The 123,126-nt window shown below is 42.2% G+C and overlaps 1 protein-coding gene across 7 annotated transcripts; it reads left to right on the top strand.

Moving 5' to 3' along the window:
- Positions 1-11,561: 11,561 nt before the first annotated feature.
- Positions 11,562-93,279, top strand: PHF8 (PHD finger protein 8). 7 transcript variants are annotated; one of them, XM_045578307.1, is made up of 22 exons: positions 11,562-11,994; positions 13,081-13,269; positions 41,665-41,750; positions 42,103-42,211; positions 45,852-46,012; positions 46,622-46,763; positions 48,172-48,358; positions 51,711-51,873; positions 56,787-56,874; positions 58,154-58,260; positions 59,515-59,606; positions 63,281-63,370; positions 65,292-65,594; positions 66,357-66,457; positions 70,916-71,094; positions 71,380-71,465; positions 71,965-72,098; positions 72,864-73,177; positions 77,732-77,827; positions 85,459-85,568; positions 89,484-89,847; positions 90,750-93,279. In XM_045578307.1, the coding sequence occupies exons 2-22, from the start codon at positions 13,172-13,174 to the stop codon at positions 90,836-90,838; spliced, it is 3,099 nt and encodes a 1,032-aa protein (XP_045434263.1). In that variant the 5' UTR covers positions 11,562-11,994; positions 13,081-13,171; the 3' UTR covers positions 90,839-93,279. The 7 variants fall into 7 exon arrangements, with proteins under 7 accessions (XP_045434263.1, XP_036284774.1, XP_045434262.1 ...); XM_036428881.2 differs by having other exon boundaries at positions 11,562-12,266; positions 13,092-13,269; XM_045578306.1 differs by having other exon boundaries at positions 11,562-12,266; positions 13,086-13,269.
- The last annotated feature ends 29,847 nt before the right edge of the window (positions 93,280-123,126 follow it).

Below are 123,126 nucleotides of genomic sequence, written 5' to 3'. Positions count from 1 at the left end.
CTGTAAAAAATCAATAAAATATATTAAAAAAGGAAAAAAAGAAAAAGTTGCCTGGTGCAAAGCAGATTGCAGATTGCAAAAACACAAGATTGAATATAAGTGTTCAGTGCTGAATGGTATTCATTTAAGTATGGTTTTTAAAAATATTTGTATCGATTTCAGAGAGGAAGGAAGGAGAGAGAGATAGACATGAATGATGAGAGAGAATCATTGATTGGCTGCCTCCTGCACTCCCCCCGCTGGGGATCAAGCCCACAACCCAGGTATGTGCCCTTGACCAGAATCAAACCTGGGCCTTTCAGTTGGCAGGCCAATGCTCTATCCGCTGGGCCAAGCCAGCTAGGGCTAAGTATGTTTTTATTTTTATTCTAAGTATGCTTTTATTTTTTTAAATATATATTTTATTGATTTTTTTTTTTTTTTTTACAGAGAGGAAGGGAGAGGGATAGAGAGTTAGAAACATCAATGAGAGACAAACATCGATCAGCTGCCTCCTGCACGCCCCCTACTGGGGATGTGCCCGCAACCAAGGTACATGCCCTTGACCGGAATCGAACCCGGGACCTTTCAGTCCGCAGGCCGACGCTCTATCCACTGAGCCAAACCGGTTTCATAGCTTTAGTATGTTTTTAAACGGGGCTCTGAAAAAAAAAACAAGACATGGGGTTTTGAGTCCACCTTCGAACGACAGAGGGATGTATGGGGTCGAGTCTGAAGCCAGGACTCGAGGGCATTCTTACCTGCCGGCTTCTGCAGAAGCTACTGCTGAGTGATGCCAGCTGGGTTTGGCCTCTTACTGCTCTGTGCCTCGTGTGGACAGATTACAAAAGGAACAGCTGAGCCTGAAGGTGTGTTAGAGGCTTACTGAAGCTTATAAACACTTTACCCTGAGAGGAGACTATTATTTGTAACATGCTTTGTTTTATATTCAGATCATTAAGGCTGTGGTTGTCTTTTCCTAGCCTTTGATCTTTGGGTGTTGGGACTCCGAATTTAATAGTAGGAAAATTTTAAGATTCGGCTTTTAAAAGTTACCATAGATTGAGGGCTCATAAAGTTCTAGGCTCTTGTACATTATTTCTAATCCACAAGCAACTCTGCAAAGTGAATATTATCCCCACTTTATACATGAGCAAAGTGATTTAGTGTTGCCCAAGTTCCGACCAGCTACTAAGTGATAAAACCAGGTTTCTAAACACCAGGGTTCTTTTAAAAAATCAATATATATAATTGATTTTTGACAGAGAGGAAGAGAGAGGGACAGAGAGTTAGAAACATCAACCAGCTGCCTTTTGCACACCCCCTACCGGGGATGTGCCCGCAAACCAAGGCACGTGCCCTTGACCGGAATCGAACCTTTCAGACCGCAGGCCAACACTCTATCCACTGAGCCAAACCGGTTTCAGCTAAACACCAGGGTTCTATATCTAAGTTCGTTTTGACTAGATAACTTTTATTTATTTATTTTTAAAATATATTTTATTGATTTTCTACAAAGAGGAAGAAAGAGGGACAGAGAGTTAGAAACATCGATGAGAGAGAAAAATCAATCAGCTGCCTCCTGCACACCCCCTACTGAGGATGTGCCTGCAACCAAGGTACATGCCCCAGGGCTTTTGAAGTCTGCAGGCCGATGCTCTATCCACCGAGCCAAACCAGTTAAGGCACTTTATTATTATTTTTTAATATATTTTTATTGATTTCAGAGAGGAAGGGAGAAAGAGATAGAAACATGAAGGATGAGAGAGAATCATGGATCAACTGCCTCCTGCACAATAAGGATTGAGTCCACAACCCAGGCATGTGCTCCTGACCAGAATCGAACCTGGGACCTTTCAGTCACAGGTAGACACACTCTATCCACTGAGCGAAACCAGCTAGGGCTAGGCATCTTATTTTACACGCCATATACATTTTCATTTCATTCAGTCCTTATACATTCATAATCTCCAACTCTAGAAAGAGGAGGTGTATCAGTCAGAATAGGCTAGGTTTTGCTGCAATAATATCTCCCAAATCTCAATAACATAATTAACACATACCTGTTGCTCATATATGTCCGTTAGGTATTGACGAGGGGATTTTGTCATTTATAGTCACTTAGAAACTCGGACTAACAAGCCTCATCACTGAGCCAGGGAAAGGCAGGTGACCAAAATGCACATTGACTTTTAAAGCTTAACATGTCACACCTCATTTCTCGCTTTTCATTGCCCGAAGTAAGTCACAAGATTGCACCTAATTTCATAGAGGTGGAATAGTACAATTCCATATGCCTGGAACAGGGAAGAGGTGAGCGTGGTGAGTTGCAATAATACCTTCAATGGTCCCCTCTCATCATCGATGTTTCTAGCTCTCTCTCCTCCTCCATTCTTCTCTCAAATCAATAAAAATATATTTTTAAAAAAGGATGCTCAACTTCACCAGTTGATTGGAGAATACACATTAAAAAAACAACCAAATATGAGTTACCATTTCCCCTCCCCCCAATTATCAAGTTGGCAAACAATTGAAAGGTCAGAGTCTTAGGAAATGTGAAGCTACACTGCTGATGGGAGTGAAAATTGGCACAGTGCTTTTGAAATGCAATTGGGCAGTCTGTATTTCAAATAGAAAATACCCAGCCCTGACCAGTTTGGCTCAGTGGATAGAGCGTCAGCCTGCGGACTGACGGATCCCAGGTTCGATTCCGGTCAAGGGCATGTACCTTGGTTTCGGGCACATTCCCAGTGGGGAGTGTGCAGGAGGCAGCTGATCAATGTTTCTAACTCTCTATTCCTCTCTATAAAAAAAATCAATAAAATATATATATTTTTTAAATTGAAAATATCCATACCTGTTTCTGAGTTTCTGAGTGAGAAATAAGGAGGCTGCTTCGGGTATATTCACTGCAGCTCTGTATTCATGAAAAAATAAAACCACTTAAAAAATCCATTAGGGGAGTGGAGAAATAAATCAAGGCCCATCTGAATTATGTAATTACCTGAACAAGATTTTTTTTTTTTTAAAGAACAAGGTTGATTTATTTTGGTAGAAAGATCTCCAAGACATATTGCCAAGTAAAGAACGCAGTTGGCCAAATAGTATGGACAGTGTGATCCCGTTCAGTTGAAAATGATAAATCTCTTCCCTAACTTTTTTATTTTATTTTATTTTTTCAATATATTTTATTGATTTTACACAGAGAGAAATTGAGAGGGACAGAGAGTTAGAAACGTTGATGAGAAAGAAACATCGACCAGCTGCCTCTTGCACACACCCCACTGGGGATGTGTCCACAACCAAGGTACATGCCCTGCACCGGGATCGAACCCGGGACCTTTCAGTCCGCAGGCCGATGCTCTATCCACTGAGCCAAAACGGTCCCGGCACTCTTCCCTAACTTTAATATCTCTGTGTTGTCATCTTGTCTCTACCCACCCACCCCCACTCCTGGTGGAGAGGGGTTTGGTTAGAGCAGGGAGGCTGTTGGTATAGCTATAATCCCTTCAAATCACCTCCTGATTACTATCCAGCAGAAGTGGGAGCCTCCTACATAATTTGTGGGGTCTAGTGCGAAATGTGAGGACTGCCGAAACTGGTTTGGCTCAGTGGATAGAGCGTCAGCCTGGGGACTGAAAGGTCCCGAGTTCGATCCCAGTCAAGGGCATGTACCTTGGTTGCGGGCACATCCCCAGTGGGGGGTGTGCAGGAGGCAGCTGGTCGATATTTCTCTCACATCGATGTTTCTAACTCTCTGTCCCTCTCTCTTCCTCTCTGTAAAAAATCAATAAAATATATATTTTTAAAAAAGAAAAGAAAATGGAAGACTCCTTGGTCAAAAACCTGGGGAGCCCTATCTGGTTTGGCTCAGCAGATAGAGCGTCAGCCTGCGGACTCAAGAGTCCCAGGTTCGCCAAAACCGGTTTGGCTCAATGGATAAAGCGTCGGCTTGGGGACTGAAAGGTCCCGGGTTCGATTCCGGTCAAGGGCATGTACCTTGGTTGCGGGCATATCCCCAGTAGGTGGTGTGCAGGAGGCAGCTGATCGATGACTCTCTCTCATCGATGTTTCTAACTCTGATCTCTCTCCCTTCCTCTCTGAAAAAAATCAATAAAATATATTTTTTTAAAAAGCAAAAAAAAAAAAAAAAAAAAAGAGTCCCAGGTTTGATTCCAGTCAAGGGCATGTACCTTGGTTGCAGGCACATCCCCAGTGGGGGTTGGGGATGGTGCAGGAGGCAGCTGATTGATGTTTCTGACTATCTCTCTCCCTTCCTGTCTGTAACAAATCAATAAAATATATTTTTAAAAAAACAACCAAAACTAGATGAGAGGCGAGAAGTGCAGTTAAAGGTACTAAAATATTAAGTGTTTTCCTTTAAAATATTTTATTACTTATAAAACAGTATAGGGATAATAGTGATACCTGATTAAGAACATAAATATACAAATCGCAGAATAATACTTTGGGGAAAATTTTCTAGAACAAAATTCATAATTTTTCTGGCTTGCTTTTCTGAAAATTCAATTATTCAGTCACCAAAACTTATATTTTTAGCAACTTCATTTTTAACCAATATAATCAAAAGCGACATCAGTCACAAGAGGTCAGGTAATATTTGATAACTTCTCATTTTGAGAAGTTTTCTACTGAAGCAGCTATTACTGGCTGTGACAACATTGGGATAGATATATGATAAATTATTTCAAAATAGAAATTTTAGCTCTAGCCTAGGGGTGTCGAACTCAATCAGAGAAGGGGCCAAAATCTAAAATCCAGCCTAAATCGCGGGCCGAATGGTTTACTGAACAGTCATAAACTGTCATTGTGATGGAAACGCAGCGGAGTGCAGTGATGACAGCGTGGTGCGGGCCACATTGCAAGGCCTGGCGGGACGGATTTGGCCTGCGGGCCTTGTGTTTGACACATTAGTTAGCCAGTTTGGTTCAGTGGATAGAGCTGCGGACTGAAGGGTCTCAGGTTCAATTCTGGTCAATGGCACATGTCTGGGTGGTAGGCATGATTCCTAGTAGGGGCTGTGTAGGAGGCAGCCAATCAATGATTCTCTCTCATGGATGTTTCTCTTCCTCTCCCTTCCTTTATGATATCAATAAAAATGTACATATTAATATATATATATATACACACCGTATATAATCTTTAAAAAATACTTTATTGATTTTTTACAGAGAGATAGGGAGAGGGAGTGTTAGAAACATCAACGAGAGAGAAACACCAATCAGCTGTCTCCCGCACAACCTACACTGGGGATGTGCCCACAACCAAGGTACATGCCCTTGACTGTAATGGAACCTGGGATCCTTGAGTCCGCAGACTGACGCTCTATTCACTGAGCCAAACCGGTTAGGGCTGTATATAAATTTCAGTGCATCTATAGCTGATGATTCTTGTGGAACAATTTTTCCAACAAGATTTAATTCTTCATACAAATCTAATTTTTGTGTAAATCTAATTTTAAATATAAATTTCTATAGTGACATTGAATGCTTTCTCTGGCATTTCCTGCAATTTGTGGAGATTTACTTTACAGAATGCTCTTGTCCCCTCTTCTCCCCCCCATTCACATGTGATGGTTTAGGGCAGTGGTCGGCAAACTGCGGCTCGAGAGCCACATGCAGCTCTTCGGCCCCTTGAGTGAGGGTGGCTCTTTCACAAAATACCACAGCCTGGGCGAGTCTATTTTGAAGAAGTGGCGTTAGAAGTTTTTTTTTTATTTTTTTTATTTTTTTTTAAGTTGGCTCTCAAAAGAAATTTCTATCGTTGTCCTGTTGATATTTGGCTCTGTTGAATAATGAGTTTGCCGATCAGTGGTTTAGGGGGTGGGGCCTTGAAGAGGTGATTGGGTTTTGAGAGTGAAGTTTAGTGCCCTTAAGAAACAGAACCTGAAGCTCTGACCGGTTTGGCTCAGTGGATGCGGACTGAAAGGTCCCGGGTTAGATTCCGGTCAAGGGCATGTACCTGGGTTGCGGGCACATCCCCCGTAGGGGGTGTGCAAGAGGCAGCTGGTTGATGTTTCTCTCTCATCAACGTTTCTAGCTCTCTATCTCTCTCCCTTCCTCCTCTCTGTTAAATATCAATAAAATATATTTTAAAAATAGAAATAAAAAGAAGCTGAAGGGCTCTTTCACCCCTTCTCGATGCAGCAAGAAGGTGTGCATCTGTGATTAGAAAGTTGGGCTCTCACCAGACATGGCATCTGCCAGCACTTCCATCTTAGACTCTTGAGCCTGCAGAACTGGGAAAAATAAGTTGTTGCTTATTAACTGCCCAATCTATGGCACTTTCGTCATAACAGCTTGAACAGACTAAGACAAGGCCATAAAAGAAAGAAAACAATGGCTCCATGAATTACTTATAATTCAAAATGTCTGTCTATTCATTCTACTACTGTATCTTCAACTACAAGGAAAAACTTAAAAAAATTAAATCTATTTTATTGGTTTCAGAGAGGAAGGGAGAGGGAGAGAGAGGTGTGCAAGAGGCAGCTGATCAATGATTCTCTCTCATCGATGTTTCTAATTCTCTATCCCTCTTCCTCTCTGTAAAAAATCAATAAAATATATTTTTTAAAAAATAATAAAATAAAAATAAGTGTTCACAATTGTTAAGCGGAGGACGGGTCTCTAGGCAGTAGTCTCATACCATGGCAGCCAGTTCAGAGCCTGCCCTGATGCTGTGAGAGCATACACTTCCAGGGCAGCAGCTCAATAAACATATGAATGAAATTGTATTTGTTAATCCATGGCAGTACCAAGAATCCCTTTGCCAACAAATCTAACTGCCTGAGATTCAGTCTCCGGACAGCTTTGCCTTCCCCATTAGCCTTCAGTGCCCCCACCCCACCTCCCAAGAGCACGGGGGAGGGACTTCTTGGAGTGGGTACCCATGTACCTGGGTCAAATGCCGCCTTCTATGAAGCCTTCCCTGACACACCCACTGAACATATTTGAATGACTTGTGACTCCCTTTGTTCCCACACATGTTGCTCAAACATCTCGTTAGCACTTAGAGTTTGACCTCTTTCAAACTAGCGATTGTTCTTTGAACCTTACCTCCCTCATTAGACGGTACGCACACTCCTTTAGGATACACACATGGTCTCTTATTCACGTCTTCTAACGCACCCTGACTCCCACCTGTACTCCACCCAGCCCATCAGAAATGCTCGGGAGGTGTTCTTGGGAGGGTGCTCTGAACTCTGACCCTCCCGCCATAATAGGTGTTTTTCTTTGGCACTTTTGATGCCTCCTGTCTTGTTCCTGGCCAACTCTTCTTGTTATTCAGGTCTCAGCTCACTTGGCACCTTCAAGAGGCGTTCCTTCACCATCCTATCTCAAATCGACTATCTTTCATCCCAATCTCTATTTCATAACTTGCTTTATTTTCCTCAGAGCACTCGCTGTAGTCTGAAGTTCTCTTATTTGGCTCACTTTATTGTCCATCTCCCTCACCAGAATGTGAATCACGGGGAGGCTGGGACCATTTCGGTTTTGTTTATCCTTGAATCCCCAGTGCATGGGACAGTGCCTGGTATATAGTAGGTGCTCAATAAATACATGAATGAAATTATTTGTTAAATTATTGACTGATCCCCCAGGAGAATGCCAGTCCCATGAAGGCCCGGACCTTATTTTTGTTACTGCTATGTCCTCAGCACCCAGCACCCTGCCGGGTGCATAGTAGATGCTCAATAAAGAATGGTGGAGTGAGTTACTGTTCCACATACACCTTAACCCTACACACTCCAAACTTAACTTAGTCTCTCCTTCCCTACCAAGCCTGCTTTTCCTCTGAGTACTCTCCCTCAATCAGTGGTATCACCATCCACTCTGACACGCAACCCAGAAATGAACCCACACTCTTTCCACTCACTCATCCACTCCTGTTTTTTTCTTCCTTTTAAAATATTTTTTTCTTTTAAAAATATATTGTTGAAAGTATTACTTGTCCCCTTTTTCCCCCCACTGACTGCCTCTAGCCCGTCACCCCCTCCCCTCATTAGCTATTTTCTTTTTCCGCTCCATTTTTTATTAAGGTATTATATGTGTACATATCTTACCATTGCCCGCCCACCCCACTCCCACACATGCCCTCACCCCCCAGAGTTTTGCATCCATTGGTTACACATATATGCATGCATATAAGACCTTTGGCTGATCTCTTATAGCTCCCACCTCTCCCTAACCTTCCCGCTGTCATTTGACTGTTTGATGCTTTACTGCCTCTGTATCTATCTTTTTGTTCATCAGGTTATAATGTTCTTTATTATCCACAAATGAGTGAGATCACGTGATATTTTTCTTTCATTGACTGGCTTATTTCACTTAGCATTATGCTCTCCAATCCCATCCAGGTTGCTGCAAATGGTAAGAATTCCTTCTTTTTTGTAGCAGCGTAGTATTCCATTGTGTAGATGAACCATAGTTTTCTAATCCAGTCATCTGCTGATGGGTACCTAGGCTGTTTCCAAATCTTAGCTATGGTGAATTGTGCTGCTGTGAACATAGGGGTGCATATATCCTTTCTGATTGGTGTTTCCAGTTTCTTAGGATATATTCCTAGAAGTGGGATCTCTGGGTCAAATGTCCCCAAGCTCTGCCTGTTCAATCTCTCCTTATCTGATCCTTTTCTACCCCTGCTACAACTATCCTGACGGAGGCCACATTTTTTTTTTTCATGACTAATGCAATAGTCTCTTACCTCATTCTTTTTTGTGTGTGAAAACTTCATGCATTTGCATGTCATCGCTGTGTAGGGGCCATGCTAGTCTTCTATTTCCAATTTAATACACGTGCTGCTGAAGTGAGCTCCCTTCTGCATCCTTGTGAAGCTAAGAAAGCTTAGTAAAGTTTCTTTTAAAAAATATATTTTATTGATTTCTTACAGAGAGGAACGGAGAGGGATAAAGAGTTAGAAACATGGATGAGAGAGAGAACCGTGATCAGCTGCTTCCTGCACTCCCCTCCCCCCATAACTGGGGATGTGCCCGCAACCAAGGTATATGCCCTTGACTGGAATCGAACCCGGGACCCTTGAGTCTGCAGGCCAACGCTCTATCCACTGAGCCAAACCGGTTACGGCTGGTCATGTGTTTATTTATAAAGTTTGTAAAATATACTTATTGGTTAAAACTGCTGTCCCAGCTGGGCTGGTGTGGCTCAGTGGTTGAGTGTAATGTCAATCCAGGAACCAAGAGTCACTGGATTGATTCTCTGTCAGGGTACATGCCAGGGTTGTGGGCTTGATCCACAATGGAGGGCATCCAGGAGGCAGCCGACTGATGATGTTTGTATCTCTCTATCCTTCTCCCTTCCTTTATCTCTAAAGATTAATAAAAACATAAAAAAACTGCTGTCAGAGAAAGACAAATATCACACAATCTCACTAATATGTGGAATCTAATGAATAAAATAAACTAACAGACAAAATAGATCCAGAGACATAGAAGCATGGAACAGACTGCGGAATCTCAGAGGGAAGGCAGGGGAGGGTGGGTGGGAAGAGATCAACCACAGAACTTGTATGCACACATGCATAGCCCATGGACACAGACAGTAGGGCGGTGAAGGCCTGGGATGGGAGGTGGATGTGGGTGGGTGCGGGCTAGAAGGGGTCGATGGGGGAAAAAGGGGACCTATGTAATACTTTCAACAATAAAGATTTCATTGAAAACAACTGCTATCCCTTTGCACGGAGTTTCCCTGGTGCCGTTTTCTCCTGTATTAGGTGGTGTTGGCGTTGCCTCAGACATTTTTGAGGTCCAGCTAAGTGGAAGTTTGTTTGGGGTACATATTTAGTTTGGGTTTACTGGGACATTTATATGTGGTCTATATAACTTCTATTCATAGTTATTGCCCGGGAATGGCCTCTGGAAATATTCTGCCTACCCTTTGAACCTAATTTTGTATTCACAAGTGTATATTCTTTTTTTTAAATGTATTTTTTTTAATGATTACCGAGAGGAAGGGAGGAGAGAGAAACATCGATGATGAGAGGGAATCATGGATCAGCTGCCTCCTGCACGCCTCACACAGGGGATGGAGCCCACAACCTGGGCATGTGCCCAAACCAGGAATGGAACCATGACCTCCTGGTTCATAGGTGGATACTCAATCACGGAGCCATGCCAGTCGGGCACAAGTGTGTATTGTTTTCTTAAAGTCCCACAAACTGTATAAGCTTTAGGTGCCAGTCAACCTGGCATTTCCTGTGCCTAAGACACAAATGCCACTCAGCTGTTCTTGCTCAAAAACCTTTAGTGTTTTTTTAATGCTTGCAGGATAAAATCTAATACTCATTTATTTTGCAAATGTATCCCCAGGTGTCTGCATGCATTTATATTTGTTGATCCTTTCATCTGCAATGTGAAGTGAAATCTCCCTGGACAGCAGCAAGCAGCTGCTGAGCACTTTCTTAGCTTTACTTGGCACCTTGCAAGAGGCATCTGCGTGTCTACTGGACTTGTACTCCAACTGTTGATTTGCAAGCTGGCATCCTGCACAGGCTGTAAATTTCTCACTGCACAGTCCCTCTGTCCATCATTGCACCCCCAGGGCCTAACCCACTATCATGAATAAAAGTGATGCGTACACTCTCAATTTTTTTTTTTTTTAAAGCGTGGGACCCTTTAAGAAAATCCAGTAGTAAGAGGATTCCTGGATACTATTCTCAATTGCCTGAGCAAACCAGCGCCATCTTGAAGCAGGTGTGTGGAGCTCCATTCATTCAATGTCTTCTCCCACCTCACCCGCTGGCTGGAGTCAGAAAATCGTGGGACGTGGACAGTGAAATATATATATATATATATATATATATAATTTGCACAGGGAAATATTTGAACTGGATCTGAACTGCATTGAAGCGAAGCAATAAGGCTAGAGGAGAGAGGTCCCAGGGAGCTACCGTAGGAAATGGGATACAAATGATCAGGAACGGGACCGAGGACAGAACGCAAATGATCAGGAACGGGACCGAGGACAGAACGCGGGGGTTGTAGAGGGCGTAAGGTTGCTTCCCAGCTCGGAAATACATGTCACCTCTAAAACCGGATCCTCCTTTTGGGGATCCCAACGGAGCTTCCTTACAGCGAGGAACACACACGCCTCAGAGATGCAGTGAAAGGGTTTGAGCCTGAACGGAAGGCTGGATGCAGACTCCGCCTCCGCCCTGGCCCCAGACCCCCCCTTCCCCTCCTCCCCCCGCCACCTCTTCATTTTGCAGCTTCCAGGCAGAGCCCACCTCCTCTCGTGGGAGGAGAGGCTGGGAGGGCGTTGTGTGGTGGCGGAGAAGCGCCTCCCTCCCCGCCGGCCCCGAGGGGGAAGGCTTGGAAGCTTCTGGCCCCTCTCAAAATGGAGCCAAGCGCCCGCCTCGTCTAAGATGGCGGCTCCCCCGCCTCCCGGCTCCCGGCCCTCGGCGTCCATTGGGCGCCCGGAGGAGGCGAGCGGGTCCCAGGGCAGCCGGGCCCCGCCCCCCTTTCTCAAGACAGGCCCCGCCCCCCGACGTCACGCGGGAGCCGGCGTCCGCCAGGCCCCGCCCCTCGCCGCCGCCGCCGGCGTTCGCGTGCGGCGCCCTCATAAGATGGCTGTCGCGCCGCCTCCTTGCGGCCGCGCCGCCACTCTCAGTATGGGAGCTGTTTACCCCGTATTCTCCTCCCCTCTCGGCGCTTCCACTTCCTCGTTGTTTTGAATAAACTTTATTGACTACTCCGAATTGCCTCCCACCGCCACCGGGCTTCTCCGGGCGGCTTTCCGGGCCGTTCTCCTCGCCGTCTGGCCGCCGGGTCCTCTCCTCCCTCGTCGCTTTGCTCGCCGCGAAGCTCCGGCCGCGCCGGCGACGACGCGAGCGGCGGCCACCGGACTAGGCCCGAGCCGCGGTCTCCGGTAGGCCCTGGCGGCCGAGCCCGGGGCCGGGCCGCGCGGAGAGCTGCCCGGAAGCGCCGCTGGGCGGCGGGGGCCGAGCCCCAGCGGGTGGTCGCGGGGGCCGCCGGGCGAGGTCGGCTGCGCGGCCGGGAAAATCCCAGAATCCGGCGCGCGCCGCCGGTGGGGCCGGAACTGCCGGCCGAGCCTCCGCCGAGCGACGCCTACGGCTCCCGAGCGAGCCCGGCGGCCGGCGCGTCGGGGGGCGCACGGAGCCTCGCCGGCGGGAGCGGTCCGCGCGGCGTGGCGGACGCGGAGGTCCGCGCCGAGCCCGGGACCGTAGACATTGTTGTCAGCCCGGAGGTGTGAGGAGATTCCTGTCAGGCTGGGAGGTGCGAAGACGTTCTCGTAAGTTTCGGGGCTGCGAGGCTTTTCCTGTCAGACGGGGCGATCTTGGTCCGTTTTTTTTGGGGGGGGGGCGGGGAGACCTCCTCCGGGGGGGGGGGGAGGGGGGAGATGCCTGCCAGGGTCCGAGCGGCGCGGAGCAAACAAACCCTCGCTCACTTGCGGGAGTGTGAGGGAACCGTGCTCCGTTGCGGGGGGGTTCGCGGCGCCCCTCTTCAGTGTCGGGGTGCCCCGGGAGCACCCGGGCGTGCTGGAGAGAGACGACGAGCTGCCGAGTTGCGGGGCGGTGATGGATCTCGCCGGCCGGGGTGGGATGACGGGGAGAGTTCCCACAACGGGACCCCGCAACTGTGATTGGAGTTGGGCGCCTCTGTCCTGCTCCCGAAGGCGGCGGGGTCGTTTGCGAGGGAGCGAACCCGGGTCCGTGGGTTCCCCCTCCCTCGCCAGCTGCCCCTGTTGGGGGGCAGACAGAGGGGCTTCTGCCGGGTCCCCCCGGCCTCCTCCTGGCCTCGTAATAAAGAGCGCTCTGGGCAGCGAGGGCTCCGAGAAGCTTCCTTAAAGCATCGGCTATCTCCCCGAACCCCAGAAAGTTCTCAGGGACTCGGGGTGGGGGTGGGGGCCGAGGAGGGGTGGGGGGCCAAGCCTCCGGGCCACGGCGTCGGTCTTTATTTGTGCAAGCCGGTGGGAGCTCTCCGATTTGCCCCCTGCAGCCACACCCCTGTGTTGCACCCCGGCTGTGGTCACTGCCCGTTCGCGGACGGAGGGTGGGTACCCCGGGCACCGGATTGGCGTGTGAAAAAGTGGTGTTTGTGCCCAGCCCAGGTCCAGGAAGGACGCGTGCTTCTGCCTCCCGTCCCCGGGACGCCCTGAACCTGGCTGGCCACGCCAGGCTCCCAGGCCAGCCGAAGATGGCCACGGTGCCGGTGTACTGCCTGTGCCGGCTGCCCTACGATGTGACCCGCTTCATGATCGAGTGTGACATGTGCCAGGACTGGTTTCACGGCAGGTAAGGAAGGCAGGCCGGGGGACAGGTGTTCCCCTCGCTTTTCTCCCGGCTCTGGTTCGCATTCCCACTCAAACTTGATTCCTCCAATCCGCCTCCCAGACCCAGGTTCCTCCGTCCCTCCTTCCCGCTAGGGTCTAGCTGACATTGGCCTCTGCTTTCTCCTCTTTTTTTTTTTTTTTTTTTTTCCCTTCTCTCTCTCTCCCTATGTATTTTTGCTTGGCACCCTTCTTTGGATTTTTTTTTTTTTTAATTTAGAAAATAGTTTCTTTCCTACAAAGCACCATTTTTGTCTGCTGATAATTTTATCTCAGATCCCGGCTTCGTAGGAGACAATATTACATTTTTGGATATTCGAGGCCAATAAGGACAGATTTGAGTTCTGGCTTTGTGATTTATTGTAGCAAGTTTGCCTTGGGCTAGTTGCACCGCTTCTCTTTGCCTCATTGTCTTCGCCTGTAAAATATATCTAGTGCATCCTTCCTGATTATTTAAAGCGTTTTTGCATGCACCCGGTTAATGGAGGCAGAAATGCAACAGTGTTTTATTTCTATAGCATTTATCTGCAGAAGCATCTAACTAGATTGAATTAAGCAGAAGAGATGTTGGGTAAAACAGCAGCAGTAAAACCACTCATGATCTCCCTCCAGTTTACCATGTGTGCACGTAAGCACCTGCTATCCAGGGTTCTAGAGAGGTTAGTGTGTGGAATAAAACTGTACTGTTATCCCATTATTGGGACTTAAATCCCAGGTCTAGGAAGAAAACTGTGAGAGGCCTTTGTACACTGGAGTACAACAAATCAGTATATGGCACCCTCCTCCCGTTGCATGTTGTTAGATTTTAGAATTTTCAGTCACTAGTCCCTTCCAAAGAGCTGTTTCTGTTATATACCCAGGACCCAACAAGGCTCTGGTGTGGCTAAAATTCTGCTCTCAGCAGGGACTGCCTCATGTAGCACATCCAAATTCATATTCAACTGATTTTTATTGACTTTTTCCTGTGGGCCAGGTGCAGAGTTCTGTTTACTGCCTCATGTTATTTCATTTCAGAGGGGACAGACGTAAGGGTGGGACTTTTTCTTTCCCTCGGAAAATAAGTGGGGATTAAGATGTTTTTCAGGACTCCTTATATCTTTGCCAGTGCTGATCAAGTCACTCCACTGTTAGATAAATATTTTTTTGTTGGTTCCATTACAGAATAAAATTCTTTTTTTTCCTAAATTTTTAAATTGATTTCAGAGAGTAAGGGAAAGGGAGAGAGAGATAGAAACATCAGTGATGAGTCATTGATCGGCTGCCTTCCACACGCCCCACATTGGGGATTGAGCCCGCAACCCAGGCATGTGCTCTTATCAGGAATCGAACTGTGACCTCCTGGTTTACAGCTCAATACTCAACCACTGAGCCACACTAGCTGGGCCAGAATAAAGTTCTTCAGCCTTCTTTGTGTGACAGACAAGACCTTTTGTCATCTATTTGTTCAATTTCAGTTCCTGCCACTCGTCCTCCCTTATTTTTTATGTCCTAGCAAGATATGAACTACTTATAGTTAAAATTTTTTTTTAATTGATTTCAGAGAGGACTGGAGATGGAGAGATAGAAACATCCAATGTAAGAGAGAACCATGAATTGGTTGCCTCCTGCACATGCCCTATTGGGGATCGAGCCCACAACCCAGGCATGTGCCCTGACCAGGAATTGAACCTGTGACCTCCTGGTTCATAGGTTGATGCTCAGCCACTGAGCCATGCTGGCTGGGCATTTATAGTTTGAAAACAAATTTTCTGTGACTGTCTTTGCACATTCTATTTTGACTAATGTCCTGTCTTTTACAACTCACAATATACCTCTTCTGTAAAAGGCCTTCTTCCACTGGCTTCCCGTTACACGTGTGTACATCCTTACCAAAAGAAATTATTTCATCATATCATAGTTATAAATACATCTATGTCACTTACTAGCTGGAACTACCTGAGGACAGAGATGTCATCTTTTCATTTTTTGGTATCCTCAGAATCTAGTTTAGACCTAAACATATAATAGATGCTGAGTACATTTTATATATATATTTTTTATATTTAGAACTGTACTTTATATTGGGAATTTTAAATGGATAAGAATTTAACTTTTTTAATATTTAAAATTATTTTTATTTATTTTTAAATTTAATTTTATTATTTAAAGTATTACAAATAGTAGTATATATGTTTCTTTTCCCCCCCATTGACCTTTCCCCCCTGTCCTTCCCTACTCCCCTTTCCCCACATGCCCTCTATTCTTTTTTGTTTGTTTTCAAAATGTTTTTATTGATCTCGGAGAGGAAGAGGGTGGGAGAGTTAGTTAGAAACATCAGTGATGAGAGAGAATCACTGATTGGCCACCTCCTGCACGCCCCCCACTGGGGATCGAGCCCACAACCCCGGTATGTGCCCTTGACTGGAATCAAACCCAGGACCCTTCACTGAGCCAAACTGGCTAGGGCCATACTGAGTGCATTTAACATTAGTTAATAACATTATATAAATTTCAGCATTATAGTTATATATCTGTACACTCTATTATGTGCTCACCACCAAATGTCTAGTTTCCTTTCATTACTATATATTTGACCACCTTTACCAATTCGCTCTTTCCCCACCCCTTACATTTTTCAATGAAGAAGAGAATGAATCTTCATGAAAAGAGCTATTCTCTGTGACCCTTGCTTTGGATTGTGTGGGACGTGTGTAGATTCATATCTGGAAATTGAACTCTTGCCCACAATATAGAGACCCCATTTTCACAGTCTAGGTACAAGAAACAGGAAGGAATGGTTTCTCAGTGCTTATTGATAGGATGTAGGATAGGACTTCGCATAAATTATCTTAACCCACACCCAACCCTGAAAGTTACATATTTCTTTTTAAAATAATATTTTAATTTTTTCCCCAACTATATAGTGGAGACATGCTCATTTATAGAAAATATAGAAAAAGAATAAAGAAGGAAACAAAACTTACCTATAAGTCTACTGTTGAGCACAGTACACTTACATTTTTTGTTGCATTAACTCCCATCATTTTTCCCCCATTGATTTTTTAGAGGGAGGGAGAAAGGGAGTGAGAGAGAGAGAGACAGAAAAAAACAGATGTGTAGAGACACAAAGATTAGTTGCCCCCACATGTGCCTGCATGTGCCCCACGTGCCCGATTGGGCCAGAAAGCGACCAAACGCACAACCCAGATAGGTGCTTTTGACCAGGAATTAAACTAGTGACCCTTTGGTTGACACTCTATCCCAGGGGTGGGGACCTTTTTTACTGCTAAGGCCATTGAATATTTATAGTATCATTCACAGACCATATAAAATTATCCACTTAAAAATTAGCTTGTTGTATTTGGTCAGACATTTAATTAACTCACTCCTAATGCCTTGACAGGGCCAGACCAAATGATTTTTGCAGACGTTCCTCACCCTTGCCTAGCCACTGAGCAATACTGGCTAGGGCTAACTGCAATAATTTGACTTAGAATATAATTACCGTATATGTTTTTACAACATGGGGTTATATTATAAATATCATTTTATAACCTGAGTTTTTATTCCTACATTATATTGTGAATATTTTACTTGATTTCTGATATCCCACCATGTGTATTTGGCCTCACTTAACTCTGTGGTTGGATGCTTATGTTGTCATTGCCTCTGTGGCTGGATGCTTATGTTGTTTGTACTTTTTTGTGTTATAAATAATACTAAAGGCCCAGTGTGCACTGGAGCGGGGGTGGGGGTGGGGGTCCCTCAGCCCGGCCTGCGCCTTCTCATAGTCTGAAACCCTTGGGGAATGTCTGCCTGCTGGCTTAGGCTTGCTCCCCATGGGGATTAGGCCTAAGCTGGCAGGCAGACATCCCTCTTGCAGTCCGGTACCCCTTGCTCCTTACTGCCCATCTGCTAGCTGCCACAGAGCTGGGAGAGGCTCCCTCTACCGCCGCTGTGCTTGCCAGCTGTGAGCCCAGCTTCTGGCTGAGTGGCGTGCACTGGAAGTGCACTGACCATCAGGGGACAGCTCCTGCATTGAGTGTCTGTCCCCTGGTGGTCAGTACACATCATAACGACCAGTCATTCTGGTTGTTCCGCCTTAATGGTCGCTTAGGCTTTTATTATATAGACTAGATGCCCTTGTGCACGAAGTTCATGAACAGGGGTGGGTGATCTTCTCAGCCCAACCTGCACCTTCTCCAACCTGGGACCCCTCAGGGATGGTGCTTAAACCGGCAATTGGACATCTCTCTTGCAATCTGGGACCTCTGGCTCCTAACTGCTCGCCTGTCTGCCTGATCACCCCTAACTGCCTTTGCTTGCTGGCCTGATTGCCCCCTAACTGCTCCTCCACCAATCTGGTAACCCCCTAACTGCCCCTCTGCCAGCTTGGCCACCCCTAACTGCTCTCCTGCTGGACTGAATGCCTCTAACCACCTCTGCCTCAGACACCGCCACCCACTGTGGCTTTGTCCGGAAGATGTCTGGTTGACTGTTTAATTAGCATATTATTCTTATTAGTATAGATTGTGATGTGAGAGAAAATGTTTTGAATTTTAATATGGATGCTAATTAAAGTGGAAAGCATTGTGTAGTGGACATCTTTGCACAGTAGAGACTTGACATTTACAAGGAACACCACTGAGGCCTTTAAGAATTCCAAACTTACAAATATAGAAGTGGGTTGGTGGGTCAGGCCCCTCCTTAATCACATTTCTGTGGTAAGTCTGATATTTCTGTGCATACCCTGACACAAGTTAATTTGTATCAAGTATCAATATGAGTATCAATCAGCTACCTCCTGCACACCCCTAACTGGGGATGTGCTCGCAACCAAGGTACATGCCCTTGACCTGTTGAACCCGGGACCCTTCAGTCCACAGGCCGACGCTCTATCCACTGAGCCAAACCGGTTAGCGCTGCCTTAATTTATTTTTTTAATTTTCACTTTTTAAAAAATATATTTTATTGATTTTTTACATAGAGGAAGAGAGAGGGATAGAGAGTTAGAAACATCGATGAGAGAGAATCATCGATCAGCTGCCTCTTGCACACCCCCTACTGGGGATGTGCCAGCAATCAAGGTATATGCCCCTGATCGGAATCGAACCTGGGACCTTTCAGTCCGCAGTCGGATGCTCTATCCATTGAGCCAAACCGGTTTTGGCTGCCTTAATTTTTTAAATAAAAGTTTTTATTTCTTCTCATGCATGTCTTTATGGGCTGCCAAAGAACAAGAAAGCCAGCTAAGAATCATGCCCATGGTGCATGACTGCTCTTGCTTGCTCAGTACATTGCTTTTACACATACGTGCGCGCGCACACACACACACACACACAGACACACACAAACACACACAAACACACATACACCCCCTTCCATTTAAGTTTGTACTTCAGCACAATTGAAAATTACTAAATAGTGTGGACTTTTCATAGTTGCTCACTATAGTTAAACCCACACACATCTCTGAAGTCTTCCATAGGCTAGATTTCATTTTTGAATTTATTTAAGATTTTTTATTGTTGAAAATATTACATATGTCTCCTTTTCCCCCCATTGACCTCTCCCCGCTCGCTCCCACCCCCCAGCACATGCCCTCACCCCCTTACTGTCTGTGTCCATTAGTTATGCTTATATGCATGCATATAAGTTATTCTGTTGATCTCTTAACCACCCCCCACCATCTTCTGCCTTCCTTCTGAGGTTTGACAGTCTGTTCAATGCTTCAATCTCTCTTTGTTCATCAGTTTATGTTGTTCATTGTTTTTTTAATTTCTTTATTGATTAAGGTATTACACATGTGTCCTTATTCCCCCATTACCTACCACCTGCCCATTCATGCTCTTACCCCCCCCCCCCTGTTGTCTGTGTCCATTGATTAGGCTTATATGCATGCATATAAGTCCTTTGGTTGATCTCTCCCCCAGTACTCCCACCATCCCCTACCTTCCCTGAGGTTTGACATTCTGACATTCTGATCGATGTTTCTCTGTCTCTGGATGAACCACACAGGCCAGGCCTCAAAGAACAAGTTTTATGTTTCATTAACTTTATCATCTTTCTGTTTTCAGTGTCATTGATTTCTGCACTAATTAATTATTCTTCTGCTTGCTTTGTGTTTATTTTGCCCCTTTACTTAATTTCTGGAGGTGGGAGCTTAGGCTATTGATTTGAGACTATTCTAGAGTTGTTATTTTTTGTTAATCTTCACCCAAGGATATTTTTCCATTGATTTTTTTTTTTTTAGGAGAGAATCGAAGGGAAGGTTGGTTGCCTCCTGCTTGTGCCCTGACCAGGGCCAGGAACCTAAAACCCAGATATGTGCCCTTGAACAGTAATCGAACCCTCGATCCTTCGGTGTGGGGGCCGATGCTCCAACCACTGAGCACACTGGCCAGAGACTATTCCTGTTTTCGAATGCATTCAGAGCTATTAGTTTCCCTTTTTGTACTGATTTAGCTGTCTTGCAACTTTTGATATGTTTTCCTTTTCATGTAGTTCAATGTCATTTTTAATTTCCTTAGAGACTTTTTGTTTGACCTATGAATTATATAGACTGTGTTGTTTACTTTCCAAGTATTAGGAAAATGTCTTGACTTCCCTTGAATTCCTTAAGGGTCTTTTCATTTGATATTAAATTCTGGGTTTCCAGTTCTTTTCTTTCAGCACTGAAAACTAGTGTGCTACTTACTTCCATTTGATATATCTAATTTCTTATGAGAGATCCTTTGTCATTTGAATTGGTGTTCTCTTTTAGGTAATGTGTTATTTCTTTCTCACTGCTTTCAAGATTTTTCCTTTGTCTTTTGTGTTTAGGAGTTTGACTATGCTGTTCACTTTAGTTTATTTTTAAAAATTTATTGGGATGACATTAGTTGACAACATACGGTACAGGTTTTCAGTGTGGGTTTCTATGTTACAAGATCTATATATTGCACCGTGTGCCCACTACCCAAAGTCAAATCTTCTTCTGTCACCTTATATTAGGACCCCCTTCTCCCACCCCCTTCCCTGTGGCAACCATCACACTGCTGTTTGTTCACAAGTTTCAGTTTTATATGCCACATATGAGTGAAATGATATGGTTCTTAGCTTTTTCTGACTGACTTATTCCATGTTGTTGCAAATGGCACTATTTTATCCTTTCTTATGGCTGAGTAGTATTCCATTGTGCATACGGACCACATCTTCTTTATCCAGGCCTCTATGGCAGGACGCTTCTGTTGTCTCCATGTCTTGACCACATGAATAATGCTGCAATGAACATAGGTGTGGATTACGCTATTTCTCATTATGTATTTCTTTGGGTTTGTCTTTGTTTTAATCTTTTTTGTTTGTTTGTTAATCCTCACCCAAGTATATTTTTCCCTATACAGTAGGTCCTTGGGTTATGTCGGAGATCCGTTCTTACGGCGCGACGTATGCGATTTTCAATTTTCGCCATAAGTTGGAACCCACCTACATAAGCATGTATGTTACTCACCAATATGAAGCACATACACAGCAGTAATGAAGTGAAACAGTAAAAAAAAAAAATTAAAAGAGATAACAATTCCTGACCTTTACTTGTGGTAAATAATAATAAAAAACATAAAGCACATATGTACATACGTTGAAATGATGGAACTTTCTTTTTCATAACTAAATGGGAGATGGCTATGTAACCATGAAACAATGTACATCGAGTCCAACGTAACCCGAGGATTGTCTGCATGTTAATTTTATATCCTGCATCTTTACTGAATTTGTTGATTCAATCCTAAACTTTCTTTGTGTGTGTGTGCGGAGTCTTTAGGATTTTCTCTAGATAAAATCATGTCATCTGAAAGTAGAGACAGTTTTTCTTCTTTCTTTGAAAATTGGATGTCTTTTATTTCTTTTTCTTGCCAAATTGCTCTGGCAGGGATTTCCATAACTATGTCGAGTAGGAGTGGTGAGAATGGGCATTCTTGTCTTGCTCCTGACCTTGGAGGAAAAGCTTTCACCTTTTCATCATTGAGTATAATGTTAGCTGTGCTCGTCATATGTGGTCTTTATTATGTTGAGGTACATTCCTTTTATACCCCATTTTTTAAAGGATTTTTATCATAATTGGATGTTGTATTTTGTCGGATGGTTTTTCTGCATCTTAGATGATCATATGGTTTATTTCTTTCATTCTATTAATGTTATGTATCACCTTTATTATTTTTTTTATTTTAAAATATATTTTATTGATTTTTTTTCTTTTTTTTACAGAGAGGAGGAGAGAGGGATAGAGAGCCAGAAATGTCGATGAGAGAGAAACATCGACCAGCTGCCTCCTGCACACCTCCTACCGGGGATGTGCCCACAACCAATGTACATGCCCCTGACTGGATCCGAACCTGGGACCTTTCAGTCCGCAGACCGACGCTCTACCACTGAGCCAAATCGGTTTCGGCACCTTTATTATTTTTTAAAATTTATTATATTTTGGTTGTGAATCCTCTCTGAGGATATTTTTCCCATTGATTTTTTTGGTGAGAGTGTGGAAGGGAGGAGAGAGAGAGAGAGACATAGACATCGATGTGAGGGAGACATCGATTAGTTGCCTCCTGCACACTCCCCCACAGAGGGTGGGAATGGGGGGCAGGGATTGAATCTGCAACCCAGGTACCTTCCCCTGACCCTTCGGTGCTCAGGCTGATGCTCTAAACTAGGGGTGTCGAACTCAATCAGAGAAGGGGCCAAAATCTAAAATCCAGCCTAAATCGCGGGCCGAATGGTTTACTGAACAGTCATAAACTGTCATTGTGATGGAAACGCAGCGGAGTGCAGTGATGACAGCGCGGTGCGGGCCACATTGCAAGGCCTGGCGGGACGGATTTGGCCCGAGGGCCTTGTGTTTGACACATGTGCTCTAAACCACTGAACAACACCAGCCAGGGCTATCACCTTTATTGATTTTCTTATGTTGAATCATCCATGCATCCTTAGGATAAATTCCACTTGATCATGGTAACTGTTCCTTTTGTGTTGCTGAATTTGGTTTGCTAGTATTTTATTGAGAATTTTTGCATCTATATTCATCAGGGATATTGGCCTGTAGTTTTCTTTCCTTGTAATGTACTTATCTGGCATTTTTGAAAATCAAGGTAATGCTGATCTCATGTAATGAGTTTGGGAGTGTTGCCTCCTCTTTGAGGCATTTTTTGTTTGTTTGTTTGTTTGTTTTTTTAAGTTACCATAAGATCCAGAAATCCTCTTTGCATTTTTTGAAGAGTTAGTGAAGAATTGGTGGAAAATCTTCTTTAAATGTTTGGTAAAACTCACTAGTGAAGCCATCTGGTCCTGGATTTTTCTTTGTTGGGAAGTTGGTGGTTTTTCTTAACTATATTTTTTATTGACTTAAGAGAGGAAGGGAGAGGTAGAGCGAGATAGAAACATCAATGATGAGAGGGAATCATTGATCAGCTGCTTTCTGCATGTCCCACACTGGGGATTGAGCCTGCAACCCAGGCATGTGCTCTGACAGGGAATCGAGCCATAACCTCCTGGTTCATAGGTTGATACCCAATCACTGAGCCATGCCAGCTGGGTGGGAAGTCTTTTTTTATTACTGATCCAGTCTCCTTACTAATAATTGGTTTGTTCAGGTTGTATTTTCTTCTTGATTTAGGGTGGGTATATTTTATATTTCTAAGAATTTATCCATTTCTTCTAGATTGTCCAGTTTTTTGCCATATAGTTGTTCATAGTTCCATCTATTTTCTTTCTTTTGTTCAGTTTAGGTAATTTCTATTGTTCTAGCTTTAAGTTTACTTTTTTTCCTGTAGTCTACTTTCTGCTGTTGAGTTCATTGAATGAGTTTTCATTTAAGTTACTATATTTTCATTTCTAAAAGTACCATTGTTTCTTTTCTGTATCTTCTAGTTCTTTGTGAGAGTCTCTTTTTTTATTATTAAGGTATTACATATCCTTATCACCCCATTGCTCCTCCGATCATGCCTTTACCCCCTGGTGTCTGTGTCCATTGGTTATGCTTATATGCATGTGTACAAGTTCTTTGGTTGATCTCCCCCCATTTACCCCCACCGTCTCCTAACTTCCCTCTGAGGTTTGAGCTTCCGATCGATGCTTCTGTCTCTGTTTTTGTTCATCAGTTTATGTTGTTGACCCTTTCTATTTTATTTGTTTCATGCATGTTCATAATTATTCATTGAAACAGTTTTATGATTGCTCCTTTAAAGTTGTCAGATAATTTCAACATTTGTGTCATCTCAGTGTTGAGATTGATTTTTCTTGCTCATTCAAGTTGTGATTTTCTTTGTCCTTGATATAATGTGTGATTATTTTCATTATGTTCTGGATATTTTGGGTATTGTGCTATGAGATTCTGGATATTATATCTTCTGTTTTCGCAGATCTCTTCAAACACTGCCCTTCAGTGGCAGGGGAAATGGGTACCACTTTGTTATACCAGGTGGGACTGGAAGTCCATGTTCCCCATTTGGTTTCTGTTCACACCTACTACCTCTGGTTCTGCTGTCCCTAGTCAGGGTGCCTTCTCTCCATCTTTCAGAGTTGCCTGACTTTTTTGAATACAATGTTCAAGACTTTTAGCTGTACTTAGTGAGAATCGGGAGAGGTATGTCTATTCCATGTTGTTCCATAACCAGAAGTGACCAGTTAATCTTCACAGTAGCTCTTTGGATCTGTTATTTTCTCCCATAATAACTTGCCCAAAGTTACACAGCCAATTAGCTGCTCAATCATCAGTCCAACCTAGGTCTCTTGGACTCTTGCTATAAGATACAGTACTGTAGAAAGTATAAAGCACTGTTCAGGGTAAAGTATTTTCAAGACGTTGTGGGAGATAGAGAAAATCAGGCTTATAAACTCACATACAGCCCACATTTTTGTTCCAAGTGAAATCAGGTTAAAGGGTACACTACTTTTTATTTTGAAATGGTAGAAGGCTAACCTATAGCTTTAGGAGTGTGTGTGTGTGTGTGTGTGTGTGTATGTAAAAAAGTTATGTGGCAAAGGGAAGATAGGTCCTGGCATTTATATCTAGGGTTTACTAGATATAATAAACTAGTAGCCCATTGCGCAATATCGCATGCAGTACGTCGCCTACCACTTCCGTGGGAGCCGGAAGGAGCTGCAGTGTGTCGCTGGGAGCCGTGCTGCTTCCATGGGAGGTGGGCTTGCCGTCTCCTCTGGGCCTGTGCCAACTCCTCTCGGTCACGGAGGCTGTGGGCTGACCCCCCTGCCCTCCAGAGGCCCTCTGTCGGGCCAGGCTGAACGGTTGCCTCATCACCATGGTGTTGAAACAAACATTCTGCCAGGCTGCTCAGGCTGCCTCTGGTGGGGCTGACGGGATTGGGCGCTGCCAGCTTTGTGATGGAGTGATGGTTAATTTGCATATCACCCTTTTATTATATAGGATGGGCTGCAGAATCCCTGACTTGGAGAAGGTCTTGTAGGGTGTAGAGTTGGAAGAATCAGGACAGCCTGATCTGTCAAGATTCTTGGGATGTCTCTTGGAGTGGCATACTTTTTAAATAAGTTTTTATTTTTAATAATTTTAGATTCACACAAAGTTGTAAAAACTTCATGGAGCATGCCTGTGCACTTTAACCCAGATTTCCTTATATCTTATGTGACTATAGTACAATATCAAAACCAGGAAACTGGCATTGGTTTAATCTACCAATCTTACTTCATTATTACCAGTTTTATATGTGCTCATAATTGTGTGTATGTGTTTTTAGTTCCACACAATTTTATCACATTTGTAGATTTGTTTAACCACAACAGTAAACCTACAGAACTATTCCTTTATCATTGGGGTAGCATTTTTTCCCAGGCCACAGGGAAGGAGTTTGGAATGGTAAACATACCCAAAGAATGGGTGGTCAATGTTTCTAGGAAGAGTGTCCTGAAAATTTAGAATACAGTGGAAGGTCTGATAGGAATAATGCCCAGGACTGTTATCAGAGACAAATGAAAATATGCTTTGGAAACAGAAGCATAGTGCTGAAAGCATGGCTTGGGAGTCAAGGTAACCTGGAATCCTAGTTCTCCCATTTAGTAGCTCTGTTGCTTTGGGCAGGTCATTTGACCTCTTTACCATCTGCTTTCATAGCTTTAAAACAGAATTCATATTTCATGTGGTTGTTGTGAGGATTAATGAACGAATGTCTGTAAAGCATCTGTAGAGTCCCTGCTCATAGTACTCAATTTTGGCTAGCGCCTAGAATCAAGGTCGGCAAACTGCGGCTTGTGAGCCACATGCGGCTCTTTGGCCCCTTGAGTGTGGCTCTTCAACAAAATACCACGGCCTGGGCGAGTCTATTTTGAAGAAGTGGCGTTAGAAGAAGGTTAAGTTTAAAAAATTTGGCTCTCAAAAGAAATTTCAATCGTTGTACTGTCGATATTTGGCTCTGTTGACTAATGAGTTTGCCGACCACTGGCCTAGAACATTCATACAATAAATATTTAGTGAATATTTACTGTTTGTCAAGCAGTGAGCTAAGAACCATGGGAGGTAAGAGATGAAGACATGGGCTATCTCTTAGGTCTAGTAATAATTAATGTTGTTTTCTAATACTTTTTAAAATCGAATTTATTTAAACAATACAACAAAATTTAATCAACAATATAGTTGCCGTTGTTTTCTACTACTTGTGCCCAATGCTCAGGAAGCATTTTAATCCCTCTGTTGTAAAATTCTTGTGATTTTGATGCAAAAAATTCGGTCAGTGCATTTTTGAGGCATTCTTCATTATTAAATTTTTTTCCAAGAAGAAAGTTTTGCAAAGAACGAAACAAATGGTAATCGGAAGGGGCAATATCAGGAGAATATGCAGGTTGAGGGAGAACTTCCCATTCCAACTGGCGCAGTTTTTCAGCAGTGATTCTTGCAGTATGCGGTCGTGCGTTATCGTGGTGAAGAATTACGCCCTTCCGATTAATCAGCGCGGGTTCTTTTTCTCTTAAAGCTTGGGCTAACCTTTCCAATTGGGCACTATTCACTGCACTTGTAATGGTTTGGTTAGATGGTAAAAGTTCATAATGAAGAATTCCTTTAAAATTCCACCAAACACACAACATCACTTTTTTCCGCATGCAAGTCAGGTTTTGGCGTGGGCTGCGGAGCCTCATTTTTGTCCAACCATTGAGGCCGCCTTTTCAAATTAACATACAGCACCCATTCTTTATCTCCGGTAACAATTTGCTCTAAAAACGACAAACGGTTTTGACGAGAGAGGAGCGAACTGCAAATTGTGACTCTTTGATTACGGTTGTTGTCGGTCAACTCATGAGGAACCCATTTTCCAAACTTTTGGACTTTGCCAAGTGCACGCAATTGATTGGAAATTGTTTTTTGTGAACAATTTAAAGTTGTCGCAAGCTCTTGTTGGGTAATTTGAGGATTTTGCACCAAAAGAGCTTGAAGAGCTTCTTGATCAAAATTGGACACATGGCCTCGACCACTCTTGTCATCTAACGAAAAATTTCCCTCGAGAAATTTCTCAAACCAACGCTGGCATTTTCTGGCGCTAACTGCATCTTGACAAAGAGCACTACAGATGTTTTTTGCAGCCTCACTTGCTTTTCTTCCTAATTGGAACTCGTAAAGCATGCAGTGCCGAATATGCTCTTCATCCGCCATCTTCTTAGCCCTAGTTTTGCAACAAAAACCAAACCAAACACAAACTTTTTCAAGCAAAACTTGTTAATTGCACTTCACACATTCTGTAGATACCACGTGTTTGAAGGTTATGTCAATACAAGTCAACGCCAAGCAAGATTTTAAACGAATGTTTAAAAACGACATTAATTATTACTAGACCCGATAGATTATCTCAAGCTAGAAAATAAGAGGGATTCATTTATTCACTCACTTATGTACTCACTTACTGGATGATGTAGTTCCAGGTATTGTTCTAAATGCCAAAAAGGGTAGGATACAGCAGTGAACACAAGACCATAAACATAAATATATAATGTGTCAAGTTATAATAAGTGGCATAGAGAAATGAAGCATGGTGAGCAGAAGCTGGAGTGCCATCCCTAGGGCTTGAGACATGGTTATTATTATTATTTTAAAAAAATAAATCTTTATTCAGATATTACAGTTGTTCCTCTCCCACTCCCCCATAGCGCCCCTCCACCCATTCCCACCTCACCCTCCGCCTTTCTCCCCCTACTGTCCTCATCCATAGGTGTACAGTTTTTGTCCAATCTCTTCCCGCACCTTCCACACACCTTTTCCCCCAAGAATTGTCAGTCCACTCCCTTTCTATGCCCCTGATTCTATTATATTCACCAGTTTATTTTGTTCATCAGATTTTGTATTCACTTGATTTTTAGATTCACTTGTTGGTACGTATTTGTTGTTCATAATTTTTATCTTTACCTTTTTCTTCTTCTTCCTCTTCTTAAAGATTATCTTTCAGCATTTCATATAATACTGGTTTGGCAGTGATGAACTCCTTTAGCTTTTTCTTATCTGTGAAGCTCTTTATCTGACCTTCAATTCTGAATAATAGCTTTGCTGGGTAGAGTAATCTTGGTTGTAGGTTCTTGCTATTCATCACTTTGAATATTTCTTGCCACTCCCTTTGGCCTGCATAGTTTCTTTTGAGAAATCTGAACTGGAGTTCAGAGCAGTCTCCCTCCTTGTTGATAAAGCCAGCCAGTACTCAGTTGCCAGCCCTCTCCGCCAGTGCCTCCGTACCTCTGAACTTTACTTCTGAAGCTCCTTTGAGTCTCAGTGTGCTTTTCTCTTTCCTTCTAGTTGTAGAATTTCCACTCAGCCAGCCTTCCTGTGGTTCTGGATGATGTTCGTTTTGTCTTTTAGTTGTAGTTTTGAAGTGGTTGTGCGAGGCAGCAAGTTCATGTGCTGCCATCTTGGTTTCTCCGAGCACGGTTATTTTATCTGGGTGATTATGCATGGGTAACACGTGAGCAGAGGGCGGAAGGAAAGTGAGGGAGGAAACCACTCTGGTAAGTGGGGGGAGAGTGTTCCAGGTAAAGGAAATAAAGGACCTGGGTGGGGAGCACACCTGGCATGCTGCCATTTCAGTTACATCAAGTAGGCCAATGGACAGAGTGAGTGAAGGGAGAAAAGGAGAAGCCGATGATAGGGGCTTGGGAGGTTGGAGCAGATCAAGTGTGGACCCTGGACAAGCAGGATCAGCATCACCTGGGAACTGGTTAAGCAGATGTTTGCATCCCATCCCAGACCTACCAAATCAAACTCTGGAGGTGGGATGTAAGGATCTTTGCTGTAATAAACCCTCCAGATGATTCTGATGCACTCTAAAGTTTGAGAATCACAGGTAGGGCCCTGGTGGGCCGTTGAAAGAACTTGGTTTTTACACCAGGTGGAATGGGAACACAGAAGGGTTTTGAGCACAGGACAACTGTGAGTTGCTTTAGACTTTGGCTGTTGTGAGGACACAAGGGTAGAAGTTGGGAGAGTTGTTTGGGGGTTACTGTAGATTATTATTCCTTAAAGTATGTCCCTGGACCAACAGCATCTGCGTCACCTGGAAGCTTGTTAGAAATGCACATGTACGGGCCCCACCCCAGACCTACTGAGTCAGGATCTCTGGGGATGAGGCGCGCTAATCTATCTTAACATGCTCTCCAGGTGTTTCCAATATCGCCCAATATTTGCGGACGCTGGTGTAGTTAGGCAATGGTGGCTTGGACCAGAGCCAGTGCTGATTGGATTTTGAATCTCTGTTGATTACAGGATTTGCTAATGGATTGGAATGGGGCTATGACAGAAAGGACTCAAGGATACTCCATTTTGAGGGGTTTTGGTATAGAGGGAAACAGTAATGAGGCAGGGGCTGAAGGAGTCACAAGAGGATTTTTGTATGGGTGGATTTTTTTGAAGATAGAGATTACAACTTGTTTGTATGCATGCAAGTGTTTGTGTTGGTGCATCCAGAATTTAGTGACACCTGTTATAGGCAAATGTGTGTGACATTGAGTAGGTAGATTAAAAAAAAACTTGCACTAGATCTTCTTCAGTGTCCTTTGTACTCCTTCAAGTCCTGTGTGCCAGGAGGTGGGGGGGGGGGCACTGGTGGGAATGGTGTGTGTCTCAGCTTCTAGGGATGGTCCATCCCTGTTTTTATAGATGATGCTTGGCCTGGTTAAGGTTGTTGCCAAAAACCAGAAATTGACTTGTATTTTTCTGGTACTTTTTTGAATAATGAAATATGGTAAAATATGCTCTTTTCCTCTTTATTTGTGAATGAAGTTATTTTTTCAGGGCTTTGGCCACTCTCAGAGAGAAGAGGTTGAGCAGATAAGCCAGACAGGTTTCTGAGCAGCCTTGTCACCCTCTAGCTTCTCCAGTCCTCAGCTTCCAGTCAGTTCCACGCTCTTGGAAGAATTGAGTGCCCATTTTGTCTTGTTATATACAATAGTACTTGACTGTGCTAACAGCCCCACACTACATTCTAGTTACAAATTGACATGATAGAGTGGAGTCACACAGATCTGAATTTTATCCTGCTCTGCTACTTACTAGTTTCTTGTTTTTTTTTTTAATCCCCAAGGATATTTTCCCATTGATTTTTAGAGAGTGGAAGGGAAAGGGCGAGACAAAGAGAAGCTTTGATGTGAGAGAGACACATGGATTGGTTGTTTCTTGCACTCACCCTGACCTGGACAGAGATCTAGCCGGCAGTTGAGGTACGTGTCTTTGACTGGAATAGAACCTGAGATCCTTCATTCTGTGAGCCAACGCTCTATCCACTGAGCCAAACCTGCTAGGGTGGAAGGATAGTTCTTTTGTTGTAACAGGAGGAAAGGATGGATGCAGAAGGAGGTGGATCTGGTGTGGGAAGTTGAGATAGTTCCCAGCTGATTACTTCATTTTGTCTAAGAAGTAGGAGGCAGAGTTATTTGCTGAGATAAATGAGAGATTTAAAATAGCCACGAATGGGCGAGAGCACTGAGCAGGGAAATATGGGAGGATTGTCAGGCAGCATGACCCAGATATTTTTTAATAGACTTTATTTTGTACAGTAGTTTTAGCTTCACAGCCCAATTAAGTGGAGTTTACAGAGATTTCCCATGTGCCTACTGCTCCCATGTACATAGCCTCCCCCATCATCAGCATTCCCCACCAGAGTGGTACATTTGTTACAATTGATGAACCTACATTAACACATCATAATCACACAAAGTCCATACTTTACATCAATGTTCACACTTAGTATACATCCTATGGGTTTGGACAAATGTATAATGACATTTACCTACCACTATAACATTTTTTTAAATATATTTTATTGATTTTTTACAGAGAGGAGGAGAGAGGGATAGAGAGCTAGAAACGTCAATGAGAGAGAAACATTGACAAGCTGCCTCTTGCATACCCCCTACCGGGGATGTGCCTGCAACCAATGTACATGCCCTTGACCGGAATCGAACCTGGGACTTTTCAGTCCGCAGACCGACGCTCTACCACTGAGCCAAACCGGCTTCGGGTTCCTCCATGTCTTGATGGCTCATTTCTTTTTAGCACCAAGCAATATTCAATTGTCTGAATGTACCTCAGTTTACCATTCACCTATTGAAGGAATGTTGGTTGCTTCCAAATTTTGGCAATTGTGAATAAAGCTGATTATAAACATTTGTGTGCACATTTTTGTGTGGATAGTTTTCAGTTCCTTTTAGTAAATGCCAAGGAGCATGGTTGCTCTATTGTATAGTAAGAAAATGGTTCGTTTTGTAAGAAATCGCCAAACTATCTTCCAAAGTGGCTGTATCATTTTGCATTCCCACATGCAAAGAAGGAGAGTTTCTATTGTTACACCTCTCCTCCAGCATTTGGTGTTGTCGGTATTCTGGATTTTGGCTATTCTGATATGTATATAGTAACCTATTACTGTTGTTTTAATTTGCATTTTTCTAAAGACATATGATGTAGAGCACCTTTCCATATGCTTATTTGCCATCTGTATATTTTCTTTGATAACATGTTTGTTCAGATCTTTTGAGCATTTAAAAATATGTTTTTATTGATTTCAGAGTGGAGGGAAGAGGGAGTGAGAGGGAGAGAGAAACATGAACGATGAGAGATGATCATTGATTGGCTGCCTCCTGCATGGCCCCCACTGGGGATCGAACCCACAACCTGGGCATGTGCCTTGACTGGGAATTGAACTGTGACCTCCTGGTTCATAGGTTGACACTCAACCACTGAGACACCCCTGGCTAGGGTAATTACTGTAGCTTTAGAGTAAGTCTTAAAGTCAGGTAGCATCAGTCTCCCAACTTAGTTGTTCTTCAATATTGTATTGGTCATTCTGTGACTCAGATATTTTGGACAATGAATTTATTGTGGCACCAGATCCATTGGGTGATTCTTCTCTAGCCATGCCCAGTGGTTCAGTGTTATGTAGCTTGATTGAACCAGGGTTGGTATTTGCATATGGGGGTGATGGAGAAGTTGTGGGCAAGTGAGTTGAGGATATCTGTAGGAGAATGGTTGAAGTGAAGAAGGGTGAAGTCAAGAATCAGTGAATATTTTTTCCACACTTAAAAGTAGGATCAAAGGGATTTTGCAGACAACGAACAGGTGTAATGAATGAGAGCTGAATGGATATACTTATGGTCAGAGAGTATGATGTGTGAATTTCACATTTCATAGCTGGAGCAAATGCAAGTGTTGACTATTGGAGTTGGTAGCTGAAATGGAAGTGGAGGCAGCAGTCTCCAAACATGGGAAGGTCAGAGAGCTAAGGCCAAGATATTGGGTCTCTACATTGTTAACAGTGTCATGTGGAAAATTGGCAGGAGTTAGTTGAAGAGGAATCTGTGTAGGTTCTTCAGTGAAGAGGTAATATTGGGCCCTGACCGGTTTGGCTCAGTGGATAGAGCGTCGGCCTGTGGAATCAAGGGTCCCAGGTTCGATTCCTGTCAAGGGTATGTACCTTGGTTGTGCGCACATCCCCAGTGGAGGGGGGGGGGTGTGCAGGAGGCAGCTGATTGATGTTTCTCTCTCATCAACTTTTCTAGCTCTCTATCCCTCTCTTTTCCTCTCTGTGGAAAATCAATAAAACACACACACACACACACACACACATATATATATATATATATATATATATATATATATATATACACACACACACACACACACACATATATATACATATGTGTGTGTGTGTATATATATATATATGTATATATATATATATATATATATATATATATATATATATATATATATATATATTTTTTTTTTAAAGAGGTAATGTTGGGGAGATGAGTAGCTGACGGTGAAGAGGAGTAGCAAGGGGTATGGTTAGTTGCTATGAAACTCAGGAATAGGAGATCCTACAAAAGGGTAGAGGAGAGATGTTTCAAATCTCACTGGAGAATGAGGGGGAGGTCTACCTCCAGCTCAGCCCTGAGGTATAAGAGTCTGGGAGAATATGCAACTTCTGCCTTGACAGGGCTCTATCAAAATGTTTCTTTAACTTTTCAATTTCCAGTCAATAACGGGCCAGTCCTTTTGTAAACTAAAATATGAATTGCTAGAAAAGTGGTCTGAATCAAAAAGCTACACAAAAGAAAAGCCCAATCTTTTTATTATTAGATTCAACAGATGTAAAATTCCTCAGCCAAATGGCCATTAAAATTGTTGTGCTCTTTCTGTATTTATCACAGCATTAGTGCATGCGCTGTACTTTGAGTGGTACTGATATAGAGAAAATAGTGAGAAGCTGCATTCAGTTAAGCCAGAAAGGTGAAGAGAAGGGGCTTATTGAAAGGGATGTGCATATAGAGGGGTTTGTTTACCAGGAAATATGATTTTTGGGAGTGCAGCAGGAAAGTAGAGAAAGTTGATGAGCGGTGGGTGTTTGGGGTAGGGAAAGCACATAGCTATGTGGGATGAAAGTTCAGGAGAGATACACTAGAGGAGTCCTTTTGAGCAGTTTGCAGGGTAATAGGGGTGTGAGACAGAAAGGATGTAGTCCAGGGAAATGAGTTAATGCTATAAGGTTTGGGGAATATATTTAAAGAAGGTTTAAGAAAGTTAAGGGTGAGGTCTAGGCTGGGTGGAAAAATATTAGCTATTACTTACTACTTATTGTGTACCAGACTCTGTCCTCACTGTGCTAGGTACTTTAGATATACATTATCTGAGTCCTTTTAAAAATCCTACAAAGTTGATGGTGATATCCCCAGTTTATTGATATGCAGTATGTTTATGGACATTAGGATTAACACTTTAGAAAGTGATGGGGCCCTAGCCAGTTGGCTCAGTGGATAGAGCGTCAGTCTTGGACTGAAGGGTCCCAGGTTTGATTCTGGCCAAGGGTACATGCCTGGGTTGTGGGCTTGATCCCTAGTAGGGTGCGTGCAGGGTGCGGCCAATCACTGATTCTCTCTAATCATTGATGTTTCTTTCTCTCCCTCTCCCTTCCTCTATGATCAATAAAGAAATATATATCTATATATACACTGAGTGGCCAGATTATTATTATCTCTGAACACATAATAATTTGGCCACTCAGTGTATTTGTATCTCAAATGGGTACCAAAAGTATTCTAGACTTTTGCTGGAGATCAACCATCTATTTGCCCTGAGCTTTCTATCAGCCAGTGCAAAGGGGAAAACTGATCAGGTTCTCTATTTAAAGTATCTTTGATATCAAATAAATGAGGTACTCAAGAGAAGTACACTGGGTGACCAGATTATTATGCTTTCAGAGATCATCATAATCTGTCCACTCAGTATATAAAAGACCAGCAACTGGAATGGCAGAATGACCAGAATGACCGGAATGACCGGTGGCTATGACATGTACTGTGGCAGCCAAATGGTCCCTGATCGGCCCCCAACAACCTGATTGGGGGTGGGGCCAGCCGGCCAACCACCCTCTGACTCATAAGCCCCCATTGGAGGGGGCCAGCCATGCACAGATTTGTGCATAGGCCTCTAGTAAATATATTTAAAAAGAAAGTAATGGGGTCCTGATCCCAGGAAGTCAGTTTATAAGCATGATCTTGGCTGAAATAGTTGGAGCTCTGCCCTATTCTTACTCTCCCTGCTGTGTGTGGCTGACTAAAAGGTTTGAGGAGTTTGATCTTAGCCAGAGTTACTTGGAGGACTGCTGGCGACTTCTTTGGTGAAGAAGGGTTTAATTTTGTGAGATTTCTACCTCATATACATGTAAACTCAAATCTTCAAAATGAAATAATTTTTAGACATTACAGTATGAAATAAGTAACATGTTCACTGTAGAAAATTAGAAAATACAGATAAGGAAGAGGAAAATGATTGCCTGTAATCCTTCACTCAGAACTACCATTGACAATAAAATACCCTTTTAGTCATTTGCATTTAATAAAGTAAAATGCTCAATAAAGTTTAAATTTTTTATTATATGTTGAAATGATAATTTGGATATATTTGTTAAATAAAATATTATTAAAATTTCACCTGTTTCTTTTTTTAAAATATATTTTTATTGATTTCAGGAAGGGAGAGGGAGAGAGAGAGAGAGAAACATCAATGATGAGAGTGAATCATGGATCAGTTGCCTTCTGCATGCCCTCTACTGGGGATCGAGCCTGCAACCTGGGCATGTGCTCTTGACCAGAATTGAACCGAAGACCCTTCAGTCCATAGGCCAATGCTCTATTCACTGAGCAAAATGGCTAGGTGTTTCTTTTTTACCTTTTCATGTGGCTACTAGAACATTTAAAATTCCCTGTTTGCTCACATTATATTTCTATTGGACAACACTGCTCTAGAGTCTCTTTCTGCTCTGACTATTCTGAGGCTTTTTAAAAATATTTTTTTATTGATATATAGAGAGAAAGGGAGAGGGAGCGGGAGAAACATTGATGTGAGAACAGAACACTGATCCGCTGCTTCCTGTGCACCCCATACCAGGGATTGGGGATCCAGCCCTGACCAGAATAAAGCCTCCAACCTTTTGGTGCATGGGACAACACCCAACCAACAGCCAAACTGACGAGGGCCATTCTGAGTCTTACTGAAGTTTTACTGTCTGTACATTTTTAACTCTGTCATAAGTGTTTTGGGCCAGTGTAGTCTACTAGAACTTTTTGCACTGATGAAAATGTTATCAATCGGTCCAATGTGGTAATCTCTAGCCACTTGTGGCTATTTTTTTTTTTTTTTACCAGAAATTGTTTTTTAATTGATTGATTTCAGAGAGAGAGGGAGATGGAGAGAGAGGTTTTATTTACTTAATTTTTTAAATTTAAATTTAAATTTTTTTTTAATTTTCTTTATTTTATTTTTACCTTTCTTCCTTCTCTCCTATCCCCTAAGTTGCCTTTCTCTAGTGGTCACCTTTATTAGAGGTTATTAATATTGTAAATACATTCCTGTTAAGTGCCTCTTGTGTTGTACCTGGTAGTGTTGTATTTTGTACCTTTAAATCAACGCAGGAGAAGGAACACCACATAACCAGACATCCTGAAAAGAGAGGCCATGGGGAGACAAAAACATAGTCCGCACATGAAAGAAAAGCAGGCATCACCAGAAAAGGAAGTAAACGAGTCAGAGGCAAGCAGCCTACCAGAGCAAGAATTCAGAATAATGATCATAGGATGGCTAAAAAGAATGGAAGAGAAATTTGACAATAACCAAGAAGAAATGAGGAAGAACCATGAGGAATTGAAGAAGAACCAAGAAGAAATGAAAAATGACATCGCTACCATGAAGAACTCAATAGAAAGCATCAAGAGTAGACTAGATGAAGCAGAGGACCGCATCAGTGAGCTAGAAGATAAGATGGAAAAAAATACCCAAGTAGAGCAGCTTCTAGAAAAAAAGATTAAAAAGCAGGAGGAAAGCCTACGGGGAGCTTTGGGACAATACAAAACAAAATAATATTCGAATAATAGGGGTTCCAGAAGGAAAGGAAAGTGAGGTAGATATGGAAAAAGTATTTCAAGAAATAATGACAGAAAACTTTCCTGAAATAGAGAAGAAAAAACCCACACAAATCCAAGATGCTCGCAGAGTCCCAAGCAAAATGAATCCCAGAAGACAGACTCCAAGGCACATTATAATCAAATTGGCAAACAACAATGACAAAGTAAGAATCTTAAAAGCAGCCAGAGAGAGACAGAAAGTTACATACAAAGGAACCCCCATCAGACTAGCAACTGATTTCTCAACAGAAACTTATCAGGCCAGAAGGGAATGGGATGAAATATACAAAGTCATGCAAAGGAAGGGTCTGAATCCAAGAATACTGTACCCAGCAAGGCTATCAATAAAAATTGAAGGGGAAATCAGGAGCTTCACAGACAAAAAAAGACTGAAGGAATTTATCTCCACCAAACCAGCAATGCAAGAAATGCTAAAGGGTCTACTATAAAAATAAAGAAATAGGAAGTGAAGAAGGAACACGGGTATAGAATAAAAATGGCGTCAAATGAGTACCTATCAATAATAACCTTAAATGTAAATGGATTAAATGCTCCAATCAAAAGACATAGGGTAACAGATTGGATAAGAAAACAAGACCCATCTTATCATTTCTGGGTAAACAAATAGCACTTTCTTGGATCCTGACATGTATGTAGTAACTTAAGCAGCCTGCTGTCTTGTTCTTTTATGTCATTTTAATTTACATGCTGTGTAAATAGAAATCATTTAGATCTAAGCAATACCATTTCAAGTATACTAATCTTTTTTGGGTGGGGGAGGGGGAGAGACCTGTTTGGAAGAATTACAAAAAATAAACTATAAAATGTTAAGTGTTATTTATCAACTTTAGACGGCTGGTTACAAATCTTTAAAGAGAGAAGTACGTACTAAAAATTCTTACTTAAACCCCATAAACAACTGATAATATATAAAATTTAATTAATTTTTAAAAATTGACTTAAATTATGTTAAAATGAATTTCTTTAATTCATTTAAAACTAAAACCCATCCAATTTGTTAATACTGTAGAAAAATATTTGTTTTATTTTTCACATTTTCAACCAATTATGATGGTACTATGTGGATGTAACTTAAATAAATATAACTGAAATTAAACAATAAAAAAAGAAAAAAAAAAGAAAACAAGACCCATACATCTGTTATCTATAAGAAACCCACCTCAGAAAAAAAGATGCACACAGACTGAGGGTGAAGGGATGGAAAAAAGTTTTCCTGGCAAACGGAAATGAAAAAAAAGCTGGGGTAGCAATACTTATATCTGACAAATTAGATCTCGGAGTGAAGGACATAATAAGAGATAATGAAGGCCACTTCATAATACTAAAGGGAACAATCCAACAAGAAGAAATAACCTTGGTAAATATATATGCACCCAATACAGGAGCAACCAAATACATAAAAAAAAACTGCTGGAGGACATTAAGGGAGAGATTAATAGCAAAACAATCATAGTTGGAGATTTTAATACCCCACTGTCACCCTTCGACAAATCATCTAAACAAAAAATCAGAAAAGAAATATCTATCCTAAATGACTCACTAGACCAGATGGAATTAATTGACATCTTCAGAACACTCCACCCCAAAGCCACAGAAAATACATTCTTCTCAAGTGCACATGGGACATTCTCAAAGATAGACCACATTTTGGGACATAGGCAAAGTCTCTTCAAATTCAAGAAGATAGATATCATATCAAGCATCTTCTCAGACCATAATGGCATAAAACTTGAAATTAACTACAATAAAAATAATTCAAAGAAATCAAACACATGGAGACTAAACAGCATGCTATTAAACAAGGACTGGGTTACCAGAGAAATCAAGGAAGAAATTAAAAACATCCTGGAAACAAATGACAATGAAAACACAACTATCCAAAATCTATGGGACACAGTAAAAGCAGTTTTGAGAGGGAAGTTCATATCCTTACCAGCCTATTGCAAAAAACTAGAAAAAAGGGTAACAGATGATCTAACTCTACAACTGAAAGAGTTAAAAAAGGAGCAACAAGAAAAGCCCAGTGTAAGCAGAAGGAAGGAAATAACAAAAATCAGAGCACAGATAAACGACATAGAGACCAAAAAAACAATACATAAGATCAACAAAACCAAGAGCTGGTTCTTTGAAAGAATAAACAAGATAGATGAACCTCTAGCCAGGCTAACCAAGAAACAAAGAGAGAGGACCCAAATAAACAAAATCAGAAATGAAAGAGGTGAAATAACAACAGACCCCACCGAAAAACAACGGATTGTTACAAAATACCATGAACAACTCTATTCCAACAAACTGAACAACCTGGAGGAAATGGACATATTCCTAGAAAAATACAAACTTCCAAAACTCAATCAGGAAGAATCTAAAAATCTCAATAGACCAGTGACTTGGGAAGAAATTGAAACAGTCATCAAAAAGCTTCCAGCAAACAAAAGCCCAGGGCCAGATGGCTTCTCAGGAGAGTTTTACCAAACATTCAAGGAAGAACTAAAACCTATCCTCCTCAGACTGTTCCAAAAAATTCAAGAGGAAGGAACACTTCCAAACTCCTTCTATGAAGCCAGCATCACCCTAATACCAAAACCAGATAAAGACAACTCAATGAAAGGGAATTACAAGCCAATATCCCTCATGAACATAGATGCCAAAATTCTCAACAAAATTCTAGCAAATCGACTCCAGAAGAACATCACAAAGATCATACACCATGACCAAGTAGGGTTTATTCCAGGAATGCAAGGATGGTACAATATCTGCAAGTCAATAAACGTGATACATCACATAAACAAGTTGAAAGATAAAAATCATATGGTCATATCAATTGATGCAGAAAAAGCATTTGATAAAATCCAACACCCTTTCCTGATAAAAACTCTTAACAAGGTGGGAATACAAGGATCATACCTCAACATAATAAAAGCTATATATGATAAACCCACAACCAACATTATACTCAATGGGCAAAAACTAAAACCATTCCCTCTAAGAACAGGAACAAGACAGGGATGCCCACTCTCGCCACTCCTGTTTGACATAGTACTGGAAGTACTAGCCATTGCAGTTAGACATGAGGAGGAAATAAAAGGCATCCAAATTGGAAAAGAAGAAGTAAAGTTATCCTTATTTGCAGGTGACATGATATTGTACATAAAAAACCCAAAAGACTCCATTAAAAAACTAATTGACTTAATAAATGAATTTGGCAATGTAGCAGGATACAAAATTAATGCCAAGAAATCCATGGCATTTCTATACACCAACAGTCAAACTGCAGAAACAGAGACTAAAAAAGCAATTCCATTTACCATCGCACCAAAAAAATTAAGATACCTAGGAATAAATTTAACTAAGGAAGTAAAGGACCTTTATGCAGAAAACTACAGGACACTGAAAAAAGAGATAGAGGAAGATGTAAGGAGATGGAAGAACATACCATGTTCATGGATTGGTAGAATCAACATCATCAAAATGTCCATACTTCCTAAAGCAATCTATAGGTTCAATGCGCTCCCCATTAAAATACCAACGGCATATTTCACTGACCTAGAAAGAACTCTCCAAAAGTTCATTTGGAACAATAAAAGACCCCGAATAGCCACAGCAATCCTGAGAAAGAAGAGTAAAGTAGGAGGGATCTCAATACCAGACTTCAAACTGTATTACAAAGCCACTGTTCTCAAAACAGCCTGGTACTGGCACAAGAACAGACATATAGATCAATGGAATCGAATCGAGAACCCAGATATCAACCGAAATCACTATGCTCAATTAATATTTGACAAAGGAGGCACGAATATACAATGGAGTCAAGACAGTTTCTTCAATAAATGGTGTTGGGAAAATTGGACAGACACATGCAAAAGAATGAAACTAGATCACCAACTTACACCATACACAAAAATAAACTCAAAATGGATACAGGACTTAAACATCAGACGGGAAACCATAAAAATACTAGAAGCATCCACAGGCAGCAAAATCTCAGACGTATGCCAAAAGAACTTCTTCACTGATACTGCCCCTAGGGCAATGGAAGCTAAAGAGAAAATAAACAAATGGGACTACATCAAAATAAAAAGCTTTTGCACAGCAAAAGAAACCATCAACAAAACAACAAGAAAGCCCACGGTGTGGGAGAACATATTTGCAAATAACACCACTGATAAAGGTTTAATCTCCAACATCTACAAACAGCTGATACAACTAAATAAAAGGAAGATGAATGATCCAATTAAAAAATGGGCAATGGACCTAAATAGAATATTTTCAAAAGAAGATAGAAGGAAGGCCAAAAGGCACATGAAAACATGCTCAAAGTCACTAATTATCCGAGAGATGCAAATCAAAACAACAATGCGGTACCATCTCACACCTGTCAGAATGGCCAACATCAACAAATCAACAAACGACAAGTGTTGGCAAGGTTGCGGAGAAAAAGGAACCCTCGTGCACTGCTGGTGGGAATGCAGACTGGTGCAACCACTGTGGAGAACAGTGTGGAGTTTCCTCAAAAAACTGAAAATGGAACTCCCATTTGACCCAGCAATCCCACTCCTAGGAATATATCCCAAGAAACGAGAAACACCAATCAGAAAGGATATATGCACCCCTATGTTCATAGCAGCACAATCTACAATAGCCAGAATTTGGAAACAGCCTAGGTGCCCGTCAGCAGATGATTGGATCCAAAAACTATGGTACATCTACACAATGGAATACTATGTTGCTATAAAAAAGAAGGAATTCTCATCATTTGCAGCAACCTGGATGGAATTGGAGAACATCATGCTGAGTGAAATAAGCCAATCAATGAAAGAGAAACACCACATGACCTCACTCATTTGTGGATAATAAAGATCATTATAAACTGATGAACCAAAAGATAGATATAGAGACAGTAAAGCAACAAGCAGTTTGTCAAATTACAGCGGGGAGGGGAAGAGGATCTGGGGGAGATAATAGATCAACCGAAGGACTTGTATACATGCATATAAGTACAACCAATGGACATAAAACTCTGGGGGGGGAGGGGATGTGTGGGAGGAATGGAGGGGGGAAAATCAATAAAATATGTAAATTAAATAAATAGGTAAATTAAGAAAAAAAAAAAAAGAAACATCAGTGATGAGAGAGAATCATTGATCAGCTGCCTCCTGGGATCTAAGCCCACAACCTGGGCATGTGCCCTTGACCGGAATCAAACCTGGGGCCCTTCAGTCTGCTGGCCAACGCTCTATCCATTGAGCCAAACTGGCTAGGGCACATGTGGCTGTTGATCACTTGAATATAGCTAGTGTGATGGAAGAACTGCTTTTAAATTTTTACTTAATTAGAATGAACTTAAATGTAAATCACGTGCACTGGACAGCACAGCCATAGGCCTTATAAAAATAAAATTTCCATAAACCTTGGCTGACTTTGTCTTTTCTAGTTGTGTCGGTGTTGAAGAGGAGAAGGCTGCTGACATTGATCTCTACCACTGCCCCAACTGTGAGGTCTTACACGGGCCTTCCATTAGTAAGTAGATCTTGGGGTTTCCAAGAGAGCATGGGCCAGAGGAGAGAGAAAGCAAAGGAAGTTGGGAAGGGAGATTGCCTTTGTTTGGATGCTTCAGATTCCTCTCCCCTGGGAAACAGCAGAGACTATATAGGCCCTGCAGGGGAGCAGCCACCCCATGGAGAGGGCAGAGGGCAGAGTTTCACCCCCTCCCTTCCTGGGGACTTCTCAGAAGAAGCACCTATCCCCACTAAGAACTTTCTTCAGTCTGTGAGGGCCTTGTGGACTCCAGGGGCTCCAAAGGGGTTATTAGGTTGGGAGAGAAGCAGGGTCAGCCATTCTGATTTACCGTCTCCTGTCTTTTCTGGCTCAGTGAAAAAACGCCGTGTGTCTTCCAAAGGGCATGACGCACACAAGGGGAAGCCGGTGAAAACGGGAAGCCCTACCTTCATTCGAGAGCTCCGCGGTCGGACCTTTGACAGGTGAGTACTGTACCCCAAGTGTTGGTGAACTCTCTGGCTCTGGGGAGCCGGCTTTCCCGTGGGCTGTCCCATTAGGTGCGTCCCCCACTTGGAGGTGTCTACAGGGCTCTGTGAGTTCCCTCTAGAGAGGGCTCTTCTGTTTCAGTCAGTTGCTGAGAAACATCGCTAGAGTTTCATTTGATGTACAGAATACATTAAGGTCCACGTGTGGAAACTTCTGATAGATTGGGAGGCAGTTTTGCCCAAGTTGGGCTAGGATATTTACATGCACCCACAGATTGTGACAACTAGGAGTCTTAAAGATCTGAAAGTTTAAATTCTCATTGTGCAGACAAGAAATCTCTTACAAAATAAAGAAAAAATATGAGGATCATATCTGTCTTTCGCAATCAAAAGAAAGTTTTCCTTTTAAAAAAATTAAGATGGGCTTATTAAAAATAAATTATATCAATTGTACAAAAATAATGAGTTAAATTAATGAATGAAGGTACTTCCTTTTGCTTAGTTTTTAATTCATTGGATCATTTTTAGCTTTCCTATAACTGAAGTGTTGTTTAGAATTATGACATTTTCTTTAACTTAATATTTTTTTTAACATTAAGTTCTTTTTTAATATATTTTATTGATTTTTCACAGAGAGGAAGAGAGAGATAGAGAGTTAGAAACACCGATGAGAGAGAATCATCGATCAGCTGCCTCTTGCACACCCCCTACTGGGGATGTGCCCGCAACCAAGGTACATGCCCTTGCCCAGAATCGAATCCGGGACCTTTCAGTCTGCAAGCCGACGCTCTATCCACTGAGCCAAACCGGTTCCAGCTAACTTAATATTTTTTAAAAATATATTTTATTGATTTTTTACAGAGAGGGAGGGAGAGAGATAAAGAGCTAGAAACGTCGATGTTGCTTGAGAGAGAAACAGCCACCTCTTGTACACCCTCCACTGGGGATGTGCTCGCAACCAACATACATGCCCCTGACCAGAATCGAACCTGGGACCCTTCAGTCTGCAGACCGACGCTCTACCACTGAGCCAAACTGGTTTCGGCTCTTTAACTTAATATTTTTTGTTTTGTTTATGTAAAGGCAGTGAGTTTTCTTTCTACCTCAGAAACCTCAGATCTCCTCTCGAAATTTAACCAATTTTTTGTGCATTCTTCCAGAAGTAGTTCTTGCTTATATAAGAATGTGGTCTGGCTGGTTGCTCAGTGGTTAGAGCTTCAGCCTGTTAATCGAAGGGCCTCAGATTTGATTCCCAGTCAAGGGCATGTATCTCACTTGCAGGTTTGATTCAGTCAGGGTGTGTGCAGGAGGCAACCAATTGATGTTTCTCTCACATTGATGTTTCTCTCTCTCTCCCTCTCTCTCTCTCGCTCTCGCTCTCGCTCTCTCTCTCTCTTTCCCCCTCCTTCCTCCCTCCCACTCTCTAAAAATCAATGGGGGGAAAATCCTTTGGTGAGGATTAAAAAAAATGTATGTGTTTGTGTGTGTATCAATCTTTAAAAAAATACAAATAGAAACACTATATTCTGCATCTTGCTTTTTTAACTTAAAATTGTATACCTTTAAACATTTTTTCTTTAAACATTTTTATTGATTTTTAGAGAGAGGAAGGGAGAGTGAGAGAGGGAGAGACATCAATTAGTTGCCTCTCAAACACACTCTTACTGGGAATCAAACTCGTAACCTGGGTATGTGCCCTGACTAGGAATTAAACTCACAATCGTTGGTGCATGGAACATTTTCCAACCAACTGAGCCACACCAGTCAGGGTTAAAATTATATATCTTCAAGATCAGTCCATATTAACACATGCACATGTTCTTTATTATTTTCATGGATGTTTAGTGTTCGATTGTATGGATAAATGATTTATTTAACCAACCCTCTATCGATGAACATTTAAATTGATCCTAGTATCGATATTTTGGTGTTAGAAAAAAATTACTACAGTAAATGTCTTTATATTCAAGTTTTTGCATATGTGGATAATTTTATTTTGTAGATTCATTACCTAACAGTGAAATTGCTAGGTCAAAGAGTATGTGCTTTAAAAGTTTTTACAAATATTGCCAAATTATTTGCAGAGTGGCTATATTTCACACACCCACTAGACAAACACTAGACAATGTGTGAAAAGTATCTAATTTCCTGTATCCCGGCTGGAACTGTTTACTATCAAACGTGTTTGTTTTTTTTTTTTTTTTTGCTTGCTTGCTTATTTATTTATTTATTTATAATTTTTATATTTAATTTATAATTTATATATTTATAATAAGTTTTTATTTATTAAAAATATATATTTTATTGATTTTGTACAGAGAGGAAGGGAGAGAGATAGAGAGCTAGAAGCATCGATGAGAGAGAGTCATCGATCAGCTGCCTCTTGCACACCCCCTACTGGGGATGTGCCCGCAACCAAGGTACATGCCCTTGATCAGAATCAAACCCCGGTCCCTTCACTCCCCAAGCCGACGCTCTATCCATTGAGCCAAACCGGTTTTGGCTATAATAAATTTTTATTAATTTTAGAGAGGAAGGGAGAGGGAGAAAGAGATAGAAACATCAGTGATGAGAGAATCATTGATTGGCTGCCTCCTGCACACCTCTTACTGGGGATCGAGCCCGCAACCTGGGCATGTGCCCTTGACCGGAATCGAACTTGGGACCTTTCAGTCAGCAGGCCAACTCTCTATCCACTGAACGAAACTGGCTAGGGCTTTTTTGCTTTTCTGGTAAGATAAAAAATGAAATGTTTCCACTTGATTTCTTTAATTATGAGGAAGACATATTTCTGTATGTTTATAAATCATCCTATTCCTTTCTCTTATACTGCTTGCTTATGTTATTTGACAATTTTTCTATTGGGTTGCTGCCTATTTCTTGCTGATTTATGATAGCTTTCCTTGCAGAAAATTTTAATTTTTATGTAAATTTATTTTTACTATTTTAGTAGGTCCTGCACCTTATCTGTCATGTTTGTTTGTGTTTTTTTTTGTACTACATGTATTTATTTTTTCCAATTTAATCTTTGAATTGTCCAGAGCCATAATCGGCAAACTGCGGTTCGTGAGCCACATGCAGCTCTTTGGTCCCTTGACTGTGGCTCTTCCACAAAGTACCATGGCGCCGAAACCGGTTTGGCTCAGTGGATAGAGCGTCGGCCTGCGGACTCAAGGGTCCCAGGTTCGATTCCAGTCAAGGGCATGTACCTTGGTTGCAGGCACATCCCCAGTAGGGGGTGTGCAAGAGGCAGCTGGTCGATGATTCTCTCTCATCGATGTTTCTAACTCTCTATCCCTCTCTCTTCCTCTCTGTAAAAAAATCAATAAAATATATTTTAAACAACAACAACAACAAAAACAAAGTACCATGGCTTGGGCGAGTCTATTTTGACTTCCAGAGAAGAGCACCCTGTTGACAGGATATCCTGGGTTAAGCTTTCCACCTCTGCCAGTGACCTGGCTTCTTGCCTTGGATAGGTCCTTTCCTCCCCGGCACATGAAGTTTATGCCATTAGTTGCCAGCCCATCTTAGATCCCCTCAGCAAGATCCCTCCCCATAAGTGAACCGTAGCATCTAGTGAGGCCTTCAGCGGCAGGGCCTCTGGGGCTCAGCGTTTCTCTCCTATGGCCTACAGCTCAGATGAAGTGATTCTGAAGCCCACTGGAAGTCAGCTGACGGTAGAATTCCTGGAAGAGAATAGCTTCAGTGTGCCCATCCTGGTCTTGAAGAAGGATGGATTGGGGATGACGCTACCCTCACCGTCATTCACTGTGAGGGACGTGGAGCACTATGTCGGTGAGCAACACAGACCTCCTTAACTGTGGTATTGGTCGTTCCCATTAAGACCTGTGACCCCTCCCTTCAGTCTACCTTTTCAATTTCCTTTCTGATCTTGGGAATCTCAGGTGAAGTGCTTGCTCAGAGTCATTCTTTGACGAAGCTAGAACCAAAATCCTGTCCTTCTCCTTCTCCTTTTTCCTAACGGATCACAAAACCCCAGGCGGAGCCCCATTTTTTAACCTGGGCAGTTCCAAAAATTGCAGTGGTCTCTCTGTCCTTGCTTGAAATGAGAAAGCTTTGGACTTTTGCCCTTACAGGCCAGTTTTCTTCTGAGCATGCGTTTTGGGGATAGGAGGAGAAAAAGTGAGGAAGCAGGGCCTAGGCAGGTGGATTGTATTATGAGAGACTGTGTGTCAGGCAGTTCTGTTGCCCTAGCAGTCCTGGACCCAGCACATAGGAGAGTACAAGGGATTCCTACACTCAGCTCTGAGACATGCATATGCAAATACAATGTTTGAGGAGAGAGGTTTTGAGTGCAGGTCATTCTAGGGATCGGTAAGGGAATGAGAGACGCTTCCCCGGTTTCTGAGACCACTTGGTACAGAACCCATCTCTTTATTTCAGGTTCTGACAAAGAGATTGATGTGATCGATGTGGCTCGCCAGGCCGACTGCAAGATGAAGCTCGGTGATTTTGTGAAGTATTACTACAGTGGGAAGAGGGAGAAAGTCCTCAATGTCATCAGTTTGGAATTCTCTGATACCAGGTAGGAGGGACAGGGGTGAGTAAAAAGCCTCACAAATGCCTGGAGCTTACCATATACTGAGTACATGTTAGTGTTCCTTTCCCTTCCTCCGTGGTAACTTCCTTTGGGCTGGGGAGCTGGTTTATACTTTTCTAGGGTTGATGCTCACATAACAACCAAATCGTATTTCTCCTTCACAGTTTTTAGCAGTGGATAGATTAAATAGTAGCTAATTTAATTGACTTTTATCTCCTTCAAGACCAGGGCAGCTTTCTTAGACCTTCTGATATTCAGAATGTGGCATGGTCATTTGTTTAACTCCCAGGATAGGTCCTCTGTTCCTGGAAATAGATTTACTAAAATTACCCCCAAATAGTTTCTCTAAGTATAAGGTTTCTTAGATTTAAAAAAGGAGAAAAGCTTATGACCTTTAAGTGATTCTGTCTGGACTTAAATAATCAGTAGATATATGTCGTCTTCTCTGTGCTCAAAACCATGGAGAGCCCCCAAAATCATAACACATCCTGTTGCACTTAGGAAGAGTACAGTCTGATTGTTTACCTTTTTAGCCTTTAATTTTGACATAATTATAGATTCACATGCAGTTATAAAAAAAAAATGTACAGGGTGGTCCCATGTGTCTTTCATCCAGTTTCCCTCAATGGCAACATCTTACAATAACTATACTACAATATTGAAACCCTTGCTATTGGTTTTAACAAGCAAAGTTACCCTGAAGGTGTTTAAAAAAACTGTTTATACCTCACTTCATTTTGAAAGACTATTTCAAGCAGCTTACAGAGATGCAAAGGGGGGGGGGGGAGAGAAAATTGGAATAAAAGGAAAACAAAGGCGGGGAGATAACATACATCTGGTGGGTCATCTGCCCACAAAATGCATGTATGAATGTCTGGATAGTTAATGGAGAAGGACTTGAGAGTTTTCACTGAATTTCCTGAGGGCCAGAACAAAGAAGGGAATGCAGTGGTACAGAATTTGTGGTTTTCGCACAGTATAAAAACAACCAGATGTTTGGGAGAAACACTTCTTTACGTGGAACTGAGCCCAGAGAGCTTTCTCTAAAGGTTCCTCATAAAGAAGACACTATGAGATGGGGACCATACAGTTCACTGTTATAAACCAAGTGCCACGCGAGTGGGCTGGGGTTGGGGGTATGAACATTTAGTAGAGGACATGATCGCTTTTGACTGAGGAAGGCTGTGGAGCGGGGACTTGGGACTTGTAGAGCTGAGTGGAATGAGGATGCTGACCAGATTTACAGAAACAAGTGTTCTATGTACCCTTGGTGATCCTGTGGAGAGAACAACTTTGTCTTTATCAACTCTCACTGGAACGGAGGGCATTTTATTCAGACTTCAACCTCAATTCCTAATCAGCTGACATCTGTTCTCCACCCCTTCCTTGCTAGGCTTTCTAACCTTGTGGAGACACCCAAGATTGTTCGGAAGCTCTCATGGGTGGAGAACTTGTGGCCCGAGGAGTGTATCTTTGAGAGACCCAATGTGCAGAAGTACTGCCTCATGAGCGTGCGGGACAGCTACACAGACTTCCACATTGACTTTGGCGGCACCTCAGTCTGGTACCATGTTCTCAAGGTAGGAGTGTGTATGGCTCCTGGAGGCAGCCAGGCCTTGGACCACTCTGTTTTTTTTCAGGTGGCAGCACAAAACAGGCTGCTGAGGCCTTCCTAAAGATTGGGTACTTAGTGAGTATGCCATGTAAACTGTCTCTATTTCACACTTGGTGCTTAACATTTTTTCCCCCAATAACAGCAGATGCCTAAAATCTTCTCCAACCACTATCTTCTTAACTGAACCAATATATACTACCGTGTTTCCCCGAAAATAAGACATCCTCCGAAAATAAGACCTAGCACATGGAAAAATAAGACATCCCCTGAAAATAAGATCTAGCGCATCTTTGGGAGCAAAAATTATTATATCGGGGAAACAGGGTACCACTGTGTGCATATGTCCATATTTACTGCTAAAATTCCTGGTGACTTGAGAACTTCCCTTCCCCCTAACTTTATTGAGCATACTTTATCCTATATAATAAAGAACTAATATGCTAATTAGACTGAAAGCAGAACGACCATCCAGACGAACTTCCAGACAAAGCTGGGACTGCAAGGGCTGACTGGGACTGGCTGGGGCAACAAGGGGCTGTGAGGGCCAGCTGGGGCTGTGAGGGGCTGTGAGGGACTGTGAGGGCTAGTTCCTTGCACAAATTTTGTGCATCAGGCCTCTAGTATACCATAAAATTAATGTTTCAAGTGTATAGTTTGATGAGTTTTGACACTTTTGTATATCTATAGCTATCTATATATATAAAACCTAAGCAACCACTGGTCGACCACTCATTATGACACACATTGACCACCAGGGGGCAGATGCTCAATGCAGGAGCTGCCCCCTGATGGTCAGTACACTCCCACAGCTAACCTCCTGCGGTCCCTCCTCCCAGTCAGCCAACTTCCTGCGGTCCCTCCCTCTGGCCTGGGTTAGACGGCCCTGATCAGCTCTGATTGCTGGCCAGGCAGAGGGACCCCACCTATGCACAAATTCATGCACTGGGCCTCTAGTAGTTGTATAACTTTTACCACCATCAGGGACAGAGCATATATGAGAAGTTTTGTTTTAATGTCAGCTTTCCTATAGATAATTTTCCTTTTAGTTATTATAATTGGCATATCAATTGTTAATGACTACAAAGGATTTTTGAGGTCTAGAAAACACATTTAAATAATTTTGATTGTTTTCCACCATTGTTCACACTATTTAGTTTTCTTTTCAGAAATGTCAAGGATAGAGCAGAAAACGGATATGGCTCTTGTCCAACTGATCACCAATGCTAAACTAATTGTTTCCATTGTTTTCTCATGAAGAAATTGGAGCATTTATTTATTTATTTTAAAAATATTTTTTAGCCGAAACCAGTTTGGCTCAGTGGATAGAGCGTCAACCTGCTGACTGAAGGGTCCCACATTCGATTCTGGTCAAGGGCATGTACCTTGGTTGCGGGCATATCCCCAGTAGGGGGTGTGCAGGAGGCAGCTGATCGATGTTTCTAACTCTTTAGCCCTCTCTCTTCCTCTCTGTAAAATCTCAATAAAATATATTTTAAAAATATTTTTTATTTATTTTAGAGAGGAAAGGAGAGACAGAGAGAGATAGAAACATCAAGTATGAGAGAGAATCATAGATTGGCTGCCTTCTCCCTCCCATGGGGATCAAGCCCACTATCTGGGCATGTGTCCTGACCAGGAATCAAATTGTGATCTCCTGGTTCATGGGTCAGTGCTCAACCACAGAGCCACACTGGCCAGGCTGGAGCATTTGCTTTCTTTTTATCTTTATTGTTGAAAGTACGATATTACATAGTCCTCTTCCCCTCCCCCAATTAACCCCTTCCAGCATGCTCCCGTCAGCTGGAGCATTTAAATGAAGAGCTATTATGCAAATGTTACATTTAACTTCTTTATTTTTATTTATTTTACTTTTTAATATTGATTTCAGAGAAGGGAGAGGGAAAGAGAGATAGAAAGCATCAATGATGAACCGTTTTGGCTCAGTGGATAGAGTGTTGGCCTGCGGACTGAAGAGTCCCAGGTTCGATTCCGGTCAAGGGCATGTATCTTGGTTGCTGGCACATCCCCGGTGTGGGGTGTGCAGGAGGCAGTTGATCGATGTTTTCCTCTCATCAATGTTTCTGACTTTCTGTCCCTCTCTGTAAAAATATCAAAATATATTTTAAAAAAGAAAAAGAAAGCATTAATGATGAAAGAGTATCATAGATCCGCTGCCTCCTGCATGCGCCCCATTGGGGATCAAGCCTGCAACCTGGACGTGTGCCCTGACTGGAAATCGAATTGCAACCTCCTGGTTCATTGGATGATGCTCAACCACTGAGCCATGCCAACCAGGCAGACTTTTTTTATTTTTAAATAAATTTTTATTGAAAAAATACAAAAATAACAGGAAGAATTTCTATGTCCTTTATTTAGATTCTCCAAAGGTTACCATCTTTCTTTCTCTAAAGCAAACATAATAAAATGATTTTATATATAGATTTTTTTCTGAAACATTTGAGAGTAGTTACAGACATGGTTTCCCTTTATCTCATAATAATTCAGTGTGTATTTCTTAAACACGAGGGCATTATATTATAGTTATCAAAATCAGGAAATTAATACTGATATATTATTATTTAATCTACAGATCTGATTCAAATTTCTCTAATTGTACAATAGATAATTTTAAAGATAATTTCTTCTGTTGCTTTTCTTCATTGAAATTTATTATGAAATATTGGTTAAAGTAATAAAGCTGTGGGTTGGGATATTTTTGTGCTAGTGGGTTTTTGTGTCTTTTCTGCCAAATGATTTATCTGGTGATTATCCAGGCAAAATATAATAAGAAAATAAAATGTTCTTTTAGTAGATAATCACCTAACATAAAATCTTTCTTAAGTCCTTAGGCGATTACTGAACTTTTAAACTTTTATTAGCTTTGATTGTAGGTGTGAGAAGGAATACTCTCTGTAAATGGCATTTAAAGGCAAATTCAATTTCTTCTCATTGGTAATGTGGCCTTAAATTCTCCTAGGGCTAGTATTATTGATCTTTTTGTCCGTAGAGGCCATTTTTCATTTGGTATCGCATGAAAAATAGGAGCCTTTGGTGTACATTTGTGCTAAGTTGAACAATTTTGTTTGAAATACTCTTTAAATGATTTTTGTCAATATCCTAGAAACTTAAAAGTGAAAAAGCACCTTTTGAAGTTTTCCACATTCCAATAAAATGATCTTTGGATGGGTTTGGAAAAGAATCCTGGCATACCACGTGGTTTTAGAGCATGGGAGAGAGAATATCCTTTTGGAGACCCCCTTGAGGACTTTTCTGGAAACCCTTGATGTTTTTGGCATTTCAACCTCTTTTTGTTTCAGGGTGAAAAGATCTTCTACCTGATCCGCCCAACAAATGCCAACCTGACTCTCTTTGAGGGCTGGAGCAGCTCCTCTAACCAGGATGAGATGTTCTTTGGGGACCAGGTGGACAAGTGCTACAAGTGTTCTGTGAAGCAAGGACAGACGCTTTTCATTCCCACAGGTCTTTTCTGGGCCCCTCTGGGAGCATTTGAGGAGGGCAGGAAGCGAAAAGCTGGGGGCATCAGAGCCGGCCCCTTCCTATAATGTGTTGATGTGATTATGTGGGATATCCCTTTCATATCAGCTGAAGGCTCAGAACTGGACATCAAGAAAATTCACATGGTGGCCAGTGAGCAGCATGGCCTCTTGGGAAGGCGGATGGTGGGGAGGCTCCAGAGGAGTTAACAGACTTCTTTGCACTGGGCTACTTGGTGATAGAGAACAGAACCCTCAGCCCTATGACTCTAATGATGGTGACTGGGAGGCTGGCATTGCAGGCTATAAATCAGAATGACATGGGGGGAGGGTGGGCCTTTCTCCAAAGCAATACATGCCTAAGCTTTACCCCTAGAAGGATGAATTTGTAGGTCTTGAGTGGGATCTGAGTGTGTGTATTTGAAAAAGTCCTCCCAGTTGTCTCAGTGTGGGGAAAGTTGACACCTTTACTATGTTGAGTCTCCCATTAACACAGTGAGTCTCTCCATTTATTTAAATTTTCTTGATTTCTTGATTTTAGAATTAGTGTTGAATTTTCTCAAAACGTTTGGTAGAATTCTCAAGTCCAATTTCAAGGACTTAGGGATTTCTTTTGGGGGAAGCTTTTAATTAGCATTCGATTTCCTTAAACTTTATTAGGGTATTCAAATTATTTCATAATGGGTGAGTTGTGATAGTTTGTACTTCTAAGGAGAGTTGATCCATTTTTCCTAAGTTGTGAAATTTGTGTGTGTAGAGTTGTTCATAGTATTTCCTTATTATCCATTTGATGTCTTCTAATTCTCTAGTGAATCCTGTTTCATTCCTGATATTAGTTATTTGTGCCTTCTCTTCCGTGTAAATATTGATGGAGGTTTATCAGTTTTATTGAACTTTAAAAAACACTCATTTCATTGATTTTTCTCTGTTGTCTTTATGTTTTCATTTTCACTGATTTCTGCTTTTATCTTTGTTTTTCTTCCTTCTGCTTGCTTTGGGTTTATTTTGCTTTCCCTTTTCCAGTCTTGAGACAAGAGCTTAGATAATAAATTTCAGACTTACCCTGTTTTCTTTTTTATATATATTGATTGATTTCAGAAAGGAAGGGAGAGGGAGAGAGAGAAACATCAATGGTGAGAGAGAATCATTGCTCAGCATGCTCCCTACTGGGGATAGAGCCTGCAACCTGGGCATGTGCCCTGACCAGGAATCACACTGTGACTTCCTGGTTCATAGGTCAACTCTCAACTACTGAACCACGCTGACAGAGGTGTACCATGTTTATTTGTGGATATTATACCAACCTTGCATCCCACTGGATCATGGTGTGTGATCTTTTTTATGTATTGCTGGATCTGGTTTACTAATATTTTGTTGAGGATTTTAGCATCTATGTTCATAAGGGATATTGGCCTATAAGTTTATTTCTTTGTAGTGTCTTTATCTGTTTTTTGTTTCTTGTTTTAAATATATTTTATTGATTTTTTACATAGAGGAAGGGAGAGAGATAGAGAGCTAGAAACGTCGATGAGAGAGAAACATCAACCAGCTGCTTCTTGCACACCCCCTACTGGGGATGTGCCCGCAACCAATGTACATGCCCTTGACTGGAATCGAACCCAGGACCTTTCAGTCCGCAGACCAACGCTCTACCACTGAGCCAAATCGGTTTCGGCTTTATCTGGTTTTGGCATTAGAATAATGCTGGTTGTGTAAAATGAGCTTGGGAGTCCTCCCTCCTCTTGAATTTTTTGGAATAGTTTGAGAAGGATATGTTTTAGTTCTTCTCTGAATGTTTGGTAAAATTCACCTGTGAAGCCATTCAGTCTAGGATTTTTTGTTTCTTGGGAGTTTTTTTTATTTTATTACTGCTTCAATTTCACTAATTGTCATCTGTCTATTCAGGTTATCTGATTTTTTTCTGATTCAGTTTTGGAAGATTGTATGTTTTTAGGAATTTATGCATTTCTTCAGATTGTCCAATTTGTTGGCATATAGTTTTTCATAATATTTTGTTACAATCCTTTTTCATGTCAGTTGTTACTCTCCTCTTTCATATCTGATTTTATTTATTTGGGTCCTCTCTTTTTCTTGAGTCAGATTAAAGTTTTTGTCAGTTGTGTTTGTTTTCTAAGAACTAGCTCTTGGTTTCATTGATCTTTTGTATTGTTGTTTGTTTGTTTTTAAAATATATATATTTTATTGATTTTACACAGAGAGGAATTGAGAGGGATAGAGAGTTAGAAACGCCAACGAGAGAGATACATCGACCAGCTGCCTCTCGCATACCCCCTACTGGGGATGTGCGCACAACCAAGGTACGTGCCCTTAACTGGAATCGAACCTGGGACCCTTCAGTCAGCAGGCCGACACTCTATCCACTGAGCCAAACCGGTTTTGGCTGTATTGTTATTTTTTTAAGACTGTTTCTTTTATTTCTGCTCTGATCTTTATTATTTCCTTCCTTACATTGGGCTTTATTGTTCTTTTTCAAGTTTCTTTAAGTGTAAAGTTAAATTGTTTATTTGAGATTTTTGTTTCTTGAGATAGGCCTGTAATGCTAGGAATTTCCTTCTAAGGACTGCTTTGGGTGGTTGTGTTCTCATTTTCACTTATTTCAAGATATCTTTTGATTTCTTCCTTGATCTCATTGTTATCTTATTCATTGTTTAGTAGTAACATGCTATTAAGCCTCCAGGTGTTTGTATTTTTCATATTTTTTGTGGTTGATTTCTAGTTTCATACCATTATAATCAGAGAAGATGCTTGATATGATTTCAATTTTCTTCAGTTTATTGAGGCTTCTTTTGCATTCTAACATGTGGTCTATTCTAGAAAGTGTTCCATGTGCATTTTGAAAAGAATGTATATTCTGCTTCTTGGGGTGAAATGCTCTGAAGATATCAATTCAATCCATCTGATCTAGTGTGTCATTTAAGGTCCTCGTTTCTTTGTTCATTTTCTGTCTGGAAGATCTATCCATCGATGTCAATGGGTGTTAAAATCCCCTATGATGACAGTGTTACTATTAGTCTCTCCCTTTATATCCATCAAATTTGCTTTACATATTTAGGTGCTCCCATGTTGGGTAATTATTATAAATATATATGAGATCTCCTATATGCTCTCAATTACATTCACATTTTTCTCTGTCAAGGCTAGCCATTGTCCTGAAGTTAGTGATTATCATTCTTATGCATTTTTTCTTTTCTTTTTAAAATATATTTTATTGATTTTTTTACAGAGAGGAAGAGAGAGGAATAGAGAGTTAGAAACATCGATGAGAGAGAATCATCGATCAGATGCCTTTTGCACACCCCCCACTGGGTATGTGCCTGCAACCAAGGTACATGCCCCCGACCGGAATCAAACCTGGGACCTTTCAGTCCCCAGACCGACGCTCTACCACTGAGCCAAACCGGTTTTGGCCATTCTTATGCATTTTGATCCTTTTATTACATAGGATGCCTCATTAAGCAATGTATGATACTATTTTACATGTTTTTGAATGTTATATTAATGGAATCATCATATTAGAGATAATATTATTTTAACTTGCTCCCCCCCCCCCCAGACATTGTGATTGTGAATCAAGTAGCTGAAATTAATTTATTTTACTTGCTTTCCAGTGTTCTGTTGTATGAGTATATGGCAGTTTATTCATCCTTCTGTAGATGAACATTTCACTGAAGAATTATGAGCAGGGCATAACATGGGCAGATTGGTATTTTAGTTATATTCTTTGGGTGATGGACTTCAGAGGTTGAGATTGGTGTAGAGCAGTGGCTTGCAAGCACTTTGCATTCAGGACCCCTTTATACTTTTAAATATTATTGAGGACACAAAAGAGCATTTACTTTTTGTTTTTTATTAATAATTTCTCATAAATTAAAACAGAAAATGCAAAAACATATATTAATCCATTCGGAGATAATAGTAATAAGCTTATGACATCAATATTTATGAAAAATAACTATTTTCAAACCAAAACAAAATTTAGTGAGAAAATTGACTTTTACATTTTGCAAATATTTTTAATGGTTGGGCCAACAGAAAATAACTGGATCCTCAAATCTACTTCTGCATATGGTGATATCATGTTATATACCCTTGGGAAAAATTCCACTGTATACTCGTGAGAGGATGAGGGTGAAGTGAAAAAGTCAAATCACATCTCAGTATTATCATGATCTTGGATATACTCTGAAAGAGTTTCAGGGATCCCCTAAGGTTTCCTGGGCCACAATTTAAAAACTGCTGGTGTAGAGGAGCCAGTTTCGAGGCTGTTGTAAGTAGCCTAGGTGCGAGATAATGAGGGGTCTGACCACAGCATTGGTAGGATGGATGGATGATGTGTGGATGTATGGGTGGAAAAGGGAAGGTAAATATGAGAGAGATTTGAGGAGAAAAATCAGAAAATTTTCAGGAGGTGGTATAGAGTTAAGTGCAAGGAGAATGGATTTCCAACTTAGATGCATGCTTCACGACCAACCTGTGAAGTGTACATTTAGCTAGAAATGGCAGAATTTGAATCCAGATCTGTCCAACACAAGAACTCTTTGTTTTATCTAGATCAGAGTTAGAAGTGTTAGTCATGATGAGGAGGTGTTGCCATTCTCAGAGACAAGAGAGAGGATGGGTGAGGCAACAGATTTTGAAGAGGAGAGGAGGGAAGTAGGAATTTATTACCCTCATAGATTGTTCCAGTTCAGGGTTCTAATGATGGCAAACTTTGCCAGGGTGTGTATTGGGAGAAGGGAGGAACCTAAAATGCTCAGAACTTGAGGAACTTAGAAAGTTCTGAGTCACTGCCAAGCTGCCTGCTCTAAGGAGTTGTGTTGGAGCTGAGTGGGGAGTGGAGATGTTTTCCAGCTCTGATTTTGCTGAATTGCACTGCAGGATGGATCCATGCTGTGCTGACCCCGGTGGACTGCCTTGCCTTTGGAGGAAACTTCTTACACAGCCTTAACATCGAGATGCAGCTCAAGTGAGTCCCGAGGCTGTGGTGATCCCAAGTTGGCCATTCCCAATTGCTAGAGGCTTTGGGTTCTCCTGAATAGTAAGGAGTGCAGCAGCCAAGGAGGCAAGATGGGCAGAAAGAAGTGGATATGGTTCCTCATGCTCTTCGGTCTGAGGATGAATACCTCTTCCTCACTTTGTAGTTATGTGATTTTGGGCAAGTCACATAACCTTTTATTTATTTTTTAAAAATATATTATATTGATTTTTTTTACAGAGAGGAAGGGAGAGGGGTAGAGAGCTAGAAACATTGATGAGAGAGAAACATCAACTAGCTGCCTCCTGCAGCTACTGGGGATGTGCCCGCAACCAAGGTACATGCCCTTGACCGGAATTGAACCTGGGACCTTTCAGTCTGCAGACCGACTCTATCCACTGAGCCAAACTGGTTTCAGCAGTCACATAACCTTTTAAAAAAATCCTCACCTGAGTATATATTTATTGACTTTTAGAGAAAGAGGGAGTGAAGGAGAGACAGACAGACACACACACACACACATTGATGTGAAAGAGAAACATCAATCAGTTGCCTCCAGAATATACCCTGATGGGATTGAACCTGCAACCTAGGTATGTGCCCTGACCGGGAATCGAACCTGAAACCTTTTGGTGTACAGGACAGTGCTCCAACCAATTGAGCCACCTGGCCAGGGCAAGTCACATAACCTTTGAGCCCAAGTTTCCTAACCCATAAAGTATGGTCTTAGAGGGTAGTTTTGAGGATTAGAGATAATGGATATACAGCAGTGGTGGGGAACCTTTTTTCTGCCAAGGGCCATTTGGATATTTATAATATCATTCTTGGGCCATACAAAATTATCAACTTAAAAAGTTACCCTGCTACCCCAGCTAACATGGCTCAATGATTGAGCATTGATCTATAAACTAGGAGGTCATGGTTTTTGGTTCCCGGTCAGGGTACATGCTTGGGTTGCGGGCTCGACCCCCAATGTGGGGCATGCAGGAGGCAGCTGATCAATGATTATCTTTCATCAGTCATATTTCCATCTCTCTCTTTCCCTCTCTGAAATCAATAAAAATTATTTAAAAATTTTTTTTAATAAATGTGGTCAACTATTTAATTAACTCACCCTTAATGCCTTCGCAGGGCCAGACCAAATGATTTTATGGGCCTTATATGGCCTGTGGGCCTGACATTCCCCACCCAAGCATTCAGAACAGTGGCTGATACATAGTAGATGCTCAGGAAACAGGATCCTTATCGCTGTCTTGCCTGTTTTTTCCAGAGCCTATGAAATTGAAAAGCGGCTGAGCACTGCAGACCTCTTCAAGTTTCCCAACTTTGAGACCATTTGTTGGTATGTGGGAAAGCATATCCTGGACATCTTTCGAGGTATGAAGCCCTTTGCCAACTGTGCCTTTTATCTTAATCTCCTGAGCATGTGTGTGTGCCTGTATGCATGTAACTATCACCTCAATTGAGATACAGTACTATTCTGTCACCATGTGTAGTTTCACCCACTCTCTTCCCTGCACTAACCATAACTTCTGGAAATAATTTTCCTGTTTTCCATCTCTATAATTTTGCATTTCAAGAATGTTATAAAACTGGAGTCATACAGCATGTGATCTTTTGTGATTGTCTTTTTTACTAAGCACAGTGTAGGGGAGAGCATGGGTTTAAACATTTTTCTTTAGCAAAGGTGGCTGAGAAAATGGAATAACAGTGAAATTATTCCTCTTCCCTACCAATTAAAATAAGAAACTCAGTCTAGATAGTCTCAGAGTTTCCTGAGCAATTCTACTTCCCATGGGGACAAGGCCCAGTCCTGACCATCCTGGTGTTATTGTGTTGGTGCCGGGTCTCAGCCCAGGTGGAAGCTAACCTGCTGGGTGTCTTCTTGCCCACTCTGCTCTAAAATCAACTAGTTCCCTTGATTAGACCTGAGATTCTTCAAGATGACTTTGTCAGGAGGAATCAGTAACTCAGAGTTGTAAAGAACCTCAGAGACCAAAGAATAGTCCCCTACCCAATGCCTCAAGCCCTTACTCTGCCACCTAGACAGACTGTCACTTAAGTGTTCAGAGTGTAAATGACTAACTGTTTATTACTTGTTCTGAAAAGCTCAGTTTAGTAGAAATTTCTTTATTACGCCTAACTAAATTCGGCTTTGTCATAACCTCCTCCTGGAGTAACTCAGAACAAGGGCATTACATGGCCCTTCAGATCTGTGTAGAGGGGGCCAATCATAGTCGTCCTGAGTGTTATATTTTGGAACCCAAGAAGGAGAGTAGTGCCTGGGAGAAGCACAGGCCTCAGATGCAGACAGACATGTTTTCAATCTTGGCTTTGGCCATTTCCTAGGTGTATGCCCTTGGTTAAGTCTCTTTGCCTCTCTGAGCCTCAGTTTCCTACAAAATGAAGATGGTGATACTTGGTTTACAGGGTTGGGTATAAATGAGAATGTAGATGTCAGATGCCTGGCACATAGTAGGTACTCATTAAACGAGCACTATTATAACAACTGAGATCTGGAATTGTGTTTAGAACCTCGAGCATTTTCTCTGGTTGCCTGAAAAAAAGAAGAAGCCCTTCACTTCCCTGCATGGCTTTGCTCACCCTCTGCCTTCCTCTCTCACCCTTTAGGTTTGCGAGAGAACAGGAGACACCCTGCCTCCTACCTGATCCATGGTGGCAAAGCTCTGAACTTGGCCTTTAGAGCCTGGACAAGGAAAGAAGTAAATACGTTTATTTCTCTACCGCCTCTAGAATTCTGCCCTTTGTGGGGATTGGCTTTGGCTAGATTTTTTGTGGGAGGCTTGTGGGCCAGCAGCGTTAGCATAGAGGACTTGGGCTAGGACTGTTTGAATTACGCTTTCAAACTTTTTTTTCTGATTATAAAAAAAGTAGTACACGCCTACTCTAGAGAATTAAAAAATACAAGAAAAGTATAAAGAAGAAAAATACCACCTGTAATTTTAATACTCAGAGGGAATTAAAGTTAGCATTTGGGTATACAATCAAACCTCATTTCTCAAACATCTCCCATCTGGAACAATTCAGTTAGACAAGCAAGTGGTTCACAGAAAAAAGTCTCCCTTGTTGACCAAAACTTCAGTGACCTGACAACCCTTTCATGCTGTTGCCTCAACGTGATAAAAAGTGTATGGAAGGCAATGAGCAAAGGAGAGAATGCCTTTGTTGCTGGATTAGCACAATTTTGAAACACAAAGAGGCCATCAGGAGTGCTGATGTTGCTAAGGGTGTGAAAGTGCTCACAAAACAGCAACTGTGGGCAATTGAATAGGTAGAAAGCTGTTGATTGGACAAAGGAAAAGCAGTTAGCCAGTGATAAAAGCTCTGAGGCAGTGCTATATGAAAAATTCCTTTAAGGCTCCTAGGAAGTGGTTCTATAAAGTTAAGAAGTGTTTATTTTATAAATTAACCACTACACTAGACATCTACTGTATATAAGAAATGTTGAAACAGAATCATTTGGGGGTCTGAAATGTATTAATTCAATTTACATTATTTTTAATGGGGGGGAAATGATGCACTTTTTGAACAAATCGCTTCTTGAACAGCCTTCGGGAATGAATTAAATTCAAGAAACTAGGTTCTACTGTATATTCTTCTGACCTTTCTTATAATGCATTTAAAAAACACAATTGCTGTCACCCTGCACATACAATTTTATATCTGAATTCATTGGCTTATCTTAATTTTCCTGTGTCACCAAAGTTCTCCATAAACATTTAATAGTTACATGATATTCTTTTGCAAGGATGTATCATCCTTACCTAACCACTTGTGTATTGTTCCTTTCTTTTTACTTATCCATGTATTTGTGGGGCAGTTGTAGAAAATTATGCAGTGAATATCTGTTTGTATTAGTTTTTATCACTCATCTCTTTTTAAAAAAATACTTTTATTGATTTCAGAGAGAGGGTGGGAGAGAGACATAGAAACATCAATGATGAGAGAGAAACATCAACATCCATGGGCTATCTCTTGCACGCCCCCTACTGGGGATTGAGCCCAAAACCCAGGCATGTGCCCTGACCTGGAATCCTGGTTCATGGGTTGATGTTCAACCACTGAACCACAATGGCTGGGCTGTCCCTGATCTCTTGATTGAAGTTTCTTCAGGATAGATTCCTAGAAGAGCAATTACTTGATCAAAGTATGTGTAAAAAAAAATATATGATACTTGATGCATACTGCCAAAATGGCTTTTTAGAAATATATCAATATCCATATACCCAGTTGAATATTAAATAGCTATAGAAGAGATTCAGTAAGTTCTCTCTATGTACTGATTTGGAAAGATCTCTAGAATTTGTCGAGTAAAGGTGTAGTGTGTTACCTTATGTGTAAAGAGGGGAAAAAATAATTATATTTGTATGTGCTTAATGTTTACCTTAAGACACAATTTGGAGGGATGCAGAAAAAACTAATAAAAGTGGCATATGGGGGTGGCCTAACGGAGCTGATGGTCTAATGGGCTGATGAGGTTTTTCAATATATATCTTTTTATATTGTTTGATTTTTTTAAATTTTGTGAATGGATTATCTACTCAAAATACTGAATTTTTAAAAAAAGCAATTTTAAGAAATGCAAAAATAGAAGACATCAATTTTTTATGCTTTTGATATATATGTAGTATACACACACATCCTATATAATAATAGGCTAATATGCAAATTGTCCCGTGGCCGGGAGTTTGACCAGGGGGGCGGGCCGGCTGGCCAACCACCTGCGGCCCCTCCCCTAGCCAGGCCAGCCTAATTGGCCCTGATTGGGGCCGGCAGCCAGACCCCACACATGCATGAAGTCGTGCACCAGGCCTCTAGTGTGTGTGTATTTGTTAATCCTCACCCAAGGGTTTTTTTTTAATTGATTTTTAGAGGGAGTGGAAGAGAGGGTGAGAGACAAGAGAGAAGTGTTAATGTGAGAGACAAATGGATTGATTCCCTCTGTACGTACTCCAACTGGGGTCGGTTCATGCCCTTGACTGGATTCAAACCCGGGACCCTTCCGTCTGCAGGCCGATGCTCTATCTACTGAGCCAAAACAGCTAGGGTGCTTCCGATATTTTTATAGACTTATTTTTATGCATAAGGAGATCTCCCCAATTCCTGTTGCTGAACTTCCCCTCAGATATCCTTGGACTTCATGTTTTGTGCCTTCTCTTGCTCTTTAGACACATCTCCAAGGCCTGGGCCTTAGCCTGCAATTCTGTTTCTTTACATCTTTACATCATTCAGTGTGGCTACCTTGAGTTTCATCTCTGACCCTCCTGTCCCCCATTTAGTGAACTTTAGAGTGACTCTGTCCCAGAAACACCAAAAGGGAGGGAAGTGGATGGGTTGTAAGCACTCATGCCTTGGGCCAGCATTGCCCCAGGGACCAAGGGATGGCCCCAAGTGGAGTAGCCAGAGGGAGAGTAGGACAGAGATCTGAGGAGCCAGGCTTATGGAGGAGGACTGACTTCCGGACTTGCTCCCCACGTTTCCAGAGCCCCAGGGCTGGGTGGGAGGAGGAAGCAGTTAAGGTTATCCAGCTGGTCGCATGGGTTTTAGGCATCAACCCCTGCCTAGCCATCAAAATAAATTCCAGATGGATTAAAAGAGCTAAAGGAAAAAATAATCAAAGCATGGGAAACAAGAAGTACATGCTGAGGAATTTTTATCAATCCTCTGGATACCGAAGTGAAGTGAAAACTGATGGAAGAAATCATCAAGGAGAAGCTTGACAGATCTGGCTACATAAACATGTAAATCTCGAGGACTCAGAAAGATTGCAAAGGAATTAAAGAGAGACAACCAACAGCCCTCAGCCTGGGTTGCTGTTGAGCTAGCTGTGGGCCAGGAACTACTCGGCACTGAGTCCTGTCCTCACAGGAATGTTCCCAGGGATCTCCCTGAGGTCCTTGGCTTTTTGAGGGTGTGGCCCAAGCCTGCATCTGAGTTCCTCACACATCTTGACCCTATGCTTATCAGATATATGCTTTGTAAATGTTTTCTCTGAGCCTATGGCTTGTCTTAACAGTGTTTTTCCCAGAGATGCTTTTCTTTTTTTATTAAGCCCAGCTTATCAGTTTTTGCTTTTTGTGTCCTAACAAATCTTTGCCTTCCCCAAGGTTATAAAGATTTTCTCCTCTGCTTGCTTCTAAGTGGTTTATAGTTTCAGATGTTACATTTAGGCCTGTGATCGATCCATTTTGAGTTTGTATGCGTGTCTTTGTGTATGGTGCTGGATAGGGGGTTAAGGTTCTTTTGGGGCACATGGATATCTAATGGGTCTAGTACCATGTGTTACCACCCTTTCTCTTGAATTACCTTGGAACCTTTGTCGAAAATCACTTGTTCATTTCCGGGTGGTTCTGTCCTCATGCTTTTTGTTTGACAGGCTCTGCCAGAACACGAGGATGAGATCCCGGACACAGTACGGACTGTCCAGCTCATTAAAGACCTGGCTAGGGAGATCCGCCTGGTGGAAGTAAGAAGCATGGGCGCAGGGGAGGTGTTTGGGAAGGGCTTGAGGCTCAAGTGGCAGGTCAGGCCTCTCCACTTGGCAATAAGGGCTTAGGGGAAAGGTTGGGAAGGCCCAACCAAGGACTCCATTCATTCATTCATTTATTAATTCAAACATCCGTGTACTTTAAGTGTGCTACACATTGGGTTAGGTGCTTAAGATACATAATACAATGCCTACCCACAAAGAACTCACAGTCAATGGGGGATCTGGCAGAGTTAACTTGTCTAAGCCTCGTTTCCTCATCTCTAAAGTGAGTATAATTATACCTACTCAGGGGTTGTTAAAAGGATTAAATAAGGTCATATAGGTTGAGCATTAATTACAGTGTTTGGCACACAGTTGGTTCTCAGTAAATTCTGATGGTGGGTCATTATTGGGTGGTGGAAGTCATAATAGTAGTTATTATTGTTATTAATATTTTGATTCAGTCTCTGCATTCTACAAAATGACAGTTCTCCCGGGTTGAAGATGATTACAAAGCCATGTTTCAACAGGTGGCATATACCACGAGGCAGTAAGGTGTAGTGGTAAGAGACTCAGAGAAACTCGGGTTCTGGTTCCTGGTCTGTCACTTGCAAGCCTTTCAGAGCCTCAGTATCCTTATCTGTAAAGTGGAGATAACTCCACCTTGGCAGAGTTTTGTTAGAACTAAGAGCTAATGTATGTAGAGCCCCTCACACAGTGCCTGGCAGAGTAAGTACTCAATAAATGTGAGTCATTGTTATTAGTAGACTTTGTAGCAAAGAGAGAACTCAGTGTGGGCTGGTGAAGTAGCAGAGGCACCAGAGGAGAATGGGACTTGAGGAAGTTTACATTTTCCTTCAGCTCAGAAGCTGTGAAGTTCCATTTAGCACTAAATCCATGCTGAAGGGTAGTCAGAGTGAGCTACCGGGAAGCTGGTCTTCTAGCCTCACCAACTTACAGCATGTTTCACTGCCCATAGCACAGCTTACCTGGTCCACCTCCTACCTCATCTTCCTTCGCTCCCATTTGTCAAAACAATGTAATTATGTAATTAAAAAGTAAAGGTGTAATTAAAAAGGCATACCCTTTCCCCAGCTCTTCCCACTTAAATCAAGTTTGTATACGCAGAACTTTGGAGTTCTTGGAAGAGGACTTAGTGATGGATCATATCTGATCCATTGGCTTTCAGATATTTTAAATAAGATTTTACTTGGAAGTCTAATATATACAGTCAGTCAAAGCACAGCCGCTGTGAATAAGATGAAGGTGCGAGGCTCAGAGCTCCACTAGGTGCTCTTGTTTGCCTCCTATCTCCCTCCAATCCTCAGGGCTCCTCCCAATAAGCTGAAAGGAGCCACAGGCCATCTTTGCAAACCACTGATCTAGTCTAATTATTTAATTTTTCAGCTGAGTAGACAGAGCCCCCGAGTGGTCAGATTGCTTATCTGAGGCCACAGAGGTAGCTAGTAGCAGAATTCAGATGAGAACCTCTCTCTTTCTCTCAAATCCTGCAGTCCTTAGAGTTGGAACCACCAGTTTACTCAATTATTTTCTGCTCTTGGAGACTTTTCTCTCCAGTTTTTAAATATAATTTTATTGTTAATAGTATTATAGATATATCCCATTTCCCCAACCTCTGCCCCCCTCCTCCCAGCCCCTACCCACTTCTCTCCAGTTTTGACAAATAATGCTGGGTTTTTCCTCTGCTCATCTTCTCTATATTCGTCAGTGGCTGGGTAAAGAAATGCCACCCAGTAATTCTTGATGACTTATTGTGCTAAAACTAAGGTGTGCATCTGTGGAGCCTCTGTAAGCCACTTCCATAGCCGTGCCGCCAGTGCCACGAATGGACCTCTGCTCTTAGCAGAGAGAACCCTTGAGTAAGCTCTAACCCCCTTGTGTACTAACACTCTTGTAGGATATCTTCCAACAGAAGGTTGGGAATACGAGCAATATCTTTGGGATGCAGAGGATCTGCCCAGCCGGCTCCACTCCCTTAACCAGGCCAGTCCATCCCACTTCAATAGCCATATCCAGGCTGTCACTGCCCTCCAAAACTGGTTCAAAGAAGAAAGGCCTGAAGCCCAAGGAACTCTTCAAGAAGGCTATGCGAAAGGGCAAGGAGAGCTCAGCCTTGGGGCCTGCTGGCCAATTGAGCTATAATCTCCTGGACATATACAATCATCAGGCACTGAAGACAGGCTCTTCCCAGAAAGCAAAGGTGGGTGCTGGCCCATGGGTTCAGCCCAACCCTTTGGTGTCCCTCGGAAGAGCAGAGCATCAAAAGGACAGGCTAGCCTGTTTCCCCACGTCCCTTAGGGCCCCTGATGTTTGGCCACCAGTCCCACTACTTTAATAGGCATTTATTGAGACCTTGTCTATGCTGGGCACTGTGATAGGTGCTATAGATCTAACCTTCAAGAGGCTCACAGGCTAGCGAGAAAGACAGGCATAAAAAAGGAGTGCAATGAAGTGGTGTAGATTCCACAGTCGGGTGTGTGTGGGACCCTAGGACTCAGGGCCATGATTCTATCTGGGTAGGAGCAATGGTCAGGAGCTCTTCTCAGAAAACAGGACGCAAGCTGAATCTTGAAATGCTTGGATGAGAATGACATTTGACATTTGAGAACATGCTCTGTGAGTGTCAAGTTGGAGTCTTAAACAGGTCCTTGAGCAAAGCTCTCATCCAGGGCACCACCTTGCTTCAAGATTGTGGTGCCTTCTATGGGTATGTGAAGTTGTTCCCCCTCTTTTTAGGGAACATGCTTTATAAGATGGACAGGGTTCCCCCTGAGCAAGCCATTCTCAACCTCCTACTCCTGTGATCATTTGGGGTGCGAAGTGGGGAGTGGGACAGTATGATAGAAGGCCTTGGTTCAGGTGGTTTTGACAGTGAACTAAACCAGTGAAACTGGAGGGAACTGGCCATCCTGATTCACACGGGAGACCCAGACAGGTGACAACCGAGCCTCCTCTTCTGCAGTACAACATCACTGGTACCTGCCTGAATGACTCAGATGACTCGCCAGACTTGGACGTTGATGGGAATGAGGGTCCGCTGGCCTTATTGATGTCTAATGGCAGGTGAGTTTGGAAAGAATAAACAGATACTGGGACTGTTGGTGGCAACATGCCACTAACACAGGGCATGGAATTGGGATCTGGGACTGTAACATGGGTTGGGGAGGGACTGCATCTGGAGAAATACCTAGATATTATCAGATATCGTTACTTTGTTCAGAGAACCATGATTGTGTTTATGGGTAGAGAGAGGAGAGGTCTAGAATCTAATTGGCAGTCCTAGAAAAATCTTGTGTAAGTTCTAGAAATTCCAGCCAGTCAGTGGGTCAGAACTGCTGGCAGGTATAAGAGGTAATATAGCACACTGGTTCAGAGCATTAGTTTTGTATATACTTTTTGCGATTCAATTTTTAGGAATTTATTTTGCAGAAATATTTGCACAGGTGTATACAGAGAAATGCTCACATCATTGTAATTCCAATAATAGTAATTGGAAACATGTTCATCAATTAGGGTTGGATAAATTATGGTACATCTGTAGGATAGAATACCATGCGGCTGTTAAAAAGGAATGAATTTAATATTTATTGACATGGAGAAGTGTCCAAGGTTAAATCCTTAAGTGAAAAAATCAGTTTATAAAATAATATATAGGAATAGTTCCATTTTAATTAAAAAAATGCATGTGTGTAGAAAAGCAGTATACAGACTTTCCCCTTTATTTTTTAAATTAAATTTATTGGGATGACATTAGTTGACATGATCATATATTTATTTTTAATTTAACTTTGGAAGAAGTTTAAGTTTTAATTTATACAGTTTAAAATTAAAAAAGAATACATAGTGAACAATTTTGCTCTCATTTGTCTCTATTCCCTAGTCCTCCTCCCCATGGACAATGAATGTTAATGATTTCCTTCTAGAGATATTTATTCACATTGCACGCAAATAAATATATTTATTATTTTATACTTGTCAATCAAACTTGTTAGCAGTAGTTACTTCTGGTAAGTAGGATAGGAGAGACAGGAGAGAAAATTTTTACTTCAATAGCATTTTAATTTTGTACAATGAGCATGTCTTACTTTTCTTAAAATAATTGTTAACAGAACATCTTCCCAAAGAAAATAAAGGCTGTTCACAACAAAAAGCATGGGCTTGGGAATCAGACAATCCTGAGTTTGAATCTCAGCTCTGACAAGTGTTTGTGTGTGACCGTGGCAAGTTAGCTAACCTGTCTGCCTCAGTGTCCTTATTGTATCTATCCGATAGATAAAACTTAGGCTTGTGGAGGACTGAATGAGATAGTATATGTAAAGTTCTTATCAAAGGGCCTGCCACATAGTAAATGCTTAATTAATGGTAGCTCTTACAAATATAATGATGCAGTTGAAGTGAAAGGTGATGATAATGGTGATAATGGCATGGGTATGAACAGAAGCTGAATAGGTCATCAGAAATTCTGAAACATGTGGGCAGGCAGAGGAAGATAGTAAAGAGTTATCATCTGGGCGCTCAGAACACCAGACAGGAGCCAAATACAGAGTGTGTACATTGTGGGAACACAAGTGACAAGGATACCTTAATAGCCTTTTTGTAGGAAAAGGTTGTCTTCCGATACCAAGGGTGGGAGAGAAATAAGGGAAAAGAGAGTGTGAGAGCAGGACACATTCTCAAAGCAGCAGAGTTATCCTTGGGATTTGAGGACCTAGTTACTGACGAATAAGAGGAGAGAGACTGTTGAGATCGCCTTTGTCCAGAACCAATGGTTGGTCCCTGGGGAAGAGAAAATCGAGAGTCCTAAGGGTCCAGCCGGTAATGGCTATTGAGGATATGGGGAGACCCTTCCCTACTTCTATCACCTCCTGAAGCTGCCAGAAGCAGCTGGTAAGTTACCTACAGAGTCAAGGTATAGAAATATTTGGAGATCAGATGATATTATGTCTGGGCTTTTCTCCAAACAATCCAGGCAGTGTTTTGCGGAGGCTGAGGTGCAAATGAAACAAGATTGGCCGTGAAACAAGATTGATAATTGCCGGAACTTAACTGGGTGATAGGTACATGGGAATTGGTTATACTTTTACATTTTTTGAATATATTTGACATTTTTCCTAATTAGATGTTAATAAAAGATCTGGGTATAAATAGCTACCATTTACAGAGCTCCCACTCTGTAGCAACTTCTATCTTAGCTATTTACATACATTATTTTATTTCATCCTCAAAACCACCCTGAAGACCAGGGTTGTTATCCCTATTTTACTAATGTGGAAACTGAGGCCCCAAGAACTTCATTAGCGACATTGGGCACTCACCATGTGCCAGTCTCTGCATTAGCTTATTTAATTCTCCCGACCACTCTCTGAGGCCAGGCCAATTTAATGAGAGCCAGTTAACTGAAAGCTAGTTCACCAAATGACTATTCGCTGTATATGTCAAATATATATTCATATTATTTACCAAGAATGTGGGTTTTTTATAATAAGATTTATTTTAGCAGTTTATACTGGTTAATATTGTTTACCATGTATAATAGGATTATTTAAGCTACTTTTGAGTGTTTTTGTTGTTTTTTTTTAACACGTTAAGCGCCCAGTCAGTCACCAGTGACTAACACTGTACTTTTCCATCTGAAAGACAAAACAGGTTGGGCACTTAACGTGTTAACAGCTTTCTTGAGGTATAATTTAATTACCATATAGTTAACCTGTTTTAAGTGTACTGTTAAATGATTTTCAATAAATTTAAAGAATGTGCAACCATCACTACCATCCAATTTTAGAAAACTTCTATCCCCCAAAAGATCTCTTATATACCCACTTAAATACCCTTATATACCTGATTTCCTTCCCCTCCCCCCAGACCCAGCAACCACTGATCCACTTTCTGTCTGTATAGATTTGCCTTTTCCAGACACATCCTATAAACAGAGTCACACAATATGTGTGTGTTTGTGTCTGGCTTCTTGCACTTAGCATAATGTTTTTTAGGTTCATCCATGATGTAGTATGTAATTAACTGGTTCCTTTTTATTGCTGCATAGTATTTCATTGTATAGATATATCACGTTTTGTTTATCTGCTCACTAGTTAGTGGTCATTGGATTGATTCCACTTTGAGTAATGAATAATGGTGCTATGAGCATTTTGCATACAGATATTTGTGTGGCCATATTTGTTTTGTTTCTTAGGAGTAAAGTTTTGGTTCATGTGGCAACTCTATTTTTAACTATTTAAGAAACCTCCAAACTTTATTCCCACCAGCAATTACAAGTTACTCCATATACTGATTAACACTTGTTATTCTCTCCCTTTTTATTTTTATTTATTTATTTATTTATTTTTTTAAAGTCCCGATTTTTGGAAAGATTTTTGGACTTTTTTTTTAAATATATTTTTATTGATTTTGTACAGAGAGGAAGGGAGAGAGATAGAGAGTTAGAAACATCGATGAGAGAGAATCATCGATCAGCTGCCTCCTGCACACCCCCCACTGGGGATATGCCCGTAACCAAGGTACATGCCCTTGACTGGATTCGAACTCGGGACCTTTCAGTCCCCAAGCCGACGCTCTATCCATTGAGCCAAACCGGTCCTGGCGTCTCCCTTTTTAATTATAGCCATTCTGATGGATATAAAGTGGTATCTCATTGTGGCTTAATTTTCATTTCCTTTAAGACTTAACAATGTTGAGCATCTTTTTGTGTGATTATTGGCCATTTGTATGTCATCTTTAGAAAAAAAGATATCCTGTGCATTCAATGACTAAGGTCTATTCATATCTTTTGCTCATTTTAATTGGTTTATGTGTCTTATTATAGAGTTCTAAGAGTTATTTAAATATTCTGGATACAAATACTTTTCCAGATAAATGATGTGCAAGTATTTCTTCCCAGTCTGTGGTTTGTCTCTTCATTTTTTTTAATAATGTCTTTTGAAGCACAAACATTTTGAATTCTACCTAATCCCGGGTCACAAAGATATTTTCTGTTTTCTTGTAGAAGTTTTATGGTTTTAGATTTTACATTTAGACCTATGATCCACTTTGAGTTAATTTTTGAGTATGATGTGAAGTACGAATCCACATTTCTTTGCATATGATAGCCAGTTAGTTCAGCACTTTTGTTGAAAAGACCATCCATTCCCAACTGAATTGCCTTGGGACCTTTATCAGAAATCAATTGATCATAAACTTAATAGTTTAATTCTAGACTTGCAGTACAGTTTCAATGACATATGTCTGTCCTTATGTCAGTATCATACTACCTGGATTACTGTAGCTTTATAGTAAATTTTGAAATTGAGTAGTATAAGTCCTCCAGTTTTGTCCTTTTTCCAAATTGTTTTGACCAGTTGAGACCTTTGTATGCTTGTATACATTTTAGTATTAGTTTATTAATTTCTTTTAAAAAACCTAGCTGTATTTTGTTAGGAATTGCATTGAATCTATAGATCAATTTGGAGAGAATTGCCACCATAACAATATTGAGTGTGACTGATTTTATGTTCCGTTTTCCTCTAGTACCAAGAGGATAAAGAGCTTATCCAAGTCTCGGCGAGCCAAGATCGCAAGGAAGGCAGACAAAGCTAGGCTAATGGCAGAACACATGATGGGTGATGGATTTGAGTTGGATTCGGATGATGAACTGCAGATTGATGAGAGATTGGGAAAGGATAAGACGACTCTGATAATAAGACCAAGTGTGTACCTGTTCTTTCTCTTTCCTGCTTCTTGGGCTATTGTGAATTTTTTGTGTCCTTGATAGACTCCAGACGTTAGTCCTGACCTTGTTGACATTCTCATTTACCAGCTCTGTAGGCCTCCGTGTAGACTTTGCTCTAGAAATTTCTTTGTAAGCTAATTCCTAACCTTTCTAGATCAGTCGTCTGTGGTCATTACTTTTAGGAATATTATAGTCTCACTTTCCCCTGGGTGTTTGGTTAAGGTGTTTGACTTTGCGATAAGTGCATACCTTTGTTTTCTAGAATTTCCTCGAAAGCTGCCTCGTGCGAAGCCTTGCTCTGACCCCAACCGAGTTCGAGAACCAGGAGAAGTTGAGTTTGATATTGAGGTAGGAACCTGCCCTGTGTTTAGTCTTCTTCTCATTCTGGTTATAGAGACAGAAGGCAGCTATTGTCATTCTACTTGGGAGGAGGAAGATATCCTGTGTATTCAGTGACTACGGTATTTGTTAAGTGAAAGATTGTGTACTAAGTGCTGCTGAGCATATAAATGGAAGATGGTAATTTAGTTAAAATATTTTTAAGTCTTTAATACAGAGTAGAATAAAAGCAGAGTGAGGTAGCAGAAAGAACATCTGATTTGGAATGTCTGATTGTGATCTTGCACAAACTAACTTCACTGAGCCTTAGTTTCACTATCTGTAAAATGGGAATTATACTACCTACCTCACAAAGATGCTGTGGGAATGAAGATGAAAGAATGAATATTCTGTTTATACTAGTTTATACTTGGTGCTCAGAAGATATTAGTTTCAGGAGTGAGACTATCATTGGGCACTTATCTGACCAACCCCGGGCAGCTAAGGCAATATCCTTTTTCCCCAACAGGAGGACTATACAACAGATGAGGACATGGTAGAAGGGGTCGAAGGCAAGCTTGGGAATGGGAGTGGAGCTGGTGGAATTCTTGATCTGCTCAAGGCCAGCAGGCAGGTGGGGGGACCTGACTATGCTGCCCTCACGTGAGTACTGGCTTTGATCCCCCCTTTCCAAGGCAAACAGCATACCCTCACCTCCCACTCTTAGGGCTGAGGCCACCAGTCAACAAACATTTATATTTATCAGGCAGTTATTTAAAGGGACAAAGAACAGGATTAGCCAGGGCATTTGGACTGAAAGAATAAAGTAGACATGAAATCTGCCCTAAGAAACGTAAGGTCAGAAAGAGAGAGAGAGAGAGAGAGAGAGAGGGAGGGAGGGAGGGAGGGAGGGAGAGAGGGAGAGGGAGAGGGAGAGGGAGAGGGAGAGGGAGAGGGAGAGGGAGAGGGAGAGGGAGAGGGAGAGAGAGAGAGAGAGAGAGAGAGAGAGAGAGAGAGAGAGAGAGAGAGAGAGAGAGACACTGACTATATAGACATCAAGGGGAATCAGTCTTGGGAAGTTGGAAGAGGGGCTGGAAGAGATAAGGAAGGAGAACTGGATCTTTTAAAAAACAAAAAAGGAAAGAATGCAGCATGGATGGACATGGAGGGAGATGCGCCCCTCTTTTTGCCATGTTGCGTGCTGTCTGTGGAGAGACTTGAAGCAAGAAGGACTGGCCTTTTCGTGAAAACAGTCTGTGATACTGTCTGGAATCTTTATTGATTTCTGGTTTTTCACCTGGGATGATTCTCTTCCTCCTCTCACCCTGACCCCTCAGCTGTGGCCCTCCTCCCCGACTATTCTGATGACTAGTTTCCCTTGCCAACTAAAGACACCCCGCCTAAACATTTCCCCTCTGTCCCTTGCAGCGAGGCCCCTGCCTCTCCTAGCACCCAGGAGGCCATCCAGGGCATGCTGTGCATGGCCAACCTGCAGTCCTCGTCGTCCTCCCCAGCTACCTCCAGCCTGCAGGCCTGGTGGACCGGGGGGCAGGACAGAAGCAGCACCAGCTCCAGCAGTGGGTTGGGTACAGTGTCGAGCAGTCCTGCTTCCCAGCGCACCCCAGGAAAGCGGCCCATCAAGCGGCCAGCATACTGGAGAACCGAGAGCGAGGAGGAGGAGGAGAACGCCAGTCTGGATGAACAGGACAGCTTGGGCGCATGCTTCAAGGATGCAGAGTATAGTAAGCTGAGCTCTTGAGTATAGGACAAAAGGGTTCCCCACCCCAGACTCAATCCCAATCTCAGTCCAGGACAGTCGAGCCATATTTCTATAATCTGTAAAATGGGGCTATCGCACAGCTTGATTTCAGAATTAGAGATGATGCTTGTACAGAACACCTGACATACTGTCTTGCTCATGGGTGGTCCTCAGAAATTGATAGCTGTTATAATTAGCTGTCATTCACTTTTAGTCCAACCTTCCTGCTGGTGACTTTTTCCCCTCTTGCCTATTTCACTCCCATCACCTGTATTTTTTGTGTCTTCTATGTCATTCTGTTCATCCCTAGCAAAAGTATATATAATAACCTTTTAGTGAGCTTTTTACATGACTCATGAGATGACTTATTTTTGTAAGCTAAGATTTATTGAGTACTTCAGTGTATAAAGCATTTTTTTGTATAGTATAGCTGACATTAATGTAGGCTTTTGTTTTAATACTATTTTTTTAAATTAGTGCTATTGACCCAAATTAGAACAAGACAGAAAGTAAAAGTTACTTTTGACTAACACTCATCCGCCTCAGGTTATCTGAGGCAGGTGACCTTTATTATCAGTTTGATTTACACCTTTCATTTTCTTTTATACCTGCATGTAGCTATAAATAGATAAAGGTGTAGTGCTGTTTAGTGTCTGTGGTTTTAAAGCTTGCTTGGATATCTTTCAGTTATCAGTTTCTAGAGATCTATATCATCAATAATATTGAGATAAACCTCTTGCATAGTAGTCTTATAGCATAGCTGTACCATAATTTGTTTAGCCATTTCCTGCTGATTAACATTCAGGTTGTTTCTAATATTTCCCTATTTCTAACAATGCTTCAATGAAAATTTGTATAAATAACCTTTAGAGCACACATGCCAGCTAACATCTAGGGTGGCGAGACATGATGGGTTGAAGGATATGTACAAAATAAATGTTAAGAGTGCCAAATCCCCCTCCAAAATGGCCAGTATGTGAGTAGTGTCTGAGCAAAACCTGTCTCTCCCAGCCTTACCAGTAGTGGATGTTACTAGCCTTTTTATTTTTCCCAGAGGGCAAAAAATGGTGTCTCAGTTTGTTTTATGTTTATTGGCTCTTCTTTATTACTTTTCTGTGAATTATCTATTCAGTCATTTATCCATTTTTCTATTAGGATGTTTGTTTTTCTTATTGATTTGTGAGTTCTTTATTCTACATTTGTTGGGAGTGTTTTTAATATATTCTTCTTGTCTGTTGCTTGTGTTTAATTTATTTATGGTATCTTTTAGCATATAGAAGATTTCAGTTTTTATACAGTCATCTTTACCATTTTTTTGGTATATTATGGCTTGTGTAAGATTTTTCTTCTATTTTCACCTAAAACTTATATAGAAGTTAAAATTTTAGCTTTTCTTCTGGAATCAAGTTTTGTGAATTGTGGGAGGTAAGAATGTAACTTATTTCCCCCCCATATGGGTAGTCATTTTCCCCAACACCATTTATTGACTAATTCATCATTATCCCCCTGATTTGAAGTTCCACTTTTGTCATAAACTGAATTCCCATGTAAATCTAAATATTTTTTCTACCCTTTATTCCGAGTTCTGTCCCTTAATAGCTATGTGACCTTCGGCAAGCTAATTAGCCTCTCTGTGCCTACCTCATATAGGATGTTGTGGGGTTAAAATGAATTTACATAAAGCACTTAGAACATTGTCTAGCTTGTGGTAAGTGCTGTGTAAGTATTAGATATTATTATTATTCTGTTCCATAAAATCATTTTGTTTGTTCCTGTGGCAATAACACATAGATTAGTTACTATAGGTCTTGTGTTTTGTAAGGCAAATTCCTTCTGCAGAACTTGCGTCGGACCTGAGAACACAGAAGCTCATCAAGCCCATCATCTCTGTTCTGAGCTATGATTGGTCTTGGGGGCGTGCCAAGTTCATCCCACTTTCAGCAGACAGTTACATCCACTTCCAGCCAAGACATCCAGAGCTGCTCTTACTAGTCCCCTCAGAACAAGCAGCTCAGTCAGCCTCTGCTTTCCCATACCCTCCCTGCTCCTGCTTTGCCCAGCAGCACTAGGAAGGCAATTTAACAAGGAGATGCCAACCTACTTGTTCTTATTTTTCCAGAATTTCCAGGCCATTATTGAGCTTCTCTCCCCCCCCCCCCCAGATGGATTTCAGAATCAGCTTGTCAAATTTTATGAAAAATTCTATTAGGATTTTTTGTTAGGATTTCGTAGTACTTGTGGATTAATTATGGAGACTGACATCTTTCATCAGAGACTTTTCTGCTACAATGGGATGTATGCAACCACTACCCCTCTCTGTTTCCTAAAAAACATCACATTCTGAAAATTTATGAACTATTACAGTTCTCCCTCATCTCTCCCCGCCCCTCCCTCTGTCCCCTCCACCTAGCCTCTGCTCAAGTAGAGACAATTTTATTCCTTTCTTTCCCATCTGTATGTAATTTTTTCTTTTTGCCTTTTTGTTCTAGCTAGCATTTCAAACACAGCGTGGTAAGAAAGTGAACACCCTTGCCTTGTTTCCAATCAAAGAGGAAAGCATTCAGTCTTTGCACTATTATGATGTTAGCTATAGCTTCTGAGGTTAAGAAAGTTCACTTCTATTCTTATTTTGCGGAGAGTATTTTTTTTCCTGCGAGTATTTTTAAGTCTTTTGTTGTTGAGAGTATTACAGACGTCCCCCATTCCCCCCCTTTGCCTCCCTCCATCTGGCTCCCACCCCACCCCAGGCCTTCCCCACACTATTATCTGTGTCCATGGCCTGTGCATATAAGTTATTTGGTTCATCTCTTCCTACCCCCTTTCTTCCCTTCTCTCTGAGATCTGGCAGTCTATTCCATGCATCCATGCCTCAGGATCTATTTTGTTCATTAGATTCCACATGTAAGTAAGATCATATGGTATTTGTCTTTCTCTGACTGGCTTATTTCACTTAGCATAATAATTTCCAGGTCCATTCATGCTGTCCCAAAGAATAAGAGTGCCTTCTTTTTCTTTTTTTTTCTTTTTTAAATCCTTACCTGAGGATATATTTTCCATTGATTTTTAGATATAGTGGAAGGGAGGGGAAGAGACAGAGAAAAACATCAGTGTGAGAGAGATACACACATGATTGGTTGCCTCTCATATGAGCCTGACCAGGGCCAGGTATCGAGCCTGAAACCGAGGTACATGCCCTTGACCAGAATCGAACCCAGAACCCTTTAGTTCACAGGCTGACGCTCTATCTACTGAGCCAAACCTGCCAGGACCATTTTTAATTTTTCGAGACAGCTCCATATTGTTTTCTATAGTGGCTGCACCAGTCTGCATTCCCTCCAGTGGTACACTAGGGCTCCTTTTTCTCCATATCCTCTCCAGCTCTTGTTTGTTGACTAATTGATGATAGCTATTCTGATAGCTGTGAGGTGATAATCTCATTGTTGTTTAAATTTGCATCTCTCTGGTGATTAGTGACTTTGAGCATCTTTTCGTATATCTACTAGAGTCCCGAGGCATGAAATTCATGCAAGGGGCTTGGCCCTTTCAGCCATAGCGGCTTTGTCCAGAAGGATAAGGTTGTTCTGCTGTCTGGTCTAATTAGCATATTACACTTTTATTATTATAGATTGGCCAACCCTGTGTTCTAGAAAGAGGTGGGAGACTGAATTTCTCTGATGAAGTAAAATTCTAGAGAAATTTGAAGCTGGTCATTAGGAGGAAGTTTTCAACTTCTCTTTGCTTCTCTTTTAGGTTTAGCCACAGCAGCAGAGTTTGACCTCATCAGTAGGACTTTTCTAGACCACTTTCCCCTTAAATTCTCTAGGGGTTATCTGAGGATTCCAAGGAGAGGGTGATAAAACTGGATGCTTGTGTGTATTTGTATAGCATGAGATGCTTGTATATGTGTGTTTTGATATCCAGAACATTCAGTTCCAGTAATTCTGTTCCTAATTCAGCCAAGTAGGCTTTTTGTTCCCTTTTTGTGAATAATGTGTGTACCATTCTTTTTTCATTAATTCAAAAAACACTTTCTGAGCACCTCCTCTGCATTGTTAGGCTCCCTTTGTTTGAAACCAAACAGTACATTTCCCTGTCTTCCTGGTAAATTGGGGGTGACAGATTTACTAATTACCTCTTAAGCACCATATAAGAAATAACTACAGTAAGGGTATGCACAGGATTCTATGAAGTGTTGAGGCACCTGAATCAGATTACGAGAAAGAGGCAGAGCTTTAGGGAGTGAATCTAGAGCTGAATTTTGCAGGGTCAGTGAAGTAACACATGAAATTACTCACTAAGTGGAGGTTGGGTGAGTGAGTCAGAATTAGATGATGCTGGAGCAGGACATTGGCAGCAGGGGGCAAAGGCAGGAAGGCAGGAAAAGGAAGTGGCTCAGTCAGGGACTCCTGTAGTTGAATATGGATTAAGTAAAAGGTCCTTTTTGGGGGGAGTGGTAGGAGCTGAGTTGTAGGTATCCTTCTGTTTTCACCCTTCTGGATGAGATCTCAGTTTACCTTGCTTTTCCCTCTCACTATAGTTTACCCTTCCCTGGAATCTGATGACGACGACCCTGCTTTGAAATCTCGACCCAAGAAGAAGAAGAATTCAGATGATGCTCCCTGGAGTCCTAAAGGTATTCTGTCCTTAAACGGTGTGGGGGTGGTTAGGGGACCAATAGGCTGGAGGTCGGTGGGATATTAATTATAGGAAGACCTGATTCAGTCACTCATTTGTTTATTTAGCAAACTGTGCCTGTGTGTGCCAGGGATTAGATGCTCGAGCAAAAATGATCAATGAAACACAGCTTGTGCACTCAGTTCAGCAAAGCCAGGGGTAATGGAGCACTTTGCTTCTGGTATTATATGGCTTAAAATGAAATGAAGAAGACCTTGAACGGATTTTAGCAAGCAGTCTAAAACTTCTGAGAGAGTATTCTGCTACCATCATCATAACCCTTCGGTAATACTCATGTCAAAGGAGGGAAATTATGCTGACTACTGAGCTCTGCAAGGCGCAAGACGCCTTAGACTTTCACCTGTGCTCGCTGGGGCCATCTTTGAGAAAAGAAGAAAATGATCATTAAGTTGGCCGTGGAATTTAGAGGATAATGAAAGTAATGCATTCATCTTATTGGCCATGCGATTTTCACATTGGAAGATATGTCAGTTAGCTTTTGCTGCTTATCCAGCTACCCAAAACTTAGTGGCTTAGGACAACAGCGGTTCATCATTTCTCATTATTCTCCAGATAAAAAAAATCTTTTATGTGGTTCTCTAGATTGATCTCCTGTTCTGGACCAGCTTGACTGGGGCTGGATGATCTGTAGGGGTCTGCCTCACATGTCTGGGATCTAACTTAGGTTGGGCTGGGGCCTCTTTTTGTGTGGTCTTTCACCGACAAGTTTTTTTTTCTCAAAGTAGCAAGCACAAGGGTATCCAGCATCAAGAGAGGACAAGCCCCAGTGTGCAGACTCTTCAAGTCTCGGCTTGTGTCATGCTTTCTATTGTTCCATTGACCAAAGCAAGTTACATGGTCAAGCCTTGATTCCAAAAGTAGATTCCACCTCCTGAAAGGGAGCTGCAAAATTCTCATGCATACAAGAAGATGTGAGCAAATTGAGGTCATTACTACAGCAGACCATCACAGAGGGTGCTGGCATCTCAGTACCTAGGTTTCCCCAGGAAGTAAAGAGCCTGCTCTCCTCACCCAGCCTTATTTGAGTCTGGTGTTTGCAAGGCAGCCCTGGAAAGTGTTCCCTTAACGCGTCAATCAGCAAGTATTTATTTTTTCTTTCCTTAGGCCTGATTTCTGATTTTATTTTCTCTTATCGTTTCTGACTTATGAGCATATTAGAAAATTTGGAAACTACAGAACATAGAGGGAAGTATAAAAAGAAACCACCCATGATTCTGCCACCCAGAAGCAACCACTGTTAATGTGTTGATATATTTCTTTCTAGTTTTTTTTTCTCTTTTTATGATTGAAATCACATGATACAATCATATATCCTACTTTAAAATTATTTTGCCCTTTATTCATTTTTTAATATATTTTATTGATTTTTTACAGAGAGGAAGAGAGAGGGCAGAAAGTTAGAAATATCGATGAGAGAGAAACATCGATCAGCTGCCTCTTGTACACCCCTTACTGGGTATGTGCCCGCAACCAAGGTACATGCCCTTGACCAGAATCAAACCCGGGACCTTTCAGTCTGCAGGCCGATGCTCTATCCACTGAGCCAAACCGGTTTCAACTTGCCCTTTATTCAAAATAATGTGTGTATCTGGTAACAAATCAAATAATAGAGGAGTTTAGGATGAAATGCAGTTGTCGTCTTCCTCTGTTTTTCCCGCCTACAATTCCCTGCCTGTGAGGGCCTCATAGTTTTCATTTTTGTTGTGGTTACTTCCAAAACTCGGTATTATAGAGTTTATAACATAATTTTTTCATTATGGCTGCTTTTTTTTTTTTTACAGTTGCTTTTAAAAAAATGTATTTCTTTATTGATTTCAGAGATGAAGGACAAGGGAGAAAGAGATAGAAACATCAATGATAAGAATCATTGATCGGCTGCCTCCTGCACACCCCCCTCTCCTGCCCACTGGGGATTGAGCCTGTAACCTAGGCATATGCCCTGACCAGGAATCGAACCATTACCTCCTGGTTCATAGGCAGACACTCAACCTCTGAACTACACTGGTTGGGCTGTCTGCTATTTTTTCTCCAGCCTTCTATGAGTCACATTTTTTTGTTTACATTGTCTTGAGAATTATAACTCTACATTGACTAGAAGTTGAGTGTAAAAGTTTAAAGCCAGCCGAAACCGGTTTGGCTCAGTGGATAGAGCGTCGGTCTGCGGACTGAAGGGTCCTGGGTTCGATTCTGGTCAAGGGCATGTACCTTGGTTGCGGGCACATCTCCGGTGGGGGGTGTGCAAGAGGCAGCTGGTTGATGTTTCTCTCTCATCAACGTTTCTAGCTCTCTATCTCTCTCCCTTCCTCTCTGTAAAAAATCAATAAAATATATATTTTTTTAAAAAAAGGTTTAAAGCCAATAAATATATCTGGCCTTTTAAATTAACATTATATCATAAGCACATACCTATGCCATCGCTCCTAAATAATATATTAGTAGTTACAAAGCATTCTATTTCATTGATATATCTAATTTACCTAACTTCTCCTTTGATGTGGGGCATTTTTAGTCCCAAGTTTTCACAGTTAGTGATGAAATTTGGGTGAGCATCTTTTTATGTAAGTGTGTGTATCTCTGATTATTTACTTAGGATGGATCTCCATGAGACTCTAGATGGGCCAAAAAAAAAAAAGGTTTATTGGTGTACAGTGAAAAGTTCCTCCGGTCCCTGTTCCATAGCCTTCCAATTTCTCATCTGGAGTCAACTACTGTTACCAGGGTCATGTTTATTCTTTCAGAGGTAGTTTATGCATATACGAGTAATCACAGATTTCCCCCCACTCAATTGGAAGCATACTTTATGCACTGTTATGTGCCTTTCTCACTTAACAATTCCATCTTAGAGACTGTTTATACACCCACAAGCAATGCCTGAGAGTGCCTACTTCCCTACACCCTTGCCAATACAATTTGTTAATATGAGTGTTTTAAAAGCTCTTTATATGTATTGCCAAATAGCTTTTCAGAAAGGCTGTATTAGTGTACACTCTCACCAGCCATGTGTGAGGATATTGTTTATAAATCTTTACAGGCATTGAGCATATCAGTTAGGAATAGTATTTGCCTATGAGTAACAGTAACCTATCAGGCATCCTTAGTGAGTGCTTATCCCCTCAGGGTCACAAGATGGCTGCTTTACCTCTGCAGAGATCTCTGAGTTACAGTGTTGTGGGGTTTTGGGCAGTCTTTTAAATATATAAAATCTTGGTTGAAATTGTGTCACATGGCCAAGATTGTCTGCCAGACAGGCCAGGAAATGTTGTTTTTAGCTAGGTACATTTCTGTCCCCCAAAGTAATGTATTTTGTCGTAAAGCAAGAAAGGGCCCAGCCGGTGTTGCTCAGTGGTTGAGCATCGACCTATGAACCAGGAGGTCATGGTTTGATTTCTGGTCAGGTCATATGCCTGACTTGTGGGCTCAATCCCCAATAGGAGATATGTAGGAGGCAGCTGATCAATGATTCTCTCTCATCATTGATGTTTCTATCCCTCTCTCTCCTGCTCCCTCTCTCCCTGCTATCAATAAATATGTACCATGTTTCCCCGAAAATAAGACATCCTCCGAAAATAAGACCTACTTATAGGTTTCCTTCTGAGTGAAATATAAGGCATCCCCCGAAAATAAGGCCCCCCCCTAGGCTAAACATGAGAGATTTGGTCCACTGATTCTGAAAGAAATTCACCAGGAAATTCAGGAATTGGATTGTTATGATAATGTTCCAGAAGATGATGACATGATTGTCATTGAATAAATGAGTAAATTCTTGATACTGTAGGATTCACAGTTTGTCTGGTTTGTGTTGACAACTACCGTACTACCATACCGTATACAGGTAATTTCCTTTATTTTCATTTAACAATAAATGTGTACCATATTCTTCTTCATGGAAAAATAAGACATCCCCTGAAAATAAGACCTAGCGCATCTTTGGGAGCAAAAATTAATATAAGACACTCTCTTATTTTCGGGGAAATGGAGTATTAAAAAAAAAAAAAGAAAGCAAGAAAGGGAAAATGATACTGAGCTGAGAACAAGCAGTCTCCACCATGATATCTTTTTTATCTTTGGTAATTCACAAGCAAACAACAGTATCTTACTAATGTTTATTTCCTTGATGTTCATAGTAGCATTAGAATTTTTTCTTTTGTAAATTTTATTTCTGATCTTTGCTCATTTATCCATGTTATGACTGACTCCAGGTTTTTCAAATTGCCCTTTTTATATAGTAGTAAGGAAATAGTTATTATTTGTATACATATGTAATTTTGTTTATGGTAATTTCCCCTCATTCTACATAAAAACCCATTATTTTTTAAATCTTTATTGTTCAGATTATTACAATTGTTCCTCTTTCCCCCCTCCCATAGCTTCCCTCCACCTGGTTCCCACCCCACCCCATGCCCTTATGCCCCCCCCCCCACTGTCCTTATCCATAGGTGTATGATTTTTGACCAGTCGCTTCTTGCACTCCCCCATACCCCTTTTTCCCTGAGAATTGTCGGTCCACTCCCTTTCTATGCCCCTGATTCTATTATATTCACCAGTTTATTCTGTTCATCAGATTTTTTATTCACTTGATTTTTAAAAATATATTTTATTGATTTCAATTTTGTTAATTTAGTGATTAATTCTTCAAATAGTCTTTCTTCCCCTTTCACTCTCTTTTAGCAATCTCATATGTATGTGTTGTTAAATTGATTGCACCCCACAGATTCTTTTGTCTCTGCTGATAATCCTCATTCATTTTACTTGCTGCAGATCAGAATGGAAAAATCTCAAGCTACTAATTCTTCCCTTCTACCAGCCCAAATCTGATGTTGAAACCCTTTAGTGAAATTTTCATTTCAGTTATTTTACTTTAAAACTTCAAAATGTCTGTTTAATTCATTCTTTACATTTCTGTCTATTGGTATTCTCTGTTTGCTGGAACATAATTCTCATACTTTTAATTCTTTATACATGGTCTACATTATGTCTTTGAAGATGCTTAGAATAGCTGGTATATAGTCCTTGTCTAGTAAATCCAACTTGTTTAGGAAATCAGGTACAGTGTTTATATGTTACTTGTTCTCCTGTGTATGACTACACTTTATTATTTGCATGTCTTATCATTTTTTGTTGAAATCTGAACTTTTCAATAATGTGGCAACCCAGGAAATCAGATATGCCCCACTCTACTTTCCAGGATTTGTGTTGTTGCTACTTGTTATTTGTTTATTTATGGCATTAATTCAGAAAAGTCATTAAAGTATGTATTTTTTTTATTCAGTATATGCTACTGAAGTCTCTACTCATTTAGCTTAGTGGTCATTTAATGATTGGGCATTGATTTCCTTAAATGCCTGGAGTCAGTAAGTCTCCCAGTGCTAGATAAAGGGGCTCTGTGTGCCTTCAACATCCAGGCAGGCAGTTTACAACTTTCCTAAGGCTTCACTTCCTGCTTTTTAGATCCTCAGCATCAGCCAGAGGGAGTGCTTAGGGCTTTCTCACGTCTTTCCGGATCATACACTGTGAATGCTTATGGCCTCCTAGATTCCCAAAAATGTGTGGGAGCTCCTTAAATCCCCAGTGGATAGCCCATTGCTCAGCTTTTCTTTTTAAGCCTTTGGGTTAGTCTTGTTTGCCACAACTATTATCCATCCTCTTAAGGGCTGTGACATTAAGCACTTTCCTTTAAATACTGGTGATAAATACCCCCTGGGGAGAAGCTTCAGAGCACTGGGCTTTCAAAGAAAGCTCCAGCTCCTTTATGCTCCCAATATTCCTGGAAATGTAAGCTTTTATCTTTCCAGGCTACTTCTGAGCTGATGAGACTTGGATGGGTCTAGGACAAGTTAAAATGCCACAAAGCTCACTGCCCTCATTAAATTTCGCACTTTTTTAAAATGGGTGTTTGTTTAATTTTAAAAATATATATATTTTATTGATTTTTTACAGAGAAGAAGGGAGAGGGATAGAGAGTTAGAAACATCTATGAGAGAGAAACATCGATCGACCAGCTGCCTCCTGCACATCCCCCACTGGGGATGTGCCTGTAACCAATGTACATGCCCTTGACTGGAATTGAACCTGGGACCTCTCAGTCCACAGACCGACGCTCTAGCCACTGAGCCAAACCAGTTTCGGCTAAATTTTATTTTTCAATGACAGTTAATAGTTAATATTATTTTGTATTAGGTTCAAGTGTACAGCATAGGGGTTAGACAACCATAAACTTTTACAAAGTGTCCCCCCTTGTATTTCAAGTACCCACCTAGTACCATACAGAGTTATTACAGTATTATTGTCTGTATTCCCTGTGCTGTATTTTACATCCCTGCAGCTATTTCATGACTAATGATTTGTAGTTCTGCATCCTTTTCACTCAGCCTCCTTCCGCCTGGCAACCGTCAGTTTGTTATCTGTATCTATGAGTCTGTTTCTGTATTTTATTTGTTTTATTATTATTTTAAAATCTATTTTTATTGATTTCAGAGAGGAAAGGAGAGGGAGAGAGAGAGATAGAAACATCAATGATGAGAGAATAATTGATTGACTGCCTCCTGCATGCCCCCTACTTCTCAGATGATACTGTAAATTTCCTGTTGCATTGCATTAGGAGATGCATGAAGTTGTCTGTCTCCTTATTAGTGACTATAAGATTAATATCAAGGTAAAGGAGTGATTTCCTGATCTCGCCCTTGTAAAGTTTTGTGGTTTTTTTTTTTTTTTTTTTCCTTTCTTGAGACTAGCAAATAACATGTGAGGTGATACTCTGGTACTGTGTGAATGTCCAGTGCCCTCGAATCAGTTGTTATATTAGGGCTTGCAAACCTGTGATTTCCTAATTCTGTCATTCATCCTGCATTTATCAGCTGGCATTCTTCTATAAAGAGCTTTCCTCGTCATCGGATGCTGTTTGGTTATATTGACATACACTTCCTATGTAAAATGTGAGATGAGTAACTATTTTTTGATTCAAGATTGTTAAATTCATTATGAAAGGGTTATAGAAGAAGCTGATCTTCAGTAGCTCATAGCTTGGCTGAGTGGACAAAAGAACACACATCACCATTAGGAAACAAGATGGTGAAATTAATATATTAAGAAACGTGCACACATTGTAAGTTCAGGGGAGAGGAGCCAGAAAGGTCCTAGAGGTTTGCATAAAAGGTTTGGAAGAAGTGGACAGAAGGGAAGAAGGTACTCCAGGCAGTGTGGATGATAAGGAGGAAGGCACAGGGAGAGAAGATGAGCTGTGCATATTCTGAAGGTGTAATGAGGAAGCCATTTTGTCTGGAGAATCTTGAGAACGTGGGTGCAGAAATAAGGTGGTTGCGGTAGGTAGGCCTGGAGCAGAAGATGTACAACCTTAACTGCCAATTTAAGGAGATTAACTTTTATCCTTTAATAAGTATGTGCTCTGTGTACTTTAGGCATCTGGGAGCTATTTTCTTACACGACAGGAAACAAAATCTGGCTTTGTTAAAGCCAGAAGTACAAAGCCCAGTGTGATCATCTTTGGAGAGCTTGGAGGTAGGGGATATGGTTAGCATTCAGATAAATGTCTTCATCCTCTTTCCTCCGCAGCCCGTGTGACCCCAACTCTGCCAAAGCAGGATCGTCCTGTGCGGGAGGGGACCCGGGTGGCTTCCATTGAGACAGGTTTGGCTGCAGCAGCTGCAAAGCTGGCCCAGCAGGTAGGTGCTGACACTCAAGCAATGGCCCTGCTCTCATCCTAGTTTCACTTAGAGCTTCACAGCTCAGACCTAGGCTCCCACTGTTGTCTCACTGGGGACTGGGCACCTTTGATCTCTACCCTTCCCATCCCAACTCAATGAGAAGCTTGTTCCGCAGGTTACACGGTTGACATGAAGGAAAATGGGGGACCAGAGAACAGCCCTTGCTTTTCTGGGTGTGTAAAAGCCTCTCAGATGGGCAGGACAGTTCTGTCCTTGAGTAAGAACATTTGCCTTCAGATGAAGTCCCAAGGGGGTGACTCGATTGAGTATGCTCAAGTTCTTAGCCATTTACCAGCACTGGGATAGAGGTTTTTCTTGTCCTCTATACCAAAATTGGATCTTAAAAAAAAATTTTTAATACATTTTTTAAATTGATTTTAGAGAGGAAGGGAGAGGGAGAGAAACATCAATGATGAGAGAACCATTGATTGGCTACTTCCTGCCTGCCCCACACTGGGGATTGAGCCCCCAACTTGAGCATGAATTTCTAGCTCATAGGTGAGTGCTCAACTACTGAGCCATGCTGGCCAGGCCCCAAAATTGGATCTTAATCTTGTCCGCTTGCTTCCCAAGAAAGCATCACCCACTAATTTTTGTTTTAAAGGGTCACTCCACTACAGTCAAGCTAACCTTTAAGCATGTTAAAGTTTACAAAGTTGTTTAATGTGTATAATGTGCTCAGCAACCCTGGGAGCAGTTAGAGGGGAATCCTATGTTTATCTCCTTATCGACATCCCCCTAGTGCCTCGTGCCACTTCCTGTAGCTTAGGACATTTATTACTGAGCATCTGTTTTATGTTAGGTGCTGTGTTTGTACAGTGTCTCATGTAATCTTCCCAGTACCCCTTTTCAATAGGTTATATTTTCATCATTTTACAGGTGAAGAAAATCAGACTGTCTTTAAGTGACTAGTCCAGGATAATACAGCCAGTAGATGGAGGAGACAAGATGCAAACTCATATCCTCTAACTTCCATTTACATAAAAAGGAAATTGTTATTTAAGTTGCTATTTACGTAAAATGAAATTGTTAAGTATTTATTTATTTAAGTAATTATACCCTATTTAAATAAAGTTGAATAGAACTGTTTTTAATATGATGGGTGACGGCACGCTGGAGTTGCTTGCAAGTGTTTCGGTGGTTATTGTTGGGAGCCAGGAGACCACGCAGAACTTTTCTCTGTTATGTATATCCTCGTGCCATGTAAAATGTCATTGAAAAGAAAAGGAATTCTGCTTTAAATAAGCGGACAAGTTAATTAAAAGTGTGAAAACTACTCTTAGTACCTTCTGAGGAGCTTATTTCTATTTCGATTATCAGGGATAACCTTAAAGAAGAGGTTTGAAATTGGGGAGGGGTCTTGCAGACTAAGCTTTTGGAGGTGTCACAGGGCGGCATTCCAGAGGAGAACTTGATACACATACAAGGCCCTACTGATCTGGTCTCTGGTCACCGCTTCTCCCTGAGTTCCTGCCGGCCCCTCATGCAGGCCCTTTATACCAGCCACACTGTTGCACTGCAGTACTCAGTTCTCTCAGTGGATCAGGTGCCTCTGTGCCTTTGCGCAAGCTATTCCCTCTGCCCACTGGGAGTCATAGCATCTTCTGAGGTGCTTTACCTAATTCCCCTTCACACCACCTACCACCAATATATTTCAATATCCTCTGTGCTTTCATAGCACTCTCCCAGGGCACTTAGAACCGTAAGAGTAATTTTCTGTGGCTTACTAAACTGTAAGGGCCTCAAGGGTGGGGCTACATCTAACTTAACTTGGTATCCCCACTGTGTTAAATATGTGTTTAGTCAGTGATGAGTGAGTGAGCAGATCTTTCTTGGATTGGAGGATTCATGTTGAGGAATGGGGTGAGACAAATGGAAGTTAAAAAATGGATTCCGGCCCTAGCTGCTTTGGCCCATGGATTGAAGAGTCTTGGGTTCGGTTCCGGTAAAGGATACATACCTCAGTTGCAGGCTGGATCCCGCAGGGTCATATGCAGGAGGCAAGCAATCAATGTGTATCTCTCACATCGATGTTTTTCCCTCTCTGTGTCTCTCCCCCTCCTTTCTGCTCTCTAAAAATCAGTGGAAAAAATATTCTCGGATGAGGATTAAGAAAAAGAAATAAAAGGGATCTGGACCAGCCTGCTTAAGTTTGAATCCTCTATTGCTGAGCAAATTACTTAATTATCTGTGCATCAGCTTTCTTGTAGACTTTGAGGATTAGATGAGGTAATATATGCAGACACTCTTGAGAATGGCACTTGCCACAGAGTATAATTACTGTAGACATGTTATTTTTTCATTGTTATCATTATGGGTTAGGTGAGTGTAAGTGGTCAGGCTAGTGACTGTCAGGCCAGGGAATTTGAACTTGGATGTGGACCTGCTAGGCTTTTTGGGCAAAAGAATTGTCACAGTGAAAGTGGCCTTATCATAGGACAGTGTAGTCTCCTGTGGGGGATCCGGATTAATGATATGAGAAGTAAATAGGCAATAGAGATAGGAAAAATTGGCTGCATGATCTAGGCGTGAACAGATAACTTCTGGATTCAGTAGAGAAAAATAGGGGCAGAAATACAGTTCTAGTGTGGGTGGAATAGCATTGTGGCTGAGAAAAGAGAGATCCCCTAACCTTGGGAAATTGACCACCTCTTGGTGCCATAGTTTCTTCTACTAGAAATGGGATTAGAAGTCTCCTAATACTTTTTATGAGTATTAAATAGTGCCTGGCATGTATTACTAATATTATTATTCTTATCTCTCAGAAATTCCTATGGTAGCCACATGAGTAGGCCCGTGTTGCCAGGAGAAGGCAGAGAAATGTAATCACTGAGGTGGTCTTTGTGGCTGTGTAGCATTTCAGAAGGTGAAGTCATTCACATGCTCTCAGCATCACCTTTCCAGGTTCTCAGGGCTCCAGATGCCTGCTCCACAGGTACCCACTGCGCAGTGGATAGTAGATCAATAGAGCCATAGGTGGATGAGGTCCAAGATATTGGGAGAAGTGACACAACCATATGCATCCCTCCCTTCCAGATCGAGGCTTTAAGATTGGTGAACTAGAGGCTTGTAAGTCCTCTGTTCAAAGAAAAAGACCAGCAAGAGGAAGAGACACCAGTTTAAGGGAAGAAGATAGAGTAATAGTTCACTTCCTGAGTACCTATGATGTACTATGTTGTTTCTGTTATTATTTGATTTAATCTTTCCGACAAGCCTGAAAAACATGTTGTTTTGCCCATTTTACAGATGAGGCAATTGAGGTTCAGAAAGGTTAGTAACTTGAACAAAGTCATCCAACTTAGGAAGCACAAACCTCGATTTGAACCCAAGTTTATCTTATTCTAACCTACCTCTACCCTTTTATTTTCAGACGTTCCCATTTTGAGAAGTGTGCAGGGTGGGTGTTCACATACACCACATCTTTTTAGCTATAAGGCTTTAGGCTCAAGATACTCCCTGCACCTCAGTTTTCTCATCTGTAAATAGAGATTTTCCTTCTCAGGGCTGCCCTGTGGAGTAAATGGGATAAAGTACATAAAGTGTCTCAGCTGCTGGCATAAATTTGGCTATTATTAGTTTCCCGATCCACCTCATAATTGGCAATGCTAGTACCAAAACCCCACGTCTCGGAGCTCATTTGCCTTTCTGTTGCCACTGTACTGATTAGGGGCAGTGATGACTTAAGGGTAGATGGTGCCGGAGAGATGGCCTCAGGTACCGGAAGGCCGGTCTGCGTGTACATATATCCAGGCTTAGATGTGGGTTGGGGGTGGGGCGCAGAACCACGCTGACCACTGTCCAGTTTCCTTTCTGGGAGATTCTCTCTTTTTTCTCACTCCTGAACTCTCCCCTCCCACTTGGCTTGTGTTCCAGGAGCTGCAGAAGGCCCAGAAGAAGAAATGTATCAAGAAGAAGCCTTTGCCGAAGGAGGTAGAACAGCCTCGCCCGCAAGAGTCCAATGTCACCGTGGTGGCGCCGGCGCCAGCACCAGCACCAGCCCCAGCCCCGGCTTTGCCTGCTGCACCCCCGCCTCTCACCTCCTCCTCCTCACCCGTACCTCCTCCTGAGCCTAAACAAGAGGCCCTCTCAGGAAGCCTTGCTGACCACGAGTATACCGCTCGCCCCAATGCCTTCGGCATGGCCCAGGCGAACCGCAGCACCACACCCATGGCCCCTGGCGTCTTCTTGACCCAGCGGCGCCCTTCAGCTGGCTCTCAGAGCAGTCAAGCAGGACAAGGTACAACTGCCATACGGTTGTAGGCTTGAGGACTATAGGGCCATCAGCTCCAAACACTGTGTGCTCTGGTAGATGGCAGGACAGGAAGGGACACTGGCGGCTGACCTAGGGTCCTTGGCCTTGATGTCACAGGCCATGAAGTGACATCGACTGGCGTTAAGCTGGGACAGGCTCAGATGTGGGTCTACAGAGAGCTTCTGGTGGCCGGAGCGGAGGATGGGCTGAAGGGGGAAGTCTGAGAAGGAGGCACACGCATTCTGTAAGCTGCAGTGAGGAGAGGTGGGGGGAGGGGAGGCCCGGGCAGAGGGAATGGAGAGGGTGAGGGACATGGGTTAAATATGGAGGCGGTCACATGGGATGTGGGAGGTGATTTGATGTGGGGAGAGCGGAGGAGGCAAGGGTCAGGGACTCGAACCTTCCTTTCCCTCATTTTGGCCCTCCAAGCCCAGCCTCTAGAGCACATAGCTGAGGGGGTGAGGCATTGGCTGATGAAGATGGGGGTTTGGAAGGAAACAAGGCTCTGGGGGTAGCATCATTAGGGACCCTGAGCTATAATCACTAACCAGGTACTTGTCTGTACTGGTGGGCAAGATAAGGGGACTGGGAATCACAGTCCTCTCCCCGAAGAATAGAGGAAGGAAAACGGGACTAAAAAACAGTGGAGAAAAGGAGCCAGAGTAAGCAGGGAGCCTGTGGCGGAAGGTCCCGGGAGGAGGAGCGGAGGCATGTGGGATGGGACGGGAGCAGTGAGGAGCACTTCTTGCCCGGGATGGGCCTGGAGTGGGTGTAAGGATGGGGACACGGGGCAGAGGCTCAGGAGAGGGGGGCTGAGGACCGGCGGTACTGGAGCTGCTGCCGGAGCCCTTGCCATGGTGTGTGCTTACCTCTTGGTTGCCCCACAGGAAAGCGTCCCAAAAAAGGCCTGGCCACGGCAAAGCAGAGACTCGGCCGGATCCTGAAAATCCACAGAAATGGCAAACTGCTTCTGTGAGCTCCCTGGCATCCTGCCCCTCACCCCTCACCCTCATTGCCTTCACAGTCGACTCTCGGGGCACTCCTGGATCCTCTCTGCCCCCAACAAGGTGCTGAGGCACATCGTCCCGCCTTCTTGGAACTGACCAAAGGCAGGGACTCCCCCGCAGGCCTCTTCACTGGCCCCCCCAACTCTCCCCCCCAATTCCTCCAGAGCATCCTGCCTTCCTCCTCCATACCTCTGAGTGGCAGGTAAATGGGAGAGGTTTCCAGCCGACTAGAACTCTCTTTGCTGCTGCTCTAACCCACTTCCCTCTCACCAGCCTTGTCCCCGCCGAGAGCCAGAAGGCAGGGTGAGGAGAGGCATGAAGGAGAGCCTGGGCCTCAGTATTGCCACGGTCCTGAGGGGGAGGCCCAGCGCTTATTACTTCCCACGACTCCACCCCGTCTCCAGAAGCCTGCCCCCCCCCCCCCCAGCCCATCCTGCCTTCCCCTTCCTCCCCGCAGCCCAGGGGGCATTTCCCACTTGAGACTTGTTCCTGGGAGAAGGGGCTGGCCTCTGCCCTTTCTTGCCAAATGGTTCATGGACATGAAGAGGGGATTGGCGCCTCCTCACTGCCCCCCTCCCCCCATGGGCCATTGCCAGAGGGAGCCCAGAGAGGCCATGGGCTGACTTGATGCCTCCTTGGGAAAAGGAGAGCTTCCTGTCACTTCTCAAGGCGGGGAGAGCCTTTGACCATGACGTTGAGCATCACTTTAGAGCCCGTTGGCGGAAGCTACTTCGGAGTGGCTGTAGGTGAAGTCCCCAGGCTGAGCTCCCGGGACTGGCCTGGGTTTTGATCCACGCCGCTGTGCTGAGTCCCAGCAGGTGAAAACCGTCTCCCAAAGCCTCATAGCACCTGCCACCGAAGCAGATGACTTCACTTCTTCACCTGAATCCCAGAACGCAGCGCGGCCCTTCCAGGGAGGACGGCAGGACAGCTCGGCCCTGCTGCTTCCCCCACCGGACATCCTGATCAGAAGACCACGGGTCTCACACTGTCACTCCTGGCCACCGCACTCCCAGTGCCAGGTGGACGCTCGAGCTGAGTGCGGAGGCCACAGGCCAGAGCCTGGGAGAGGGAGCACTCACGTCACAGGAGCTTGTCATCTGATCCTGCTTCCCCTTCTCTTTGTGGATGTCTGTTGTCCAGACAGTGCCCACCCTCTCCCTCCCTGTCCCCCAGCTCCCTCCACTTCCACCTGGCCTGCCTTTTCTGGCAACTTGGACTAGATGGAGAATGATCCCCCCCTCCATGTTGGCACTGCCCAGGTGGAGTGCACCCGTACCCCCACCCACCCCTCTCCAGCCTCACCCAGCTGGCCCAGTGCTTCTGGGGAGCTTAACAGCTGCCATGCAGGCCACAGGGAAAATGTGAGACCTCTGTGTCATCTTGGTGTCTCCCGTTCATTCTTTGTCCACAGCCCACATCGACTCCCCTTCCTTGGAATCAGGGGTCCCTTAGTCCCGTTTGCTTTTTCTACCTTGGGGACCCCAGGGGCCAAGCAGTCCTCCATCTAGTGACACCAAAGGCAAAAAGCCTGGCTACCTCCCCCTTTGCACGTGAGGTCCCCACTCCCCTCCTCTGTTTCTGCCCAGCTTTGCTTTTCCTGGGATTTCAAGGCGGCAGAGGGTGGCGAGGGGAGGGAGGGGGCAGCCTTTGTCCCCCTGTAGGCGACTGTCTGACTAGGCCCTGACTGCTGTAACCAAGACCAGGACCCCGGCCCTTCTGCTCATTAACAGCCCCTCCCCCCTGATCTTTCAAAGGCAGCTAATTGCTAGCAAATCCCCTCGTTCCAGGCCTCTTCCCCTCTGTTTCTTTGTTAGGAGTTTCTGTGGAGCTGAAACCCAATCTCCACACAACTGGGTTTCCTTTTAGTTTAGGACTGCCAGAGCTTCCTGTTTGTTGTTTTGTGTTTCCAATGAAAAGCAAGTTTACCCTCAGAGTTATGCTTTTCCAAAGAGGCTAGTGTGTTTTTTTTTTTTTTTTTTTTTTTTTTTTTAATGTTTCAGGTTCTAAGTGAAGTGAGTTGGGGAGGGGTTAGGAGTGGTAGGAACCAAGGGTTAGAACACGGTGAGAGTTACCTCTGGTCTCCTATCCCCAGTGCGGAGCTGGGGGCAGATAGGGGGCAGGGAGAGAGGATTTCTATTCACCTTTAATATATTTTTACAAAAAAGCAAACAATTTAAAAACAAGCCCACCGCTTCTGTACATGTTTAAATATATTTTTAGAAGTGGGTAGGATTGTGAATTTCTGATGCAGGGCCTTTTTATAAACAGGTTAGAATAGCATCATACAGACTTCTCTTGTTTTTTCCCCCTCCCCCCTGTTTTTTTCTTATGTTGTGTTACTAATGTAATTTATATTTTTTTTAGGTCCTCCCTTTCCTATAGAGATAAAAGTGATTTATCTTGGCAATGACTGAATTGGCGTTCTTTTTTGTGGTGGTGGTGGTGGTGGTGCTGGTGGTGGTGGTGGTGGTGGTCCCAGGAATGTCGCCTTCCATAGCTACTCTCCAACTCGCCCTTCCATCAACTGAGCACTTTGCTGGCGCCCAACTATATACCCGAGGTGGGGAGAGGACAGGGTCCCTGCCCTCGCGAGAAGACACAGTTCACATGCAAAACAGATACTCAGAAGGATATTGAGCAGAAAAGAAAGGGTGCAGCAATTCAAAGGGGCTCAACAAGAGTGTTGGGAAGGCTTTCCATAGCTTCCATGGGCTATTGTTAGTGTTGACACCTGTATCTTTTTTTTCTTTTCTATTAATGTAAAGTTTTGGGGTCTCTCATTCTCTCTTACTATTCCACTCTTCCCCCCTCTCTTTTCCAGGCTGAACTGGATTACTGTGCTTAGGGCCAGTGCAAGGGATAGAATATAATCATTGGAGCTAACATGTCATCCCAAACACTGCTCTTAATGTTCTATGTGTATCAATTTATTTTATCCTCACCTACTGATGAGGAAAGAGAGGCAAAATAACTTCCAAGCTGTGGAGCCCGCCTGGTTCCATAATCTGTTTTTACCGCAGTTCTACCACCTCTCTCTGATAACCACTGCCATGTAGTAAGTGCCTTTCCTGCGCTTGACATTGGTGAGGGGTTTCTCATCTAGACTTCACTGACAACTCTGGGAGAGAGTCAGTGGCCTATTTTACTTTTTAAGATATGTTTTTTGTTTTTTTAAAATATATTGATTTTGTACAGAGAGGAAGGGAGAGAGATAGTTAGAAACATCGATGAGAGAGAGTCATTAATCAGCTGCCTCTTGCACACCCCCTACTGGGGATATGCCCGCAACCAAGGCACATGCCCTTGACCAGAATCAAACCCGAGACCCTTCAGTCCCCAAGCCGACACTCTATCCATTGAGCCAAACTGGTTTCTGCTAAGATATGTTTTTATTGATTTCAGAGAGGAAGGGAGAGGAAGAGAGAGAGAGAGAAACATCAATGATGAGAGAGAATCATTGATTGGCTGCCTCCTGCATGCCCTCTACTGGGGATCAAGCCTGCAACCCGGGCATGGGAATCGAATCTCGACCTCCTGGTTCATAGGCCGATGCTTAACCACTGAGCCACGCTGGCCAGGCTAATGGCCTATTTTACAGTGAAGGAGGCTAAAGCCGGCCAGTGGTCTTTCACAACAGGATCTGCCTGACTCCCAAACTCATGTTCTTTCCCCTCACCATGTTAAAAAATCTTTTGTAACTCTTAACCCAACGTACGCTTATTGAGCACCTGTTTTAGGTAAGAAGCAGCACTGGGAGGTGTGTTCCGTGGAGAGCCCCCGGAGTGAGGTCGGGACCTCAGTTCCAAGTTTCCCACCGCCCTGACTGTGTGCCTAGGGAAGGGCTTCTTCCTGTCTAACGTCACTATAAAAGGAATGTGAGCCCAATCAGGATTCCTCATCCTGGTTCTGTGGGTCTGGGGTAAGGCTGTCTGGGTTTGTGACCTACTAGCTAAAGGACCCCCTCCAGCTCTCCCAACTTGAAATGGTATTAGGCAGGGTTTGGAAAGAAGGTTTTTCTTAAAAAAAAAAAATAAATAAAATATATATATTTTATGTTTTTACAGAGAGGAAGGGAGAAGGAGAGGGTGAAAGATAGGGAGTTAGAAACATTGATCAGCTGCCTCCTGCACACTCCCTACTGGGGATGTGCCCACAACCAAGGTGCATGCCCTTGACCGGAATCAAACCTGGGACCCTTCACTGAGCCAAACCGGGCTGGATCTAGAAGGTTCTGATCTGGGAAGTGGGGAACTGTATCTCCTGGTAGAAAGGCAACAGGAAAGGGGGGCGGGGATTTCAGAGCCCTTGCAGGAACAGTGGGCTGGATTTGCTTTATCACCAACTCCCATTCCACCCCTTCCCAGTGAGGGGCCAGAACACCATCACCAAACTCTGTCACCAGCCTAAGTTTAGAGTAGGGGTGGGGAACCTTTTTTCTGCCAACGGCCATTTGGATATTTATAACATTACAAGAGGCCCAGTGCACGAATTTGGGGGGCCCTCAGCCAGCCTGCACCCTCTTGCAGTCTGGGATCCCTTTCATAGTCTGGGACCTCTCGTTCCTTACCGCCTGCCTGCAGTGGAGGCGGGAGAGGCTCCTGCCACTGCCACTGCACTCGCCAGCTGTGAGCCTGTCTTCTGGCTCAGTGGCGCTCCCCCTGCAGGAGCACACTGACCACCAGGGGGCAGCTCCTGCATTGAGTGTCTGTCCCCTGGTGGTCAATGTGTGTCATAGCGACTGGTCATTCCGACATTTAGTCGATTTGCATATTAGGGATTTATTATGTAGGATTTGCAGGCCAGGCAAAATTACCCACTTAAAAAGTAGCCTGCGCCAAAACTGGTTTGGCTCAGTGGATAGAGCATCGGCCTTTGGACTGAAAGGTCCCAGGTTCGATTCTGGTCAAGGGCATGTACCTTGGTTGCGGGCACATCCCCAGTAGGGGTGTGCAGGAGGCAGCTGGTCGATAATTCTCTCTTATTGATGTTTCTAGCTATCTATCCCTCTCCCTTCCTCTCTGTGAAAAATCAATAAAATATATTTTTAAAAAAATAAAAAGTAGCCTGCTATATTTCATCAAACATAAAACTAACCTCTAATGCCTTGACAGGGCCAGATCAAATGACTTCACAGGCCTTATATAGCCTGCAGGTTGGACAATCCCCACCCCTGCTTTAGAGGATAAGTTAGTCTTGGTGACCTTACTCCTCATCTAGGCAGGAGGTGCCAGCAGATCAGAGGTTCCTGTCTAAAAATTGGAAGGACAAGAGGTGAACCCAATTTCAGCCTTCTTTCCAATATGGAGTAGACATGTACACAGGGCTTGTCACTAAGAGCTCACCTTTTCAATAACTACCCAAGTCATTTGGGAGAGATTACTTGTCCAGGTCTCAGTTTCTACATTTGCCAGATGGAATAACTTCAACTATGTACCTCCCTAGACGACAAGTGTTGGAGGAGGAATCACCCTTGAATGCTATTGATTCCAGAACGGAATCCTCTAACCCTGGCCTATCCTTAGTACAGATTCCACATTTCTGTTTGCTCATGTGGTATTCCCTGCCTCAAGCACACAGGCCCCTCCCTTTTTTCTAAATATATTTTTATTGATTTCATAGAGGAAAAGAGAGGGAGAGACAGAAACATCAATGATGAGAGAGAATCATGGATCAGCTGTCTCCTGTACATCCCCACACTGGGGATCGAGCCCACAACCTGGGCATGTGCTCTGACCAGGAATCAAACCGTGACCTCCTGGTTCATAGGTCGACACTCAACCACTGAGCCACACCGGCTGGGCTGTCCCCTCCCTTTCTGTCAGGACCCTGATCATGCCAAGTTGGCTGAAATGGCACTTGCCCTTCAGTAAGCTGAGAGAAGGAGAAGAGCACCGTATGGGCCAGTGTGGTGACAGATGAGCAAGGGATGCTGGTCAGGGAATCTATCCCTGGGAAGCAGGGAATTCAGGTCAGGTTTCCTGTCAGGGTGATGTCTGAGCTGAAGGGTGAAAAGTAATTAGCCAGTCAGGCTGAAAACAGTGGGAAGAATGTTCCAAGCCAAGGCAATAGCATGACTTAAAAAATTTTGGGGTGGGGAGTGGAACTCATGTGTGAATAGGGCAAGCACTTTAGTGTAACTGCTGCTGTGATTTTTCACCTGAGGGTACATATGCAGAGTCTCCAGGAGGGAATGTTTAGTTTGAGTAGGCATATGATAAGAATCCATTAGTTTTTAGGCATAATATTTATTTTAAAACCTCCGATAATGGAGGATATATCATTTTGATGCCTGTCAAAAGACTTTATCCCACGAATGACAGAAGAACCATTCAAGGGTTTTAAGGAGGAAAATGGCATGTTCTCACTTGCATTTTAACAAGATCCCTTTGCAAGTCATAGGAGTAGGTTAGGAGGGAGAGAGATTGAGCCAGGGAGACCAGCGAGGAAGTTACTGGAGGAGGGGAGGGAAGGTTACCATTGCATCTTCTAAGGTCCCATTCAATGCCACTTCCCTGAGAAAGCCTTAATCCAACTTGCCAGTCAGTTCTGACCTTTTTCTGGACTTCTACACCTCATAGAAGCTGGAAATCTCCGGCCATTTCCAGGAGGCAGACCTATGGAGTTGGCCTTTCATACAACCTAAGAGACACACCTGTGCTCCTCTATCCACTTTTTAGTTTTTTAACTCAAAATAGCTCACCTTTCCAGGCCCCTTCTTTCCCCTAGGACCATAACAATGCCAGCACTCACCAGTGAATGCAGGAAGAGAAATACAATACCCATTTTATATTCTCCTCAGGAGTCTACCAAGCCTCTCTCGAATTTTATTTCATTCTGTTCTGTCATACACAACCTTTCAGGGTTATTTTCCCAAAGTCCTATTTTCATCCTTCCTTCCTGCTTAAGAACATCTGCAGCGTCCCACTGCTTTATGATATTCTCTGGCTTTCAAGGCTCTCCAGGGCCTTACCCAACCTGGAGTCCATGGGCTGTGGAGGAAAGAGGATTATGTCCCTCAGTTGAGTACACCAATGATTCCAATTCAGCTCTGACACCTATGTGATCTTTAGCTGGCTGCTTCATATTTTCTTGATTCAGTTTTGTCATCTGTGGAGTGAAGGTATAATCCCTACCTGATAGCTTTGTTGGGGGGGATTATAGCAGCTACTGTCATTAAAGAACTTCATTCAATGTCTGGCAGTCAGGTAATCAGTGAATCCATTTAAATTTTTTCTCAGCTAATATTTGACCAATCGGGCCTATCATCTCATAAAGACTACAGAGAAAGTAAACTTTAAAGGAATGGAGAGAATATTTCAATCCAGGGCAAGAAATTGAGTTGGCTTCGTGGAGGACACACTGAGTCAATAGGTGTGGTGAGCCTTACACTTTTGTAGAGAGGAGATACAACTAAATCTGTGATGCAAAGTTGCTGGAAGATGCCAGAGTATCATCTACAGCAGTTCAATATCACTGATTCAATTCTACAGTGGCTTATCAGGCCCTGTGTATGCTATCAGAATGCTTGATCCTCAAGGAGCATGTAGTTTAGCACACAGACATGGAAATGCAAGTATAGCATTCTGAGGTAAATATAGTAAATCCACACAATATAGTTGGTACATTCTGCAACTTGAAGCAAAATGACATGTACAGAAATCAATTTTACTATAGGCTAATTGATATAAACAAAAGGTAAGCTGGCTGGCATGGCTCAGTGGTTGAGTGTCGACCTATGAATCAGGAGGTCATGGTTTGATTCCCAATTCTGGGTCAGGGCCTTTGAAATGACTCTTTTCTACTTCGCTAAGGTTGTAGGTTTGATTTCCAGTCAGGGGGTGTGCAGGAGGCAGACATTCAATGATTTTCATTATTGATGTTTCTATCATACCCTCCCTCTCCCTTCATCTCTGAAATCAATAAACATATTAAAAATAGAATAAAAGTACACACACACACACACAAAAGTTAAGTTCCATAACACCTCATCAATGAAATGGCATGGAAAGAAACATTATTTGAGGACCCGCTGTACTACATTAAAAATAAGTATGGGAAGCATGAAGGAAGGTGACGGGACCCAGTCTGAGGAGCAGAAAAGATGCCTAGGGCTAGGCAGAAGCAACACCTGAGTTGAATACTAAAGGACAGTCACCAGGAAAGGGAAGGCAGAGGATGAGTTGGAATAAAGCATTCCAGTCAAAAGGGACAGCATAAGCAAAAGTAGAAAGTGGAGGCAGCCTTGTGTGTGAGTGGAATTATTAGCCCTTGAGTTGGGCTGGCGTGCAGGCTACAGTAAGACAGAAAGTGTTGGAGGATGAAGAGTAAGAGGTTGGCAGGGACCCAATCATGGAGGTTCAATTTATGTTTCAGGATGATTTTTCTGGTCATCCTTAGGGTGGGGAGAGACAGAAGGGGGTTGCAAGATTCCAGTAAGAAGCAAAGAGGTCTAAACCAGGGCAGTGGCTGCGAAGATACCAGAGACACTAACCCATCCACCCCCTTTTTGTGACGTTTTACTATGGACAGTTCCAAACACTCAAAGTCAAAGTAATTATACTGTGTATACTCATGTATTCACCATCTAGATTAGGGGTGTCGAACTCAATCAGAGAAGGGGCCAAAATCTAAAATCCAGCCTAAATCGCGGGCCGAATGGTTTACTGAACAGTCATAAACTGTCATTGTGATGGAAACGCAGCGGAGTGCAGTGATGACAGCGCGGTGCGGGCCACATTGCAAGGCCTGGCGGGACGGATTTGGCCCGCGGGCCTTGTGTTTGACACATGTGATCTAGATTCTACAATTAGCTTTTTACTATACTTGTTCTGTCACATGTATCTATTCATTCTTCTATTCCTCCATCAACCCATCTTAGTTTTATTCATTTCAAAATTAAATATCTGTACACACCCCCTTAAAACACTTCTGTGTGCATGCCATTAACTATAGTATATGTTTTGACTTTTTATTTTATTCTTAAAATATGTTTTATTGGGAGGGGGATAGAGAATTAGAAACATTAGAGAAATCTATGAGAGAAGCATCGATCAGTTGCCTCCTGCACACTCCTCACTGGATATGTGCCCACAACCAAGGTACATGCCCTTGACTGGAATCAAACCTGGGACCCTTGAGTCCGCAGGCCAATACTCTATCCACTGAGCCAAACCAGTCAGAGCTGTTTTGATTTTTGATTTTATTTTTTTATTTTTTATTTATTTATTTTTTTTTACAAAGAGGAAGGGAGAGGGAGAGAGTTAGAAACATTGATGAGAAACATCAATCAGCTGCCTCCTGCACACTTCGCACTGGGAATGTGCCCGCAACCAAGGTACATGCCCTTGACTGAAATCAAACCTTGAACCTTTTAGTCTGCAGGCCGACGCTCTATCCACTGAGCCAAACCAGCTAGGGCTGTTTAGACTTTTTAAACTAAAATATCCATATAAGACACCTATCTTAAGATTATAATTTCATGTATATAGTAACCCACACCTTTATCAGAGATACAGAACATTTTCATCAACCCAGAAAGTTTCCATGTGTCCCTTCCCAGTCAACCACAGTCCTACCCCTTCCAGAGTAGGCCTTGAGTTCGAAGGGTAGGATTTGGAATGTGTGAAAACAGAAAGATGACCCAGGTAGAGAGAACCTGGATGGCTCCCTCTCCAGCAAAGCCATGAAGGCAGGTAACCCTGGGGGATGCACAAGTATTAGTAAACAAGCTCAAATGGATGCCTCTCAGTCTTCCTTTTGTCCCCCTATGGGTCCTCATCTTTATGGGTCAAGGCATGGAACAGCGAGGTAGAGAAGAGTCGAGTCAAAAGCCCTCAGAAGCTAAAAGTCTTATGGAGGAAACAGTCACAATTCCGTGTAACAAATATTGAATGTTGCATTGTACAAGGGTCAGTGCTATAACAGGAAAAAAATGGAAAATGAGGTGAAACAACACAAAAGTGTCACAAGGGTATATGGTATGTGACAAAGAGGGACAGAGGGGGGAGCAAGAAAGGAAGAGGGTAAGGAGAGTGGAGAAGGGATAAGGTGAATGACTTAGGCCAGTGGTCGGCAAACTCAATAGTCAACAGAGCCAAATATCAACAGGACAATGATTGAAATTTCTTTGGAGAGCCACATTTTTTAAACTTCAACTTCTTCTAATGCCACTTCTTCAACATAGACTCACCCAGGCCGTGGTCTTTTGTGGAAGAGCCACCCTCTAGGGGCCAAAGCGCCGCATGCGGCTCAAGAGCTGCAGTTTGCCAACCACGGACTTAGACTCTTGGGACTGGAGAAGTTCAAAGGAAACAAGAGCAAGATCATTGGGCAGCCATGAAAAATTCCCTGGAGGTGAGAGGAGTTGTCTTGAAGGATGTTGATTTTGATAATAAGTGTGCTAGACATAAAAATATTTTAAGTAGCAAATAACAGAAAATGCAAAGCAGGCATGGGACATTGGCTCATGTAATTGAAAAGTCTAGAAGTCCGTGGATTTCAAGCACAATTTAATCAGAGCTTTGATTCTGATGATCTCAGTTCTGCGTGTGTGTGTGTGTGTTTGTATTCAGGATACTTCTTCATGGTTATAAGATGGCTGCACACAGCATAATGCAACCGCTTGTGTTTATTTGCCACCTGAACATCCTCTTTGGTGAAGTGCCTGTTCAAATCTTTTGATATTTGGAGTGGGTTGTTAGTTTTCTTACAATTGAACTTTGAGAGCTTTTTATATATTTAAGGATATTAAATTCTTTGTTGGATATGTGCTTTGTGAATATTTTCTCCCAGTTTGTAGCTTGTCATTCTCTCCCCTCCCCCCCCCCCAGTCTGTAGCAATCTCTTTCACAGAACAAGTTTTTAATTTTGATAAATTTCAATGTATCAGTTTTATTTTGTGGGTTATCATGCTTAAGAATTCTTTGACTATCCCTGACTGGGTGTGGCACAGTGGTTAGAGCGTTGGCCTACACACTGGACAGTCTGTGGTTTGATTCCCGGTCAAGGGCACATACCTGGGTTGTAGGTTCAATCCCTGGTCCTAGTCAGGGAATGAGTGGGAGGCAATCAATCAACATGTGTCTCTCATATCAATGTTTCTCTTTCTCCTCCTCCCCCCTCCCTTCCACTCTCTCTAAAAATTAATGGGGGGGAAAAATCTTCACTCGGTGAGGACTAAAAAATATTTGACTAACCCTACATCATGAAAATGGTCTCTTATCTTCTAAAAGTTTTATAGTTTTATGTTTCGCATTTAGACCCATGACCCATTGTGAGATAATTTTTGTATACTGTAAGAGGTTTAGGTCAAGGCTTTTCTTTTTTTTGCCTGTGAAATTTCCAATTGTACAAACATCATTTGTAGAAAAAATTGGTCTTTTCTCTATTGAATTGCCTTTGCACCTTTGTCAAAAATCAGGTAGCTGTACTAATATGGGTCTAATTCTGGAATCTCTATTCTGTTCTATTGATCTCATGTTTCTATACTTCCACTAATACCCCCCTATTTTGATTACTATAGCTATATAATAACCCTTAATGTCAAATAGAGATTCCTCCCACTTTATTCTTCTTTTTCAAGATTGTTTAGCTATTCTAGGGCCTCAGCCTTTTCATATAAATTTCAGAATAAGCTTTTTTGTGCCTACACATACCTTGCTGGTATTTTGAAAGGAATTGCATTAAATAAGTAGATCAATTTGGAGATAATTGACATGTTGAGGGCTTTAAAATATTTTTAGATTTTATAAAATATTTAACTGAAGTATAATATACTAGAATTTGTGAAGAACACAAATTCTAAATGTACAGATTAAAGAATTGTCCCATTACCCAGTTTAAGAAATATAATAAATAGCACCTAGGGGATTGAGTTTTAACATAAAAGCATTTCAGATGAGGAAGTCCTTAGAAATTAGCTTTCTTACTGCCATAGGGACACAATGAGAAATCTTGTCTATCTTGGTTTGGGCTTTGGCTGGGGGGAAGTGGGAGGTGACAAAAGCCTTCCTTTTACAATTAAAGAAAATCTTTATTGCTTCAGACCAGGCTCTGAAGAAAGGCAGGCTGGTGCTGGTGCTGAGTCTTGGACCTTTTGTTGGGCTCCCTAACCCAGCTGCAGCTTGGGCCTTTTGTGGGCTCCCTAACCCAGCTGCAGCTTGTTTGATAGATTTTAGCCTAAGCAAGGCCAGGCCATTTATATGCAAAAGCTGCTGCCCACAGCTTGGGTGGGGCTGCAAGATGGGTGAGGCGGGGTCTTAGGGAATCACCAGGGTGGAGCAAACAGAAATGGCTGCTAGTCAGCCCTGCAACCGGGGAGGTCCCAGCATAGGAACAATGATCCCTGCAAGCACCTTTGTCTGGGAGAAAGTTGCCCTGAGTTCCTGCCCTGATGTCAGACAATTCAGTTCTTTCTTGTAAGTATCTGTGTTTATCAGAGCCTTGCCCTGGTGCTGGAGCTCAGAGGAAGTGGGGCCTTGTAAGTTCAGTTTGTGGTGCTGGCTTTTTAAGAGGAACAGCTGGGTCTCCAGCAGCCTTTGTGTCACTGAGCCCCAATTGGCACTAGTTTTTACAGCCCAGAGTTCTTAGTGCCCATAGCAACTTCTTTTCCCAGCTCAGGGAGCCTGGGCAGGGGAGTCTGGTTTGGAGCATGGACCCCTTGCTCCCCTAGGCGGCCTTCACACCTCCTCCCGGTTTCACTGTGCTTTCTTCCTTACTTTTCTAGTTATGTAGGACTTCCATTCAGCCCATTCTGCGCCTCCACACCTCCTACCAGTTTCACTGTGCTTTCTTCCTTCTCTAGTTGTAGGATTTCCATTAAGCCAGTTCTGGATGATGGTTGTTCTGTATTTTAGTTGTAATTTTGATGTTGTTGTGGGAGGTGGTGAGTACAGGGATTTACCTACACTGCCATCTTACCTCTCCCCTTTACAAATTCTTAACCATGTAACTCAGCTTCATAAGAGTTTGTGGTTCAAACCTGTACTACTTATATGATTACAGAACCTACAAATTGTGAATTTAACAGAAAAATTGATCTCTCCGGCATTTGGCAAAGACAAATACCAAACCTCTCAGTATTAACATGACTTCAAGTGAGGATGAACAATATTTCTGTAGATAAAACCTATTTGAACGTGAACAAAATAATTCACAATAAACAAGAATCAGCAAGGACAAGCGTCCATGAACAGACAATAGAAAAATCAAATAGAGTTAATAAAAATAAGTATTTAAAATTTAGGACATAAAAAAGAAACTTAAAAAAAAGAACAGGCAGATTTTAAAAGGGAACCAAAGTAGATTTCTAGAAATAAAAAAATGTAGTAATTGAAATTAAAATATCAATAAATGAGTTAAACAGATTAGACACTGTTGAAGAGAAAATTTAACTGGAGACAGATATTAGGAGATTAGAATATATGGAGGACAGAATGAGAAGGTCTCACAAATGAGTAATTGGAGTTACAGAAGGAATAAATATGGATAAAAGAAGAGGAAAACTATTATTCAACTGCCTCCATAACATTTTCACTGGAAATACCCCGAGGGACCAGATTATTATGATCTCTGAACACATAATAATCTGGCCACTCAGTGTGTGTGTGTGTGTGTATATATATATATATATATATATATATATATATATATATATATATATATATGGAGAGAGAGAGAGAGAGAGAGAGAGAGAGAGAGAGAGAGAGAGAGAGAGAGAGACTCGGTGCATGAATTTGTGCATGGGTGGGGTCTGGCCAGCCTGGTCAGGGGGAAGGGACATAAGTGGTTGGCTGGCCTGCCTGCTTGTTGAACTCCTGGTCGAGGGGACAATTTGCATATTAGCCTTTTATTTATAGCATATACACTGAGTGGCCAGATTATTATGTGTTCAGAGATCATAATAATCTGGCCACTCAGCATATATCCAAAATGTAACTCCTAATCTTTCCTCTCCAAATCTGCTTCTTCCCTGGCCTCTGTCTTATTAGTAGATGGCAACTTCATCCTTCCAGTTGCTGAAGCCGAAAACCTTAGGTAATCCTTGATACATCTTTTTCTGTCACACCCTATATTCAAGCTGTAGGCAAATCCTGTTGGCTTACCTCCAAAATATTCCCAGACTACTTTTCACCATCTCAGCTGCTACCAGCTTAGCCAGAACCATCCTCATTTTCTCACTTGGAAAAGTACAATAGCCTCTAAACCTATTTTACTGTTTCCTCCATTGCTTCCCTAGAGTCTAATCTCAACACAACACCAAGAAAGAGCTTGTAAAAACATATGTCAGAGACTTCCACTTCAGAGAAGACGGAGAAGACTTTCTCTTATTCTGTCCAGTAAGTACAACTATAAACCCTGGATATTATATATAAAACAAATACAAGACTTTAAAATGTAGAGAGAAGGCAAATAAGCACCGGGACCTGAGAAGCAACACAGTGATAAATGCCTTGCTTTTCTTTTTGGCTCATACATCCTACACTGGGTACTGGAGAAGCTGGAAACCTACAAATACCAACAGATGCATACAAAAGTCAAAGAAAAGCCTGTTTTCTCTATCCAAAGGATCAATAAAGGGGTAACCTAGGGACACAGAAAACTTTTAGACAATAACTGTTCTATTCCAGCCAACCACAGAAAAATTATGACTCTACCAATAAAGACTAAGGAAAGAGCCTAGACTCTTTCTGGACTGTGTTGAGAGGCTCCAACCTCCCTCCACCCACCACAGAGGTGGTGTTAAAGAAAGTAAAGTAGACGGGACCGGTTTGGCTCAGTGGATAGAGCGTCGGCCTGCAGACTGAAAGGTCCCAGGTTTGATTCCGGGCAAGGACATGTACCGTGGTTGCGGGCACATCCCCAGTAGGGGTGTGCAGGAGGCAACTGATCAATGATTCTCTCTCATTGATGTTTCTAACTCTCTATCCCTCTCTCTTCCTCTCTGTGAAAAGTCAATAAAATATATTTTTTTAAAAAAAAGTAAAGTAGAGAACCTGGACTTCCACCTCAACCTTAAAGTAATGAAATGGCACCATATCTTTCTCTACCAGAGCCTTTTCAGAAGATGCCAGCTCAAATATATTTAATTATAGTCCAAAGTCTCATAATATAATATCCAAAATATCCAGGTTTCAATTTTAAAAATCACGGATTGTACTAAGAATCCGGAAAATCTCAAATTTAATGAGAAAAGACAACAGATACTAACACCAAGATGACACAGATGAAAGAATCATCCAACACGTGTTGTAAAGGAGCCCTTATAAAAATGCTTCAACAAGCAATTACAAACTGATTTGAAACAAATGGAAAAAAAAATACATTTCAGCAGAGCAACAGAAGATATGAAGAATCAAATGGAAATTTTAGATCTAAAATATAAAATAATGAAAATAAACTCCATAGATGGCACAATGAAAACAAATGAAATTTTTTTTTTAACTTGAAGATATAACAATAGAAATGACCCAGTTTGAATACAGTTCCTAGAACTGATATAAACTTCGGTAAGGTTACAGGATATAAGATCAATATAAAAAAAAATCTATTGTATTTCTCTATACTACCTATCAACCTCTGGAAGCTGCAATTATAATGTATGTTAAAATATGTAAATTAAAAATGTACAATCACGAGGAAGGTGAAGGCAATCAGTGGGGGGAAAGGGAATATCTGCAATACTTTCAACAATAAAGATAAACTTTATAATAGTATAATCACTAAAAAATGCAATGCTTATATGTAAATCTAATAAAACATCTATAGGATTTGTATGCTGAAAACTACAAAAGGCTGATAAAAGAAATCAACGATCTAAATAAACAGATGTCGCCGGGACTGGTTTGGCTCAGTGGATGGAGCGTCGGCCTGCGGACTGAAGGGTCCCTGGTTCGATTCCAGGCAAGGGCATGTGCCTTGGTTGTGGGCACATCCCCAGTGGGGGGTGTGCAGGAGGCGGCTGATCGATGATTCTCTCTCAATGTTTCTAACTCTCTGTCTCTCTCTTCCTCTCTGTGAAAAATCAATAAAATAAAAAAATAAATAAAATGAATAAACAGATGTCTGTGCTCATTGATTAGAAGACACAACATAATAAGGAGATCAGTTCTTCCAAATTGATATATAAGTTTAATGCAACTCCTAAGTTTAAAGCTCCCAGCAAGATGTTTTTGTAGATAGACAAGATTATTTTAATATTTGTATGGGAAGGCAAAGGGACTAGAATAACTCTAGTGGGTTGAATGTTGTTCCCTCAAAAGATATGTCCACTTCCTAACCCTAGAAACACGTGGCTTAATTATTCAGTGAAAGGATCCTTGCAAATGTGATGCAATTAAGGATGTTGAGATAAGATGATCCTGGGTTATCTCAGTGAACTCTAAATGCAGTGACAACTGTCCTTATAAGAGACAAAAGAGAAGGCAGAGAAAAGATATGCCATATGAAGATGGAGGCAGAGACTGGAGCCACAAGCCAAGGAACACCTGGAGCCACCTGAAGCTGGAGGAGGAAAGAAAGAATTTTCCCTAGAGCTTTCGGAGGGAGGATGACCCCACCTTCCCCTAGATTTCAGACTCCTGGCCTTCAGAAGGATAAGAGAATCCACTTCTGTTGTTTTTAGCTACCACGTTTGTGGTAATTTGTTATGGAAACACTAGGAAATGAATAAAACAGCTAAAGCACTTTTGGAAAAGAAAGTGGGAGGAACCACTCTAATCGACTTCAACACACTATATAGCAACAGTGATCAAGACTGTGAATTTCTGGGCCCTGGAGGTTCCTCCTGAGGAACAAGCAGTCCAGGTCCCCAGCAGACTCCCCAGTTCAGCGGTTCCAGTGCCAGGAAGACAAGTCCCCACAAGTTCTGGCTGCAAAAACTAGCAGAGATTGTGGCTGAGTGAGATGGAGTCCCAGGTGTTCCTTTACTACCCTGTTTCCCTGAAAATAAGACAGTGTCTTATATTAATTTTTTCTCCCAAAGATGCGCTAAGTCTTATTTTCAGGGGATTTCTTATTTTTCCATGAATATGGTACACATTTATTGTTAAATGAAAATAAAGGAAATTTATTACCTGTATACAGTATGGTAGTTGTCAACACAAACCAGACAAACTGTGAATCCTACAGTATCAAGAATTTACTCATTTATTCAATGACAATCATGTCATCTGGAAAATCATCAGAACAATCCAATTCCTGAATTTCCTGGTGAATTTCTTGTGACTCCATTTCTTTCAGAATCAGTGGACCAAATCTCTCATGTTTAGCAATAGCATTCTGAGACAGAGCCTAGGGGGGCCTTGTTTTCGGGGGGATGCCTTATATTTCAGTCAGAAGGAAACCTGTAAGTAGGTCTTATTTTCGGAGGATGTCTTATTTTCCGGGAAACATGGTAGTAAAAGGGCCTGCCCACTGTCTTACTTGCTCTGAGCTCCCGGGCTGGGGTGACAGGGACTTACAGGGAGGAACGGAATTGTCTGGCATCAGGGAAAGCGCTGGAATAGCAGCTTTCTCTTGGAATTGCTGGCAGAAGCAGAAGCCATTATTCCTTTGTTAACTCTTCCCACAGCAGGCACAGGTGGGGCCATATCTGAGTCTCCATTAACGTGTCTAACACCAATTGCCTCACCTTGGAGATTCTTTGTGACACCACCCCACCCAACATCTGGGCCCACCCAAGCCAGTTCCAGTGGCTTTTCTAGAAAAACCTCCTGTCTTGGCTCATGCAGTGAACTTGCATAAAACCTCTCAAAAGTCCCAAAACTACAAACAAGCAGCATCTGGCCTCAGCATGCCCCCTACCCCTTGATAAGCAGCCCCAGGCCCAGCACTGGCAGCAGCTGGCCTTGGTTTGCAGTTGGTCTCTCTCAGGTACCTCTAAGCCAGGCACAAGTGGAAACCATTTGTAGATCACTTTGTAGTTCATGCTGGGTGGCCATGGGCAGGGCACAGACAGCGGCTGAACTGGCATGTAGCTTTCCAGAGCCCCCAGAGCCAGTGCAACCAATGGGCAGCTTCAGACCACACCAGACCACTACCCAACAACCTCCATGAGAAACACACTTAAGGGGTGAACTCGGGGGCACCAGAGCCCCACTGAAGCAAGTCCTGCTCCAAGCAGGTACAGCTCCTCTGCTATACTTGTGGCCTGTCCTCTAAGCTGATGGGCCTGGGGGTCAATTCCGCTCATTGTCTTGCCAACAGCAATCAAGGCTTAACCACAACAGGAGGGTGCACTCAACTTACACGGAAGGCACACTGTCAGCAGTGTGATCCCACTTCTAGGAATATATTCTAAGAAACCTGAAACACCAGTTGGAAAAAATAAATGCACACCAATGTTCATAGCAGCAGTATTTACAATAGCTAAGATCTGGAAACAGCCCAATTGTTCGTCCACAGATGAGTGGATTAAAAAACTGTGATACATCTACACAATGGAATACTACAGAGCTATAAAAAACAAAGAGCTCTTACCATTTGCAACAGCATGGATAAACCTGAAGAGTATTATGCTATGCGAAATAAGTCAGATAAAGTATCGCATGATCTCACTCATATGTGGAATCTAATGAACAAAATAAACATGGTGAACAAAAATAGGTCCAGAGATATAGAAGCATGGAACAGACTGTTGACGCTCAGAGGAAGGGAGGGAAGGCAGGGGAGAGTGGGTGGATGGGAAGAGATCAACCAAAGAACTTGTATGCACATATGCATAACCCATGGACACAGACAGCAGGGTGGTGAAGACCTTGGTGGGGGGTAGGGTAGACTAGAACAGGTCAATGAGGGGAAAAGGGGATATATGTTATACTTTCAACAATAAAGATTTTTTAAAAAGAAGAGTATGGCATTTCCTTAAAAATTTAAACATAGAACTACCATATGACTAAGCAATTCCACTCATAGGTATATATCCCCTCAAATTGAACACAGGTACTTAAACAAATACCTGTACATGAATATTCATAGCAGCACTATTCACAATGACCAAATGTCCATCAACAGATGAATTAAAAATGTGTTAAATCAATACAATGGAATATTATTACCTCACTCCTCCAAGCAACAATCTTTTTTAAAAATAAGCCTTTATTGTTCAGATTATTACAGTTGTTCTCTTTTTTCCCCCCATAGCTCCCCTCCACCCAGTTCCCACCCAACCCTTTGTCCTTAACCACCCCGCCCCCACTTGTTCTCATCCATTAGTGTATGATTTTTGTCCAGTCTCCTTCAGCACCCTCCTCACCCATTTCCCCCTGAGGATTGTCATTCCACTCCCTTTCTATGCACCTGATTCTATTATATTCCCCAGTTTATTCTGTTTCTCAGATTTTTAATTCACTTGATTTTTAGATTCACTTGTTCATAGATATGTATTTGTTGATCATAATTTTTATTTTTACCTTTTTCTTCTTCTTTCTCTTCTTACAGAATACCTTTCAGCATTTCATATAATACTGGTTTGTTAGTGATGAACTCCTTAAGCTTTTTCTTATCTGTGAAGCTCTTTATCTGACCTTCAATTCTGAATGATAGCTTTGCCGGGTAGAGTAGTCTTGGTTGTAGGTTCTTGCTATTCATCACTTTGAATATTTCTTGCCACTCCTTTCTGACCTGTATAGTTTCTGTTGAGAAATCAGCTGACAGTTGTATGGGTGCTCCTTTGTATGTAGCTAACTATTTTTCTCTTGCTGCTTTTAATATTCTCTATCTTTTGCTCATGGCATTTTAATTATGATGTGTCTTAGTGTGGTCCTCTTTGGATTCCTTTTGTTTGGGGTTCTCTGTGTTTCCTGGACTTGTAAGTCTATTTCTTTCATCAGATGGGGGAAGTTTTCTGTCCTTATTTCTTTAAATAGGTTTTCTATATCTTGCTCTCTCTCTTCGTATGGCACCCCCATAATTTGGATGTTGCTATGCTTGAAGTTGTTCCTGAGGCTCCTTACACTATCTTCAAATTTTTGGATTTTTTTTTTCTTTTTGGTTTTCTGGTTGGGTGTTTTTGCTTCTTTGTATTTCAAATCTTTGACTTGATTTTTGCGATCTTCTAGTCTGCTGTTGGATCTCTGTGTAATATTTTTTATTTCAGTCAGTGTATGCTTAATTTCTAGTTGGTCCTTTTTCTTATCCTTGAGGGTCTCTCTAAATTTATTGGCCTTTTCTAGAAAATTCTTGAAAAACCTTATAACTGTGATTTTGAACTCTATATCCAGTCATTTGCTTTCCTCCATTTTTTTAATTTGTGACCTGTTTCTTTGTCTCCACATTTTTTGCTGCTTTCCTGTGTTGATGGAGTGGCTTTGTGTGCTAGGTGTCCTATAGGGCCCAGTGGCTCAGCCTCCCCAGTTACCTGAGGTGGACACTCTTGGTGCACCCCTTTGTGGGCTGTGTGCACAGTCTTGTTGTAGTTAAGCCTTGATTGTTGTTGGTATCACTGGGAGGAATTGACTTCCAGGCCAATTGGCTATGAGGATCAGCTATGTCTACGATGGGAGAAATTCTGTGCTGGAGACACCCTTATGAGACAAGACTTGCTTCAGTGGGGCTTTGGTGCTTACCAAGTCTGCCCCCTGAGTGTGTCCCTATGGATCTGAGGAATTGTAATCTGGATGATTCTACTCTGAACCCTGGGTACACTGGCTCTTGAATCTCTAAGGAGGTGCTAATTTAGCCTCTGCCTGAGGCCACCCAGCAGGAGCTATGGAAAGATCTGTAGATTACTCTTCTTTGTTTGGGTTTTGGAATTGCCCAGATGAGGCCCAGCTGTGAAGCAATGCAAGCTGCTGCGGGGCATTAGGCCTTCTTTTGGATGTTCTGGGTCTTTTTGACTCAGCTGCAATTTGTTAGGTAAGTTTAGAATTCAAAGGACCATGCAATTCATATGCAAAAGCCTCTGTGCACAGCTAGGATGGGGCAAAGCCTCAGAGAGGAGCAAAGAGCAGTGGCTTTGTGGGGCAGGATCTCAGGGTGGAGCAAACAGCAATGGCTTCCAGTCAGCCCTGCCCTAGAAAGCCCCTGAGTCTCAGTGTCCCGTGGTAATCACTGCAAACATCTCCGAGAAAGCCACCCTCAAGTTTTGCACACTGCCACACAGTCTAGTTTCTTCCTGTATGAGTCTGGGTCCCCAGAGTCTTGCCTGGAACTGGAGTTAAGAGCAGTCAGAAGCTTGTGTCTCCCTCCTGCTTGAAAAAGCCAGGCGTGCACTCAGTTGCCAGCCCTCTTCACATGTGCACCTCCGTACCTCTGCCTTCCATAGCTCCTGTGAGTCTCAGCGTGCTTTTCTCTTTCCTTCTAATTGTAGAGTTTCCATTCAGCCAGCCTTCCTGTGGTTCTGGATGATGTCCGTTTTGTCTTTCAGTTGTAGTTTTGAAATTGTTGTGTGAGGCAGTAGGTCAGATGTTTACCTATGCCACCATCTTGGTTTCCTATTATCCCAGCAAAAGTCTTAGAAGAAAAAATGTAAAATCACAGACATCTCATTAAGCAAAATATTATTTCCATTTTAACCACATTCTGGCTTTATTTTAATTGATATAACATTCATAAATGTTATTCCAATCCTTTGGATACACTTCTGAGTCTATTTTGCCAGCAAGATTTTACTGTATGCAATCATTAAATATAAAAATTCATTTGACATAGCTCCTAAAGCTTGTCTGTATTTTATGCTTTCTTTCTAAGACATCTTTCACACATCTATGCATCTAAGTACCACCTGAGTGATGATTTTTAAAACTGTTCATTATACAAAATTCAAGCAATACAGAATACAGAGAAATACAAAGAATAAAGCAAAAAAAAAAAATCACCTTACAATGCCACACTGCAAAACAGCTGTCATTAACATTAGGTGAACATAATTTCAGACATCTCCCAATGCATGAGAAAACGTTGTTATTAAGTCATTCTGTAAGAAGATGAACTGGTGAGCAATTTTCTTCTGTTCCTTGGGTTATGATTTCCTTCAAATTGCGTTGTAAACCTGTCTTTGCATATCAAGTTCCTGTTTACATTTTTGCTTTACTGCATTTGCATAATAGCCCACTTCTATTCATCTTGCTCATAGTTAAATGGAAAGCTGTGTTCACTCTGCTCTTTTCTCTGACATGGAGTGGGTGAGTTCTCCCACCCTCATACTTATCACCTGAACATTTTTTGCCCCATTCTCACAACTATACTGTAAGCATTGTGTCTAGCTGTCCATATTGCTGTACCTTAGGGGTCATAAGATGGTGCTAGTAGTGGTGGTACTAAGTGGTCGCTGGAAGGTCCTGGGCTCTACCACTCTCCACATTAATTCACGAGGTTCCTTCCTTGTTTTATTGAGGCTTGGTGTCTTTGTGCTGGATTTTGCTATTTTTCTTTTGAGTTCATTTTAGCTGTCATTGGAGGAGAGAACTTCTGTGATTTGACTTTATGCCACCATCTTTTTCACTGGCAGCTGGCAGCATAATTTTTTTTAAATATATATATATATTTTATTGATTTTCTACAGAGAGGAAGGGAGAGAGATAGAGAGCTAGAAACGTCAATGAGACAGAAACATCGACCAGCTGCCTCTTGCATACCCCCTACCGGGGATGTGCCTGCAACCCAGGTACATGCCCTTGACCAGAATAGAACCCGGGACCTTTCAGTCCACAGACCGATGCTCTACCACTGAGCCAAACCGGTTTCGGCGATAATTTTTATTTCTAGTCTGGACTTCCCTTTTGCTCTCTAGGTCCATATAGTCAAAAGAGTCATGGGCAACCCCTTTTTATGTTGTGGCAATCACTGTCCTTGTCCTACCCAATTATAATACAATTGCCTGTCCAACCTTTCCCATGTAGGTATTTCATAGATTCCTTGATTTATTATTTTCAAAAATCATATACGAGCATTTATTCCAATAATACCGGCAGTGTGAAAGAGCAGCAGGTCATCCACAAAAACCTGCTCTGCCCCCCCACCCCCCATAAGCCAGCTGCTTATATAGGGTGGAAGAGAAAAGATTATGTGGAAAAGTAAGCATTACAGGCATCGGAAAGCAGGCAAGGTGTAATGGTTATAGGCAATAGGGCTGGGGGTGCAAAGGGTGGGCACCTCTGGGACTAGAATGTTTCAGCCACAAGGTTGTAAATCTTTTCATAATGATAGGCAGCTGTCAGAAAGAGAGGATGTACTGCATTCTGATGTTAGCTCCCATGTCCCAGGGCATACAACTCTCAGCCAGATTACAATGTGCTTTCTCTAATCAGAACAGCACCATCATGGTTAACAGAGCATGATTAATATTTCTTTCTTTTTTTTTTTAACTTTTTTAAAAAAATATATTTTATTGATTTTTTACAGGAAGAGAGAGGGATAGAGAGTTAGAAACATCGATGAGAGAGAATCATCGATCAGCCACCTCTTGCACACCCCCTACTGGGGATGTGCCCACAACCAAGGTACATGCCCTTGACCGGAATCAAACCTGGGATCTTTCAGTCCGCAGGCAGACGCTCTACCACTGAGCCAAACCGGTTTCGGCTAATATTTCTTTTTGTTGTTGTTTTGTTTTGTTACTCCTCACCTGAGAATATTTTTCCATTGATTTTCAGGGAGAGTGGAAGAGAGAGGGAAAGACAGAGAGAAACATCGATGTGAGAGAAGCACATTGATTGGTTGCCTCCTGTATGAGCCCAGACCAGGGCCTGGGCCGGGGAGGAGCCTGCAACCAAGGTACATGCCCTTTATTGGATTGAACCCAGACCCTTTGGTCCGCAGGCTGACACCGCAGGCCGACACTCTATCCATTGAGCCAAACTGGCTAGGGCTAAGATTAGTATTTCTTATAAATATAGCTAGTCCCCAATATTGTATTTCTGCCCCTAACATTCCCCACTGCTGTTTCTTTTATCTAATATCTATGAGATTAGTTGTAAGTGAAAAGTCTCATCCTGATGGACTGCATTTGCTTCTGTCTTAAAAGCAGTTCATGGAGTGGAATATAGGAAATGCAGGATCCAAAAAGAGGAAGACATTGAATATAGCAGCAAGCAATCGGACTACAATAATAAACAAGAGAAAAATCAAACCTGATTCTTACCCTAGCCGGTTTGACTCAGTGGATAGATGCTGTTACCCACATATCAGAAGCCAACCAGCCAGCAACTTAGTATATCCTTTACTATAAGGGAGGGTGTCATTATCAGAAGAGATGAAAATAGTTGGGTGTAGTTAGCAAAAAAAAAATTCTTTCAGAAGGAACCTATGTCCTTTAGCCAGACCAACAATGGTCAAGAGCACAATTATAATAAACTAGAGGCCCATTGCATGATATTTGTGTAAGAATAGGCCTTCCTTCCCCTGGCTTCACTCCCAGATGTCTGAGAGCCAGCAAGTCCTTGCTCTGGCCTGAGCACTGCTCCAGTAGCTCCGTCCACTGTCCCTCCTCCCCCATAGCAGGCATCCTGCCCCTCCCAGCTGCTCCGTTCCTACGTATGCAAATTAACCCACCATCTTTGTTGGGTTAATTTGCATAACCACTCCTGATTGGTTGTGGACGTAGCAGATGTACAGTCAATTTATTGATACATGTTTGTCTGTTATTAGGTAAGATGTTGCCTTTGAAAGAGGATCTTGGGGTATTTCTTGGGTTCAGTCACTTGAGATTCCTTGATTTCATGGAGGAAATGAAAACTGTTCTAAATGAGCATTCATGTCTACAATCCTCTTAGTTATTGATTGGCCTAAGGGTGGGTGTGCAAGGGAGACTAATGTGATAGAATAGGAATCCTATTAGGGAGAAACTTGTCTTTCTAAACTGTGGGGGGGCTGTTTCTCTGTTTTCCGAGACCCGCATGGAAAACAACAGATTACTGAGTGGAGGAGCTGGGGATTAAGAAATTAAAGAAAAAGAAAGGAGACCAAGACACAGAAATAGATTCAAGCTGGGATCCAGGTGGGGTGCTGTCACTCTGATGGAGAGATAGTCAACCACACACCACAGACAACACAGCACTTGTATTGATTTCCAGAGGGGGTCTTTAAGGTCAAAGAAGTTTTGGGTGTGCCCAGGTCCTATTCATTCCCTCATTCCTGGGATTTAGCATATCAAGACCTGGGTAAGTCAAGGTCCTATTCCTTCCTCATTCCAAGCACATGGATAAAGATAGGAAATCAGTACTGATAACAGTCTCGACATTTTGGGAGGCTGTTTCCAGGAGAAGGCCAGGCCAGTCACCTCAGACTCAGCTGACATTAATTTAAAGGTCATCCATGTGCATTCCCAAGGGGCCCTCTACACTAAACAAAATGACAAAGCCTCCAAAAGAAAAACCTGTTCTGCTTTCCCCTTCTTCCTTTCATGGACTTGAATGCCTTGAAAAGAATTTGTGACCATGAAAGGGAAAAGCCAAGAGAATTATGGGAATATCAGCACTGACATTTTAATTCACTGAACCAACAACCACCTTCATCTAGGCCAGTGGTTCTCAACCTTCCTAATGCCATGACCCTTTAATACAGTTCCTCATGTTGTGGTGACCCCAACCATAAAATTATTTTTGTTGCTACCTCATAACTGTAATTTTGCTACTGTTATGAATCATAATGTAAGTATTTGTGTTTTCTGATGGTCTTAGGTGACCCTGCTAATGACCCACAGGTTGGGTCATGACCCACAGGTTGAGAACTGCTGCTGTAGAGCCTAAGACCATCGGAAAACACAGATATTTACATTACGATTCATAATAGTAGCAAAATCACAGTTATGAAGTAGCAACAAAAATAATGTTATGGTTGGGGGTCACCACAACACGAGGAGCTGTATTAAAGGGTTGCAGCATTAAGAAGGTTGAGAATCACTGACCTAGGACTTTGGTTTTATGAAAGTTTAAGCCCCATTTGTGTAAACTACCCCTAATTAGGTATTCTGTTGCCATCTGCTTTGGTATCAGCAGCCAAAAGAATTACTATGACACATTTATTGCACACACCTCAAAATAAGTACAAGTGAACTCATGATCCTCTCCACTAAACTTGATTGTCTTCCAATCGCTTCCACCTTAGTAACTTTTACACCATCCAACCAGCTGTAAGAACACATGAGTTTACCTTGAATCTCTCCCCCCCCCCACATACCAAATGCTGTGAATTCTGTCTCTTAAATATCTCTTTAGCCTTTTCATACCTGCTACCACCACTCCTGTCCAACTCCGCAGCATCTGTTGCCTATACCACTGAAAATGATTCTTACCACATCTCTTCTGGCCCATCTCTAATACATTCTCCAAAACCAGCAATGGTCATGTTTTTAAAGAAACATATCTGATATAGTCTGTTGCCATGCTTAATATTCTCTGATGGTTTCCCACTTAATTGAGTTAATCCAAGCTCCTTACAAGACCTAAAAGACCTTAAGTGATGTGAACCTATATAGATTGCTTGCCTCCATTTCATTTAATTCTTTTTCTGGAGATTTCTCCTATTCTTTCATTTGGGGCATGCTTATTTGTCTCCCCATTTTGGGTGCCTCTCTGAGTTTGTTTCTGTGTATTACGTATAGCTGCTATGTTTTCCAGTCTTGGAAAGGTCACCTTATGTAGTAGGTGTCCTGTGGACCCAGTGGCAAAGCCTCTCTAATCACGTGAGCTGGGTGCTCCAGGAATGTATCTTGTGTGGGTTATGAGAGCCCTTCTGTTGTGATTGAGACTTGATAGCTGTTGGCCTGTCCCTGCGTGCGGTTGAGCCTCAGGCTGGCTGACTATGAGGATAAAATCCAACTAGAGTGTAGGAGATGCTGCGCAGGTGCTGACCACATGAAGCAGAATTTGCCTCAGCAGGCTCTAGTACCTGCCCAGATCCCCCTTTGGGTATGCTTCTTGTGAATGTAATTGGATCCTGTCCTGATGTTGTCTGAAGCCTGCCACTAGTTGTGTTGCTTCTGGGGCCTCTTGGGAGGGACTCCAGTGCAAGTCTATGTCAGATGCTACCTGTGAGTTGCCCTGGTCAGCCTGTTTGAAGCTCTAAAATAGTCCATAGTTTGTGGCTCCCTCTACTGGGATTGGGTGTGTGGGGGCAGGCAATTGTAATTGGGTAGGACAAGGACATGATTGCCACAACATAAAAAGGGGGTGCCCATGACTCTTTTGGCTATATGGACCTAGAGAGCAAAAGGGAAGTTCAAACTAGAAATAAAAATTATGTGCCAGCTGCCAGTGAAAAAGATGGTGGCATAAAGTCAAATCACAGAAGTTCTCTCCCCCAATGACAGCTAAAATTAACTCAAAAGAAAAATAGCAAAATCCAGCACAAAGCACACCAAGCCTCAATAAAACAAGGAAGGAACCTCGTGAATTAATGTGGAGAGTGGTAGAGCCCAGGACCTTCCAGCAACCACTTAGCATCATCTTGTGATCCCTAAGGTACAGCAATATGGACAACTAGACACAATGCTTACAGTGTAGTCGTGAGAATGGGGCAAAAAAATGTTCAGGTGATAAGTATGAGGGTGGGAGAACTCACCCACTCCATGTCAGAGAAAAGAGCAGAGTGAACACAGCTTTCCATTTAACTATGAGCAAGATGAATAAAAGTGGGCTATTATGCAAACGTAGTAAAGCATAAAAGTAAACAGGAACATCATATGCAAAGACAGGTTTACAACGTAATTTGAAGGAAATCATAACCCAAGGAACAGAAGAAAATTGCTCACCAGTTCATCTTCTTACAGAATGACTTAATAACAACGTTTTCTCATGCATTGGGAGATGTCTGAAATTATGTTCACCTAATGTTAATGACAGCTGTTTGGGAGTGTAAAGTGATTTTTTTCTACTTCTTGGTACTTTTTTGTATTGCTTGAATTTCGTATAATTAGCATTTTAAAAAATCATCACTCAGGTGATACTAAGATGCATAAGTGTGTGAGAGATGTCTTAGGAGGAAAGCATGGGAAAAAAAGAAAGAAGAGCATTAGGGGCATATTTCAAGAATTCTCATAGTTAATATTTGCACATATTCAAGTTTCTAGCAAAATGGTAGGAATGTTTTTTTTTTTATTTATTTATTTATTTATTTATTTATTTATTTTTAAATAAATTTTTATTGTTCATATTATTACAAATGTTCCTTTCCCCCCCTTCTCACCCCACCCTCTGCCCTTTCCCCACCCCCCATTGTCCTCATCCATAGGTGCACAGTTTATGTTCAGTCTCTTCCCACATCCCCCTCTCCCCTTTCCCCCAAGAATAAACAGTTCACTCCCCTTCCATACCTCTGATTCTATTATATTCAACAGTTAATATTGTTCCTCAGATTTTTTTGTTTTAGTTTCCTTGGTTTTTAGATTCACTTGTTGATAGTTACGTATTTGTTGTTCATAATTTTTATCTTTATTTACTTTCTCTTCTGAAAGAACCCCCTTCAGCAATTCATATAATTCTGGTTTGGTGGTGATGAACTCCTTTAGCTTTTTTTTTATTAGTGAAGCTCTTTATCTGACCTTCGAATCTGAGTGATAGCTTTGCTGGATAGATTATCTTTGGCTGTAGGTTCTTGCTATTCATCACCTTGAATATTTCTTGCCATTCCCATCTGGCCTGCATGGTTTCTGTTGAGAAATCAGTTGACAATCGTATAGGTGCTCCTTTATAGGTAACTACCTTCTTTGCTCTTGCTTCTTTTAATATTCTCTCTTTGTCTTTTGCTCTTGGAATCTTAATTATGATTTGTCTTGGTGTGGTCCTCTTTGGATTCCTTTTGTTTGGAGTTCTGTGCGCTTCCTGGACTTGTAAGTCTAATTCTTTCACCAGGTGGGGAAAGTTTTCTGTCACTATTTCTTTCAGTATGTTTTCAATATCTTGCTCTCTCTCATCTTCTGGGACCCCCATAATTCTGATGTTGGTTCGCTTGAAGTTGTCCCAGAGGTTTCTTACATTATCTTCGACTTTCTGGATTCTCTGGCCTTCTTGCGTCTGCGGAGGAGTGTCTTCTGGCTCTTTATGTTCCAAATCTTTGACTTGATTCTTGCGATCTTCCATTCTGTTTTTAGGACTCCATAAAATATTTTTTATTTCAGACAATGTATTCTTTATTTCTTGTTGATCCCTTATTATTTCTAGTTGATCCCTTTTCATATCCTCATAGGTCTTGTTTATTTTATCGGCCTTTTCTAGGAGATTCTTGAACAACCTTATAAGTGTGGTTTTGAACTCTATATCCAGTCGCTTTTTGTCCTCCATTTCTTTCGTTTGTGATCTATTTGGTTTAGGCATTTTCGCAGGCAGCTTTCCTGATGGGGCGGGGTTTCAGGGTGGAGCCTACAGCCTTGGTTTCCGTCAGCCCCACCCTATGCGACTCCTGAGACTCAGGGTCCTTCAGTACTTGTTGCGAGCGCCTCTGAGAGAAAGGTGCCCTCGATTTTCGCCTGCTACCAAACTGTCTATGCTCTCCCCCAATGAGTCCGGTATTGGGGTTCAGTTCAGTTGGTAGTGGGAATGGAGGTGGCGTTCAGAGCAGTCTGGAGCCCCTGTCTCCTTCCCGTCAGGGCAATCCCGCGGCACAGCCGGCCGGCCCTTCTCTGTGCGCAGTGTGCGCGCCTCCGGGACCTCCTTTCGCCGCTTCCCCGGAGTCTCGCCTTACAGCCCGGCTCCCTATGGATGAGCCTGGGTCCCCAGGGTCTGGCCTAGAATTGGAGTTCAGAGCAGTTGGAGCTGGGCCCAGCACAGTCGGAGCTTTTCTCTCCTTCCCGCTTGGGACCGCCAGCCAGGCACTCGGCCTCCCTCCTCTCCGGCTCTGTCTTCACCGCGCGCGCCGCGTGTCTCCGTACCTTGGGCTTTTACAGCTCCTCCGCGCTTCCTTCTGGTTTTCTCCTTGCTTTTTGTTGTAGAATTTCCAGTCAGTCAACTTTCCTGTAGTTCTGGGTAATGTCCATTTTATATTTTAGTTGTATTTTGTTGAAATTGTTGTGTGCGGCTGCGGCTAGTTGCCTACCCGAGCAGCCATCTTGGATTCTCCTCGGTAGGAATGTTTTATGAGAAATTTAATACTGTGTGTTCAAAATGGGAGAGAATAATTAATTCTGTGATAAATGCTAGTGACATGTCAACGATATGAGGACTCAGAAGTGGCCACTGAGTTTAGTAACTTTTTTTTTTTTTTTTTTTTTTTTGCATTGATGATCTGAGCAAGAGCACGTTTAGGAGTGGTTGAGGTTCAAACCAGAATAAAGGAGGTTGAGAAGTGCATGTATGAGAACAATGTCATATAGCCTATTCTTTCAATACATTTAAGTTGAAAATACAGCAGCCCAAAGGGATAATTAATACTTCAAGATACTGAGAATGCCGGAAGAAGAAAGACATTACAGGTGGTGATTGAGGTTTACATAAGAGGATGGGAGGAGGTAGATTTGGTGCAAATAGATACAGTCTTATACATTTAGTGGGGGAAATGTAAAGTTGTTATTAGTTGAGAGCTTCTACTTTCTCTCTGAAGGAGAAGACAATATCATTTGCTGAGTGTGAGGTGATAGGCAATAGAAATGAGAGTTTATGGAGAAGTAAATTCACAAGAGAAGTATGTTAGGATTCTTGGGCAGTTTAAAGGGTTCATTTGTCACCATTTACCTAGAGTGGTAGTGATGTGCCACATGGTATGACTTTCTGTAGCTATGCTTCACAGCTGTGTGCAAGAAGTGAGGAGACAATCATCCATGGTTGGGATTTGTCTAATGGTTGCAAAGAAATGTCAATGGGGAATGGCATTGGGGGTGTTTGTAAGACAGTCATTGAAAACATGAACCATGGAAAAAACGACACAGAAGTGAGGGAAAAGAAAGAAAGGGAGAAAGTATATGGCTCAGTACTCTAAATCACGATGAAGTCTAAAAGGTGGAGTGAAAGCAAGGGAGTATCAAAGTCTAAGAAGAGAAGGTTTTGAAAGGAGAAGGATGTTTAAATAGAAATTTCTGAAGTGGAGAAATTTTACTTTATGATAAAATTTAGAATATTATGGAAGTATAAACAACTGAGATGAGTGGAGGAAATGGACATTAGAGATGAGATCATGGAAAGAGGACCAGGCTGATAGGTTGAATATTGAATTTATCCATGATGATGGCAGGAGTTGAGATGAAGAGGACTGTGAGCTAAGTGCCAAAGTTATAAATGTATGAAGGGGGTATGTCTTATAGGTTTGTAGGTGACAGTGATGAAGAATGGTAGAGCCAAATGGCAGAGGCCTCAAAGGACCATGGCCTTTTTATGATAGAGGTGGGGTTGTTGGTTGGCAGTAGTAGTGTGGAGTCATAATGATACCATCTTTATGTCTCCATTCTGCTATACATGGGGAGTATAAGAATGAGCATCCTCGCTACAGGGGGCAGATACAGAAGTAGGGTGAATGGGTGCAGCTGGGGTTCAGTTAAGGCAGGAAGAGAAAAGCATGTTGAGAAATGTTGAGAATGTAAGGGAGTCGGTGCATCACAGAGCAGAAGTCCCAGGGAGCATGTTTTAAGATTTGAGAGAGCAAGAAGAAGGGGTACATAAAGCAGTACATGAAGGGAGAGGCATCTAGAGCGTTAGAGAGGAAACATGAGAAAATATATTGATCTGAGCAGTGGAGAGGAAAACAGGGATTGGAGGCAGGTCAGTAAATTGTGAAGATAGTAAATCCTGACAATAGGTTAATGGACACTAATACTCAATTCTGTTGCCAACAGGTGGAAAAACTCTAAAACTAGCAAAATGGACCATGTGTTTCTGGCTCTAGAAACTTCAAGGACCCTCATGTTGTAGGGGTAGATGCAATGGTATTGCCTACTGCACTGGGTCTGGGGTAGTGGAGAGGATGCTGTATGATCAGGTATTGTTTCTGATAGATACTTCTGTGGGTGGGAATCAGTGTTGGCAAGTGCATGATCCTGGGAGTTTGGTTTATTTTGGTATAATTTTTATGGTGTTATGATGATGATTGTCAGAAGACCTAGGAATAATGGAATCTTTCCCCAGACCACTGTTAACATTTCCTATGAACTTCTAAATGGAGCAAAATATACAGGAAAAAATAACAGATGAAAAAAAAATGATGCAACTACAAATGTCTGCTAGCTTGATAGCACCTACTCCTGTAATGGTAGGGCCCCAGTTCTACCTCAAAGTATTACCCAGTTATTTCTCTTTCTAAGGCTCCCTCCCTATCATGCTCCATCCTGGTCACTAAGTCTCTCTAAATATTATCCAATATCCTAACTTTTAGATGAGTTTTGCCTGTTTTGAAC

This window comes from Pipistrellus kuhlii, unplaced genomic scaffold, assembly GCF_014108245.1.
Source record: "Pipistrellus kuhlii isolate mPipKuh1 unplaced genomic scaffold, mPipKuh1.p scaffold_m20_p_95, whole genome shotgun sequence".
Taxonomy (NCBI): Eukaryota; Metazoa; Chordata; class Mammalia; order Chiroptera; family Vespertilionidae; genus Pipistrellus; species Pipistrellus kuhlii.
Note: the sequence above shows the minus strand (reverse complement) of the source record. Positions and strands in the feature narration are given on the sequence as shown.

Excerpts from the sequence above, each read along its gene's own strand:
- PHF8 (XM_045578307.1), top strand. The coding sequence starts at position 13,172 with ATGGCCACGGTGCCGGTGTACTGCCTGTGCCGGCTGCCCTACGATGTG. Across the intron at positions 63,371-65,291 it reads GGGAGATCCGCCTGGTGGAA|GATATCTTCCAACAGAAGGT; the intron begins GTAAGAAGCATG and ends ACACTCTTGTAG. Across the intron at positions 77,828-85,458 it reads TGCTCCCTGGAGTCCTAAAG|CCCGTGTGACCCCAACTCTG; the intron begins GTATTCTGTCCT and ends TTTCCTCCGCAG.